Source organism: Centruroides sculpturatus, unplaced genomic scaffold (assembly GCF_000671375.1).
Source record: "Centruroides sculpturatus isolate CEXI.00-Female unplaced genomic scaffold, Cexi_2.0 scaffold12, whole genome shotgun sequence".
NCBI classification, from domain to species: Eukaryota; Metazoa; Arthropoda; class Arachnida; order Scorpiones; family Buthidae; genus Centruroides; species Centruroides sculpturatus.
The window spans coordinates 1,246,763-1,390,941 of NW_019384438.1; the positions used below are offsets into that span (position 1 = coordinate 1,246,763).

The 144,179-nt window shown below is 31.3% G+C and overlaps 2 protein-coding genes across 2 annotated transcripts; one reads left to right on the top strand and one right to left on the bottom strand.

The window, feature by feature from the left end:
- Positions 1 to 4,055: 4,055 nt before the first annotated feature.
- Positions 4,056 to 7,433, top strand: LOC111620037 (protein ALP1-like). Its single transcript, XM_023361882.1, has 3 exons — positions 4,056 to 5,536; positions 5,612 to 5,737; positions 6,116 to 7,433. The coding sequence occupies exons 1-3, from the start codon at positions 5,331 to 5,333 to the stop codon at positions 7,068 to 7,070; spliced, it is 1,287 nt and encodes a 428-aa protein (XP_023217650.1). The 5' UTR covers positions 4,056 to 5,330; the 3' UTR covers positions 7,071 to 7,433.
- Positions 7,434 to 24,981: 17,548 nt separating this feature from the next.
- Positions 24,982 to 58,676, bottom strand: LOC111620038 (GTP-binding protein REM 1-like). The gene is made up of 4 exons (XM_023361883.1): positions 57,759 to 58,676; positions 29,058 to 29,146; positions 28,488 to 28,680; positions 24,982 to 26,842 (listed from the first exon to the last, which is right to left on the bottom strand). The coding sequence occupies exons 1-4, from the start codon at positions 58,597 to 58,599 to the stop codon at positions 26,562 to 26,564; spliced, it is 1,404 nt and encodes a 467-aa protein (XP_023217651.1). The 5' UTR covers positions 58,600 to 58,676; the 3' UTR covers positions 24,982 to 26,561.
- Between the last annotated feature and the right edge of the window lie 85,503 nt (positions 58,677 to 144,179).

The window sequence follows — 144,179 nt, forward strand, 5'->3', positions numbered from 1 at the left end:
CCATTCTTGCGTAATAATCCTAAAATTGTTTTCTGGACCCTCTTCAATATTTGCGACTAATAAATTCTTATGTGTTTTCATAGCATCCGCGTTCTTAAATTCCCTATAATAAAATTTCTTATAATCTGAAATATTTCGGAGAATGCATTCTGAAAAGAAAAAAACGTCGATTTAATATTTACATTTATTTATATTTAATTAAAAATAAATTTCGCATTTATTCAAAATTATTGAAATGTAAATGTTTCGATCACCATTTAATACGCTACAATTCATTTTCAGTTAAAATAGAACATAATAAAACACAAAATAATTGAAAAATCTGTGTTGTATTTGAACCTGATATTTCGAATCTGAAAATTCAAATATTCGTTTATTTTGGATTTTATGTTTTTGGTTTATCCGAAAGGCAAAAATGATTGAAATGTTTCGTAAATTAATTGTTAAAGTGTATACTAGATGTACCACTATTTATTTCCCTTCTTCATTATTTACACTTCATACTCATTAAAACTAACTCGCTCCTCCTCTTCCCTTGGGGGGTTATTTTAGTACAAGTTTATCTATAATCTATGATATTTCCATATAAGCCTAAATAATTATATTTTAGCTCATTTGAGACACAGTACGGTAAGGAGCGGGATTCGGCCTGCGGGCCTTACTTTGATGATCCCTGATCTAAACCCTTCACTTTTTTGCCCATCAGATAAAAAAATTTTTCATTGTAAAACATGAATGCGTAAACACAAACTCTACTATTTCTATCTGAACAAATTATTGTTAAAGCACAAAACACAATTACTAAACAAATTGACTCTGGGTTGTACAAAATCTTATAGAAAGTTCAATAAATTGTAAATTTTATTAAACAAACAATTAAGAAATTGTACAACGTTAATTTCAATTATGAATATAATATAAAGTGAGCCACAAAATTTTTTTACCATTAACTTCTTGTTGCTTTTCGCCTCCAAAATTGTCTCTTTGTTCGTCTGTTTAAATAAATGTTAATATATTAATATCATTGCCTTAGATTTCCAGACAATTCTATACACAAAACATATATATAATGAAAGAAATACCTTCTGATTTTTCTTTGTTCCTTCGACAAAAGTCATCGGCGTTAAAACAATATTCCAACAAATCAGATTTCTACATAAACAACAAACAAAACAAAATTTAAATAGAAAAATAAGGCATTGTTCTTAATGCAGTATCAATTTGTAATTTTTATAAATTATTTTAAGTAATTAATTGCTAATTATTTCAGATCATAGATTTTTTATTCAGCTCTTACTTTGACATTCCACTTTCCCTTCATTACTATTGTATCGTTATTTTCTTCAGATGAGTCTTCTGTCAGAGGACAATCTCCTTCGCATTCTTTTTCGGTTACGGACGAAAATTTCCCTTTTCTTCACTCGGTGAGAAGCAGTGTTCGGATCCTTGTTGGCATTGCCATCTGTTGTTTTCTCAGACTTCATATTGCAGTCAGATTGTTTATAATACATACTTATAAACAGTTGTGCGAAGAAGAGCAAGAATAACAGCAGTATCAGAAAGTAAATTATTCTTATTTGAATTTTATATGCGTTTTCTTTAATATTCTTCATAATGCTATTGTTATTAAATATAAAAATTTAATTATTAAATAACTTTCTGCAAAATTGAAATATTATGAGCTTTATAATAGAAAAAAAATGTATATAATTGAAATATATTGGTGCGTCATTGTTTGAGTTTTCAAATTTAATTTATTTCAGCAGGATTTTTGATGTTTGAAGTGATTTTCCTCTTATAAATATCGGAAAGTCAATTAATCTATTCTCTTACACTAAACCATACATGTCGAGCCCCGGCCCTCACTACCTGGTCATCCTTTTGTGAGTATGTTCGAACCCATAATGGGCTTAGTAAAAATGGCCCTCTTAATGCCCACGAAAAAAGGAAAAAGTTAAAAATAAACCCTAAACGATATTATTTTAGATATACTTAGAACAGCAAGTACACGTAACTTAAAGTAAGAAGAAAGGAAGAAAATGCTCTAGTAACAATTTAAAAGACGAATGCAATAAATAAAATACATGGATCTGGTATAATAAAATGGAAATTGCCTGAATAAGCAATGGTTATATTGTGTTCAATTAAACTGTTTTCCGTATTATTAACAGCTGTCGTTACTTAACATAGATGTATGATTTAATTATTGCATTCAATTATAAACGAAACAATGACACACTATTGCAACTTTGAGATTGTCTTCTTTGATCAAAAAAAGCATTTTAATGTTTAATGTTATTATATTGTTAGAATTCGACGAATAACACGAAATATAACGGATATAAACGAACACACCAAAAATAAAGCGATTAAACAACACAAAACGTACGAACGTAACCTGCAAGGGAGGGACGAATTACACGTAGCCTATACACTTATCGTGCATTTTTCACTGCGTGCGCCGATCGAAGTTTTTTAGAGAGGTTTGCGTGTAAGGGGAGGGTGTCGACGCTATTAACTTTAAATGGCTAAAAGTCGAGAGGGTGGGGAGATAAAGAGTGTCGTGTTATATCTCGAGAACGGTCAGGCATTAATTACGATTTCACCCGTTATTAATATTCAAAATTTTTTTATAAAACCCACTTTTACCCTGAAAGTTAAGTTATTTTGCCATTTTATGATTAAAAATATGGAAGTTCATTTTAATCAAATATCGTAACAATTGGCGCCAGCAAATCTCGCCGGGAAAATTAAGCCAATAGTTGTTCGACTTTTAATAATGATTTTATAAAGTTACAATAAAATAAATGATAAATTTAAAATACATCTCGAGATGTTCACACGAAAACATTATTTGAATGAACGTTATTATATAAATTATTTCACTAATTAAAGTAAATATTAGTAATTTATCAGATTATTAAAGAAATGATCACGAAAACACTGGAGTTTCCTTGTTTGTTAAAACGATGCGAACAACTCCAAATTTGCTTTAATTGCCAAATTTGCTGTATTGCTTTAAAATTTACTTCTGCTTTAATTTCTGTACATTAAAATTAGAAATATTAAACACAGGCGCAAATTTTACTTATAAAATTTAATCTAGAACTAAATTTAAATTTAGAATTGTAATTTTTTTATGACAAGAAAGTTGCACGAACTCGGAAAATAGTCTTTTTTTTTATAAAATTCGAGTAAATTCCTCTTTAAAAAAACAAATATTACTTACCGAGTGATTTCTAGTTTGGTCTTCGACACTTTAACTTCGATATTTAATTGACTTAAACATGAATTTCCGTTCGTTTAATATTTTTGATAAAGACTTCCTGTGACGTGATTTATTTAATTACAGCTTGCTGATACTCTAAATTAGCTGATAATAGTTATTAAAATAATGTTTAAAATATCAGAAAGAGATTTATTTAATTTATTAAATTTAAAAACAACAAACATTAATATTAAAATTTGTAGTATTTTCGTTGGAATATTTATTCAAATTATTATAAAATTAATAAGTAAAATATAAAACGAAAATCTATTTTGTAGTTTATAATATAGAGGAGACTGTTCATTATGTTTAAAACCATGTTTTAGTAAAAAGAATTTATTCAGTAAATTAACTATAAATCAACAATGTCAATTTTGTGCGTATAATTCTTTCTAATTTTTGTATAAATTTGATAATTAATTACGGAAACAAGTTTTATCACGAATAGAAGTCGTTAATGATTATCCGGATAGAAACGTATTTATAGTTAATTACTTTATCCGGCCTCAGTCGAGGATGTCGATAAAGTGAAAGAAAAAAACAATAATTCTTACAAGAAATTTATTAATAATTAAATATTATAAATTATTCTGACAAATTGTTATATTTACTTAATATATAAAATGACACGAATAAATCGTAAAATACATTTATCTGCTTTAAAGAAATAGCATTTACTCGGTTCCATCTGATTGGTTAGCTGATAATTGGTTAACTGATAACAAAGCGGAGCTTTGTTATCAGTTATAACAGTATAACAAAGCGGAGCTTTGTTATCAGTTAACCAATTAGATGGAATGGACTGCGCTAGCGAGAGTCCATTCTATCCGTTGTATGAAAGAGACCCAACGTGTTCAGTTGAATTAGTTACCAGACTTGCGACAATCTTTTACCACGTAGAAGCAACTTTACCCCAGAATTACGACAGCGAATGATCAACACTCATCACGCCGCAGAAACAAGGCAAGAAAGACACCGATAACAGAACAAACTGCCAAATTATCGGGTAGGAGACGGAGTTTTTGTAAGAGAAGTAGTCGTCTCGCAGAGAATAAAACTAAAATTAGCACTTCGATAGTCAGGAATGTATCGTATAACAGAAGTACCAAGTCTCGTTAATTATCAAATATAAAGTCTTAACATAAAAAAGAAGTTACGCGTTCAAGTAGACCGAATAAAACCCGCAATCGCTAAAAATGAGTTTGAACTTGGCAACGAAATAACGGTAGACCAAAAAGATGTATTACGGGGAGACAATAGACCCTTGGGACAAATTTATCTTCACTTCTATAACCACTCCTCAATTGGAAGAACAACCAGAACAGGAAAACAATGTGGAAAGTGATATGGAAATAGAAACTGATAGCTGGAATAAAACCTGTCTATGGCGGACAACTTGTTGTGACGGACAACAACCTGGATTGGCGGACACTAACCTTTTTTTAAATGGGGTCTTCACCTGATAATTCTTTGCAGGAGAAAGGGACTCGCGATTTGACAATTTTGCAAGGCCTCAAGAATTTGAAGCCTCGTACTTAGAGGGTCAACTTTACTATATTTGCTAAATTTAATCCTCCCCGTTTTTTCGCTGAGATTACTAAAACTAAGACAGGTTAGATAAAATGATTTTTATGATAGACTCTTCTCTTCTTAATTGATTTGTCTCATGCAATTTATTGTGTAAACTTCTACACTGCTCACCTGAGATTCGTCACAAAAATAAACGCCAATTTCCTATTGCTTTTTTCCTGATTGCTGGTTGTAAGGACCGAACCCAACGGAGTCAGCGCCTTACAAATTATATCTGCACTTTTCAAGTCGTGTACATTTTGAAGATCGGCTGTGTAACAAGGTTGTCGATTGTTTCTTTACTAATGTAAGTTTGCCGACGTTGAGGGGGAAAAAGTCTATCTCACGTCAGAATGAGCCGAAAGGAGGATGCACACGCGGCGCGGCAAGGAAAAGCGGTGTCGCAAACGCGTCTTCGCCGCGCGGCAGCACGACCACACAAGCGGCAAACGCAAATCTCTCTACATTTCGGCGCAAGCGCAAAATATTCAAGATGGCGGGTGATTCTAATTCTGCTGCTCTTCTTATGTTTACAAATTTCGTTTTGTATACTTCACTTTATGTCTCTAGAAGACGTCGACAAAGAAGATTTGACCGGAGATTTTGGATCAGAGAGATTTTCTTAGATCGAGAGAGAACTGGTGTACAAAATGCACTTATTCCTCGTCTAAGATCTTTCGACAAAGAATATTACTTCGAGTAAGATTAGTTTGTTTTTACTTTTGACTTAAATTATATATGATTGCTTGTGTTAAATTTATTATTTTGTTATAGTTTCCTCAGGATGTCTCCCGAAAAGTTTGACGAACTATTAAATAAACTTGGACCGAAGATAACTAGGCAAAATACCAGATGGAGAGACGCAATACCTGCGAGTGATAGACTTGCTGTAACATTGAGGTAAATGTAGCAAACAAAATGGCAGTTAATGTCGAATATAAAAATATTTACTTACAATAAGTCAAGTTAGTAAATTAATATTATCTTTGTGGTGTTAGTTGAGACACTATAAAATTTATATATAACAAACATAAATTCTAATTGCAATAATATATATATATATATATATACACACAGTAGGCTATATATAAGTTTTGATTTCAAACATCTTTGAAATAAAAGAAACATTTTCTATATTTTTTATTTATACTTGACTAATATAAAAATGCATTTTGCATATTTGTGTTTATTGTAATTGCTTATTTTTATCTATCATTTTTATATACTGTTTGTTTACATGATAGAGTACTTAATATTTTAAAACTTATTTTATTACAGATATTTGGCATCAGGAGAAACGTTTCGAAGCCTTTCCTATTCCTTTAGAATGGGAAGATCAACTGTGGGAAAAATTGTAAAAGAAACTTGCACGGGTATTTGGGAAGAATTATCTAAAGATTTTGTACATTTTCCCACAACTCCAGAAGAATGGATAAATATTGCTTCTGGTTTTGAACAGAAATGGCAATTTCCCCATTGCTTAGGTGCAATTGACGGGAAACATGTTATTATAGAATGCCCGTTTAACACAGGAAGCTTAAACTTTAATTATAAAAATAGCTTTAGTAAAGTTTTATTAGCAGCCTGTGATGCACACTATCGGTTTATCTTTGTGGACATCGGAAGCTATGGTAGTGAGAGTGATGGGGGAATTTTTTCTAGGTCAAGATTTGGCCAAGGTTTATGCCAAAATGAATTTCACTTACCAGAGCCTATGAGATTGTCAAATGGTGTTGAACTTCCTTACTTTTTTGTGGGTGATGAAGCCTTTCCATTAACAACATACCTTATGAGGCCTTACCCACGAAAAAATAAAAATTTAATGTGGAAACAGAAAATTTTTAATTACCGTCTTTCTAGAGCCAGACGAGTGATTGAAAATTCGTTTGGAATTTTAAGTAGTAGATGGAGAATTTATAGGCGACCAATTAAATTAAGTGAGGAGAACATTGACAATGTTATAAAAGCGACAGTATGCTTGCATAATTATTTGCTGACAGGACCAACCAGAAATGAATATTGTCCTGTTGGATTAACCGATGCAGAAGATTGGCAAGGTAGAGTTGTATCAGGCCAATGGAGAAGTGAAAATGAAGGAAGTAATGGGCTTGGTAAGATCAATAGACTTGGTGCAAACCATTACTCTCAAAAGTCAAATGACATTAGAAAATATTTAACAGAATATTTTGTAAATGATGGAGCACTGCCCTGGCAGAATACTGTCATAAATTAAATTTTCTGTTATAAAAAGTATATTCATTTTAAATAAAATTTTTAATGATATTTGCAAAAGTGAGTTGTTTTTGAATATTGTAGATTTTGATTTTCATATAAGATATTTGCTATATAGAAATTTTAAGATTATATATCTAAATAATTTTGCATTTTATAACTGCAAATAGGATGTTATCTGTAATAATTATATATAGATTCCATTAACTACTTTATAAATAAAATTTGACCGATCGTTACAACCAATCAAAAATGATATGATATGATATCATAGACTGTATACAAGCTTTATATATTTTATCAACTGTCATTCTATTGAAAAACATACAACAACAAAGTGAACTTAGAAAACATACTTTTTATTTAAACAATTTTAATACTAATATAATACAATATAAAATTAAAGTTTCATTTCTTCTTCAAAAACAAGATTTTCAATTTTGTTCATTATCGAAAGCATTTTTTTCCTATCAAATTTTCTTAATCTCACACCAATATTGTTGATGAAATAAAATACTTCATCGTGGTTACTTTCATTCTCTTCAATATATTTTTTTATGCCACTAGAAGTTTCTTTTATGATCTCTGCAAGATCATCATCATCATCATTTCTTTTTCTTTTCCTAAATTATGAAATAAAAACGAACATTTTCGAGAATATCTCAAATATTAAAAAAATTAAAAAATTACAATTATGGAACTATATGTGTATAACCTTTGAGAGGACTGAAGTGGACTATGTACAAATGGTAGTGGCAATACATTTGTACTTGTGCTTGGTCCTGTTAATTCAGGCATGCTAAAAATATTAAATATATGTAATTTATTAATAATATATTTAAGGACATAGTGAAATAACACTTTGATTAGGTTTGTAATCTTTACAACTTATATATAATATAAAAATACCTATTCTTTGTGAGAAATTCTGGTAATTGATTGATTGATTCGTCTTCCAAATCAGAATTCTAAAATAAAAATTAGAAAAATTACATACACATGAATTAAAATTCAATCAGATATTAGTAACCTGAAAATTGTATTAAGTGAGACGTTTAGCATACATTTTTTATTTTTTTAGCTACAATTACATGTAAACATTTGATCACCGCAGCTTATTCAATATCATTATGATGTGTACAATTTATAAAGAATCATATGCATTGTCTTTAAGTTGTTGGAATTGTCTTTGTACTATTGACAAACAAAAAGAACTTCTACATCATTTTATCAGCAACTTAACCTCAAGCTAGAAATCTCAGTATTTCTTATAATTTAGCTTTTATGTGGACAAAAGACACTAAAGTTAAAAAATATATATATTCATAATACATTACCATTAATTCACATTCTGATTGAGGCATGATTTCTGGTATATTCGTGCACGTGCTACAAGATGAACAATATTTAGTTTTAATGAAAACAAAATATATTAAAATGGTGTTAACTTGTTAATACTTTCTTACTTTATGTCTTCATTTCTCAATCCGCCTCTTAGCATATTATCTAATAAGTCGAAATACTTCCAATTTGTTTTGTAAATTTCTGAAGTAGCTGCACCACTTCNGCTGGCCACATGGATTTTTCCGGGTTTTCTTCACCTAAATAGGGTCCAGCTTCCCAGTCTTTCCGGAATGCATCTCCCCGGCAGGTCGCTCACGTGTCGCGTTGCGTAACCAAATAAACTAAACTAATTCTAACGAGCGATTATTTATTGTAACATCATCACAATGCCGGACTTCTATTCCTCACAATGTTTTCAATTGTTTAGTGGTGGTTTGCCCCTGTACATCATACTTTTCCTGTTAGCAATAGAGTGGTGCCGGTCATCTATTAACTCTGTTCGGGAGAATTTTGAATCCAAGTAACGTGACATCTATTCCAAACCTGAAGTTCCTATATATCGTAGTTAATCTGGGCCTCCTGCCCCTAAGCTTTCTACATCTGGTTTCGACTTTCATCTACCTAACTTTTTTTTTTAATCGAGATTAAGGAAGAACAGTCATATAGAGGGATAACAGTCGAAATTTATATGTCTAGAATTTTTTCAAATTGCAGTTCAATAATTTTTCTATAAACACGATATTTACGAGAAAATACTTCTCACATAGTTTATACAATCTGTTGCAAAAATATAAACACTTTATTGTAACATAAAATACTTAATTAATACCCAGCTAGATGCTTTTTAACCCAAGAAAAAACACCTTATCTCACCGAGAATTATGTAGTAATTGTAACGAACGTTTTCAACCTGTTCTATAGGCCATCTTCAGGTATTTAATAATCACGGAATATTGATAACTTTTTTTGTATAGAACAGTTAAAAACACATTTAAAATACAAAATTCTTTGGAATTACTGTAATTTATTCTTTGGATTCAAATAGCTCAATATTCCAAAGAATTGTATATATATATATATATATATACATATTTACATATACATATACAATTTAAAATAAGAAAATAATAAAATAGAAAAAAAGTTAGTTAAAGGTTGAAAACGTTCGTTACGGTTAATAAATAAATTTCAGTGAGATAAGGTGATTTTGCGTTATATAACATAGAAGCAATTATTCTCACAGTTTTACAAGATTTTTTTTATTTAAACAAGTCATACGAAGTCTTTCGAACATTAAGGTTAGCAACTTCGATCACAAGCGGATCCATCATAACCCGTCTAACACGGATCACTTTTCAAATACTAATAGTAGACCAGTATTAATTAGCAGTAAGTTCAACGACTACTTTCGCCCGAATTACTTCGACCCCTTTCGCAACTGTCCTTTCTTGCTATCGGACAAGCGGTATAGTGGCATTGGAATTACAAAATCCAAAATACGAGGTTACTGGGCTGCACAAAATGTTTTAAGTGGTTTTCGAGGTGCCCAGTTTAAATATTTTGTCCGTTTTTCGCGAAATTTGATTCGTTGTCAGATGACCGTTTGATATTCGGCTGTGAATGGAACAGTTTCTTAGAGGTAACGTTAGAAAAAATTTAAGATACCACATTTTCAATTGGTGTCTACTTGATCAATGAAATTGTGCCATTTCGTATCGTTCGAGTATCGTGGTAAACGTGACTATGGTGAACTAAAAAACCAACCTCTTTATATGGTTTTTGTTTTAATATTTATTATATTATATAAGGGTTTATCGCACCGAGTGATCAGTCTAATATATTTTTAAAATAATTTATTCCTGTACTACACAATTTAAAAAATTTTTAAAATGCGTGACATTAGGCTCCTGTGTTTAAAACCCTTACGTAAGATAACATTGGTAGTTATATAAATCAAATATTGTAATATAATATAATAGAAGGGTTAGAAGTACAAAAGAATCTAATAATCTTAATGTTTGTTGTTATTTTTTATCCGAGCAACGCCTGGCTTATCTGCTAGTTACTTATATACTGTATCCCTAAACCTTTTCATTGTAATAATATTCTACGTATGTCAAATAAAGTATAATTGTATTAAATATATTTAAAAAGAAATTAAAAGCTTATTGTTAATAAGCAAAATTATTTTGTCAATTTTATGCTAAACTTTACACACTGAGGAGTGTAGGGTCCGACTCCACATTATCCGATAATGCAACCGAAACGAAAAACCGAAACCGAAAATGATCTCAAGTTCTCCCCCCCGCTTTCAGTTCGAAAATGCGATACCAAAGTCAAAGCTACCAAAATATCTTCCATTTTGGAAAAATCATCTTCGAATAGTTCTGTCATAATTTTCAAATTATAAAAAATATCCAAAGAAAAAAATCGAAGAACAAAAGATTATAATATTTCTGAAAAATGTTATTTTAGAAATTTTCAAAAAATTTATCACATTTACAGGTAAGGTTGTACTGTACTTTCCACATTTAATAAGGATCTATAAAATGTCTTCTACGGTGTAATGTTTAAGCAGGATGGAAATCCGATCGCTGGTTATTTAATCATTTCCTCCACAACAAAACACAGTTTATAGGAATTAATGTTTAAGACTAAAAGCTGCGATCGCAAGATTTAATTTTTAATGCCAAATTTAATAAAATTTTGAAAAACAATATTAAAATTTTGCTGGGAGAACAACGACAATGTTTGGCTTTAGATCATCGGATTTCGAGGGAGAAACAAATCTATAGCGCTCAGAAGATCTCGAAATTTTTGCACTCCGTCGGAGATTTCGGTCGGGACCACTTCCGACCGAAAAACTTCTTTGGTTTCTTCATCCTGAAGAGAGTTAACATCCGAAAATTTATCGACCAGTTTGTTCAAGGAGGTTTCAAGATGCTTTGCCCGGTTTCTGACGTTATCGTACGACTCCGGGTTTTGATTATCCGGGTTGGTCGTTCGCAGTAATTCGATCACTAGCGATCCCACTTCCTCGATCACTCGAAAGACATCGTCCGAACACTGTCGCAGCATCTCCAATTCTCTGTCCACACCACAGAGAGGCGTTTCTCCCCCTCTATCACTTTTTTGCCAATTGTCGCTGAGCCAGTTAGGATCCAATTTTTTCTCCTTTGATTTCTCTTCTTCTCCCGACATTTTTCTTATTCGAGGAATTGCTAAACAGATTTATAACAAAACGACAATAACAATCACCTTCCAATCGCGACAATGTATACGATTGTTTCCGTTCCAATTTCATTGTTGTGTTCGTAATTTATGTATTTCGTATTTAAAATCGTAGATTGTAATTTGGATATCCGTGTTTAAAAACGTTAGGAGTGTGAAAATATAACCAATTTTTCTTCAAAATGGCATCATCTGTTTTATTCGTATCTTCTCTTCATTCCCGCTCGCCCCACGCTTACAAAGTCCAAATTACTGCTATTTTTAACAATTTTACTTACTCTATCGATTTTTAAAAAAGTACTTTGACAAAAATTTCAACAATCGATCCGAATTTATAAGCGAAAATATTAATGACGATCCTTTGTAGAATGCTTTATCACGTTTATCGGTCATCGTTTATTGCGGCTTCGTTTCATAAATTATCAAAATATTTTCATAAATCTTCGTAACGCTAGTTTTAGAAAATAGAAAAATAATAGAACGAGCAAGAATTCGTGTCTACGCAAACATTGTTCGTCGATAACATCGAAAATATGGCGAATGTCCGCTTATTATAATTCTTAAGAAGCGTCGTGAATTTTTATTTATGATTTACGTAGAAACACAAAATATTGGCAATGCCGTAACTCTTATTTCATTTCAATGGTAATCTAACAATTTAATTTTCATTATTATAACTTGTAAAACAATACATACATACAATAATCTTCCATACCATTTGCACTTTGCTCTTCCTGTTTAGTGTTCTTTCCGTTTTCTATCCCATCGCGATGTCTTTCCCGTTACGTTTCCGGTTATATGATCAAAATACAAAACGGTATATTGAAAACAGAAAACTGATAGTTTAACTGTGGAAGAATTTTATCGGTCCACCGAGAATCGGTATAGTTTTGCAGCAATTCGCTGTACAACATATCGAAAACAAGCACGGAGGGATATTTTTTAATCGTTTTTCCCCTCGACGGCTACTGTTATAAATTTTGCGTATCGTTCAGTTTAAACTGAGATAGCGACAATTCCGGAAAATGTATAACATAATAAATCCATTAAATTTAAAATCGTTGGCGCAAAAATACCTCGTGTAAATACCGAACGTGTTTCGATATTGCATTATTAGCGGAAAAACATGGTGTTCTTGTTTATGGCAGTTTATAATAGGAAATTAAATAAGTGGACGAATGACAGGAAAAATTCCTTCCATCTTTGTTGCAGCTACAAACTAAAATTAATTAAAGATTAGGGATGTACGAAAAACAAAAGTGATAGGAAAATCGAATCTAAGACGATGGACAAATCGGTAGAAGACTCGGACAAGTAAATTATGTCGGCAGCTTATGAAAATTTGAAATTTTATCTTAAATTAAATTAATTAATTGTAACGGAATTTCCCAAGAGACGTATCGAAAATTTTCTCTAACCTCGTCATCTTACGAAATAGAAATTCATCCGGATTCAGCTTGGATGTCTGCATTTGGATAATCTTACATCGGATCTTCTCTTCTAATATCTGATTTTAAATATTTATATTTTTCGCGTATAATTCAATTCAGTTTTAAAAAATAAAAAATAAAACGAGTAAACTATTTTGAATAATTGGTTTGCCAATTATTCAAAATAGTACGAGCTTATATAAAATTAAAATTTATTCATTCCGAATACACATTCGACTATAAGATATAAAAATTTGTAAAAATAATCGGAAAGTTCGACTATAAGACATCAGAAAATACAGAATTTTTTAAAAATTTATTATTACAAAATACACTTCAAAATATAAAAGTTTTATTTAAAATATCTATTATAAATATTGTAATATTAAATTTTAATAATTTTTCACGTTTCATACTCAAAAGCATTACATTTTTACAGTCGAATTTGATTCGATTAAATTATAATTTTGCAAAATAAAGCGAATTTTATCGCAGTTTGTTTGAAATAATACGCGCTTCTTTATATCATTAAAGATGTCTGAAAAGACTCCAAATTGAAATTTAAGAGATAACACCTAAATAGGGACCAGTTAACCATAAAAGACCTACCGGGGTCACTCCTCCTTGGCAGATGGCCCGTAACCATTAAAACCGAAATTAAACCCTACTCGAGTTATTCCTCGATCTTTAATCGCCAATATTTAATAGCATAGATGCCCCTTATATACAAGTTATCGTGCCAAATTTTTTCTCGGATTTTTTGACGTTTTCAGGTTCGGTTGTCTTCAAAACGTAGAGATTTAAAAAAAAACTCGCAGGGTCAAATTTGACACGAAGACGAAAGTTCCCGTCTTACGTTATAAGAGCCGGTAAAGAAAAACGATTAACGAGTAAAATATTTCAACCATAATCGAATGGAGGTGTGGTCATGCCAAAAAAGTTTAGGAGAACATCGTTCAGATAATCACGGTTCCATCGATAATGGAAGAAAGAGAAAGTTGCAGGTTGGTAATTTTTATCCTGACGTTACATCTTTTGGCTGATCGTTCTTGTAAATTTTGCATAAACTGGCGAGTAAAATTTTTTTTCTTTTTCGTTATAATTTTTTTTCACGCATTTTATCTTAATTTTATCATTTTTTTATTTTTTAACCCAACTTATTATAAAAAAAACAACAGCAGCAACGAGTTACTTACTTTTCCCAGCAACATTTAAAATTTTGGAGGCGCTATCTGTTATCAAATTTAAAAACTTCTGTTTTTAAATTTGTTTATTTAAAAACTTTTTATACTTATAACTATTATAAAATGGCAAAAAGATTAATTTTCAGGGTAGGGATGGTTTTGTAAAAAATTGTTTAAATGCTAATAACCAGTAAAATCGTCATTAAATCCGACCCTTTTGGAGATACACATGATCCTCATTATCTCGCACCCCTCGACCTTTAATCATCAAAATTTAATAGCATCGATCTTCCTAATAAACAAACATCCCTGCAAAATTTCAGAAATTTTCGACAAAAGACACAGGAGTTATTAAGCTTCAAACAGCGTGAACAAATTCGTACCACACACACACTAACATCCATACAGTACATACAAAAATTAGCCCGACATTGTTTGTATTTCTCGACGTTTCAAAGTGTCCTAAGTCCAAAAAATATAAAAGTATGGAGGGTCATATTTTGCCGGATCGCCATACTTTGCCTTTGTATAACAGTCGGGAATATAATAACGTTTCATTCCGTTTGAAAATAAATTGAAATACAGCATATCAATTACTAAAAACAGATAATTTTAAATTTAATTCGAATGAATTAGTTATTTTAAATTTTAATGATGTAGGAATAAGGAAATATTATGAATATTTCGATGTTTTTTAGGAAATTTCTTTTACTAAAGTAAACTAAAACAAAAAACATAAATATGGATTAGAAGATAATACCATATTATCATTTCACAATAGAGTTAAATATAATAAATATAAGACGTCCGAAAATGTTTAGAATAAATAATAATTAAGTTTAATAAATAAATTACTGGACAAGTAGAAAAAAAATATCCAAAGTAAACTGAGGTAAGTTTCTCAATATAACACTAGTCAAAGTATTGTGTGTGTGACGAAATTCCAAACGAAACTCGATACAAATATTAATAGAGTTTTTAATAAAAAGAAAATTAAACGAAAATCCGTGTTAAGTGAGAACTTTAAAATGTTTTCGTCGTTTGCGTAATAAAATAATAGACATGTGGGTTTAAGAGCGTAAAAGCCAAGTGTAATACGAAACGACTGTTTATTTCCGATAAATTAATGAATTCTCGATGTTTCCGCTTCTCGACGATCGGTAAACACTACGTAATCATATTTAACTGGAAATTTAAAATATTTACCTCTGATAATTTACCATTTACAACTATACATTTATATAATAACTGTAAACATTCAGTTTGTAAGTGTATAATATTACTTAATTGTAATTAGATGTTATCCAATTATAAAGTTTTCTTCCGGCTGTTAAATTAATTACTCGAATGCCAGCTTAGATAATTTTCTATCATTTTATCGATACGTATTAAAAGAGCTGTTGGATTGTATTTTGGGTCTGGACCAAGGCGTACAGTATGTATATAACATTGTTCCAAAATGCTCTTCCCAACCGAAGAAGTTATTAGAAATAGGGAAAATGCTTATACGCCGTATCCGATATTGACAATTTCAAACGTCTCGAATTAATTTTCGGGGTGGAGAAATGGCATAGAAGATAGAGGATAGCCATCGATAATGATGACAAATACATTATTCGAATATCTTATTTACATTGTTTTACTGCAACATCTGGAATAATGATTTCTAAATTGAATTCTTTTCTTTGATAAGTTTAAGGCATTGCTGGTAAATTCTAATATCTGTATAAGTTAAAGAAGATAGTAAGGATTTAAATGATGTTGCAATAAATCAAGGACACGTCTGTTGTTGTCGAGTATAACGTACCGAAGGAGTTTCGTACAAAGTCATTGAAACTTATTTCTTGTTAAAGGAGAAAATAAACATAAACTGCGGTAGCTTCGTCTAGACAGATTTTCTTCAGTCTGAAGGGTTACTGGCTTTGTTTGGCTTACATTAAATGTGATACGATCTACACTTGGATAGTTTAGAGCAAACGAGATATAATCTCAGTTCGTTGGCAAATTTTGCCAGAAGAATAAAGAAAAGATAATTAATTGAAATAAAATTCGTCTGGTGCTGTTTACCATGAATTTTTCGTGTCTTCGTTTTCCGTGTTAATTCGTATATATCGAAGAATATACACACAAAATCCAATATCGTGACGATTTGCTTACTAAAATGATTCTTAAAAACCGAATTTTTATTAAATAATGACAATTTTGTTTTCTTTTAAACCAATAAAAATAGTATCTTCATTATTATGTTTTATTTAATAATGTGAATTTATAAAATTTAGACGTCTCCAATTTTGATTTTGCGTTAATTTTCTATAAAAGTCATCAGTTAATTTATATAATTTCCGAATTTAATACAGTGGGTGATCGGTTAACGAACAGATCGCATAACGAACAAATCGGATAACGAACACTTTCGCGAAAGATTTTTATGTTCGGACAACGAACACATGATCGGGTAACGTACTGTACACCCCACAGAACAAACACAAGAAGAAGCGACGTAAATTAATGAATACCGATTGGTCTTCCCTTGTCTTCGGGCAACAATTCGAAACTTTTTGGAGGTTGGANCAGTAACGAAATTAATTACAAAAATTAATTTTTTGACATTCTGAAAATATTTATTTTGGAATTAAATTTTATGCTGCGACTAAACTAAATTCTTATTAAAATATTATCTATTATCATAAATATGCAAAGAAAAATATCACACGCGAGTTAGTTTGGTTGCATTAATCAACGTCGTGTGACTAAAAAACATTTAAAGGTTTTGTCTAAGAGTAACCTTGTAATCTGAGGTCAAAGTTCGAAACGTTTAAAAACTACTTACTGTTCTTGATCGATGCGAAAGAAAACATTTTATAATAATTAATAAGCACTATTTTTACGTAAAATTTCCCAAGAATAAGGTTTATTACAAATCGTAATCTTTATTTCATTAAAAGACTTATGAAATTCATTCAAATTTTCGGGATGACCCAACGGAAGTAACGTCGATTCTGCAAAATTGGACCAGTGCTAAACCTAATTTTTGTGTCAGATCTATCTTCGAGTTCTAATACTCTAAAAGATGGCGTCGTCACCCACGTCACTACTTCTAGATAACTACAACACTAGAATACTAACAATGGTAATTATAGTTCTTCCAGTGATTTAATATTTGAAATTAAAAAAAGTTTATTAAATATATAATTTGTTTGATTAATTTACACGATTTCACGAAAGCGCTACTCTGTTTATTTTATAATACGCGGTTTATTATTAGCCGAAAATATTAAGAGCTGTTGTTATATAATTATTACTCACCGTCGTTAATTTTATTTATAAAAATGTCGAGAGTTTGCTTCAAATATTCTCCTACGGAGAAATAAATTGGGATTAATTTGACCCGACCGACTTATTGAATTAAAAAAGAGAGCGATGAAAATTAGATTTGCAATTCTAATCATAAAATTAAAATCTCAAATGATGTCAATGAAATCTCCGCAAACAAATACTGTACTTCTTATAAATTCTAAATTTTTAATTTTTAATACAAAAGCCTGTTAATTATTTATTTAAAAAAGACTTTTTATTAATAGAAACAATAGATAATTTTAAAGAAGATAAATAAATAAAACACGAAATGTTTCGTGTTGACCGACAAAAATGATCTAAGTTTACGTTTCTCTACTTGTCGTTATTGTTTCCAATTGAAACAGGGTGTATACCTCGATTCAATTATAAATTTAATGTCGAATACCGATTCTAGAAACATTTAGATTCGTTTTAAATTCTAAAATGTTTACTCGTACCGTACGTGAAAATGGAAGTAAATTAATTGGATATTCTCTCGATATCTCTTAATATATTTCGCTGGCATCTGCGTTAAATTCGTCGGAAATAAAAGACTTTCCATTTTATGTTCTTAATTTATAACTTTTGACTATTCTGAAACAAGATTTTGGAAAATTGAAAAATAAAAATGGAAATGAAACTTCAACGACGTTTACGAGACGTACTGGATCAACTTCGCTTTAAATGGTTTCTTAGGTTACTGACTTTGTTATTTATGAATTTAAATTGTGTTGTGTACGATTATTAGAGAATGCTATTTTAGTGTGAGAAATTTCATAAAAATGAATAGAAAAATTTAGTGTATTTATAACTAAAAATCTGATATTTCTTGTAGAATGTTACAATTTCCTTCTAGAAAAATAGATTATGTTATGTGCAAGACCCGAAAACTTTTCGCCATTTTATCACTAGAATAAAGTCGAAGTTCAAAATAAATAAATAAAAATATTTTGCTTGTTTTTTGTAATTAAACATTGGTTTCTGTCTCAAATAAATACTTCTCGCAAAAGAAAAAAAAAAATTGGTCGAACGACTTCTAAATAGTAAATCTGTTTCGGATATTGCTTCTTTTATCCTTCCGAGCATCAATGGCAGCTGTATCCACGTCAGAATTACTCCGAATGGCATCAAACGGTAGAGAATGAGCTTACGGCATTCCGAGATGCAGGTCAGAGCTCATCCTAACCTCTATTTATAGCTATTCAGTTACCGTTATGTTTACGTGTGACATACATTGATTGGACCGGCGATATCCGGAGCAGTAGGAAGCCAAGATGGTCGACTTGAACGGATGCCAGTTTTCTTCCTCCACCCAACAGTCGATAAGAGACATTTGCTAGTCCTACTCCATTTTCATGCCGGCATCCAGATTAATTTTTTGCATTTTCTTATTGATATTTTGATCATTCTTATTTTATTCTGATATTTTCTTAGAAGCTCCTTCGTCGGGTGTTTCTTCCGATGGAAATAACCTCGAGAAAATATTTGTGCAAACGATTTTCGACGTTTCTATCGCATTTATCTGTCTGTCACGCTGCACGGGATAAAGTAATGAGTATCGGTATATGGGTCAAGTGGGGTGAAAGATTCCCGGGCGGAGAATTTAGCGCGCGGATCGATCGAAACCTTTCCGGATTTGGAACGTTGCAATTTTTGTCCTAATTCGTCGTCCACGTTTGCAAAAATGCCAACGACCCACAATCCTTCTCGGGTGAACCAGACTTTTGCCCGCTGTCTACGTTTAAATGCATTATTCCTGGATTTCTTAGCCGATGCAAAATTTGTTTCCTTCTACTTCCGGTATCACTTCCGTGTTAGCTCTTAACACAATACTCGACAAGTAATTAAATCGACTTTTAAACACCCACGTACCTCGTTTCTCCGATGCACCCAGCCGCAGGGAGGAGGTCAATGTTCTTCGCTCTCTTTCGCTTCGTCTGTTTCGTCTTCTCTCTTGTTTACCCGGTAATTACGTTTCCAAAGGAATTTAAAAGTTACAAATCACGCGTTGCAATTTGTGTCATACGCGCTTTTCTCCCTAAGCAGCAACGTTATTAGTCAAAGCACCGGTTCGATATTCGTGTCATCAACAAACACCTCTTAACACGCACTCGATATTAACGAATATCTAAAAATTTCTTTTCTTTAAAGATATATTTTCTCGGAATCCTTACTCTCGGTTTAACTTGATTATTGCATTATACAGTAAAGCTTCGATTAAATAATATGGAAAATCTTTCTTGAAATATTAAAAATCGATTTTATAGAAAGAATAATGTACGTTATTCGACTGTTACTCCAGAGTAAATGACTCTCTCAGTCGAGTCGTTGACTTTCGCCACGTAAAATATTCATAGATTATTCCTGCCGAGCATTTCCGTTACGGTGTAATGTTACAGAATTAATCAACTTTGCTTCCAAATGGATTTTTGATCCACATTCCTACACCATAAACAATTTTTAAAATATAAGTTTTATTTATGGCGATTTTTTTCTTTACCCAAACCGTTTGTTTACGACGAATACTCGTCAATTATTGACTTAAATAATTCATCGTGAATATTAATATATATATATATTAAAATTTTCGTACATTAATATGCATATTAGAATTTAACATCTAGCTTTAAAACAAATTTAATATGCGGAGTTTTAAAATTAAAGTTCGTCCCACCATCTCTACGGCAACGACTAAACATTGTACAGTACCTTCGCAATATCTGGTAAACAGGTTAAAGAGGTTATTCGAACGTGTTGTTAGAGAAGAATTTCAATCAGAAATTGTATCACCGGGAAATTAGTTGAACTATATTTAATCAAGGTAAACAATAAGAAAGAAAGAAGTGTTTGATACTCTTGTCTGTTAGCAATCTCGAGAGAACGATGTTTCTTCCCCCAACGTAGAACACGTGCCGAATAATTCTTTAACACGTTCGACACTTTTTTGTAATTTTATACACTTGTTTTACGGTGTCGTTTGTCCTCGTTAAACATCGGTGTCACTAATAGAATTTTCCACCGAATTTTTTCCTTAAAGTGGTACGACATTCCGCGGTTAATAAATTACTAAATTTCAGTTGCACGCCTTGTAGTCTTCTGTAGAGGACGGACTATGCGGATTTTAATTACAGACATCTTCACTTGACAGAACGAGTTAAATTGTGTTACCTACATTAAAAAATAAAACAAAGAAATTATAAATTTTATAAACATTCTTCTGGAATTTTTAATCTTAAATATTTTGTTAGCTAATGAAAAAGATTTTGAACGTAATCAGAAAATATGCGTATGCACCGTAAATCGAACTTTCATTTTTATTTGTTTTTGTGCCTTTCTTCTAATTGTTAATATCAAATTTTAATAAATTTCTTAAAATAACAAGTAAAACGCGAATATTATTTCGATTTGTATCTTTATTAATGCGGATAGAAGAAAAACCTGTAATTGCGGAAATTAATATATCAATAAAACAGTACAAAACGTTGCAATTCAAATTCCAGTGGATCTTGAATCAAAGGGCATTCCAAATTATCCTTTTCTAACTTTCTTTTCTATTATTTATTTATTTTTTTAAAAATCTAAAAAAATAAAGTAACGTTATTCTGAAGGAAAATTAAAATAATTCTTTCTTTCACGAAATATATTATCGATTTCATGGCGGATTGGCATTTGAGACCATCTGCTTTGCAACCGAATTCCCATTTTGCTCCTATTACAAACGAAAGCGGCGGGGGAAACAATTTCTGACGACTCCCACTGTTTCCAATTCCCAATATGTCCTTTTGCCATCATTCCCATTTTCTGTTTCGTGGAGGAAACATCTTCCCACGTTCTTTCCATTACCTGTCTATCTATTGGTAATTGCATTGGTTATATTGATGTCCACTCTGTTCTCTGGATTCTTATCGAAGTAAAAAACACTATTTTCGTATCAAATTATTAACGATTTCGTATGCAAATCGTTTAAACTTGTCGTGAATATCAAACTATTCGCGCAATGCAGTATTTTAGTTCCTATGTACAGGCTTATATATAACGTCATCCTTTTTGTCGAGTCTTCATTGATTAGAAATATCAAATAAGTTGTACCGAAAATATTAACAAATGAATATAGAAATACTATTTCGATTCTGTACGAATTTTAAAAAAAATATAGAAACTTTGACAGAGGAATGCATTTTAAATACGCACTGTAAACTGACTTAAAACAAGGAACGTCACACGAAAAGTCTAATGTCATTTGATGCATTGTTGAAAAGTCATCCTTCAAATATTATAAAATTTGAATGGGTTACAAACAGAAACTTCTCGATCTAATTTAATCTTAAGTTATTTATGTAAAACAATGCGATGTGGGCCATCTTCGGACTTAATTATCAAGAAATTTATGTAAAGGTAACTTTTATTAGATTAACTTCTCGCGTACTTCTATTAGGAATCTGAATTTTAATCAATTTTTATATTACTAGATACAAAATTAAATGTTCATTAACAAATTTATTTTGTGATTAAATTGAACATTGAAGTTTTCTATGCAGTATCGAGTCATACTTACTATATATTTTATAAACACGGTATTGTATCATTATCTCTGCGTGTATATTCCTTAAGTATCATGGTGCGGGTGTGCGAAAGTGATTTGTATCAGGCGGGAGAACGTCACACCGGAAGTAGATCTTTTATGAGAAACAAAACAGCGAATTTGCTCGTTGAGTATTTAGGAACAATAGCGTTAACAATATAATAATGCTACGTGTCCTTCATAAAATATCTCTCGTTTGTAAATCAGAAAATAAGCAAAATTATAATTTTTCTTTCTTTTATTTAAGAAACGATTCTTTGATTCTTTCTTTTGTGGTAAACTTTGAGAGATGCGAAATAATGGATGAACGAAAAATGTAGCTAAAGTAATTTTTAGTTCAACGACAAGAGAAATCGGACGGAAATAAAAATATTTTAAACGAAACAAAATTAGAATCAGATATTGGATATTCATCAGTTGCAGTAAGAAAATGTAGAAGAAATTCGTAAGCATTTCGAAGAGAAAAACAAAAATGCGATATTCAGGAATCGAAATATTCGTTTACGGAGAACGAAAAAATTCACAATTTTATGCGTTTTATATTACAAACGAGAAAGGAGAAACGACGTTAAAACTCTTCGCTTCTTTTCATCGTGTTTATTAACTGAATCTAGACGCTGTCGGACAGATTCCTCTCTGGAAGAAAAATCGATGATATCTCTGCAAATCCGTCGATATCGGTGTTCTATTTACATAAAAATTCTTAATAAGTTGCAAAATTCGGCACGAATTCCTCTAAGAAAAAAACGGAGACGAGTGTTTGGCAATTTTATCGGGATGTGAGATTAAAGTCCTTTGTTCCGTTTAGTGATTCGAATAGATTTCCAGCGATACTGGAGTAATAAAAGTAGACGTCCCTCTCGAGAGCTTTAAATTGAGAGCTTTAACTAATTGAGAATTAAAGGAGCGCTAAAACACCGCTTTTAGTTAACTGTTCTACAGTTTATGTTTGCCAAACCGAGTCGACCAGCTTAATTATAATTACATCCGACAGGAGATAATGGATCCCATATTCGATATTTAACTGGAGATTCGATTCTGCACTAGTTACGTCGCAAGAGAATGTTGAATTTTCTGCATTCGAATCTTGTGATAAATGCTTTGACGATTTACTATTGGGTGAAGAGAAAAAAAGTGGATCTATGTCCCAATTTCCAGCTTTAATATCAAGATTTGTTACCAAGAGATTTCATCAAATATTAATGTAATCTTTTGTACTCACGCCCAATAAATTAATTTACGTAATTTACCCTAAAAATACCGAAATTTTTTATTTTAATTTCTGCCTAAATACAGAACCGACCTGGTGTCTGGAAAATAATCGAGTTAGAAGAATATATTTTAACTGTAATCAATTTTCTTGCAGGTATTCTTTCTAGTTAAGTAGATTTGATTCTTATTTGACTAATGATTAAAATGAGATTATCTTCGTAAACAATCGCTCGACTTTCTCGACTTTAATGAAATTCCGAAGCGGCGATACTTTTCTAGACAGATAATTAGCCCGGATCTGGTCGACGAAATCTTCGCCTTTCGACTTCCTAATGTTATTTAGCATTTTAAAGTTTCTGCCCGGTAGTAACATATTTTTAATAAATGAGAAACAAATTTTGTTTCGAACAGTTTCTAAGTAAATTTGAAAGTAAATGCGTGCACACGTTGGTGTCATGCTCTTGCCTGGTCAAAGTTTCCAGCGTTATGTAAATTACGGAGCAACGTGGATCTTATGGCGTGCGTGAACGTCTGCTTGTAAACTTAGCTTATTTATTATCCTCTACGAATTACGAAGAATCCATTCCATACTTTTGAATAAATCTTAATTATTAAAGAATGAAATTCTTAAAAAAGTTTTAAGTAAACATTATCTTGTCGAAAAATTTAATTTTTCGGTGCCTCCATTAGGAAGCAATGGAGTTAATTGTTTTATTTTCGTGTATTCACGTTTTAATATCTTTCTAATATAAATGTTTTCTTCGCTAGATAGTGGCAGGTGTACTACGTTAAAGACTCGAACACGTTTCGAACAGTAGGCTAATCCGATCAACTTAGCATATAAGAAAGACTCGAGCTGCAAAAGAAATTAACGAAAATAAGTCACGTCGATAGGAAATCATAATAAAAAGCTGAAACGTTTCTTAAATAAACATTTTTCTACCATAATATTTGCAAAAACGCTGAGAAACGTCGTTAGTTGGACGAAGGACGGGAAGGAAAGCGTCTATGCAGAAATATAAGAATTTGCAGACTGGTAGAGAATAGCAGTGTTAAAAATTGGAACAGAGAAAAGAAGATTGTTTAGAAAATAATAAAATATCTCACATTTTCAGCGAAGAGAGATTTAATTTTTTATTTAACTCGACTTTTTCTCGGATTGGGCGAGTGGTTGACCCATTTATTTGCCCGATAAAGTAGTTTTATCGACGCCCCGATAGAAAGATATCGACATTTATTATTTGAATTCAGAGAATTTTCATTCCAGCATTTAGATAAATGATAAAAGTTTAGAAAATTATTGGTAATTAAGAAATACTGAAGTCTTCAAAAATTAATTTTAGTGTTTATTTTAAAAGTAATTTTATAATTTGATTTCGAACATGACACGAATTTGTTATTAGTACTTAAAGCATTTTTATCCATTAATTCTTCAGAGATTTTCATCTGCTTATCATTTAAGTAGATTTTCCACCGATTTAAAATCGCCATCGGGATATTATTAAATACTTAATTAACGTTCCAATTTCTGGCCGAAGACGTCCTAAAATTACAAAAAAAGAATACTTTATGTGGCCAAAGTAACTCGATGCGGAGGCAGAATTAACGAGAAGTAAAAAATATTCTATAAAAAAACATGGTTTATTATCATAATATTTTTGATAAACATAATACAACATACGATCGATATAACGAGGAAAAATTCGAAAAAAATGACTTTTTCTTTTTAGCGGTACGAGTACAACATTCAATAGTCATTTTAATTAATATTTAACGTAATCTCTGGCCGTCCCCCCTACGGAAAAACGTGTAGCATACTAAACCGATTAACATACGGACGTTCCCGTACAAATGAACAAAAAACAAAGTAGAAGAAGAAAAAAGACACGTGACGATCGAGTATCGTAATATAATACAATGCGCTATGTACAAATGGGACATTAGCAACTTCCTTCGTGGTCGATGCGACGTCAGAGAGGAGTCCTGGGCGGTTGCTAGGCAACGGTCGTTGAACCGACCATCCTTCTGTTGCTTCTGAAAGAGGAAGATCGTTCGAAAAAGAAGAGAGAGAGGAAAAAAGAGGGAAAAATGAACGCAAATGATAAATTTTTAGTTAATAAAAAAAGAATTAATAACGTCGGAGGATGCATATATTACAAATCTATAAATGTGTAAATATGTCGTTGTTACACTTCCGCTTTTTGTCTTTCGTCGGATTGGGTGAAGTGTTATTTTAACGCACGCGGTTTCTATTTATAGAAACCGAAGTGCGGGTGTTCCGGTTGCTGCGCCTCGCGACCGGGGATATTTCTAATTAGTTAAAAGTACAGAAATAAAAAACGGTTGCATTTGTACTCGCGGCATTAATAATTAAAGAAGATAAAGTAAGGTAAATGGAACCGGACCCAATCGGATTAGTGTTTTATCTAATGGAGACACGCGATTAAGTCGCTACTTCCGTCCACTTAATCTCTACCAAACAGAAATTGGGTAAACGATTGTTAGGAGAAGCGATCGTGTTTCTATTCAAAACTGCGCTAAACATTTACAAATTTTCTATATTCTTTGTTTTCCTAAAGCCGAAATATCTAAAGTGCGGGTCGCAGTGCTATATCAAAGTTATAAATTTTTTTCCAAATGTTACAAAATTGTTTTTTTCTTTTTCATTTTTCGTAAAAATTCTCTCTAACATACGTCTAGGCGATAATTGTTTTCGTTGTTTCCTTCCTTATTATTTTGTTTTAGTTATGAAAATTTAACTAAAAATGTCTAGAAACTGTAACAAAGTCTATCTTCCTCTCTTCTCTTTCCCGGTTTACGAAAATTGAATGTTTTTTCTATTCAAATTTCTTCTAAAATTTGGTCTTTCGAATTGTTTTCTACTCTAAATGTAATGTCGATCAAAGTGTTTAGGTAACGCGTCGTCGACGTCGATCGATGCGCGTAGACTGCATGGAAACTCGTCACGCGTCACGCTGTTGCACGTTGCCACAACAACGAAGAGATGGTTTTCCACGGTAAAGTCGTAGTAATAATTATATATTTATATAAAGGAGTAGAGTAATATTTATGTATTTTCGACTTCGCTATTTTGTTTTGCCGAAATGCAAAAGGCACACCACAGATATAAGTTTGGTAACTCTGGCGTCGGTTCCCAGTTGCCGCGAGGATTTCTACAAAACGTGGAGGTTGTCGCAAGATTTTGACCTGGTGCAGGCCTTTTTTAAGATTCTCTTGATGATTCCTTTAGCTTTGCATCCCGCGAATCCCGTGCATCGACCCCTGGCCTTTCCCGCGCTGACCGATTCTCTCTTCTTCTTCATCTTCTCTATGTGTTCCGTTTTCAATCGAATTTGACTCAAAATTCCCGCCAGTAATTCGTCCACGTGATGATTGATGCCCGATGACGTCTCAATAAATTTGGTCCCCGCCGACGTCGCCAGAGCTCTTCCGTCTGCAAAAAAAAATGGAAAAAAAGGAAAATCAAATTATTTTCGATATTTTCATTTAAGATAATAAATAAAAACTATTTTATAAAAATTTATTAAATTAAGTTTAACCGGGACAAAATATTTGGAGCGTGACAAATGTAACTCGATTTTATTCTGTTTACATTTTATGGGGTTCTTTTTTTGTTTTTCTTCAACAAATATATGTTGCATTTATAACTGTTTTAGTGTTTTCGATTAACTTTGATTAGAGACAACACTCCAAAACAGTTTCAAACATCCTTTCCTCGTGCACAACAAACATTACTTTCTTCGAATATTCGCCTTACTTTAAAGTACGATTACAATAACGTATTGTAAGACCTAAGTCTACGTTATATTACAAATACAGTAAAACCTGTACAAAACGGAAAAAGTATTCCAGTTTACGCAGGTTTACTGTATCTACTTTATATAGGAAGATGGAAATAGAAACGCATATTAGAACAGCCTTACACAAAATGGCAAAATATTGGAACATGTTTTATAAATATGGGCGTCGAAACAAAAGTTTAATTGAAAATTATAAATATTTCGATTTGTTATCGCTTGAAAACACATTTGGTGGATACGAGTATGACGTGAAAGATTTTTATACGTTAAGCCCCTTAATACATGAACGAATTCGAATTAAGATTCTTTCGGTAAACACGTTACAACTGTTTTTATAGACATTTTTGAAGGTTCTTCCAAATGAAAATTGGATGCGAAGTGCACTGTGGATGTTCTGTGTCAACCATTTTGAATTTCACGAAGAGATTCTCCTTATTATTAACTATTCAATCGTCCTGTCATTGTTAATCATTGTACTTTTTCTTAGTAATCCGGCAACAATGGTAGAAATCCGGAATTCGTTCCAAAAGTGCGTGTGGAATAAAATTTTTTATGAAGAAAAATTTGTTTAAAGTTACCGCAATATCTAAAATCATCAACTATTTACTTTTATTAAAACGTTTGATATTTTCCCAATAAAAATATCGTAATCAATTAATTTAAAAAATTTCCAAAGAAATCTTTATACCGAACATCTCCCCTGTTAAAATTAAAATTTCGTTTTAAAATTTTCCGGTTTATTTCTATAAAAGTTTGGATTATTGGAAGATATCGGGTGAATAACACTAGCAATGTTATTTACCTAAGAAAGATTTAAATATTCTTCCTTAGGCGAATAAGATTCGAAGCCTTTCTATTCAAAATTCTTCGCAAGAAGCAGATTTCTAAAGATGAGATGTTTTGAAATTCCACTTTTTAATTTATAAATTTGAATTTTTAAAATATGTAGATTTTATGTTATTTTATTTATTTATTGTATTTTCCGCAGGAATAAAATAAACTACAATAATTTAGAATTAGTTTCCTTGCGTATAAAATTTAGAAGATTGTTTATCTGAAAATGGGAAAATTTTCGTTTTTATTTAAAGATTCACATTTGACATTTGGAAAATTTTTGCCCGTCTTTATTATTTAAGTATTGAAAATTTATTCGGATTGCTTTTAATATTTTTCGACTTTTCAATTATTCCTCTAGTCGTTTTTCATATTTTTCCTCGTCTCCTCCAAAAGCCGAGGATTAGAGGAGTGAACAAATATTTATTTTCTCATCCTACTCACCGTCGGTAGAAATAACTCTCAACCTGACCAGATCGGTTTTGTTTCCCACCAGGATGACCGCTTTGTTGTCCACATTGTCCCACTTTTCCAGTAATCCCAGGATTTCCTTCGATTTTTGGAAACTTCTCTTGCTGACCACCGAATATATTAACACGTAAGCATCTGGATTATACATTTCTACGAAGTTTTGAGGCTGAGGAGAAAGAAAAGGCATCGTTCAATGTTTGCATATAAAACATTTCATTAAAATTCTCTTATTTATATTATAAAACCACACATTTAGTAAGTTAATGCGACGTTTTATCTTATTCAATTAAGCGATAAGAATGATTCTTTGTCGAAATTTATAAAAAACAGCAAACAATTATTTAAAAACTATTCGATTAAATTACACTTTAAGAAAGTATTGGGCTTTAAACATAGATATGAATAAAATATGTTATAAATATTGAGAAAAAGAATTATAAATAAGAAATAAATAAAACTATAAAAACCTTATTTTCAGAGTATGCCATTCAAAAACAGCATTTTATTCTTTGATTAAATTAAATATTTATTCTATTCACTCACCGGTTCTCCTATAACCGAATGTTCTATAAAGGCTAATTCTGATTCTTCCCCGTTTAAAACGACAGTTATCGACTTCTCGTTTTCTTCGTCTGTAATGATAAAAATTTGATATTAATCGTCAACAATTGATAAAATATCATTTAAATTCTTTAAAAAATCGTTTCATTATTAATTAATTTATAGGCCTATACGAATAAAATACAAATCGTAACTGCTGAGAACAGAGAAGAAGAACTGAAAGTTAACATTTGAATAGCCTATTTATCAGAAAAAAAACTGGTAACTGAAATCTAAAATTCGGAAAGTATTTAAGTAAATTCTAGTTTTATAAAAAAGGAAAAACAAAAAGATCAACGGCAACGGGATTATATTGGCATTCTGATGCAACATTTATAGTCACAAAGTTCGTTATATTTCTGTTTAATATTTAAATACAACTGGAAAATGTAAAGAATATAAAACGAGGAAAATAGAATTTGTTAAATGTACTTTGTTTAGAAATTTTAAGTAAATATAAGGGAAAAAATTAGGGAGTTATGTTAATACATTCACAAAAGCTTGGCTGTTGTTTAGAGGGTGTATTAACATAACTCTTCAATTTTTCCTCTCTTATCTTTCCTTTAAGTACGAAGTAATCTTAGAATCGACTCGTTCTAAAAGCTGTTAAACTCATTTTATCTCTCGAGATTGTTTTTAATAGTAAACGCCTTTCGCGTAAAAATTTTCTTCTTTATTTTAATTTTAAGAAGAATAAAGATAAAGGAAAACGCTTTTTTATACTCGAAAACTTGTCACTGTCATTTATTATTCGAAATTTGGCCGGTAAGTAAAATATATATAAATTTATTTTATTTTTTAACAGCCGATAAGAAATTAGTAAATTATTATTCTTTTAAATATGGATAAAAAACGAAAGAAAAAAAATTTAATGTTTGTTTAGAGCAACAGATATATAAAAGATAATAATTAAATTAATTCTTTGTATAAAGTATTTCTTTTTAACTGGAAAAAGTAAAGATAACACAATGAATCTTCAAGATTTATAAATTAATAATCATACAAATTCCAGGAATAAAACATTATTTAAAGGGATACATCTAATGTATTTTATAGCTATAAATATACCACGGGGTTATTATCCGTCAAATCTAAACGAAACGAAAAAATTGAATTAAGTTTTAAAAATAATATAAAATATAGAATGGAAACGACTCAATTTAATTTTATAAAATAGTTCCAACATTAATTCTTCTTTAAATCAAGCTCGAACAATTGTCGTAACACTCGATGCCGCTTATACAAGCTAATTTGCATAACGCATGGTCAAAAACTTGGCGGCTATTGCGAACTCTCTTTATAATCTCTGATCTTTATTTTTGTTGATTTATTCCATTTTAATCACGTTCTTTATTGTTCGTTTTAATAGGCCGACACGAACTTCAAGGCTTTTTTAAAAATAGTTTTAATACTTCTAAGCGAAATTATTGTTCGATAAAACAAAGCAGGAGAAAAAAAAAAACAAAATAGAATTTACCGTAATTAAATATTTACAATTGTTTTAGAAGGTTGTCCCACGCTTAGTTCAAATATAGTAAATATAAATGCAGAAGTTAATTGTAAGTAAGCCGCTATGTATTATGAATTTGTGAAACGTCGACTTTCTGGACTTTTATAATTAATCTTGTTTGTTTGAGTTATTCAAGTTATTCCATTAATGGATACGTGAGGTAGATGCCATTGCCAGATAATGCTTAAGCACTTAAAGCTTGTTATTAATTTATATCTGCAACCGGTGTGTTTTCTCCGCTCGACTCTTCCACCTTTTCTATTTATTTTTTGTTTGTTTCTACCACAATCCACGCCTAAAAGATTAAACGTTTAATTAATTAATTGTTTATATGTCATTAAAAATTTCTAACTCCAAACGTTGACTGATACATCGTTTGATCGAGCGATAAATCTGTTTATCCAAAGGGTAGAAAGACTTTTCTCGAAGTGAAGTTTCGTGTTTATTGAGTTAAGTCATAAAGAATAAAGAAAAGTAGTAAAAAAATTACTTGTTATAAATTTATATATTTTTTGCACTATCAAAACAGAAGATATCACGGTAAGTTAACAATAAAAATGTGATTTAATTGTTAACAAGTTTAATTTAAAAATTAATACACAATTGTGATTATAACTACTTTAATTGCGTAAAAATAATTTAGAACATTTCAATTATTTAGGAAATATTTGGCATATTTGTGATGAATAAACACTTTCATCAAATACACTTACTCTACTTTAAATTTTCCAGCAAATTTTAGTTTTATTCTGTCAGAAACGTTTGGTTTCGTGGCGTTACAACACCGGAGAGTAAGGAACAGAAGTACGACAGAAGCATTTATCTCGATACACACACAAAAATTGTAATTTTATTTAATGCCGTTTAATTTTTAATTTTTCCCCCTGCTTTTGTGAAGCATTGAGATAAATTCTCTTCGAGGAAGAAGACCGCTTTTGTTATAAATTGTTGCAAACCGGCACAAAAAAACGGCGTATCTCCATGTAATGTTTGTATATGCCATAGCGTTAAACAAAGGAAACGGAGAAAAAATAAAGACGGGGCCTCGAGTGTTACGAAATATTTGCGAAGTTTCGACAATATTAAAACGTAAAAACTTACGCTAACAATTTAAAAATTCCGAATAAAATTAAAACGACATTTTATATTTTTCTAATTTTTTTCGTTAGCCGAGATTTAAATAACATCTCCGAGTTTTAAGTGCGAAACAAATGTCTATCCAAGACGTTAAAGAGGAAGAGGCTGGTGTTTTGGTTTCGCCTTTACCCGTTCGCCCCCATTGATTATAGAGAAGGGATGGTTACGAGCATTCTCCTCCCTCTTTAACACAGGGCTAGTGGAGAAATCGTTTCAATCCAATCGTCGATTGAAAACGCATCCGACAAGAAAAACACGGGTCCAAGGAAATAGATGCCGAGTCAATATTACTATTACGTTAAGGATCGGATAAATATGTTATTTTGCCAAGTCATTGGCATCCCGAAAGAATAAAAAACGATAGAAACAAGTTTAAAAACGTCGAAAATTAAATCTAAATTACCGTAATAAAGCGTTTATTTGGCTCTCCTTTATATCTTTACAATCTGTTCACTTCTCTTCTTCCTCGTCCATCACTAATTTTTTTTTTTTTTTAATTGCTCGTTTACTAGTAAATCAAAATTCCAATTTGTTCGAATCGCACCGAGCCACCACATCGATCGACAGAGCCTACTGTTGATAACCCAATTAAGATGGATCGGCATATAAACATTCAAAAGGAAAAGTTATAAAGAAAAAAATTAATCATTTTGTATAATTTTTCAAATATTTTATCGTCTTTCATCTTCGTTCTTATGATCATATCGAGAAATGTTGCAGAAAACTGCCGCAATCTGTTTTTCTTTCACGTAGATTAAATTCTGTCACGACCATGCGGGAAAAGAATTTTACTTCTCTTTATCGACGATTGTTTGTTAGTAATTAAACACAGTCCCAACTTATTCCAGGTCAAATCAAATCTTCGAATATTTAAGCTGAATAAAATTACATCGAAAACTTGACAGTGTTTTTAATTCAAAAATGGAGATTATTAAATTTAATAGTTTGGCCGGGCTAATAAAAAACGCCAATGTTAAACAAATTCCTATAAAAGTAAATATTATATTCCTATAACGGCAACGTCAAAAATAAACAATACTAAAATAAATCTCGCATGAAAGAAGTGCCAAATAAAATATATACTATAAGGAACTAACTGACAGCTGCTCCGTTCTTATCTCTATTTATTTATACCGGATCGTAATTGATTCAAGGTATGAGTTAGTTTGCGACTGGCAACAACGAAATAAGAATGGTCTTTCTGATTAGTTATTTTTAATACTGTTATAACAGTTCTAACCTAGTATACAATATAATTTAAAATAAGACATTTTGTATCCGTTACAGGTTAGTCGAATTCGTCGTTACGTCATTTAACTCACCGAAGTACAGTACTTAAACGTCCTGTCTACGTATATGTATCACACTTTACACGCTATTTATATAGACTATTTACAGGCTAATGGAAAACGATTGGAAGACTGAATGTCTTCTAATCCACAGAGTAGAATACACGAAGACCAAGTTTTCGGATTTGATCGGAAATCGCAACGTCTAATTTTGCTTTAAAAATTTAAATTTAATGATTTTATTGTAAACTTCAAAAACTTAGTTTTAGCAAAATACTAAAAGTCTGTGATGTTATGACGATTCCATTTACAGTACTTGTGACGTACTCCGATCGAAGCGCCGCGAACCTAGTTCATATACGAGTCAATTCTACTGGCCGAAAGCTAACACGTGATCTTTATAGATCACGTGTTGGCTTTCGACCGCTACAAGTATTGTTACCGCTGCAAGTGTAGGAAGTTTGATCTCTGTGTATTATACCTTGTGTTCTAACCATTAGACGTTATTATCTCATTCTGCGGTCGTTTTGATCTCGGCTTCAAACTGTTCTACTTTATCCTAAAGAAATTATTTCAGATTTATATTCTCTACTTTTCTACTTTTCTACCAATCGCGCATCGTTAACATTATGCAGCGCAAAATATACCTTCGATTGGTGAAAAACGAACTTACTGGATGCGAACTCGGTCCAAATAAGAGAAACGTGAAGAAACAACAGTCATTAGCAGTTTAAAATGGTGCGAATCAATATTCTTGGCGTGAAACGATTTTGCGTTACGCAATAGCAAATTAGTGACGACGTCGGTAATACATTTATAAACCTAATTTTCGAATACAGGAGCACGATAAACCGATAGGCACTGGTAAAACCGTAGTTGGTTCGTAATCGTTTCTTCATAATGACACGAAAATAAATATTTTTCAGTCCTTTAAATCACGTTTTTGGTTAAAATCCCGAATTTAGTCGATCGTAGTTTATTAATTACTTAACTAAAATTCAAATTAGCATTCATCAAAGTGTCTTGGAGTAATCCGGAAACGCATTAACTTCTAATTTAGACATTCGCAAATATTGATAATGGCTGACATATTTTTGGGCGTGTCGGGTCTACGATTTTTGCGACGTAGAAAAGAATGTTAGCTATTAATTAATAACTTTGTCTTCGTACTTTACACATTTTCTCCCATCTTTCTTATTCCACGTGTTACTTACATACATTAATTTCAATTCTGAATGTTTATACAGAGCAATTTGTAAGAAGCTGGGATAAAAGAATATTTTGAATATGGAAAATATTCTACATTTTTCTGAACGAATAGAAAAGTCAAAGATGAAGAAAAATTGCCATAACATTTCCAGAGAAAAAAGTTTTACATTCAAGTTATCTTTAGCATCGATTTATTCCACTCGAGATAAGGATTGATGTTACTTTAAAATAATAAACAAACTCCGCCAGCAAATTTAGATTGCTCTTTAACATCTATTTTAAGCGAATGTCGAGAGACTATTTTCAAAAGGCTCTTCAAATAATACCAAAAATTGCTTTTAAATGAATAATATTCATTGTTTAAGAAATAGCAATTTTCCTATTTACAAATCCTTGAAGACACCTCTCGCCACTTGTTATCGATGTTTCACCATTTACTTTTGATATAAAAGAAAAAATACGTCGAAAAGTTTTATTAAATTTTTCATTTTCTGATTAGTCCTTACGGCATTTTAAGATTAAAATATAATGTTTCTGTAAATGGAATCTGATCCCATTCGTTTAAAGACATTTTTTTTTATTTCTTCGATTAATTTGTATGCGGGCAATGGAAATAACATCTTTTATGCTTATATGCGCTGTCGTCATTCTTCTATTCTACTTAAAGGATGGATATGATAGATTACCAAGTAAATTGCAAATTTCACACCGTGAAGGATAAAGAAATTATAAACTTACATCTTCAGAATTGCAGTTCGATCAATTTTTCAAATATATTAAAAATTTGCGGAAATTTCTTTGAAACGGAACAAACAATTTAGAAAATTTCTCAATGTGGAGGATAACTTCATTATTTTTGTTGTTGTTGCAATTTTGTTGCGACCACGACTTTAGAGAGAAGTGTTATAAGACGTGATAAACTAGAAAGAACTCTACCAGAGTTTTATTTGGCAAATTGCATAATTAGGTAACAGAATACGCATTTTCTGCACGGAAAAGACGAGCAGAAAATAAAATGAGCAAGAAAGTGTCAGAAAATAACTAATTGTGACGCATTCTTGCAAATATTTTCTGTGTCGTAGTGTAAGGTATGATTCTAATAGGCTCGAGTGCTTTTGTCATAGAATCGACAAAATAAATAGAACCTTTTGCTAAACACGTACTGTAAGTTAACAATAACCTTTCGTGCAAGCGCGTATGAAATGCTATTATACAACAATATAAATGTTAACAGTTATGAAGGGAAATTTATAAACACGGAAACAAGAAAGTACATAATTGATGGAACTAAATTGATATTTTAATTCAAATATAAAAGAGAGAACAATAACAAATTTTTCGCTCTTGCCAAATAATAATAATATTAATATATACAGTGTTCTTACGTAATGCACCGTGATTAAATTTTGTATTTGGTTATGTTTGTCGGGTTTCGAAGTGGAGAACGGTGAGGGTGGAGCTACCCCCTAAAACTTCATTAAATGCATGGTCATCTGGCTTAGATATGTCCCGAAAGTTTGAATAGACCCAGAAAAACATTCGTTGGTGCGGAGCAAATCCGTATTACTTTTTGTAGGTTTCTATTCCAACTGTTAACGACTCAAAAGTGTGGGAAAATAAATTACGATGGCTTTAAAAATAGCTTGTAAATTAGCAAAACGACAATTTTCATAAACAATTACTTCGAGATATTTTCAATTCAATTTACAACGAAAATTGTTATTATACGAGGTTTAAGCCAAGCCTTGACTACGTTCTCTCGTTTGTTTACGTTATTCGAATATCTTTAATAAATAATTTTACATAACGACAAGCAAACCGAGCGAATTTTCTATTCTACGAAATAAATTAAATACAATTGAATTATTTTAAATACATCAGAATTACTCGATTCGATTTCGAGAAACGACAATTCCGTAAACATTCCTGTTCGAATTTATCTCACCGAGGCTTTAAATAAATTTACAATCGACGTTATGTTTCGTTTATATTCGAATTCCCTATTTTTAGTTTTAAGAAGTCGAACGTTTGTCGAGCTTTCAGTTACATTGACTAGCGACGTTTCTAGATTATTTTTGCTGTTGCCAATGGCCAAAACGATCCGGTAAACCCCCCTCGGCGTGAAATATGGCCACCTTTTACATTGTCTTTTGGAAGAGAAACTAATTGCGGCTTCGTTACGTGTCACTTTGTTAAAGTGACACGTAACGAAGTAAATGAATCGAATAGGTTTAGAGGTCTTTAGAACTTTGGATAAACTCCAATTTCTATCGAATTCTTACTTCTTGATATTAATTTAGTAACAAATTCTTGTATCTAGAGAGAGAAAATTCCTCAAATATTAAAAGAGAGAAACATTTTCCCACTTTTATTAGAGAATTTTTTTATGGGAAAGAGTAACCCTGTTATTTTTGTGGCAATGTTTCTCTTTACTAGAAAACTGGTAACCCACATTTTTCTTCGAAATTGATATCCCGAAACTAATTAAAGTAAGAAAAATACTCGATAAATTCTAGAAGGAATAATCTAGTCTGGAATTCGCATCCTTCTCACTAACAAGTAAGAAAAAAATTTGTCGTATCTTGCCGTTTTTCGTGTACAATGGTAAAGAAATGGGTAAAATTGATGCTAAACAAAATGAAGATTATGTCGAATTATATTGTTTATCTATAATTTTATATAAGAAATATATATATAGATAATAAAAAATCAATATCACCTCCTCCGATCTATTTTATTCGATACGTACACGCGAATATTCGAATTATTTTAGTGTATAAAAAACGTCGCCTTCTATAGAATCAACAATGCGAGTTAGGTATCGAAAGCCTTCATCTTTTTCACAAAATATTTAACTTTTACGGTGCATCCCGATCGTCGACAGAACCTTCTATAGGCTTCATTAGTCCGAATCTAAACACTACGACCAACTGGTGTCTGCGTACAAATATTTCTGCGCGTATGTGTACAGTACAGTACGTGTCTCGCTTAGAAATCAACAAATAGAATTACAATAATAGGAATTTGATCTCTCATATTTGCAGCGAACGTATGGAAATCATTTACGTGATGTTTACCGTCATATTTATGACACGATTAAGAACGAGTCTGTTATTTAATATTACAAATTATTTATTTTTAAATTCTCCTTTATCTTTACTCTTAATAAACGTCTAAATAATACAGTTAAAGTAAGGAAATAAACTCGAAAATGTTTAAATCGTAACGCGTTTAAAAGCATCCTCTTCCGGAAAAAGTAATTATCAACAAATTCTCAAGTGGATAAAACATTATTGTGTATAATATATTATCTAGGGTAACCTAAAGAAGGTAACCGGACACGACAGATCTTTTTTTTACATATATGAGCGTGTAAGAATTGAAGTTGATTTAGAAAAGGAAAACGTACATCGAAGTTCTCCTTCTTTCTCTAGTAATTACAAGTGGGTTTCTTATTGCATGTTGCCATATTCAAGTTGGACGTACTGCATTTAGGTGTGGTGCTATTTATGAAAATTTTACCTGAGAAAACGTTAGTCCCTTTTATTTATATTTCAATTTCTCGTTTACTCTCATTTTTCTATGCAAAAAAGAGAAAGAACCAGCATCTTTCGAATCAGTATTGAACGCATCGACCTAAGTCGTTGCGTCCTGCTTTTATCTACTTCCAATCTTTTCTTATTTTTTGTTGCTGGATTTCTTTGTAAATAATATAATCAGAATAATTTTACCAAACGAAACGATAATTTTAAGTGATTAAGGAAAGATACTACACATAATTGGCTTAATTAAGGATAGAAAAAGTAAAAAATCCGGCAACAAGTTGCTTAACTTTCCCGGCAACATTTAAAACTGTGTGTATGGCGCCATCCGTTATGATACTTTATTTAAAAATACTTTTATAATTTTAATTGTCATAAAATGGCAACAGCTTAATTTTAAGATTAAGGACGAGTTTTATAAAAAATTGTAAATGGTAATAACAAATAAAATCGTCATTAAGTCTGACCGTACCGGAGATACACACGATCCCCATTATCTCCCCACTCCTCGACCTTTAATCACCAAAATTTAATAGCATCGATCACCGAATTTGTTTATTCGGTGATCGATGCTATTAAATTTTGTGATTAAATTTTTAAATATTAAACCTCCGTGCAAAATTTCAGAAATTTTCGACAAAAAGTACAGGAGTTATTAAGCTTCAAACTGGGCTAACAGAATCGTATCCCACACAAATACTAACATTCATACATACAGAATAAACCCCTTGAATTTTTTCGCATTTCTCGGCATTTCAAGGTGCCCAGAGCCCCAAAAAGTAAAAATCTTGAGGGGATCATTTTTTGACCCATCGCCATAATTTCTCTCTTTATATATCAATATAACAGAGTCCGGAAAGTAATAAAATTAATAAAAGTTTGAACATAAATTTTTTAATTAAATTTATTTAATGTAAAAATTGTATTTTTTTTCCTTGAAAATATGGAATATTTTCTTATTGTCGGACGTTAAAAATCGTTTAACGTCACGATTCGGATGATGGAACGTCGTGTGCTACAGTGCGATTCTTTTCCGTATGAATCATATCCGGCTGTAGACTTTTAGCGTGGAAAATACAAAATATCTACCAGATAAATTCCTAAAGCTCGCACATTTTTCAGAAGAAAGAGACTTTCTACCAGACGTTTTGCCTTATCAAGTCTCCTACATTCGATCATATAAAATCACTAAATAATTTACCAAGTAACTTAGTAGGTACAACAAATATTTATTATTTTAAATCGTCAGCCTGTGGGTCAGACTATTAATTAACTCTGCATTGGTCCTACGGGAGCTGTCGTAGATAGAGATCTGAGCCTCTTGGATAGAATATTTTACTTTATAAGACGGTAACGGCGCAATTAAAATTTGATGGTTATCACTCCAGTTCCCTCAATTGGCGGATCTTTACAGACAGAGTGGTGATCACCCGTCGAGAAACACTCGGCCGTTTCCATAAAATTTTCTTCGAAGATCAATTAAGCCGTCAGATAAACGTGTTTTCGAAATAGAAGCCAACTTCAAATACGAAATGTTCGATTTTTAATTAGTAGCGCGTAATTACGCGTTTAAGATACGAATGCTAAATAAAAAAATTAATAAACAACATTACAAGGAAACCCTTTTCGTTATCGGTTCGTTTCTAGATTAATGTTGCCATATCTGACTTTCGAAATTTTCTATAATACGCTTATTGTACAAATCCAATTTCGAGATACGTAAACGTCACACTAAATAATATTCGAGTTACGACACAAAACGAAACGATATACGTCATTTTAGAGACTATAGAGTTTCGTGTGACGACTGTCACCCGCTGATCTTATACTTGAAAGCTTCTGGTGTCGGAAGTACACCAATATATATAACTAAGCGTAAGTAACGAAAGCGACGAATTCTCATAATGTATGGATACTAATATGAAAGCAATATACTGAAACTGGAAAGCTGAACACAACAGAGTTTTGGAGGACTACCTTGTCATACCTTGTTTACGACCGCTTCTATTTGATCTATATGACTATAAATGAGTTATATCGTTTTAAATAAAATTCTTTCCTATCAAGCTACGCATACAAGAATCGAATCAGAATAATGCTATGGCTCTAGCATTCTTATCGAAATAATCTTCGCGAGTGTGAGAATTTGTTAAATCTGTTGATAATATAGACAGGGTTTGTTAGTTAGCCTACTAAAGAAATTCTTCCAGTCGTAAAATTATTATCTCCAAGAACACTTTTTGGACGAAGTTCTGAGATGATTGTTCGTTTTCCCTCCTCTTTAAATCGATTGTTTTCTTCATACAATTAAGGTAAGTATCTGTCATCCTCTGTAGTTGTCTTCTTTACCCATTAATTATTTGTAGCATGGCATTAACCTAACGAAAGTTCTTAAAACTTTACAGTTATAACGACTCGTACTAAACTATCTTCATCTCCGTTTGGATTCGATCAGCTACCTATCTTGTAACGGTCCATCGTCCTAATTCATCTTTAAACACTGCCTTAAAGATATAAATATATGTGTTTTCGTCTCGCTCGATCCTCTATCTAAACACTAATAAGAGCATTTCCAAACAGAATTTCCTTATGTAGCAATAGATTTACATATCGGGAATTGCTCTATTATACTTTGTGACATAAAATTACTTTTTCGCGAATGGATTTATTTTTCATTTTTACAACGTACGCTGCATTTGAAAGTATTCGAAAATTCACTTTGATTCCCAGTTTATGAAGACCATTAAACATTATATTTAAGTAGGTTATTTACGTCACAAGATGTGTAGATTTGCATAATCTTAAGAACACGAAAAGAGTTTTTCGGATGTCAAAGCAGGAGTAAAATGATCTAAATTCGAAATTTGAATAAAAGTTGTTTGAGCTACGAGTAGTCTACATTAAATTTTGCCAAAGGATTTTAATACTCTTATAATTTTCCATCGCATCTTCGATCATTTACTTCCGATATTGTAAGATTCTTATTTCCATCGAACGATAGAGGATAACAGTCGAAAGAAATAAACAATTTGTATCAAATCTTTCGAAAAGTTTTCTTCAAGTACAGTCGATAGTGTTATTTGGCATTAGAGAAATACGTGGTAATCGGAAAAATAACAATTTTGCACACAAAACAAATGTTTAAACCAGTCTTTAAAAATATCAATTTAAGAATTATTACACTAATCGGTTTGCCTAAAATAAAAGTTTTACATTGTCTAAAGACTCACGCTCGAATTAGTATAAAAACTTGAAAAAATATAAGAATTAATCAAAGTGAAATGATTTACACAAGAGAGAGGTAGAAGCGAGAACCTATAGTAATTCGACATGGAATTTGTACGCGAAAAATCTCGATATGTCAATACTCATAAAGGAAAATGAAAAATTTCGATGCAAAAATGACTCGAAAATAATCTGAATAAATAATAGAAAGTTGGGAAACGTGGAAATAAAAGACAATCTGTTTCTAAACTTTTCAGCTATTCTTCCCCACGAAAGAAACTGAAAACTGACATTTTGACTTTGTAATCTTCATTCTACCTCCTTCTTCGGTCGAATGCAGTAAACTGTAGTTAACCATTCACTAGACGTTCTTCTTTGTACAACCCGGAAGAAGCACCGGAAGTATTTCTTCTTCCGAACGAAATTAAACTAGAAATCTTTTTCTATTTAATGTTTTTTTGTGAAGATTTTCCTGGAACTCGACTTTATTTACTTCTTTTGTTTCTTTAGCGATTAGAGAAATTTACGTGACAAGGAACATGGGAAGCCGGAAATTTGATAAGCCGGAAGAAAGCAATAAACGTCTAATAAATCGATAAAGTGAATTAGTACTCTTCTGGCGATATACAGGTATTAACGAAAGATTTCAAATAATAATAAAAGTACTTATATTTCACGTATTATTATGCCTCTATCGATGGAAGAAAATTATCGTATGATGTAAGACCATTGTAGTTTCACATACCTCTATTGTTTATACGGGGTAGAAGTTAGTTAATTGAAACTAGACGTTTGTCGATTAGTCGTTAAAAGTCAGCCACACGTTTTATACTAGCTTTAAGTAGACATTTCGTGGGAGCGAGTTCGGGTTCGATACACGAAATTAACAATGAAAACTTTTGTATCCGCGATGTAAACAACGTAGAAACTTCTATCGATAAGTAACGGCCGACGTGCGATGGTTTATGAAATTAGCACCGCAAATTGGGTGATTTTTCCAAAATAGCCGGACATAAAACATCTTTTAAGAACTTTTTTTAAAATTTAAAAATTTTAAGTTAGGAAAAATATGGATCTTCAGAATATACATTACCAATAATATTAAGACGGGTTCGGGGAAATTCGTATCATTAGGTGAAAAACCACGTTGCAGAGTAATATACCACGCGCCGTTGCAGTCTTATTTCAATGTTTATTGCTTACGCTTGTTTATTTTATTATTACACAGCTCAACAGCTTTGAAAAATTTTGATTACGGATTCTAAAGGCATATTAAAGATTGCTTAGGTATCGATTTTACAATCTGTGAATTATAAATACTGTATATAAAATGAATAGTTCATTGATAAATTTGAATATTCCTTATTTGAATTTTAACCCCAATTTTAAAAAAAAAAATTGGTATTTTAAATTTTTACTGCAAATAACAGGCACGTTCTTCTGTAATTTAATAAATAAATCTCGGCAATTTACTTATGATTTCGGATAATACAAATTTTTTTTTTCAGTTGTAACCCTGAATTGTTTCCGATTCTTAAAGAAACATGAAAAAATTTAACCTTTATTCTCAGACTCTCGATTTATTTTGCGAGAATATATGATAAAAACCAACTTTACTCGAGTGTGAAAAATATTTGGATAAGAAAATTTATGGAATTTGTTCCGACTTTCAAAAAAAAAAAAAAAGTTAAAAAAAAAAATTGTGCGGAAATCATAATGAACATTTTTCTACAAAATACAGCCAGGCTAAGTGATTTTATTAAATTCGAAATTAGGCAAGACCTTGACGAGGCCAAACCCAACACTACTCGAAGTCGATCCGAGAAGTTTGATGAATGTAGTGAAAAAACTAAATACAGAAAAAAAAGAAAGTGGAAAAGTTATTACAATCGCAGAGCACGCCAGAAAACGCATCTGCAGCTGGCGTTAATCAGCACGCTTCTGGTAAAAGATTTGCTGCAACTTTAGTGAAAAGAGGCAACAGAACTAATTGTTGCACGCATTGTAAAAATGAAAAAAAGCCTTTAAATCGTGTCCGAGTTTATAAAAGTCAAACTTAACTACTTCCAACAATTTGTCCGAAGTAATCGACTTAAAGTTGCCAAAATGCCAAAGTATATCCTCGACACAATTAAATGGGGATAAAGGTATTAATTAATATTTACCCGTCTTACGAATCTGTTAAGAAGGCTAAATTAGAAAGTGTTACAGTAACAGAAACCTATAGAGAGATATATTCTGATTCTACGAGTAATTTACTTATGACTTCTAACACTTCACTTCAAATTTACAGACATCAGAACAGAAAATTATACGTTGTAATTCGGCACAGTTTCGAATGACACGAAGAATATACTGTCACCTTATTAATTTTCAATTTAAAAAAGAAATAAAAGAGAATACAATAAAGAAGAGTTTGATCACATTCAGAAGAAAATTGAATCACTCCACCCTACGACCGTGATAATTGGAAATGTTGAATTTAAAATTAAACACGTTCTTTTCTTTACCATGGTAGACTCGGTAAACTTTACTAGTGGTAAGTTTGCAACGCGCTAACACTCTTCATCGCAAAAATACTACATCTCTCCAAAGAATACAAACTAATTGGCTTCAGTAAATGAAAGAGAATGTGATGAAACACGTGGCCTATGTACTTTTTTCGCAAATATTTCATTTCTCGAATGCTTATTACACGTGATAAATAAACTTAACACTAAACCTAGAACTAGAGAAGCTCGTGAAGGTAACGAAAAGAAGGTTCAGAACAGGAATTATTTTTCGACAAATTAGGAAAGAAACGGCTTTATTAGTGACTCAATTAAATTTATCTGCTATTTCGTGAATGACGGAAATATCTCGTGGAATTTTTAACGACTTAAATTAAAAGATATAACAGACATTGAAATTATTAAAAGTTTTTTTTGATATTTCAGGTTCTATATCAATTTAGAAAAAATAAAGTACACGGCTCAATGTGCGCTAAGGTCTACGAATAGTTTTCTATTCCGGTTACTATTCACAAAATCCTCATTAACGGAATGAGTATACTGTAGTTAAAAATTTTATTCCTTGTATTAACCAAGTGGCAAGAGTAAGACAAGAATCAAGAAAGGACTATAAATTTTATCTGGAACGCGGTGAAAGGAAAATGTCTAAAGCGAAAACAAATAAAGATTTCTTCCTTTGCTCCCCATTTCTTCTGATCCTTCTATTTTGGGGTGTCGAAGTATACGGTAGAGGAAGACATCTTCGTTTTCATCCGCAAATTCCGACGACTCGTGTTAGATGGCTGTTTCTCAACGGCCGGATAACAAATGTAATTCTCGACAATACTGTATTACTCTTCCAGATGCTAAAGGGGATCGTCAGACAGAAACAAAGTTTAGTAGGTTAGATATTTTTGGAGGAAATGCGATTAGAACGACCGGCGGGTAAAACTATTTCTTCGTCTGTAATCCTTCCTCAATCGCTCTATTACGACAAGTAAAGCAATTAAATTAAAGATTTTTATTTGTCTTTACATTCCTAAATACCTCTTTCGTTTGTGAGAAATTACATTCGTCGGCCAACGGAGTAGGCGAAGAGGGAAACTTTCCTACATATGAACTTCTGTTTATCATCGCTAGAGGGCGCCACTGGCAACGACACTAAATATTTTAGACTGAGAAATTACAGAATAATTTCTAACGTTTTCGAGTTAAAATTAAAGCCGAAGTAGGTTTAACGAACCCAGAAAAATGCCCGAAGTACAAATCGATTTTAGCTATTAATCGTTCGACTTTAAAATTAGAGAATTCGGAGTAAAATCTGAAAATTTCGGGTAAATAAACGGGACTTTTCCTCCTATTCCGTACTAATTACCCGTCGTTTCGTTCCGCCGACGTAACGTCTATCAATCGACCGATTCGACCTGCCATTGGCGTACCGGTTGGTGGCCAATCGACGACTTCCAGCCAGTTTTCGTGACAGGTGAACGGTAACGCGATCGGCGGTGACGCTACCGGGAACGGGGGGGAACATCCCCCTTTCTATTTTCGAACGCCGCCGTAATTTGGGAATTATTAAAATCGTCGCTCGTACTACGCGACTAAATTTAGAAAGCGTGACGTGTCTTTTTTTCTACCCGCCCGTTTTTCTTTCGTTATTTTTACCATGCCGGATTTCTGCACGGTGGCGGTTGCCCCGGAAACCTGCGATAAATAGAAATCCGGTCGAATCTACACCTCGACCTTCTCCTTCCGACCCGCGCTTATCGCCAGTGGCCGAGAAAGGGGACTTCGACCCCGTTCCCTCGCCACAACGTTGGTTTATCGACTCCGGTGTCTATCGGAAAGTAAAATGATCGATAACCCCGTTTCCACACCCGTCCACGATAAGGCAAACGGAGAAAATGACAAATGTCTCGCCACTAAATAATTACTTATATAATTATGACTTTACCTCGATATTACGTTCGAAACTCGATGACGCTGTACGGAAGATTTTGACAAAATAATGTAAATAAATAGACGAAAAAGGGGCGATTTATAAAATTAAAAAAGCTACTCTAAAATATTTTCTGGTAACCAGCAGGGGAGACGATATTTGGCTCCACACGTGTTCTGTCGAACTTTATCTATTTTTGTGAATACACGCCATCCCCGAGACGCGTATTATTGTTTTTTAATTGTAAAATGTACACCGTGGCATATATTTAGAACAAGTTTTTGGTTCCAATAATATTCTTTCCGAGGATCCGACTCGTTCGACTTACAACCTTTCTCTAATAACTCGAAACTCGAAACGGAAATTCATTTGTGCAGTATAATAATTAAGGAAAAAGAGAATTTTTCTCTCTTCTTTTTCCGCAACAGTTATACTATTTGACAAACGAATATTTTCTCTCCTCGTAATTAAACAAAACGCAGAAAATTATCGTTTCTAAAAGAAATTCCAATCTGAGTTTTTATCACCGAAAAGTTTGTGTACGAACGTTTCTAAAACAATAATTGAAAAAAATATTTACTTCGTTAATTGCTTTATCGTTCAATTAAATATTATCGATTTTTACCAAAAAGAAACAATTAAACTGCGAATAATCTTCGACGATTAAAAAATAATAAAAAATTAATTAGAATTAAGTGTGGATACGAAAATGATCGTGACTAGGCCGTAATTAATACACTCGAAATATACGAGATACAGAAGAAGATTGTTGGAGTTTGCTGTAATGGAAATGAAAAATAGAAAGCTCTTATCCATTAAAACTTTCGATGTAATTTTCACTTACCTTAAAAGCTTATTTCTTTTTATTGAATATATATATAAAGTGTGCTTGTGTTTTGCTAGGTTTACTCCCGCAAAAGTCTTCCACTTTGTTTCGCGACGGTATGTTATAAGTTAACTATTGTATTCCGTATTAAAAAAGAAGTCCTAGAAGAATATCTCGGAGCGATTTTTAAACTTTTAAATGAAAAATTCCCCTTACTTCTGGTCTAGATTATAAACTTGGTACCGATATTAACAATTCGCGTGTACCTTAACTTTAATTCTCTCTCCGGCTGTTGACAACCCTTTACAAAAATTGAGAATGCGAATAGAATATTAAAACGATTTTCCTTCTTTACGGACATATTTTGCTTCTATTTTTCACGTACAACTCTGGCATTTACCAATTTTTTCTGTCTATCGATATACATGCGTTTAGCCTGTATTTCCAAAACATGCAGAATCGTATAAAAGTCTTCTTATAAAGCACTTTTTAATGAATTTTATTAAGCATTAATTCATAAATATTTGTTGATAAATAATAATTTTTAAAAAATTAATGTAAATATAAACAAATATACAAAAGGTCGACTCCTAATAACGCTATCTCGTAACAATGTTTTAGTGAATCGCACGAAATTCTCCATTTTACACCCGAAAATGTTATGAAAAAAAAGCCGAAAATTGATGCACTGTACGAAAGAGGAATTCGAATTCTCCCCTAACCGGCACGTAACACGATTACAAAATGTTTCTACAGGTTGACACCACGTAATTCATATAGCATTACAGGAGAATTACAATTATGATATAAATAACGCAATGTGTAAGTGGAGCGCGGTGCTTTAATGAGCAAATTGTAATCTCTCCGACCAGTCGATAGACTTAACGAAGCGTAAAGGAGTTTCTATGTAATATTTTGGTCGTCCCGTAAGAAACAAAAAAGATTAATGAGAATCATAAATAGACGAAGCGAATCTTCCACTAGGATTAGCCAATGGAAAACAAATATCTGTCGATATAATTGCACCAGACGTTGATATCGGCGAATTCCCTTAAATTACTGTATATATATTTTGAAATGACATCTTATAAATGTTTTTATGTGCGTTTCCAATCGAAAATACGATCGAGTGTAACGTTAAAAGGAAAGAAAACTGTCGATATTGAATCAAAATGGCACGCAGTCTCTGACAATTGTCGGTTACTTCGCTATTCTCACTCACCACAAAACGAATATTTCTCTTTATAGTTCCTTCCTATTCAAAGACAATTTTCCTAATAAAATGTGGGAAAAGTCTACAGATTTGTTAAAGATTCTTTCCACTTCTAAATAAGATAAAAGTACAGCTGCTATACTAACGAGGAAATCAATTGAAAAATACTGTTCTTATTTGTAAAAGTAAGCTATTTAATAATATTTGAATCCAGTGGATTACGATCGATTTAAAATATATTATTTTGCAATTTTGTTTTGGCTTCGGAAATCATTTATAACCGTGAAATATTTAAGAAATATCCAACATAAGCGAATCTCGCGGACGAATTCGAAAATAAAAGCGTTAATATGGCCAAATGGAAAAATTCCCGTTACAAATAATACAATTTCCTGAAAAATTAATAAAGTTTTTCGACGTCCGAAAATAAGATTGTCGTTAAAAATTTAATTTTAAATACACATCAATCGATTTTTCAGCGGTTAATACATCGATCTCTGTCGAGAATTTCGAATCGATGAAGAACATTTTTCTGATAAAAATCGATGAGTATCACGCATTAAACCAGTACAAGTGAAAATTGCAAATCTTTTGCATCATTAACTACTCGGTTCGTTTCGTAAAATCTGCGTAAAGTCTGGAAATCTGAAGACAATTTTCTTCCCATTCGAGATATGATTTTTGAATCCTGCTCATCGTGCGTTATCACATAGTTCCGAGAATTTTTTGTGACGAAATCCAATAAAGATGATTAAATTCCGAACAAATTTCTGCTCAAATTATTTACCCCAGTCATTTTAGGTATAAGTTACTCTAATTGAAGTTTTTTTCTTTTTTTACAGAAGCTGTTACTAACTATCACGTGTGATCATTTTCCTCTAGAAACGAATGCCACACCCGCCTTTCTTGTCATTGATTCATATTTTACTACATTCATTTGTTTATAGAGTGAAGTGTAACTTTCCTTTCCTTACTGTTCGATAACGATAATTGATCCGATAGGTGTGTCTAGACAAATGATAAGTTAAAATAAATTACGTAGAATCTAATTTTTATTCAAAATATTTCGAGAATATTAAATATAGAAAATTGTATTTTAATTAAACATTATAACTAAATGATTTTCGAGAAAGTTTTCGTAATCACGTGATTTATTACATGACTGTTCTAACAGGGAGATAGAAACTACTTTTTCCGATATTCGAGTTTATTCAAACGTTTCAAAAATAATTTATGTGACTTCAAGAGAGAGAGAGAGAGAGAGAGAGAAAAAAAAAGAAATATTTCTTTAACTTTCTCTATATAAATATTTACGAAAGTTGCATATTTTCAGACGTTTGTGAGGAAGGAATGTGATTTATAATCTCAGCGGTTCTTTTAGTAACCGACGTCATTTTTCTTCGTTCCTTTGTGACGCGACATTTTCGGCTCGTGACTTTTGCTTGGGAAGGTTCTAGTTGAGGTTTATTCGTGACCTCTTCCCTGTTTCACATCTTGATTGTGAGTTTATCGCTGCGAAGTAATTCCATTTACCAGCATCACCTGACAGATATAAATTATAAAGGGGTTCTACAATTTTCAAAAGGGCATAAAATATTTAAGACATATTCTTGCTTTTAGAAGATAGAATTTTATTTAAAATATATGTGCTGTTTCCTCGCCACAAAACAGAATACAGAATGGGCCAATTTTTTAACTGCTCTCTAAATTAACACGAAATAAAGACGTCTTCCGAGCTGTAAAGATTTTCTTACAGTAATCTACTCCGAGATCGTGAACAGTTTATTATTATAGATATTCGTAAAGAAAAAAATGTGCAAAAATAAAGAAGAAATTAATTTTAACCTATCCTATCGACGTTCCTAAATATCCAAGAAATCCAAAACTGATGAAAGATGTGTTTTCGTTAAAAGTTGCGAACTCGTGTTCTCTATGCGAAAGTTAATTAAGAAAAACTTAGTTGAAAAGCTTTTTTTATCACCGTTAATTCTATCAAATAAGATAAAATTAAACTTTTCCTTCCTTTCGTCTAATGAAGGAAACAGTTATAAAAAATGTACAAATTTAAAATACCGCCTTGGGTTTTTTTTACAGAGCGAGAATACTTTTTTAAATACTTGGAAATTAATTAATTATTTATTATTTTGTTTCTTTTCTTAATCAAATTTCGAAAATTTTCCATTCCACTAAAGATTTTCGATGAGAAAAATCAAAAATTTGTTAGATTTGCATCCTTACTAAACAATAAATTCGAGAAAATAAGATACTGGAATTATTTTCTGGAGAGGAAATATACGATGCAACTTTCACCTTTAAATCCTACAAATCCATTAGGAGGAATCCGACTCTCGGATAAGCATTCAGAGGTTATTTTTCCTCCCCCACTCACCTCACCTTAAATCCTTCGATGGAAATTTAACACCTGGCTAAGCTCCGTTCTGTCGCAAATGGGAAAGACGAGTACATCTCGTTCGACAACCTGCCACTTCTCTGTCTCTCTTCTCGCCCCTTTGATTTCTCCGTACATCCTCGAAATCCGGATGATTCCGGATTCGATATTCTTCTAGATGAGCAGAGTTTAAGTTGTTTAGAGTAAGGATCTTTTTATTATAATTAAGATTACAGAAGGTATAGCGATTACACGTAAGAAAATAGAAATGATAACATTACTCTTTATTTTATATTTGACTTTTGTTAATTAATTTGGCATAGTCCGAACGAAAAAAAAAAATAAATTTAATTAACGATACGGAAATAATTCGTTTAAAATGCTATCTCGGGTTAAAGTTCAAACTGATAAACAAGAAAATATCTTTTTCTTTGTTCATATCCAAGTGAGTTCCTACGTAAACATTCGCATTTTAACATTCTCTTAAAATAAAGAATTAAATATAACTCTCTTTAATTGACTTCGTCGAATCATAATTGTGCTATAATTTAATAATTTCGATTAAATTAAGGAAATTTTATTATCGTAGTCACATATTTTCGTATTTAAACAAGGGATTAAAAAATTTCCTTTAAAGTAGTATCAGTTGCTTTATATATACAAGTATAACGAGAATGAAAATTGCAAATATAATAATTTTTAATTTAAGAATTTCAGAGGAATTAGTGTCAATGATTGTAATAATTTGTAAATATTTGGTATCCGCAGCCTTTAATATAATTACGACGGTTTAAATAAATTATTTTAAGCATTTATTTAAAGTTTTTCCACATTTTGTTCATCAGATCATAAAAATTATCAAAGCTTTTATGTGAAATAATAAATATCAGCTCCATTTTGATATAAGATTTAAAAGAAAACAATTTTGGTACTTCGAGATAATTTATTTTAGTACATTAAATGCAAGAAACTTTAAACTAAAATTCGGCAAAGTTTTAAAATTTAAATTTTACTTAATTACTTTTAAGATTGTTTTTCGTTTAAAAGTTTCGAACGAAAGAAAAGGAATTTTGTTTTTTAGGGTAAGTTGTCCATTACCAAGCGATCAATCAATTAAAAATCAGTATCGATTTGGTAGAGAATGATCAATCAATCAATTTATTAAAGATAAAGTAAATACGCTACTTTGCATATCGATCAATACCGAGACGATATGGAAGAAACTGTTGTGTTCGATCCATATTTAATAACTAAAATAAATGATAAAAGTACTGTACTTTGATAAAACAAAAATTACATGTTTTGCATTTAATGGGCATTAAATAACAGAAAATTCGCGCATGTTTTGTCTTCTCCGCGTATCTTTTGCAATAAGTGCAATTAGAAAAGCGAACTGTTTGTAAAATTTCGAACCGAGACGAAAGAGAAATTTATCTTTTTTGCGGATCAAAAGTTGAGAGTTTTCTGTGAAGTGTAGCGAAACGGTAGGAAAAACCTTCCAACTTAATCGTTATTTAAATTAGTTAAACAAACAGCGATAAGAGTTTTCTATATTCAATACTTTTAATTAAAATACTCTCCTATGAAAAGTGGCTTTTTTTCTTCTCATATATACATGAAAATTCGTTATATCCTTTCATATATTCTTTTCAAAATCGTATCGAGAGTCAAATTCTCTTAATACTCAAAATATATTTGCGATAACATAAATATATTTCGTCACATTCGCTTCCTTTTATAATTATAAGTGCGTATTCGACCGTCGGATTCATTACCCCTGCAAGTCGTCCTCTCCTCATAACTGCCGAGCAGAAGGAAAAGTGTTATTGGCAGGCGTCGCTTCCTTCCTGGTACCAATAGTGACAGGAACAAGAGAAAATTCTTTTCTTCGAACTAAACTGTCGGTCGATGGAAACGCTAATGACCTAGTGTTGGATTGGAGGCGATTCTATTCTGTACTAAATACGTCACACTGCCAACGTTACAGTTGAGTTAGTAAAAAAAAAAAGAAAATCTTTTAGAAACAGAGTGGCTCCTTCCCTTCGTTAGTTTCTTATTCTTTTAGGCAGACACTTAGAGAAAACAATCGAAAAAAGCGATTTTAAAGAATTTTTAAGTGAGTCTTTTCTATTATTTCAAAGTACAGAAAAATAATGAAAAATGTATTGATTTAAATCGAACATAATTTTTAAAAAACTATGTAAATCAATTTATTCTCTGAAATTTTACTAAATGATTTACCTTTTCTATTTTTGTTTCTTTAATAAAACTAGTATTATTTTATTATCTATCAACAGAGATTAACAACATTTCTATGCTATAATGTTGTATTTATCTCGGGCGTGGATATTTCTTAATGAAAGGAGAATTAGATCAATACTTAAAAGAACAGTAATTAAACATTTAACAAAATAATTTTATTTTATTTATTATTAAGAGTTTAGTATATAGCGTTAGTTTTAAGTGTTTACCGGGAGAAAGAAGTTAAAAAATCAGTTCAACCAATATCGATTAAATTTATATATAGATTTTTATTTAATTCAAAAGTATTTTGGAAACGAACTGTAGTAGGATGAAACGAAAAACCTATAAATATTATGGACAAACGTAGCCGTGAACAGTTCACGATTTAGCAAGACACGTCATTGACTGATGTCGAGAGAGAATCTTTTTATCCTTAGGGGGGTTCGTTTAATAGAGACGAAAGTTCCGCACGACGGGACACATCACGTTCCCAAGCGAAAGATTCTCACCCACGAATCACATTTGTTCGATTTACTCTCGTTTGTATTGTTTTGTCGTTACCGCATGACGTAACAAAATTGCAATTTATCGATTCACCTTATTATACAATATATCGACCGACTGAAGTGTCGAAATAACGAGATGACGATTCAAAATTTTTATTATTTTTCCCCCACTTATCTTATGCTCTTATCTGTTTTTTCCCCAAGTATAAAGTTTCGACTGGATAAAAAATAGGACAAAAATAAAGACAAACAGCTTTTAAAAAAAGAAAGGAAATTAAAAAATCTCACGCAAGTGTTCCATTATTGAATGATGAATTATATATTTCAGCGTGGGGAAAAGGACTAACAATAAAATACAATTTTTAATAATTCAATTGACGATTATTTTCCTATTGTTCTTTTAATTAAGAGACTGATCTTGGTTTATTATTAATATAACATCTAAAACTAGTCTAAAAATGCAATTGCTTATTATTTTTCCATTGAATAAGTTATTTCAAAAAGCATAATGGTCTTAGTTATAGCGAAGAAACCGAATAAAGATGCGACATGAACACGAAGAATGATAAGAGTCGAAGTAAAATGATACAAATAATTATTAAGACGAAATTTTCGAGATAATTAAAATGACCTTTTCTTTTTACAATTCGACTGGAAGCATTCTGAACGAAATTAATGCTAATTATATTTAATGACGTTAAGATACATCTAGCTTTCATTAAGTTAGGAAAGAAAGGAAAATTATTAGATTTCGAGTGTTAATTTTCTCTGTAGGATATCCAACAATTCGTCGAAATTAAATGTTCTCTTTTTTATATTTACAAGATTTGAACTAATTCGAGTAATTAAATACAAGTTGAACTTTGCGAATGGAGAGTCTCATTGGAAGAGTCGGAAATTTGAAGCAGTTTTTCAAATATAAATGTAAATAATCGAACGCAGAAAAACTTTTAGTGTGTTTGCTATATTTAATAATGATGTAGGAGCGTATCCACCACAAGTGGATCAGTCATCTTCATTGTTTTTTTCTGATATTTGCATAAACTAAACTTCAAAATCTAGATACCAAAAATATAGTTTTGTTTATACACTCTTGAAATTTATATATATTTTCATTCGCGTGAAAACACGCTTTATTTTATGTAACCCATTTTTTAAAATTTACTTTTATGTAAATAAAATACGGAGAAGAAGTCTACTGTGTGTGAAGTGCCCACGTTCTGGCACAAACTAGGCTAAGTGCAATAAAGATATCGAGAAAACGTTCGGTCACTTTTGCAAATCTAGATTTATAACGGTACTTTTGAAGGATGATAAAAATATTCAACACATTCGTGATCTACTTTCATATTTTCTTTGCTACAGCAGAATAGTTTAGTAGTTTAAAAAAAGAATACAGTATTTGTTTTGTCGGAATATTATAGAAATATCTTAAATTAAAAATGAAAGCATTAGGCGAAATTATTTCATCTATTTGTATTTTTAACTCACAAACTTATTAATTCAGTTGCATAAATTCCCGTCGTGGTCTTCCGAGTTCTTTAAGTATAAATGCATTGTAAGGCACCAGCAAGACCAAAAAATTCAATTTTAATGCAGACTCGAATCGACAAAGTTTATATTTGGCATCCATCTAGAAATGCAAACAATTTATCAAATTTTCTCTCGCTCATCCCCAGATGAGCGTTAAAATTCGACTATATCTCGCGGACGGGTTATAACTTCATCTCATGATTTATTGTCCATTTTGATACTCTATCGTCCGGTCTATCCTGCAAGACATAAAATAATAAAGAAGCTGGAAATTTTACGGAAAAATATTGGCTGAAAATATAAAAATTTCAAGGCAAACGATTGTCGTTTCTGATTTTCGATTATTTACAGCGGCAATTTCGAGAAAACTAAATTTATTTACGTTTTTTTCTTCGGATTCCGGTCGTTCGTATAAATTACTTTTCAATCTTTTTTCTTAAAGCTGTTGCTCATAGTGTACGTTACGTTCTTTATATATCACGCTTTATTGCTTTAAATGACTTCGTTGTTTACATTAATGTCATAAAAACCATGAGAAAAATTGTAATAGATCTTCTTTAAAGACCCTTTGGGACACAAATCTTGGTCAAAACAAAGCGGCCGTAAGGGTTTGGAGTCGAAGATCCACAAGTTTAGTGTCAACGAACCTTATCTCGTCCGATAGAAATTTTTCATCCTTTCGAGATTTCCGGATTCCTGCGAGAATCGAAAATGGAAAACTTCTTCACCGTGTCGGCATTTATATGGAGAGATCGCTCTTCTCCCGTCCGCTAACGAGAATACGACGTCTGGCAATACTTCGAACGTGTATTAGCGTTGACAGAAAGACGAATGTCGCCCACTCGTTCGACGTAATTCGAAACGAAAACGGAACTTTGTCACATTTGTAGATCAGAAGCGGAACGAGTCGTCGCTTCAGCCAAAATTCTGACACTTTCGATAAATCAACGGAGTAAAGGTAGCGCCGCTTGGCACCACTTTTGTTTGTTTCCAGTCGCTAAGTAGGCGAGGACGCTCCTTATTCACCCATTGACCCATTGACCCGCTGTCTCCTTTGGCAGAAATCTCTCCCTAAAAAATGTACAAAGTATTCGACCGCATTATCTCCGTCTTCCAAAATTGGTCGCCATACTTCTAAGCCGCGCGAGGTCACTCGGACACTCACCTTAGAGAAAAAAGGGCGGTGGCCGGACTCGGCACTCGGTATCCATTACTACAAAGAGATTCCACACCCCCTCCAGATAATTACGAACGGTGGTAACGAACGGGGGCGACGACGACCTACTTTATACAGTTTTAAAGAGTTGACATTAACCAACTTCGAGTAAACCGCGAGACTCGATGTACCGTGATGTAATGGCTCCGTCGTCTCCACCCAAGAGTTAGGAGATCAAAGAGAAACCATTCAGTCTTCGAGAGCATTTTTTTAAAAAAAATTGACACGTGTCTCCCATTTTATAGTATATTATAGACCGGTATAGAAGTTTTAAATTTCTCCAATCGTTAATACTGTTAATTTTCTCGGGCAAACACGGCAATAATACTATATTCGATTACCGATCAACGGAATTACGTGTCGTCATATTTTAATACGTTAACCTGGATTTAATTCTGTAATTTCCATTCACACCCCTATTGTAAATCGACTTTATCCAAATTAATCTGTACGTGTCAGATGGGAATGATGTATTACGAGTAGTAAGGTTTATCAAAATATTATATCCAATGAGCGGTAGGGCAGTATAAGGGGTGGACGAAGCCACTTCTTAGCATCGATTCGCAAGTGTGGTACCATGCAAATCTTCTGTTACGGAGAAATCGTCGCTGCCCTACTTTGTTTCCTAAGGAAGGACACGGCGCCATTTTTACGTTCTTTTTTTGGCTTAGAGCCGCTCGATGTACTCTAAATACATTATTTCCACCGGGTTGTCTTTCGAATTCCGATCGGATCGATGAATTTCGGACTAAAATTGGTGACGTATTTCCGGCGGACGAGGCAAAGTCGATTACTTCCGGGTCGAGTAATACAACTATTTATATTTACTCCCGGGAATTAACTATTTTTACGCTTCCTATCGAGTTTATTTATAGGGTGTTCGGGGAGAAATTGCCTTTGTTGGCGGTCGGTCTTCCATCTCTAAAAATTACCTCTGTCGTTTAATCGTTACCAAAAGTTTATTTACTCGCAGACGAATCATTAGACGACGATTTTTATCTCGGGTGACTAACCCAAGGTTAAAGCCAGAATGATGAGAGAAGCTGTACAAGTTAGACAAATAATATAACGTGTTATAAGAAAGAAAATAATTAAATTAAGATTCTACAGTGGAAACAACGAAAATGGAGATTAATTGTTAAAATTGTAGGAAAAATTTTCTAAATTACAATAATAAAAATGTATCGATGAAAACAAAAGGGGAGATAAAACACGCGTTTTAATTGGTCGACGATACTTTTCGCCGGGAGATCTTTATTTCGTCACTCGTCTGGCGCCTCCGTCACGTTCTTCGTTCCATCATAATTAATAAAGGGTTTATTTTTAAAAGCACAATTAACGATTATGATTTATCCTCTTGTAAAATCTGTTTAGATAAGGCAATTTATTTTTAGAAAGTGCAAACTTTCTCCTATCCCCCCTCTCTCTTTTTCTCCGTTTTCTTAGAAATGAGTCATCCGGCCGTAAATTTAAACAGAGCCAGTGACGTATTAGGAAATCCCGAATCACCTCGACCGGCGACGAAATTAGTCGTTGGCGCGTTAACTAGAGACGCGTTACGCCACGTCAGACGGGTTTAACCCAGTCGAAACCTAACATGGACGTCGCGGGTTGTTAAACCGGAGGTTTACAGACCGCGCCGGAGTAAAAAGTGACGATGCGCAGAATCGCTGCCAACCGGCTTTACCAAGAACTCGACTCTACGCGTCATCCGTCCGTCCGTCCGTTCGGTGAATCTCCAGCCGTAAACTCCGCTCTGACGCACAACTCTTCGACGCGTAACGAAAAAGCCAGACTGTCGATTTAGTTCGATTTAAAAAATCAGTTACGCACGAAATTCGTGAACCGAACGTTACGCTGCGTAAGGCGTAAGCAGAGATGCGCCATTGGCGACGTAAACTACGCGTGGCGAGAAGGTTAAGAAAAGGGACGATGCTAACAAACTAAGCCGGATTTTCGTTTCTACAAATACTCTAGTAAAAAACAATTGCCAAAGATCGATCCGTCGACCCATAATTACGGAATTAGAGTCCGATAGTATCGGCGCGGTACGAAGGAGAAGGTAATAATCGATACTGGAAGCGTCTCTGTTCTACTTTCACCGTCGTTCGATAAATTCGGAACCGTAGTTGCTCCGATTCTAGAATGCGACTTTCTCGCACGGCCACCCCAACCCTTTTACAAACGCATTAAAGTACCGAGTTAGTGCCTAAGATTTGGAATTAATCACATTCCGACGCGTTTGTTAGAAGGTGGGAATGGACGTACGGAAGAACCGATGCCACCCATTTGGCGGGAGAGAGGGCGCGAAGAATCGAACGTGCCTCTCGCCCGAGGCTCGAGAAAAGACGAGAGCGCCGAGAGGAAGAAGACTTACCTAGAGAACTGTCGTAGGCGCAGATGTACTCGGAAGTGGTGAACTGCTCTACCAGGGAAGACTTTCCCACGTCGGGGCCCCCCACCACCAGAACTCGGTACTTGACGGGTTCGGGGGCCGAAGCCTGAGCGCACTCCTCTGCCGGTTCTTCGGCGGGTACGATCTCTGGCCGAGCCCCCACGGCAGGGTCCTTTCTGGGGAGGGGCTCGGAGGTGACCACCGCCGGGCACTGCTGAGATCTGGAAGCACCGTTGCTGCCGTTGGAGGCCAAGCTGTGGTTGGAACGCGACTTGGAGCGAAAGGAATCGCCCCGGTTGACGACACCTTTGGACGTGACGCAGAAGTTTCGCAGACGCAGGATCTCGGACTCGTCCCCCGGAAGCGGAAGCGAATGATTGGAGGCTATTCTCTCGGCCCCCCCGCCTTCTCCGGGCATGATCAGGTCGTTGGGTATACTGGCGATTCTCTGCCTGAAGCGGTGAGTGGGGTCGAGCGACTGGGGCCTCTTGGCCGTCCTCATGGACTGCGACCGACCCACGTTGCCTCCGCAGTAACCGTGACTGGCTCCCAGTCTTCCGTTGCTGGCGTTTCTTCGCATCCTACCGTGACTGGGGGTCCTCTGCAGGCCCGAGGCGTGCACGGCCACTTCTTCGCACGAGGCCAGGGGGTCGGGGGCATCCACGGTCAACAGGATGCCCGGCGTGGAGTTGACGCTGCTCCGGGGCGACAGAGCTTCCCGATACCCCGGGCTCCGGGGAAAGATGGGCGCCTGGCTCCCGGTGGGTTGTTTCCTGATGGGTGGGTTCCTAACAGCCGCGTCCGACGCGCCGTCCAAAGTCATCTCGGTCCTCTTCGGATGCTGACGTCTGGATGCTGACTCGCCGAATGCGGAGCTTCTGTCGCTCTCTCGATTCGTCTCCTTCCCTATATTTCCTGGCAACCTTCCCGCTCACGTGACCGCTCCGAGCCTGCGCCGCGCCTCCCCGCCCGGCGCAATCTCGGAACGACCGTTGCCAACGCCGCGCCGCTCCGACCGAATTTCGCTCCATCGATTTTTAAGGAGACGCGTGGCCACGCCCCCGATGTCTCCCCCGCGCGCGTCGCCATCGAAACTACGCGCCGAAACCGGAATCGAAGGGAATATCGATCGCCTTCTCTTTTAATTCTTTGAGCGGAACGACTCCGGGAATATAGGAAAGCTGCTGGGTGGCGCAGGCGACTTCTTCCACGTAATACTCCGTTTAGCCACTTGCAATCTTCTCTAATCTCGAACAGGTGTTTATCTTTGAAACTTCGTATTTCTCCTTGCTCTTACATTCGAAATTCGCTCTTCGTTCTTAAGAAAGTAATCATTTTCCAAAGAGGGAAATGTAACTACGGTTACATTTCTCAACGTACTTATTTACAAACATTTCCACCGTTAGTTCTATACGCGTAACGCGCAAACACACGTAGAGCAAAAGAATACGTAAGTAAATATCGCATAATAAATTAGGTTGTGTTCTTATACACTTCGATTACGAGAAAGGAAGTTACGTCACATTCCAGTGTCGACTGCTGCAATACTTCGCCTATTCATCCCTTTAATTATAATGCATTACAATTGTTTTTATTTTTATTTTTTATTTTTCGGATTGTCGACAACAGAGAACAAAAAGGACGACGTCGTAACATTTCGAAAGTAACCTTCTCTTAGCTCATGTGTTAAGAACCCGTTACGGAGTTGATTAATTTCTATTTTTCATTTACGGCCCATAACTGAAAGATGAAGATTTTCTTAAACTGGGATACGTCGTCGCTTCGTCTCGAGATTAAGAATTGTTCGAGCGGAAGTTATCGTTAGGAAAAGTCTTCTTTTAAGAAAGACCAGACACATTGAAAAGAATGCGGCCGCAGATAGCGGGTCAACAATCTTCTACTCCAAAAAGTAAAGCGGAGAACAATGTTAAATCGCAGTTTTCTCCAAACAATATCTATCCAATAAAGATAAATCGCATAATTTATCTTCAGATAACGTCGACTTTAAAATATTTTTTATTATAGAAAGTTTTTAGGCCATTTTCCAGACGATAACTCATCCCGGTAATTAAATTTCGCTAGAAGATTAAGACCTTAATCATAAAGTGGTGGAAAGTAAATCGTAGTTGAAATTCTCTCTTCCCTCGTACTGTCGACTCGATGTTCAATTTTAATTAATAATCCCATTAACAGTATTTTAAAAGCTCATGCTTTATTTAAAAAACTGCAGAAAAAATCACGGATAATAACGATGGAAACGTATAAGACACGTGCTCTTCCACGTTTATTATTATCGAACTCCAAATAGATTTATTGATAAAACGTGTTACGTTTCCATTCTTTAACTGCCATAACGATAAAAAAAAAATGAAATAACATTTAAACCTGCAAAATAAAAATCAAAATTTAAATAAATAAACGTTATTATAACAAAAATTAAATGCAATAAATGATTTTTATACTATAGTAACGTTACGCGTAACTTATAAGTCATATATTAAATATCTGTTTTTTATTTATAATGAAAAAGTTAATTAAAATGATCTTCTGATAAGAAATTTTCATATCATTTTCTAGGAAAGCGGGAAGAATAATAATTATTTTATTATTTTAGTATCTAATAATATTATTATTATAGATATTATTAAACGAAAGACATAACTTTCGATGTTTACTTTAATGAAAATTAAGATACTCGTCTTTTACTGGTAAATTATATAAAGTTATGGTAAAGAATAACGACGAGAATATTCTTCACTATCTCGTTTTACGCTTTTCTAATCCCTTTGTCAAAGATTCTTTCCGTTAGAATTTAGAAATTGTCTTTAATTTCGATTTATTGCCTTAAATTTTGTCGGTTTATATTACCATTCACCCAGTATGAATATTAATGTACAGCATATAAATTTAATAGTATTTGCTGTTGCCTGGATATTAATAATGTCGAATAGTAACCGAATGTGAAATTATAAACGTTTTCTACATTTAAATATAAGGTGTGTATGTAGTAAACAAATGGCAAAACTAAACAAGAGGTAGGTAGCATTACCAGTCTATAGCTTAAAGTCTCATATTTTTTAAGGTAACGTTTATGTGGTGGAGGGGAAGGACTGTTAGAAAATTAATTCTACGTATCCAAATTGCTTAATTTGCGTATAAATTAACGATCTTTCGTAAGTTATTAATACTCGCGACTATATTTGTGCTATTCGAAAAGCATTTGAAAGTAATCTCGACGGTTGTAAACAAAAGTAATGCGGTTAGATCGATTTTTAAATAATCAAAGAGTCGTTCTGTGCTGACGAATCGACGCAACGTTTATTTACTTTATATCTAAAAATACGAAGGTAAAACCTACTCCGTCCTCCCTACCGAGATTCGAGACGTCAATAACCGAAACGGTACAAGCAAGGAAGTACAGATTGTATCGTGTCTCTCAGGATTTCTTCCCCTGCCAATCTCCGGATATATCGTTGATCCTCCTTTCTATATTCCCAAAATATTCCTTTGAATATCGAATGGAAATCCGTTAATATCAGAATATCGCATTACCAACGATTCCACTTTCGAGGATCCTTCTTTCATATACATTAACTCCATGAATAATTTAGTTTAAAGATAATGAATTCAATCTTTCGTAATGAAATAATAGAAATTTCAGAATGAGTATAACAAAAGTAATTTCTCATACTTGTAAAATCTCAGAAGAGGAGAATTTAAAATCAACAATCAGCAATTATTTATTGTAACATAGTCATAAAAGCCAGGTTGCAATTGTTCTCCACCTGAAATTAGTATTGTCTTGCCCCAGTATATCATACCTTTCCCGTTAGCAATAGAACCGTGCCGATCATCTATCTAGTCTCGGCTTTCATCTATCTAACTCTGTTCTCGAGATTAAGGAAGGACAGACAGCCAGACAGGCGGACAGACGACAGTAGGAATTTATAGGTATACAATTTTTTTTTGTTTTAAATTGCAGCCCAATAAGAAAAACACGAGAGAGTAATGGATCCTTCAGAAGTATAGTTTTAATTATAAGTTTACAGTAAAAAAAAAAGCTTAAGAAATTGGAGAAAGTAGGTAATTTCTACTATTGATTAGTTTTTTGTTTCGCACAAGTAATTTAATATTTTGTTTATCATCAGAAATCTCCGAATTTATTGTTAAATATATTGTGTGGTATGGACTTTTCGCTAACGTTAATCCTATTACGTAGAGGCAGTCGGAGTTTTTAACCACACGCACGGATAACCGCACTTATCGAATTAGCGATACACACAGAGGGGTGAAAGTATTCATTCGAGAGACTTTAGAACCGAAATTCGATAAGAAATACTAAGATCTTAAAAAGAATTTTATGTACTTCTATCGTAATACTCCTTCCTCCAAATATTACACTCCGATTTTCAAGATGTTTTACTTCCCGTAGTCGGGTGAAAGATGCGAAATTATGCTTAAAATGATTTTTTTTATGGCGCAATATCGAGAATTCTTTAGGCATTAAGAACGTTGTAACGAAACCAGATTAAACAGTCGCATCTGTAAGTAGTAATTAAGAAATTATAAACACGTTAAATGGATCATATTTTTATTCCAAGAAAAAACCCGAACTCTTATTTATTTAGGGCATTCGATATGCTAGAATTTCACTCCCAATATTTAATATTTTCAATAAAATTGAAAGTCCAAGAATCGGTTCGAATAAGAAATTTCTCTGTTTAGGTCTTGGATTTTCTTCGAATGGAAAATTCAGTTTATGTATTAGAATTTGTTATTCTCACTAATACTTTGGGGGTTTATATTCTTAATTTTGAAAAATAATTGAAGTTTTTCATCTAGAATCAAAACGAATTAATTAAGATTGCCGAAGACGAAGAAAATAGGAATTCTCAAGAGATTACAATTACGATTATCTTTTTTGTATAATAATTATATTAATTAACTCGTCTGTTTCACGGGCTTAGAATTAAGACTATAAAATAATTAGATCCGATAATCCATCTCGAATGTTTACGTAGACGTAATGTTAATGTAAAATATACTAAAATATTAAGGAAATTATTATAAATTGTTGCTTTTATGTATATAAATGATACACGAATCATTACTTAATATTTGATTTTGTGCATATTTGTGGAATGTGTAAAACTACAGACATATTTAGAACATCTTTGATGTCAATGAATAGTTTCTACTTACTTTTTGTCTTCATTACATCGTATTTTGAGCAGAGATGTTCACGGAATCGTCGTATACGCTATCAATACTTTCGAGTTCAAAAAAGTTCTTATATTATGCTCTAAATTATTCTAAACAATGGCAGATAAAGTGCAGAGACACTAATATAAAAAAATCATTATTAAAATAATTAAAAATGTATATTTAATTGTAAATTTCCGGCAGGGAGCAGTCATTATTGTCTCTCCTCTAACGTTATTTAAAAGGAAGTAGACGTGAATGTCGTCTTCGCTAATGACTTAAAGTGAGTTGTCGGTTTATTTCTTTAATTGCAAAGCGTTTCAAAAAACAAGAATAAATAATATATGAGATGTGTTAAGCGTAAAAGATACGAAGACAGTAGGAGGTTTCATCATTTAACTTGAACATAAACGAGTCATGTTTCATACTGGATACGTTTATAAATTGTTATTTCCATTTTATTTGCGCCATTTATTTACGGTTTACAAAAAACTGACCCTTATTTTAGTCACAAATCATTCTTCATTCGGATAAAATAACTTAGGAATATTGCAACGAGCAAAGATTTTCTGCTTGGATTATGTCTCTCTCACTTTTCTTAGAAAATCGCCACAAAATGCAAAGTAACGTCATTTTGTCGTCGTGCTTGCAAATTTTAAGATAAATTTTTCAAAATTATTTTTTTAAAAAGCCTCTTAAATCGGATGCGAAATGCAATAAATTCATTTTGATTTTTCTTCCATTTCACTGTTGATTTTGGGTCTGTTCTTTTGCTTGGGATAGTGTACAGTACTGTACATTTTGACGTCATCTTTTCAGATTTATAATAAGAAATTGTAAAGAATTACGTCAAATTTACCTTAAAATCTGCACCGTCTTCACCAATCGGACTCTAGCCCGTGTGAAAATTTCAAAACCGGCTCACCTCTTCGAAAATAAGATAAAATAATAATCTAAAATTAAGATATTTTTAATCGAATTAGAATTAAATTCCTGTAGACAAGAAATTTATTTGTTTACAGTGAAGTAATACAGTAAATTGTATAAAAATTATGTATTTTTTACATTAAAAGGAAAGCTTTCATTTCTACAAAAATTACGTTTATAATATTTTAATGAAAATTATTAGAACAACTTTAAATTTGAAAATCTTCCAATTCACTCGTCATATCAATAATTCGGTTGTGTCTATAATTCTGCCACGCTTCGCATTTGAATTTGAATAAAAAAACACAAATTTTATTATTTTATTTATAAGTCTAAAGAAAGTATGAGAATAATATAAACTGTGATCTATTAAAGTTAAATATAATTGAAATGTAAATTCGATAACGTAGAAAATTCTCTACAAAAGTGGAAATGGAAATTGCCATAGTTAATATGACTTGTGTATATCCGATATCTGATAAAGAAAGTCTACATTTGTAATTAGTTTAGCATCTCTTGTAATAAATTCCATACATTAGAGTAGTTTGTAGAATTCTCAAAAATGATTATTGGTCTTAGACGTAGATGTTTCTACTTCATCGTTAGCAACAGTTTATTTACAAGTTTTGTAAGTAGAGAAATAATATATCGTTGGATGTACTATACAAAGACTAGGAGAAATAACTGGTGTCTTGTGTCAGCTGACAGATTTCTCGAGAAGTTAAGACGATCTCTCGTTAAAAGGTTGTCGATGCTAGAACTGTCTTTGTTGTCGGTCTCTTCTTTAATCACAAAGCCCTAAATCTGTGAAGAAAAAAGGAGCATCTTAAGAAACGAATAAGACGAATTGCTGTTTTTATATGGTTTCAATTAGTGGTTTTTTCATTGGTTTCTATTTACTTATGAGCTAATAGTTTGCCATCCTTTTAATATTCAACAAAGCGAATTGTTGAATGGTTACGAAATTCTTTACGAAAAAAAATCGCCTTTCTAAAGATCCGATTTTTAAAATGGTACTTAAAATTTGTGGAAACAAAATAGAATTCGGAGATCGTACGCTTTATTAAAAAGTTTTAAATGTCCTTAGAATTAGTAACTAAACTTAGTCATATATTTAATATAGATAAAAGTAATTTAGTTATATTTAGCACTCTAATAAAGCTTATTAACAACTTTAAATGTTTCAGGATGTTGGAATGCTGCGAAAACAAATGACAGGTTAAAGGTATGCAATTTTACATAACGCTATTCGGTCCCTGGATAAAAATTACGTCAAATGTCGATGTTAACAAACGAGATTAAAATATCAATCTTCTAAACGATTTAAGGCTCGTTAAATGTCTGGAAATAAATGAGAATTTTCAGACATTTAACGTTTTACTAATATTTCCTCGCACTTCTAAGTGAAAATGTCCGTTGGGAAGAAAATCTTTTTTAAAAAAGGTGACATTATTATTGAACGCTGTGGATGTAGAAATTTCCCAATTTTATTATGCGACCTTTCAGGAAATCTTTAACGATTTGTAATTCATAAATTATTAAAGAATTCATTAATTTGATTCGTAATATTTAATGTTGCAAGATAGGGTGTTTCGCTTATATTATATAGCATACTCAAAATACAACGAATGTGGCTTAACAATTGAATATTTTACAAGAGTACACGTAAGGCACATAAAGCATCAACAAGAAAAATGAAATATCTACGCCGGTATATACCGTGTACAGTACATACATTCATTTGAATGTTTTATTGCTAAAATATTTTTTTTTTGTGCGTAGGATGACTTCTTTAAAAAAGAATAAGAACAAAATATGCTTATTAATTTTAAAGTAGAAAAATAAAAAGTTCTAATTGGTTACGTCCTACGCATTAAACCAGCTACTTTCGTTGTTTTTGGTTATCGAAATCAAAATTCGATTATTTTTTAGGTATTGAATTCATTCCCATTAAATCGTATTAATTAAATTAATTGAAAAAAATATCTTCTCTAATAATATATTTTAAATGTATAGATTTTAAAATGATATATACTCTACGTGTATACAAAAATTGAAGTAGTGTTACAGCAAAAGTACTTATATTAATAAAATATAAAATGGATGAAAATTACGGATAATTTTTATCTTTAATCGTTAACAACTAAAATAAGTTTCGAATCATCAATGACGATTAATTTAATACCAAATATTTAATTAAATTTTATACATTTTACATTACCATTTACTTTACGAGTTGTGTTTCTGTTATAAACAATACTCGAAAAATCCGGTGTTTGGTCTAGACTTTTGAAAACAAAGTAATATTGTCGTTTCGATCTTTTTTCTTTATTGTTTTGTATAATTGGTTACGTCTTCCTCGTAGACAAAGAAATTCTCTAAATCTCTAAACGTCAACTTTATTTTGATCCTAACTAAAGCGATCGGACACGTGTTGCTTCTAATCGATTAGGTAAAAACGAATGAAGACCGACGTGACTATTGTATTGCCGGATAGGAGAAATAATGCCAATAAATGCATTCTTTGTTATAAGGTTGGAGCTCCTAATACGTGTTTATCATAAATTCCTCGCTTCTGTCCGACATTCCTAAGAGACTAACCATTCATTATCGAACAATGGAGATATTAAACAAAATAAAGATCATTTCATACTTCGTAAATAAAGATTAGACGTTATTAATGCGCCGATTGTTATACAATTAAAATAGTATAATTGTGGCCGATGTCACTTCCGCGAAAGCGTTTCCGGAATTAAAAATAAGTCATATCCGTTTATCGTAACGAATAACGGCGATATCTGGACAGAATGATTAGAATTTTGATTTATAAATATATCTGTTCGTAAATATACAAGTGTGTATAGGCTTTATGTGTGTGTTTGTGACTGCGTAGCTTATATATAATTAAATTAATAACTCCCTCTTATGAATTATTTATTATTTAGACGTGTTTAATAGCTTATCACGTAATTGCCTGCGATAGTTTTTTTTATTAGAAGCAAAACATTAGCTATTCATTAATTCGAAAACATAAAATTTCGTTTTATTAAAGTTTTATTTAGTTTATAATTAATGATTTTAAGTGATTTTAATTGCCAGTTCCGATCGATTTAAGGAGGAAACGAGTGGAATAAAATGATAAATACGGATGATATTTTGAAGTGATTTTAACTACGGTGGGAATAGCTTGTCTGCAAACGATGCACCCGAGTGTAATTTCAAACGCGTACGAAATGTCATTCGTCGCTATTAGAAACTGCCAAAGTTATCAACAAATTCGGAGGAGGAAAATTTGAAAGCGTAAGTCTCCTACGCGTAACCACCGCGATAGGAAAAGGGACAATTCGAACCGGAAATTAATCAAAGTTAATTGCTTAAATCATTTTATTGCCATTAAATTGTACTAAATTTCTCGAATTTAAAATGTACAGTACAAGCGCAACATCTTTTATTTCCAATTAATAACAAGCCTTTAATCCTTCTTTTTAAGATATTTAATACAAATATACTTTATTTCACATGCGTATAATATTATTACAATGAAAGGGTTAATAGTTTCATGCGTGTGATAAAAACTTCATTATAATAATATTCTACATACTATACAGTACTTGTAATAAAATATATTTGTATTAAGCCTAAATATCTTTTATATAGTTTTAATTTGACACTAATAAGACAACCATATTGCTCTAAATGGATTGAAGTCAAGTGTTTTATGATTAGAGTCTTCATTTATTATTAAATGATACCAAGTTTTGCATTCTTTAAATTGAAGGCTTTCATATTTTACCCACGACGAAAATTTATACGAAAATATAATTTCCTTTAATACAGTAGGAGTAAGTAACGTCATACCGTAACGTAAAAATAATATCGGTACCACAAATCGTTACGTTTATAAATTTTTGCGTAATCGTTCTTAAGCATCTACGCCGATTTACGTCATTCGCGTAGTAATTTTTAGAAAAAAGTACGCGCATTAACTAATTAACGGGAGAAGTATTTTAATTAGAGATGCTTATCTTACGTATGCTATAATTAGCATTACGGTATTCGTAAAAGATGGAGATGCGATAACGAACGAAGACTGGGCGAGAATTTAATTTAACGTTTCAATGATTTTCGAACGTAGGCTATCGGATAGTGTTTTAACACGCAAAATTCAATCGTCGTGTTAACCTAATAATGCCACCGAGAGAAATTATGTATATGATATTTAAATTTCCCATTTCTTTATCTGAACAGTAGGAAATTCGAGTGTTTTGTTTCCCGGCCAACTGCATCCTTTACATTCCGTGGATAAAAATACAGCAGGTAACAGGTGAAATCTTTACACGGGCCGATGCATTGAAGATTACTACTGGTAGACGAGCGAAGTGACGAGAAACGACAACATTACAGCGGCAAAAAACGATTTTGGAAAGGAAACCGGTAAACAAGGATGGCGTTTCTTAACCTCCGGATATTTAAAAATATTCCGGGAAGGAACAATTAAGAGAAGGTGGAGTTACGTTAGACTTAACATTAGCCGGAGTGACGAGTGTGAAATTCGTCTGAGGTCGTTTGCCCGTCATTAAAGAAAAATGCGGATGGGGCGCGTGGCACCACGTGTTTTTAGGAGGGTGTGGGCGCACTCTTTCCAAACTGCGAGATTAAAATACGTCGTTAAACTTAACTAATGGAATAAGATAAGAAGGATTAACTTAAGTAGTGCTTCGTCTGTAATATAAGCCATTTCCAGTCGCTAAATTCTAAAATTTTCGGGGAAGGACGTAAAGTAATTTTGAGAGTTATCGCCGTCGTTTTCTACTGAGAAATTCGAAATTTGAAAATAAGCAAGCCGTTAAAAATACTTGGGTAGTAAAATGTGATATTTGTTTTTAAAAAAAGAAAGTAATTAAAAGAAGAAAATTTAGAAGTCGAAAGAAAAAGTCTGGTCGAAAGGAAATTTAAGTCTTGCATAAAATTGCTTACTCCGATTTAACGACTTAATCTTTTGCTATTTCGATGCTTCTCGGTATTGGGGCATCGACGGTACTTCGAGCGTTTCAAAGTCTTCTTTTATTATAAATAGTAAGCGATGCGAACTCGGTCGAAGTCTTTGTAGATAGACTGCTTTGTACCCGATTTAGAATCGGTGTAGGTTTCTACATTCTGCATCCGACCAAGGTTAATCTGCCAACCACGTCTTGCCAACTAAAGTTTATTCATCTTTTGCCGCACGTTTGTTTGTAAACTTCTCTACTTAATGCTTTTTCCACTTCCAAACGAGGATTCCGCCAACGTTTAGAAATGTATTTCGTTAGTTTTGAAAAATTCTTTGCCTAATTTTAATAAGGAAAACGTAGACTGGAGTATAATAACTGGTGGAAAGAATTCTAAGAGCGCCACTTCTAAAGTATTTCTAACAAATTCGTCTTACGTTGGCGTTACTCTTTACGTCGTTTCGTTCTTAATTAATTGCAAAATTGCATTAGAATGTCGTTACAAGGCTTAAACTTTCTCGTAACATTTTATTAAGTTCAAAAAGTGGATATATAGAAAGCTTATATAATTAAATACTCCATGGCTTCTCCACTCGTTTATTGATTAATATTTGATTCTATATATAAACTGCGACACTTTTTCCAATTTTTCGATAGCTAATGGATGTAATACAAACGTCGCTATTTTGTAAAAGACGAAAGAAAAAACATGTTTTCCACGTGGAGACGAAACCCGGTTAATCGATTTTACTACCGCAAATTGTTCTCGAGATGTAGAGCGTGACAGACAAACAATATTTCCGAAACGATATTTGTATTGTATTTTATAAAATTACGATCAAAATTATGAGTCGATAATGTGAAAAACTTCTGCAAAGATAAACATCTAAGTGCTACTTTTGAATTATTGAGTAACGAACAAAAAGCTATTTTTCTGTTTATTAAAGAATGGGATTTTCGTATAAGGAAATTTATTCAATAGAATTGGAACTTTTTTTTTGTTCTCCAGAGAATCCCTTATCTGTTTCGGTGGAAAATCAATATAAAGTCGGATAAGAGGTTGATAAATGCACTTCCAATAACCACGGACGTCCTATTTACTTTCGCAGCGTATATAGAAAGTTACTGGACGTAATAATCCGTATACGACATGTATATGTTGTATAGTTACATGCACGGACGACATCGTGCACCGAGATTCGATACATGACGGCATTATAGTTTGCGAAATATTACCCTCTGATATAAGAGCGGCTATAGAACTATTAAGAAGAGAAAAGAGGACGAGAGGACGTGACGACAGAAGAAAGTGATGGAAGAAGAGGCAGAGATAAGAACAAAATGGCATTTTTGTTACCCGTTACTTTAGTGTAACTAAAACAAAGTTTGGGCTGTCTCGAGTGGGCATCTGTTCTAGTTTGGTGCGAAAATTTCTCTCGACCAGAAATTCCTCCGGGAATAACTAACAGTTCAATAAACAAGCCGGGAAACGAAAAGAGAAAAATCCAATTTCCGACGAAGAATAAATATTATTTGTCGCCTTTTAAAACGTAAAATTCGAATAGTCGTAGGAACTAAAAGATAAAAATAGTTTTCTGTTTATAATTACGCAAGCGGGAAGCAAAAAATTACTTAAGAACTTCCGGGAGTGCTCCCCATTTAAACGAAACACTCAGGCACCAGTAGCTTTATCCGTAAGCTCGGAATTATTCTACTTTAATCGCTGTTTCTCGCGTTAACTCTCAATTAATTACGTTTAATCGTCGTTACGTAAATCTCACATATTTCAAAATTACTTGAAATATTCTTCGTCGTCATCAATTTAGTAGCTTACCGGAGCCCGTTACAAAAACTTCGAATGCATAAATCAAAAGTTACTCAGTCGACTTTCTAAGTTTATGCGGCGAATAGAAGCTATACGCAAACCGACGGAACTTATGTACGCGTTAAAAGATGGGCTAAAATTGGACCTAAGGGAAAAGGTAATCGATTGGTGGTCCACGTGACGAGTACGGCTTAATTTGGAATGATGGCCAACACGGTTAGTTCTAACAAAGCGAATGATAAACGAGTCACAGAAGACCGCGCAGACACTCTACTACTTATAACCGTCAATCCGTTCTAAGCGAAACTGCATCCAAGGACGAAAGCAACGTCATAGAAGTTGCATCTCTTGTCTTAACTTCTTATCGTCATCTGGCAATTGCAAACGTTTAGATTGTAACTTTCTTCCTCCAATGTTACTTCTTCTCTTACGTCGATTTTCGTCTTTACTCGATTCAATGTTTTCTCGTTCGAATCTCCCTTCTTGTATCTTTGCCAGTTTTTATTATTAATTTCTTTGGAAACTCGAAGTTATTTTTATCCATTCGCCGAGATAATTCGATTCTTAAGTGATAAAAAACACTTTCCGACATCTTAGCGAGTCGTGTATATTTCTGTTTATATTTTACTTTATTTTAAAAATTTTTCACTGGGTTTGCTTACTAGAAAATTCAATTTAGTGAACATTTTTTGTATTGCGGCTCCCGTTTAGTCGTTGCCTCCGTTTAGTGAAAAATTAATGAAACGGATGACGTTTCCAGAGTGAAGCTGTCTTTTTTACAGCGGAAAATGTGAAAAACCGTTTAATAATTGAAAGGAAGGAGCTAGTTACCGTCTTGAGGTGGAAAATTGCCAAAAGCGGACCTTTGGATGGCTCGCACCTTGCCAAAATACGTTTTGAAATCGACCCAAAAGATTAATGGGTATCAACCGAGTTGCATCTAACACGCAAAGAAATCTTGAAAGTGGTAAACTCGAAACTTTTCACCGGTTTCACTTATAATGATTTGCACGCTTTTCACTCTCGCATTTTGAAAATAATTAAAGAATTCTTTACATTGTAGGATTTATTCAATATATTTAATAAACGTAAAACTGAAGAAATTTCCAGTTAGATAACTTATTACTCGACTATTTTTGTTTGCTCCCGTGAGAAGAACGTTCTTATTGTTTTCGTTGTTAAAATATTTATTCGCGCTTAGAATCTAACATTTTATGGATTAAAATTTTCGTAATGGTCAATGAAAAACTTCAAGATACTTGATTAATATTTGAAGGAAAAAATAATAATTCAACTCGCCCGCTTTCTACGCGCTATAATCACTTTTTAATTGTGAGAAATGGTGCATTTCTAGGATCACAAAACAATATTTATCGGACATTTATTGCTTTTTTGTTAGTTTCGGTTCGGTTGTCACGTGGTTAACGAGTTTTTCAGCACGTGACTCGTACGTAAAATTTGCGTTAACCTTTTCACACTTTACGCTATTTTTACCTGTGTTTTCTTTTGTATTTATTTTAAACGTTGAAACTTTAATGTTGCACTTTTTAGTCTGACCTGCCTACTCGATTTTAGTTACGTCACTACTTTAGTCTGGAAAAGTAAATTAGGAAATTGGGTTTAGTAGATACAGTACAGTACAGTACATACATCGACTAACGCGTGGCCGCGCGTAGTAGTAATATAAGTTCAGACGTGACACAAACCGAACTCTACTAAAAGTTTGGTCGGAGATGGAAGTATGGCAATCTGGAATTGTTATCGCGTTACTTTCCTCTTCCCATTTCTCGTATTAAAGGGGTTGGTCTCGAGAAGTCCAATATATTTTGTGAAGATTTCCTAAGGGACGAAATCCAAACCGCATTAATCGATCGTCATCCACTTTGATAAGTGGAAGAATAATGTCGAGGGAATGCCTCTCGACCGCAACAATGAATTTCAATTTATGGACAGAAATGACGTAATTCACGCTAATTAATATTAAATATCGAAATAAAAATAGCTTTCGTTTGACGATTCGTGAATATTTTATCGAGCTTTTAAGGTAATTTTAGCTTATTATTTTTGGCATAATTTTGATTTTCGTCACGTGATTGTATGCCAGGTCTCGTGTCACTTTGCGAGTTAGCATTATAAATTTGCTTAAAGTTTTCTATTTTTAAGTCACTCGTCTCTCTGTTTATGCAAGAGTAATTATCGCACGATATTTAAATGAAGTCATTTTAAACACGTAAATAAATAAGATTTCGACGTTACGTAAGTCACTTCAGCAAAAGTTATTCTTTAAATTGCACTTTGTTTTCTTTATTTTATTACTCCTATTCCATTTTCGAGTTTACAAAGCGAAATTAATCTTTTTTTCTTTTTTTCCTCTCTCTTTAATCTTAATGCCATCGTCAATTTTATTGTTGAGACGAAGAATTTAGTAAGATCTTCCTACGTAAACGAATAAATTGTATGTAAAATTATTAATAGAAAAACTAATTTTTAGCCATTTCTGAAGTACAAAGTTGTAAAGAAGCGAAGGAAAATTTAAGACGATTTTCTCACTAATGCATCGTGTTATATCCTTTAAAATTTTATTTAAACTTTACAATTTACGTCTTCAAATGTTGGAATTTATATTTAAATTTCTATATCTTGTTCATTTATAGTCGATCTAAATCATATTTTCAAAAGCTAGACTCGTGGGGGGGTCGAAAATATCCTCTGCTGCGTTCACGTGACTGACGAGCTAGGCAACGTTTGAGAGAAACAAAATTGTAGTTTATAGAGAGAATACGCAGTTAACGAATCATTTTTCTTAAAAATTAACTTATATTTTTTTATTCTGTGCCCGTTACATAATGGAGAATATTCTGTTTAAATATCAATTTCCTTCATTTGGTAGCATGGGAGTTCCGTGTCCACCGTAGACGTTAATATGTAGGATAGAAGGTTAGATCTTTTTGTTACGGATCTTTGGTAAATATTATAAGAGCATGGTATTTGATGGCTTTTGATATTTACACGAGTAAATCCCTTGGGGAATACCGCCCATCGACGAATAAATACAGTTGGCACGAATAGAAAGAAAAGAAAATCTTCCATTTTCTTGTATCGAGCGCGACATTTCTCTTGTTCCTGATAGAATAAAACCGATTTTTACTGTTACCGTAACAATCCCTTTCGATTGAAAATTGATTCTTCCTCGTTATTTGAATCTCGTGTTTGATCTCGATATTGAGTTTCCTTTCGAATTTTGTTTCTTTGTCGGCCTCCTCTACGTTTCTACTGTTTTTACCACGTATAATCTTTGAGCACAATGGAAGTTCTAATGAAATTATATCTAAATATCTTTACTTCTGTCTGCACATCAGAGATATTTTAACATTTTGGTTACACGTATGTAACTTTATTTCTTCTGTAAAGACCCTATCATCGATTTTCTGGATTCCAGATTCAAAATAGGAATAGATTTTACATTACGAAAACCATAAAACGGATTAATTTTAAAATATTTTGTTAAATGCGAGAATTTCACGTGGGCATAATATAAAATTCCTGGATATTTCTTATCTGTTATAAAAAAAGTAAAAATGTATTTTGTGTGTTCCTGGTTACGGTGTGACGAAAATACATAATAAAGTATGAAGCGAAAAAAGAAAGACGAGAAACTCGCCGGGAACTGTTGGAAAACATTCAAATGATAAGGTAGAAATGTCTGATGCTATCTTCTATTCCCAACTATGCTTATGCTATTTGATAACGGATTCTTTAAGTCACGCTATCCTTAAATATAACAAAGCTTGCTATCGTTAGAGATAAAGACATCCTAAGATACAGGCACATATTTTAATTAATAGAACTGTAAAATGAATGAAAACTCGAAATCGAAGAACAAATATTTTTATAAAATGACGCGTTCGTACTGTTCTCTATATTTTATTTCATTGTACGAATGCCTTCTGTCATTTCTATTTTCAATTTTTAAACTGTCCAACAAATCTTTTCGAAAGCTCGGATTTTATTTCGAGTTCAATTCATTCAAAAGGCATCGAGATTCGAGTGTGGAGGAAGAACTTCTCTAGTAGTGGGTGATATAAACAACTAAAATAGAATTCTTGCTCTCAACGAACGACAATTCTTGAAATCCGTAGTAACAACATTTATGAAATCTTCTTATTTTTTCATTTGTTACGTATTGTATTACGCAAATCTTTTATTTTCTGCACTTCATTTACAGCTTCTAATCAGAATGATGTAATGATTTATATAAAATATAAATCTTTATTTTCTCAGACAATGGCAGGAATTCTACTTTATCAAAAATCTCTCGCACAAATTTTCTATTAAATGTCGAGCTTGATACATTAAAATTTCTTCAAGATTTAACTGCGGGAACAAGTGATGGGATCCACGAGTGGGTAAAACCATCGAACGCTGGTCGTGGGTTGGCGCCTGGCAAACAACACTTGGATAGGGATCAATTTCCCATAGAAAGTCCTCCCGGAAAGAATCCACCTCGGCGGATGGCACACATGTGCGTTGCCGTAAACAAAACAATAAACGAATGGTAGACGATTCATTAAAGAGTATCCTTAAAAGTGGGCTAACAGGTGGGTGTTGCTGCTAATGCTCAACACCCACCTGTGATCGTGGCGAAACTCTTTTTTCCGAATTCAATCTAAGGGTAAATACCCTCAGATTGAATTTGGATAATGAAATTGCCATTTTTATGATTATCATTCCTAACTCTAACATATTTTTATCTCGACGTTTCTTATTCTCTACTTTTTATTTATAGATAGCAAATACTTCTACTGAGTAAAAACCTTTATAAAATAATAATAAAAATTGAAGAAGAAATTACTCAAACAACGGAACTAAGAGGATTGATTTATGCAATGGAATGCTTTCAAAAGCAGAATTAAATCGGGGAAGATAAAAAGAAATAACAACAGAACTGAGGCGAGTGAAAGCAATTTTTATAATAGAATTTGGCGAAGAAAGAATTTTCTCGTTAGGATAAAATATTTTAATGAACGAATGGAATAATATTTGCAGATATCAATATATACCGGCAGAAAATAGGCTTATATAAGGCATTGAAAAAGTTCCATTTTATCATAATATAGAAGTGGATCGATTACAAATGGAAAGCAACGGAAAGATCCCGAAAATAAAATTTTTCATTCTCACATCGTATCTTCGGATATATAAAAAATCTTAATTATACATTAGTAAAAATTAATGGAATATATATCTATTACCCGCTTTAAACCAGCTTTCCAAAAATAAATTTTAATTAAAAGAATCGAAAGAAAGAATTTCGTTGATTTTAATCCTTAATTAATGTCATTTCTTGTTTCGAACTTATGGTTTTAGATGTATTTTATCAACAGAAAGTGGAATTTAAGCAAATTCTCTTATTTAGAATATTAAATAAATAAATAAAAATATCCTATTTGGTACTTTTTTTGTATTGATGTTTATTGAAAATCGAATGTGAGGTCTGTTATCTTGATAAAATTTTCGTGACATTCTCTCTGTTCACGATGCATTAAAATAAAGCGAGAAAATATTTAAACTCTTTAACGCTGGTAACTCGATAATAGAAAAGTTTAAAAAGAGAAAAATTGTCACACGTTCCTAAATAAATTCCTGGAACACCTCAAATTTGTTACTTCGAAACGATTTCTTTCCACGCTCGTGGCTAAGAAATGCCTTTGGTAAAAGGGTGTAGCAAATTAAACGACTCTGCCTTGTTAGTATCCGAGTAATTAAGATTCTTGCGTGGACCCACTACTTACAGATGCTCTTGAATCAAATATCTCTTAACAATAGTTAATTTCCGACTATTTAACGAGTATGTCATGTCTTGGCAACTATATTTACTACATTCTTACACTGGATACTACGTTTTTGTTTACTGGAGATAGTTGGAAATCGATAAAGATAAGAATACAAGCTTCATATTTACAAGAGAATTTCCAATTGGAAAAAACGGTATATCGAATAAAATGCGGAATAATGCGGAACAATTTTGAAATGAAATTCATGGATTCGTTGTTGCGAATTTACTGTCTTTATCTTTAGGAGTAAATTACTATGAGTTGAGACACTCGGGAAAGATCCAAAACAAAAGTAAAAATCCGTAAATAAAATTATTATAATTCTCTAATCGATGTTTTCCTTTCTCAAATTTTCATAGAATCACTCGGGATCGCGAGTTACTAGTTGGGTGATTCGGAATGCATGTACTGTACTGTACTATACAGATGTTTAAACAAAGTGTATGGATGTTTTCGTCTTCGTACGAAATATTTTTAAACGATAAAAACAAAATGGAAAATGTTTAGTTTTAAAAAGGAGCGTGTGTAAAGAATTCGGTACATTTAGTGTTTTAAAAAAGTCTTTAAATGAAAGAAATATAAAAACTATATAAAAGTTCAGTTTCGATCTTTATAAATAGACATTAAATTAATTTTTCCCCCAAGAAAGATTGCATTTGGTAAATATCCTGGATGAATGTTTTTTTTTTTTTTCGAATGGAAATTGTTTTATTTCGAAACAGATTTGGACTATCGAAAAATATAAATGTTTGATATAAAATATATTTTTATTTCTAGAAATTCGGTTTTAAACGGATTTACACTAAAAAAAAAGTCTATATTTAGTCTAAATATATTTTAAGCTGGATATTTTGGTCCTTAAAGAATAAATTTTTCTTTCAAAAATATGGAATTATTTCCAATATCTTAAAGAAAAAATTTATTTCCTCCTTAAACATAAACCTCACTCTTGCTAAAGGTCTATAGAAAATGAAATTTTTTCTGTACGAAACGAAAGTTCTTTTCCACCCTTTGGGTCTCGTACAAATTTTCAACATCCTCATCAATTCGTTTCCTCGTTTTCCGTCTCTAAAATCCATCTTTCTAAATTGAAAAAAAAGGTCAAAGGTCACCTTTGGCAAATTTCAAACGGGAGAGAAAAAACATTTTTTTAAAGATACGCTGAAAGTTAAGATTAAATTTTTTTTAATGGAAAATTGAAGACACTTGGATTCAATAAAAGAATATGTATATGGATCCTTTTTCCAGTTCAAATCTTATTTGGAAATAAATTAAATTGCAAATACCGTTTCTAAGTTATAAACCATTTCGCTTTTATGAATTTCTTTCCAATGTTCAAAGTATAGCTTTTCATATTTATAAAATGTGAAAATTTTAGATTTCGAAATGAAATTTTATTTTCTGATTTATAAAGAAATTTTACATGACTATAATAAAGACTATATGATATATTTATGTAATGTATTCTTGTTTCGATTCCTATAGAGACCATAATAATCTAGTTAAGGTTTTGTTTTATGTCGTACATAACTACAAATTTAAAATTATAATACAGTATCTTTATATTATCGAATTATTAGTCGAGTTCGGGTGAGGTTCTTGGTGAATACCGTAACCTGGAGTGGTGCTAGAAGAGGAGTAAATGTTTTTCTTCAAACAAAATTCTTATTTTTTTGTGGTTAACGAATATATTTACAATTATTTCATTATATTTTATTCATATAATATCGAAATAATTGTACTCGTACCCAGTTCGGCAGTATTCGAAGTAATGACGATGTGTACTGTACATATTAAAATAGTGAGTAATTTTCAAATTTTAAAGATTTAAACAGTTAATTCTTAATTAACTTACAGACGAATCCATGTGTCGAACTTAAAGCGAAATTTTCGAAATTTTCCCTGTTTGTTAACACAATGAATTGTCTGTAAATGTATCAAAATTACTAACAATTACACCTGAAAATTGTTAAAACTATTAAATTTTACGAATGAAATCGATGCAGAAATAAGTTTAGAAAAGAGGAGTGAAATAATCTTTGCGCGAAATTGAAGTTTTCAACATCAGTTTCTAAAATTCTATTATTGTATTCCACCTCAGTACGATATTTTGTTACAGACAAGGACAAATAGATGCGAGGTGATCGAACTATAAGCAGAAATGTCGCAGATGAGAATGGTTAGTGGAAAATTTAAGAATAACGCATTTATATGATTTCTTTTCTATGACACAGCTGGTCTTACGTATAGAAACGTCAGAATGAAAGCTCCGATTCATTCATTCCACACGTTACTATTTACTTTTGAAAAAACTTGCTATATTGTACGAAATTCTGGTAAAATTTGTTTCTAACTATTGTCGACATCATGTAAAGTTTGGTAATAACATTGTTCTGATTACGCGAAAAATGCATTTGTTCTACAGTCGTCGAGAGATCGATACTCCATTTTACTTTCTTTGAAGTTTTATATTTACACATTCATTTTTTAAATGTTCTCGGAATTATTGGAAAAAATGAAGTAAATAATTAAGAACTTTCACATTTAGACTGAAATTTTTCTTGAAAATGAAACTTAATAAAATGTAATTCTTATAATAAATACTGATTAATAATTGTACTTTATAGTTACTAATGAAGAAAGTCGAATTTACTTATTAAAAATCATCGTATATAATTTTTAAACGAATAAACAGTCGCAACAAAAATATATATAAAACACTGAAAATGTAATAGAAAGCAATAGATTATGGAATATTGAAAATCGAATTCGCTGCCGAATTTTACAATATTTTTGAATATCTAATTTAAGGTACTCGAAAAATCTATTGAAACACAACATCAATATAACCCACTCGCGTGAAATTCCTTACACAATGTCAAATATAATAACGAATGATAAAGCGCTTTACATAACGTCATTGGAGAGTGCATTTTGCAAATGTTTCCACTTCACTCGGTATTTTTTGAGAATGCCTAATTCAATTGTTGTAGAAGATAGAAAATTGATGAGTGAGAAGAGAAGATAGCGCGTTACAAAGGATACTCCCAGATTCAAAAGATTAAAATCGTTTCTTCCAACTCGCACCTGCATGTATTCGTGGAAGAACAAATCTATCGGAAAGTCTCTTCGCCATTTAGTCGACATTAATTCATTAATGGTATAACAAATAATTCACGAGCTAATAATAGCTTACTATAAGTTCGGTTCATAAATTTTTCACTCTATAATTGTAGATTTATCTATAGATACAATGGCGTGATCCAGATCTTTAACTCGCAAAGTCAATAAAATTCTTCTCTGACACAAATCCATTAGCCATCTTACCATGTAAGAGTTTTATTAAGCTAGAAATTATTTATAAATAAAATAATTTGCGTTTAAAATACTCAAATATTGTTAAGGTTCATTTATTTTTTCGTTTGTTTGTACTAGGATGAAAGTTTACGTTGCGCAAATGTGTGAAGTTTCATCTCAAGACCTACAACTCATACTTGTTTTCATTCTCGTAAATCTGGAATGACTTCGTAATCATAATATTTGGAAAATAAAACATTTGTTTTGAACGGTCCTAAAATAATGTAAGAAATTTTCGATATTTTCATGATATAATCGTTAAAATCCTAACATTATCCTACGACTCGTTTCCTTGGTTGCAAAGATTGCTCCTAGCTTGCATGGATATTCCAAAAATAATAATATTAAAAAAAGGAAAAATTTCCAAAAATAAAAATTGTAATTTATGGCTCTAAAAATATGTGTCTTGGAAGAAAAATTTCGTATGTTTCTACGAATACATATGTTTTTAGAAACCGTAAATTTCACTTATTTACATCTGTCTTATTTGGGGATTATCGAGTGACTGATTCGACGTTTGTAATCCACATTTCGTTGATTTTAGAACCAAACTTGTCATTTTTAATAGTTATTTACGACTTTTTTCGTTTTTATCGATATTTTCCTTATTCGAATTTTATTATTAATATTATTATTACAAATAAAATCTTTTAGAAATGTCAAGCAGAAAGGCATAGAAAATCTTAAAGATTCTATGACTTATTATACTCGTGTTATGTATAATCGATCAACGTCCGAATTTGTACTGTACTTGACATAAGGTTTATAAGGATGAAGACAAATTCAAGTTTGAATCAGTTTGATTCGGAATGTCTGGATTATGGGAAAAAACTGTAAAGATTATTCTCAGACAAAAATGATGTAGAAAATTTTCGAGCCTCATTTATGAGAGAGAGAGAGAGAAAAAAAAAATTTCCATTGTCAGCCGCTTCAGTTATAATTCGGTTGCTCATTTTCGGAATGCTATACATACTTCTCGGTTGCTGGTTTCAATGGTAAATTTTTCTTAGAACTATTATAACACGTGACATTTTTCTGTAGGTATGTTCCTCGTATGCAATATAGCCAATATAATATTACAGAGCCTCATTTCTATTTTCCATATTTGCATCTTTCTATTCGTTGCTTTTGAATCGATTGGTGATTTATTTGCTGTAGTTTATACTTGTTACATGTTATTTATATCTCGAACCTATGGTATAATATGGAACATATAAATTTCATATATAAATGGCATCCAGTCCGTTCCATACAGGAGAAAGTATGGCGAATATATCAATGTAAGTTTATGCATAATGCGGAGAACTTTGTTGGCAAGGTTTATAATACATTTCACTTAGATTTAAGAAAACGACGGAAACAAAAAATATAAATTTCTGATCGCAGATGTTGGCAGAGATAAATGAACTCTATTTACCTACCGTTGTACAAAGGGCAGCAAAAGAGTAGGCTTATTATTTGTTACCACGGAAATCAAGGAAGTCATTTCGGTAACGTCTTGTTTTCGTTATAAACAAATACTGGTAAAATAACGGAGGTAATTTACAGTTGTTTTTTTTCCTCTGGCTTCAAAGGACATTATCGACTACAGTAATTTAATAAATTACATATTATTAACGTAAGATGAATTCAAATACTGTGTACGAAAGAAAATGAAACGTGTATGACTTAAATGTACACGTAATTTTTACGTTAACACCGGATCCGAAATTTAACCAGAAGAGTTAATTTTGTCTTTAATACTTATAATTATCTTTTACGAATAAAATTTCAAATCCTATCCACATAACGAAAAAGAAAAGATAAATGGACTCGGCGTTGTTGAGTTTGATTCCACGTACGAAAATGAAATCTGAGGGAATCCAATTGCATTATATCAAAGAAAATTCAATTTAATCATTCTCGAAATAATTTAACCAGTAAAATATTTTTCGACATCGGTAGTAAAGCTTAAAATGAAGTATTTGATAGGTAACATCTAATTAATATCGTATCCGATCTTCTCCAAATTTGGAAGTCGTTTAATTCCATTAATAACTTAATCTTTAAATTAATTAGAAAATTTATTTGTTAGAATTAATAAAAAAAAATATAATTTAAATTCGAGAAATAGAATACAGTAATAAAGCTATTTGTATTCACGAAAGAAGAGTCGATAATTCTTCCCCGTAAATTGAAAAGTTAGAATGGTTCTGGTGCGGAATGAATCTGGAAAACTTTCAGTAAATTAAACATATTTCATTTCTAATTATTGGCTTCGTGATTCACATTAATTACTCCAAATAAACTTTCAATTAGAATTCTTTACGTTTATCGAATAACGTTTTTGAAGCTAATCTCTTCGTCTTCCATTGAACTCAACTTTACAAATTCCCACAGAAACTGTTTTTCTTGTCATTATATTAATTTCACTAAAATTTCGTTCAGAGTACACATTTTTTTTTTTTTTTTTTTTTAGAAAATTATTGTGTAAAATTACGAAATTTATTTGAATATAACATATCGATGCTGGCAATTTTTATTCCACGAATTAATTTTATAGAAAATATTATTTACTTTATAAATGCATTTTCCTTCTGTCGTTACAAGTAATTTCTGCTTTATCTACCCGTATAGTTTTATAATAGAGGAAATTCGTTTTAAAGTGGCCAAACAACGGATCAAGACAAAGAATTCTTTAAATTCTCTTTCAAACTCTAAAGATCTTCCCAACTAAAATATAATCTTGTTTACTCGTGTCGCTCCTTACTTGTGAGCTACAAACAATTCATTCGCTTTCGTAACCAATTTCTCGTTGGCTAAATCCCGTAATTTCCAAACGAAATCCAAAATCTACCAATATATTTATTGCCAAAGACATTCTATTAACGGTTAAGTAGAGCATATTTGCTTCCTGCTCTCTCTCTCTCTCTCTCTCTACGTCTTCCAGATTGGCTTTCAAACATGTTCGTGACTGGAAATGGAAACGATTTTAATTCCAAATCTTCCATTTTACGTGAAATATTCTGTCGCCTGGTCGAGACGACAATTTTACAATAAAATTCCGAATTTACCTTCACGCTCGTCTTCTTCGGTGTAAACATTCTTAGGAAATTAAATAGAATTAATCAAATATGCCTTTAAGAGTCGCGAACGAGACGAATAAATTGGATAATAATTATGATTATTTTTAATTAAATTCGTTTTTCATTTTCTCATCGATATTCTAATTTCTTCGATGCTAGTTAAATAGAGATAAATCATTATTTTTTCCTCCCTTTCTCGATATATAATACACACACACACACATATATATATACACGCTTCGCTGTTACTTTCGTGACGTTGCTATGGCAGCAGAAAGTAATTTACTTTAGAAATATTGCATTCGTTATTCTCCTAAATAACTTTTTTCGAGTATTAAATTTGAATATACTCGCCACAATTCTAATTGAAAGTAGTAAATTATTTTTCTCCGATTAATGGGATTTTATTCCAGATTATTTATTGCCGTTTCTTTGCCATTTTAAAGAGGAAAAAATGTATTATTTTTTAATAAATCGTTCGTTGTCGGAGTTTTGCTTTGGCGCATTTAAACTTTGCAAATATCGTTTAAAGTAATTGATTGCATCTCCGCATTCATTTTTCTTTAACTTTGCGTGGGATAAGAATATTCCGGCGTAAGCAGTTAGCTTTTGTGTTTATTAAACGTATTAAAAAAAACAATAGTGACATCTGCAGATTATAATATTTGATTTACCAAATATGTCAATAAAAAAATTTGCGATAAATATGCTGGAAAACGGCGTTTTTCTCTATAAATTCTTGTTTGTAATCTTTGACTGATAACTGATGAAGGATGACACTAAAGGATCTGTTTACGTAAAGTTACTTCATGAGCACGTGAAGAAAATCGATACTCCAAAAAAGAAAATATTTAAATTTAAAATTTATAAATTGAATTCTTTAAATTTCGACTACAATTTTAAAGCCAGAAACAAAAGAATTAATTTTAAAACAGTCATAATTAAAAGACAAACACCAAATCACTAATATCTCCGAGTAATTTTCTCCCCTGTTTTATTCTTTATGTACAGTACCTTTTACTTTTTAAACCGGATTTCAGAAGAATATTATTACATATTTAGATGGAGAAGGGCCCAGGAAAGAAGGTCTACTTCGCTGTTTGATCTCGTCTTCTTGTGTTCAGAGAATGATGAATTGCCAAGACTTCAAAATTTGGCCTCCGTTTACTACTTATGAATAGTCTTTTGATAAATTCAATCCTGATTTTATTACTCTTACAACAGAAATTATGATTAATCCATTGAATTTGCATTTCGAAAACATAATTAAAAATTTATTACGTCATTTAAAATAACAATATTTCATGTTAGATCGTTAATAAAGCTCGAAAGAAATGAAAAACCATCCGCAATTGTACAGTATAAATGGATTTAAACGGAGAATAATAACAAATAAGTTTTAAATTATATATTAATTAATAAAAAAAATAATTACAAGAATTTTAAAGTAAATCTTTATTAAAATCCTATTTCCGATCCCTGATTACTTTCAATGTAGGTAGAATATAATTAGAAGAATTCGAGAGGTAAACAATATTTTTGTTATTTTCTAAAAATAATATAAAACCTTTTATTCGAAAACAATGGACTTTAGGTAAAAACGAAAATAAGAGTTAATAGAAATTTCAAGGAAAGTAATTTGCGTTTATTTTGTTACGTTCTTAATATAAAACGGGAGAAATTTAATTTCTGTTTAATGTAATTTGTTTGAAAATGATGTAGACCGTCCACCGTCTTTCTCAATACAAAAGTAAAAGAGTATTGTCTGTTTTTGATAGGGTCTGCATTCAAGTTTCAGTTTAATCAAGAATAAAAACTGTTCGAGAGTTCTTATCATTCCAAGATATTTTTCAAACTTCCAAATTGGATCGGATTGATGGTTAAGGCAACTCAACACGTGGCAAATTTTCAAAGGGGAGGTGCTTCCCGGCAGGAATTTATAAGAAATCCACCCGTACTTAGGTGTTAGACACTTGAAAAAAACCCGGAAAACTCCACGTTGGTCACCGCCGGCTATCAATGTTCGGTGGTTTTATTCATTCGATCACTGGGGCGAAATTGATTCGGTAAAAATCACATCTTTATTTTCAATATTCTCTAACTAAATCCGGCATTCCTTCAGTACGAATGTAAGCTACAAACCACAATAGTATTAGAAGTTTTATTATCAACGGGAATCACAGATACTTTCATACATCTTTAATAATATTCTGAAAACAGATCCGTGGCAAAGAATAGGCTAAGAATTGGCGTTGTAGAATTACCATCCGAAACACGAAGATGATATTATCGACACTACTTATCTTCTCATCCACTACTGCAATTTTTTTTAATAGGAAAAATTTACTACTTAAATGATACTTAATTAATTTTATGTAAATTAGCACGTTTGGATGATTTTTTCTAAGTGTGACTTGAACGAAAAGTAAGTTTCTATTGGTTGGACGAATTTCAAATCTTTCAAAGTTAGAATTTGATAGAGAATGGATTAAACTTTACGGGATGAAACAGATAATTATGAAAAATCGATGGCAATTTTCGTGGCATCGTTCATCACTGGTTTATTTTTCAGAAATTCTTGGTTATGACCAGATATTGCCAATCACGCGGTTAGAGGATGGCTTGAAATCGATATCTCTCGCATCCTTTCGTTTGTCTCGATCCATTATGAACACGGAATGAAATTAATCAATGTTTGACAATCGAGGGTGTCTAATCAATTACGTGGAGGCAAATAATCAAATATAACTTGTAATTGCTTGGTGACTATGGGAACGTCGACTGCGGAGAATTTAAATATGAATTTAATTTCTATCGAGTGGAAATTCCCGAAGAAAATTGATGAAACGAATATCGAGAGTAATCGGTTGCCATTTAAATTCGGTATTAAATTGTCACGTAAAGCGTTGGTGACATTCTAATTCGTTTAACACGTTTATTGAATTAAAATAATCAAAGATGGCTTTCACGTGTAATTGCGTAAGGTCGAAAACACGAGAACTTTCCGGAAGCTTACCGCGCGGGGATCGATATCGATTACGTCACATCGATTACGACTGACAAACACTTTCGTCGTACGTCGTAAACGGTAATCGATTACCGGAAACATAATTCCACTTCCTTCTCAAACACGTGTTCAATCGGGTTTGTTGACTTTGGTAGTAATTCTTTAAGATAACTTATCTCGTACGTCAAATACTGACATCCCCAACTTTCTAAAATTGCACAGTTCAATCTTGTATTAGGAATTATGAAATTTAATAAAAGTACTGTAGACCAATACTTGTCATTTTTGTTTAGAATTAGTTTTATGTTCTTATTTTTGTTTGGAAAACTATTGGAACAAGCGAGACCGCTGAGAGCCTTTCATATATTTCTTTAAGCCTATAAGAAAGGCTTTCTATGGTCTACGAGAGATACGAGCATCATCCAGAAGAATATGTAAAATTAGATAAATTGGATTGTTATAAACGTTTCTTAAGAATAAATACGCCAAAGAATTTAAGAGATTTCTATTGTTATCTCAGTGAATAGTTTTCAAGAAACGAAATATAAATTAATAAACAATGCTCCAATTACTGCGACCGGATAGAATATAAAGGTCATCAGTGATATATATTAGAAAAATAAAAGAAATTAAATTTATCAGACCAATGGCATTTTCTGTCTGAGAAATCACCACTAAAAATGAGATTTTCAGCTAAAATTTCCTTTATCTCGCCAGTCTTTCATTTTTAATAGAATGGCAAAAAGAAACAAAAATTAAGAAAAAATTGAGAATTTCTACTGAAAAGAAATCGGGTTGAAGATGAAAATAGAAGAAGAGAATGAATCGAAAAATATGTTGAACCTACAAGAGTCGTAGAGAAATAAGAAATCAAATATACGAAAGTATGGAAAAAGAATGGCAGAGTATAAAGATTAAAAATAGAATAAGAATAAAAGAATAATCGAAATCTCGGGTTTAGATTTAACTATTAGAAACTCTAAAGCGCATTTAGAAATCTCTAATCATCGACGAAATTTTAACTTTAATCATTACTACAGCAATAATTTAACAATAGGCTTATAATAATAACAATTTACATTGCAGATTTGCCAGACAAAATTTCGACATTAACAATTAATAAATATATAAGGAACATTTCAGTATTATAACGGTGAGTAATTTATTCCATCAAAATTGTAATTAATGTAATACACAATAACAGTATGCAACATACATAATAAAATTCAATTATAAACTAGACCTATCTTAAAAACACGGAATTAATTTTCGGTAGTTTACTTGTTATTATTTATCGAATTGAAAATAAGAGACGTAAATACTGGAAAAATAATGAAAACCGAACAGTGAACTGATGGCAATTCTTAACTATCATTATAGGAGTACGTAGAATGACTTAACGATAATAAATCATTTCTCGGAAGTTTGTAAAGAATTTAACGAAGGCTTATTAAGTTTAGTATCACGTTTCTACAATCAATTATGTTTCTAGTATATTACTCTTCATCAGCAGCTTGGATGCAATATATCACGATCGACATAATCAGTTTCGTGATCTGCAGTGATATCTTGGAGGATTCTGAAAGTCACTTTAATGATACGCTTTTGTCACCGTTTAATTCCAATTTATTTCATTAACTTCGTATCGGAATTAACGAGGTACAGTATAAGAATTCTATTGAAAACAGTAAAACATGATATTATAAATGAAAGTTGTGACTCTTAAAATGGAAGCATAAATGAAAATTGATTTATTTAGAAGTCTGATTTTGGTGTAATTAATATACGAAAAATTACGAAAAAATAAATATTAATGGCACGATTTTATATATATATTTTTATTTTATTGTAAAAGCTTGAAATTATCTCCAGGCATCACATTATATCATAGTTAATGCACAGATTTAACAATTGTAGTTTTTATAATTTCATATTTTATTTTGGAATTTGCAATTGAATTTTACAAAATCTTATATTACACTTTAAGTTTTTCGAATTTAAAACATTTTTTGATAAATTTATAAACAAAAGTTTTTATATTGAATTTCTACAGAGAGATACAACTTTGACAGTTTCAAATTCCTCGGATATCTTCTATATAGAGAGATCGATAAATATAATTTTTTTAAATTTGAGAATTTTGAAAAGAAACTCGACGTCGTGCCAAAATTATAAACGTGAATAATCTTTGGCAAATTTTACTAAAGACGACAATACCAATATTAGGGAAAAGTCGCAATTGTTAGATCAAAGCGATTGCCGAAAGGTATGGAGGACAGTAAATGGAAAGCCGAAGATATGGAAAATCCCAGAAAGGAACAGAACTAAATGCCTGATCTCGCAAGAAAGAGCTTGAAAATTCTCAAAAAAGTATTGTACATCTCCAAAGCAAAGAACACGAAATATAAAAGAATGAAAAAGCCTTTACAGTCAACAGAATCTTGGTACCGCTTTCTGTGCGGAAATATACAAGACGAATAACACAAAATCGTGTGTTATCGGGCGTTAACAAGCAGGAAAATTGTTTTAAGTTTCATCTTATAAATGTCATTTGGAATTAGTGTAATGTTTCGAAGGAATGCAATTTAAAATGTTTTCTAATCACTGCCCTTGATATCTAATAATTCACTGAGATATGAAGAATTGTGCGAAGAAAATTGTTAATATTGTTTCTTATAAATGCGTTAGTTTTCAATTTACGTGGGAAAAGTTTAGCGGGTTCATTTTTTAAATTTTTTATTTATTTTTTATTTATTTTATCCTCTGAATTTTCACCTCGTGCAGCAGACCACAGCATTGGACTTACAGAAATAAAGTCGTAGTTTTAGGTGTTAGAAGAAAAAATAATTAATTAAATTATACAAACAAGTAGAATATCCATAAATTACGACTTTTCCTAATGAACGAGCAATTATTTATTGTGGCATAATCACAATGCCGGGCTTCAATTTTTAACCATATTTTTAATTTATTTAATTTCAATTATAAGCTTTCCATCTCAAATTAGTAGTGACTTGCCCTGTACTACATCACACTTTTCCTTTAACAATAGAAAACAACAACAGTCGTGCCGGTCATCTATCTAACACCTTTCGGGAGAAAATGTTTGAATTGAAATAACGTGACTTCCGGTGCAAACTGTAAGTTCTTATGATGAAATCGAGATCGGATATGAAAAGATTACGGACTCCTATTAGGTGTACACGAACTTCCGGTCTGGACGAAGGCACGTGATTTTTTAAATTAAAAGATGATTAAAGATTGCAGCCCGGCATTGCGACGATATCACAATAATATACATTCGATTTTTTATATTTGATTTAACGTGGAAAAGAAAGTGTACATAAAAAAAACGAAGAACTTTCCACTCGCTTGCGTTTTATTTATCCATTTTAATAAGCAAACACATTGTCCATACGTCTGTATTTGTACGCATCGAGCGAAAGGAATATGACAGAAGTCGTATTTTAAAGTCTATCAAGAACTTTAAAATATCCTAAGAAATAAAATTTTGCCTTTCTTTCTTTACGGTGCAATAATCCCGACTATAGAAACGGACGGTGCCATAAAATGTCCAAAATACTACTCACTAGCACACTAAAACTGAACATGCGATAATTCATGTTATAGTCGAGTCTATCTGGACTATTTCTGTCTTCGCCCGCGAATATATCCAAGTTACGACATGTTATTCTGTAGTATACAAGTCAAGAATGTGTATTATATACAAGTTACTAAAATTACAAGCCCTTTTTATAAAGTTATAAACACTTATATGTTGAATTTTACACTTGCAATTACATTAGTTGTAATACGTGTGTGAGAAAACGGCCGATAATGCGTGGATGTTCGATTATATTATTCTTGATAAGAAACGGGCTTACTGATCATTCACCCGCGAAAATATCAGAACGAATAGAATTCCCCACGTTATTTTATAGCGAAAAATGAAGAAGTAAAATGTCACATACCGACTTATAAAAGTATGAATATGAATATTTACCTTGAACTCAAATATTTATAATAATAATTTAAAATCGACGTGATGAACTTTTAAACAGTTGCGAAAGACAAATATTAAAATAGTGTATACACATATAACCGGTATGTATATCTTCTTAACTCGGTTGTGAATGGCAGATATTTTTCTATAAATAGATGAAAACGTAAGATGGTTTTTGACGTCACGATCGAACATGAATGGACGTTGCCCGTTCTTCGAAACGCGACACAATATAAAGCATTATGGAGTTACCACCACACTGCTTTCTCTGTAATGCGTTTGAATATAGTGATGTAAATATAGACGTGACGTTCTGGGTATTGCAAAATGGGATTAACATCCATTTCGACATCATTTCAACTATTGAAAAACTGTTTTTATATATTTTGAAGTGTAACCCGCAAAATATTATAAATTAGATGAAAGGGGAGATGATTCGGAATAAAATTGATCAAGACTTCAATGCTACACTACAATTTGTATAGAAAATGTAATAGAAGAGGAGGGTCGAGGAAACAGGAATGGGAAAAATATAATAGATTACTTATTTACTTGTGATCTGCGGAAACAATAAAAACGTATGTAAATTCTTGTTGAATTTAATAGAAAACCTTGTATAAATTTTGGATTAAAAAATTATATAAATTACCATGTTATATACATATCTTTACAGTTTATATTTACGACACTGCGATAGAGTTATGTCCTAATTTTTGTTTTCATTTGTTAGATCCTGTTATAAATAGTTAATTCGGACATACAAATCCGTGTGACACATTTCAAAGTTTTGTGTTGCTCATAATATTTCAGACAATGAACTTATAAACAGGTTCATCCTGGAATAGTACGGATAGATCGACGGACGCATAAACGTTATTATAGGCGTATGAGAATGAAATTTTATGTTATAATAAGCTTTATCGTAAAGTAACGATGCCATTAAAAATAAACAATTTGAATAATTAAAATTTAGAAGCGAAATAATTATTAATTTAAATTATTCTTTGCAGATAATTTCCGACTATTTACAATATAATTTTAGAAAGATGCTAGTCCTATTGTTGTTGATCTGTTCTTATCAATGCGCGCTTCTTCTCTCAGTCGAAAGTTATTAAGCTTTTAATAGGTTTCTATAGAATAGGTTTCTTCTTCTTTTTGATGTCGAAGCGATAAGTTTTTTTCTCATTCTCACTAGACATACACAGCATGTCCCAGAGCGTTATTTCTTCTTTCAATCGAATGGAACTCGAGGAAGTTCCATTATAAATGGCAGTTGATAATCCCGAGTTAAATCGAAACTAGAGTCAATAAGTCTTAAACATTCGTTGGCTTTAATACCGTCTTTATGCTACTCTACACAAAAGAACTAGATATTGCCCATCCTAATCTGCCAGGCTACTTATTTACGTTTCGGATACACTGTGCTAAAAGGGCACTTCTTCGAAAATCTATATATCTGGATTTTCTTATACATACGAGCGTGGAACCGTCCTCTTTTGTCACGCGAATTGTTTTTCCAGAGTGTGACTTACAGTAAAAAAAAATAACGATTTTATTAACATCGCAGAGAAAAACGAAAAAATTACATATTAAGAGAAACTTCCAATCGGTTTTTTCGTTATTGTGACGTATTGAAAACCTTGTCGTATGGTGATTTTCAACGTAATTTGGTGAAAATTTACATAAAAAAATAATTAAAATTTTATCATAAAATACTTCTTTTTAATTAAAAAGATCGACATAATTATTAAAATTTAATATATCAGAAATTAAATTATTTGTTTGATATAATTTTTATAATTTTTTAGAAAATAAAATTCATTGAAAGGTAAGAAATGAATTGCGTTTCTTTTTTGTTTTGTTTAAAATTTCAAGCAGAAGAAATGGAAATAAAATTTGATTTATTTTTGTCATTTTTAATATTTTTCTTTTTACTTATTTATATATTTCGAAAGACATTTTCAACTGCGAAAGTCTAAATTTATTGGATTTCATTTACACGAGATGCGAAATACGATCCAGGGCGAAAAAATGTACATAGAAGTTTGCCCGGATCGAATGCTAAAATAGTGATTTAAGGTCGAAAGTTGCCGATGGATCCTAATAAATGTACGCCTGATTTACAGGATTTCTTAAAAATTCGAGTGAGAAACCTCTTACATAAGTACATTTATTAATGTTAATTAGTGAATTTGTTTAGATTTAAACACGAATATACACAAAAATGTATAGATTTTGCATGGTTCTATTCTACAATTTAGAAAATTCCATGTGTAAATTATCACGGAAACAGTAAAAATCTTGAAAATCTGCGATTTAAAAAATTTTTCAATCCATAAAATGTGACAACACTAAAATAAACGTAACGGAACCAAACAAAAAATACCATTTTACTGAAATATTTATGTTTAGAACAGCTAATTAAATCAGAAATTTATTTAATCATTTGGCAAAATTTTCATACCAAATTTTAAATATTACATTGTGTTATATGTGACAAAGTTAACGGGAATATTGTACAGTTACGAAATATCGCAATGTAGATAATATAGTAAATAGTGATGATGAAATTCCATAAAAGAAAAGATTTTTCTCTATCAGTTTGACCGTTTGTTTATTTGTTCAGAGATTTTCAAAGACGAAGTGGATGGAAGTTCGTTACATTGAAATTCCACTGTTTTCAATGCAAACTTTTGAAAACAGGAAATATTTTCTGTACTTTTGAACAATTTTGAAGAAATTTGGATCGAATATTTATTTTTCAAACTCGTTTCTATAGATTGAAATAAAATTAAAAAGATATAAAAACTTTAAGAGTAGAATCCTCCAAAACTTTCATAAAAGAGTCATTCTCTGATGTCTTATGAATTAATATGAATTATTTTCGACTAGGTTAGATTGTTAAAGAATTTAGAAGAAATTCTTTTTAATTTTTTCGAAATGTCAAAAAATTTCAGTTTATTTTAATATTTAAGCAGTTTGCGGAAATGTTTTTTTAGTTATTAAAACATAAAACATAAAATTTGATTTCAAAAATAGAAATTTTGCCACTGAAATATCTTTGAAATCATTCACCATAACAGGATTTACTTTCTTTATATTGGCATAACTTTTAAAATATCTTTAACTCTTTCTAATAACTAAAAAAATTCTCTTACACAAATAACTCGCTCTCAACTTCCACACTTGAAAGCTTCAAAGTAGAAACTCTCAATGCATTTTACCAGCGACCGTGTTGATTTAATTGATTAAATTACAGAAATACGTATTCGTTTCGAATATTTTTTTGTAATTTTTCTTTGAAGTTACTTCGCATAATTGTTAATTTTTATCTCGATATATATCATTAATCCTTCACATTCGTTATATTCTCAACACGCGGTCTTAATCATTTTAAATTTGTTTTGTTTTTTTTTAATTCGATTAGAAAAATAATTATAATTAAACAAAGTTTTAATTATTTTACTATAGTTTCATTTTTTAATGGATTTGATAGCTCTTAACAGGTTTTACGACTCTGTTTTGCCTCGTCTTACACACTTTTACTACTTCAAAACTTGAATGTAAAACTGTCAAATATTTCTTTATTACTACACATAATAAATGATAGTAATTTAGTTTTATTTGAATAAAAACAACCCTTTATAAACTAATATTTTATAATTTTATTACGAACATTTATTTAAATTATTCTAATAAATTTCAAAATTTTGCCAAAACATCCGAGAGATATAGAAGGAATGGGTAAAAAAACATAGAAGAGTTTTCTCGAAAAGCGTTACTGTCTCTAGAATATTCATGAATTTTTAAGAAAGTTTGAAAGATTCTAGGAATTTTGTTTATGTTTTATGGAAAATTCTCAGCATTTCGAATAAAATTAATTTAAAATTGTATTTTCTCCACTCTTTTAGTATCGTTAATAAGTATTTTATTATTTTCTACAGCATCGTGTTCTGATATGTTTATACCTCTGTTAGGGAAGTGTGACTTTACGCATCTTATCCATTGTGTTTTGTATTGTATTACAAAAGGAAGACGACAGAAACACCTGTTACGTATCGTCTTCAAACTTATGTCAAAATTTAGCGTATAATATTTTCCTTTTATCAATTCAAATTCAATTGTTATACGACTGACTCCGTATCTCCGTTCTCTACATCTACATTGATCTATTGATAATTATATTATATGTATTATGTGTATTACAATACACCTAATTTTCAAAAATTTTCACGTCACATCATAAATTTTATAAATGTATTCATGAAATTATATTCGAATAATTATGTAGAGTATTTATGAATAAATTATATCATTTTGTTAATAAAATGCCCATTTTTTAAAACCTAATCCCCTTTAAAATAATTGTTTTAAAAATGTTATCAACTTCTACAATATCCACTTAAATCACCCAATCTGAAAAGGAAGACGGTAAGAATGCACGCGATGATAATTATACCCAATTAAATTTTTTGTATTATTCGCGCTTTAAGACGTAGATAATTATCCTCCTACGAGTTGTTAACCTTATATTTAATACAGGTTCCACTCGATAATTTAAGCAAACGGTTAGCAACACTTAGCACCTAAGAGTACCAAAAAGATTCTTTCTGCTAACATTACGTTACAAGTTAATCGTTCGCCTAATGGAATATTTCTACAATTTTCCTCACTTTCATTCTACATTTTCTTTAAGTTTATAACCAAAATGGATTAAAAAATGTCACGAAAATTATTTATCGTCGCTTTAATTAGCAATTTCTATGCGAATTTTAGGTCATTGACTCAGTAAATGATGCGAAACGATTATTGTTAGTCAAATTATACTAAGTCTTGTCACATAAACAGAATTAAGAATAGAAATACGTGTTTTATATCTGTCTAAATTTCTTACAGTTAGTCAGTCCAAATATATAAAAACATTTTTATTGTATTTACTTGCTATTTTCGTTTCAAACACTTCAAAACACTAATTAACGTCAACGTTCCATAAGCAATTCCGTCGACAAAGATATCTTTTAAAATTACAAAATTTACAACTATTTTAGTAAGTTGATCCCATAAAATGTTAATTTAGAATAATTATGAATCTAATTAACTTTGATATAAATGAAATCGATATAAGCTATAAATTATAGTGGAATCAAATAATAATTCTCGTTCGCTTAATGTTTTACAAGACACAAATTTATTCGAGTAATTCTTTTTTAGAGATTTTGAGAGATTTATTTTCGTTTCTTCTGTAAAGAATTAATATTAATTCAGAAAAGAATTATGTTTTTTTTCTTTTATAGATATGAGAAAACTACGAGAATGCTAATTCTTCTAATAATTCATCACTTTATAATAGGGATGCAACTCGTATATCGATGTAACTTACCTCTCGGGTGTATAGCTAAATTATGAATATATCCTATCCGAATAATTATCCTTAAAAAAGTAATATTTAGACAGTTTTATTACAAGATTACGATTCAGGCTTTGTTCAGAAATTATTGTTAATTCGTAATATTTAATTAATTTCCAATTAAGTAGAAAAATCGAAAATTTCCATCCAGTATACATTTTTCGTATTAGACGTTTTGTAGAGATTTTATTTACTTGAAATTTAACCAACAAGAAATTTACTGTGTTAATAAATGCCTGAAAGAAAAAAATTACTTCTTTATTTAAATTAAGACATTTAATACGATGCGCAAGGATTAATAACTACATGATGGAGATTAAAGGAATAAAGCGCAGGAAAATGTATATAGTTAATTTTCTTGCCATTATATCTCGGATAAGAATTTCATTTAAATACGCTTAATGACCGCGATGATACTAATTAAACCGTTTATCTTGTAAATAAATAACTTTTAAGATTGTTAAAGTTAGAATAAATCGAGAATTTTAAACCGATTCCGTGACAGACAATAAAAATATTTTTCGTGTTTTTTAGCGACTTTATTTTACTACCATCACCGGAATCAAAACTTTCATAACCCAAGAAAATACTATTATCTTGGGTTATAAAAATACGTAAGCATTTAATAAAATATTCCTGTGCCTCTGAGATGAAAATTCCGGTATCAATTCACATATTTTGGTGTTTGGTGAGGATTCATATTTTATCCTTCTCGACACTCCGAATTCCATTCGAATGTAAAAACTTTTAGATTTAAAACTGCTCTATAACCAGCGAAGACGACTCGAATATTAAATAATATCACTTTCAGAAATTCAGGAATTTTTGAGAATTTATCATTTGTGACTCCTCACAGAGGTAAAGATACGTATTATTTTTTAAACGCTTCAAATTTCGATTCGTTGGAAAAAATTCGTAATTTTACACATTTTACAATCGGAATGACGTGTTTAGATATTGCAAATTCTAATCCCAATTCGATTCATTACTTACGCATTCGGTATTTTTAAATCGCTGGATTTTAACAGATAAAAAAATTTAATGTTTACGGCAGCAACACTCTGTTACAATATACAAATCAATGAAAATTTCTGACGGACATAAGCAATTTTTCATAAATAATTTAATTGAATTATAAATAGATAATTTCAGAATTTAGAAAACACACACTAAGATTAGAGTATTGAATATGCGGCTATTAAGTTAAATATTCCATATTCAAAACGGTAAATTAAGTGATTAGAACCTTTTTGTTAATTTTAGTATTGTGTATTCTCCATGAAATAACATAAATATCGTATTATTCGTCTCGACGTATCGAAAAGCCACTGGCCGCAATAAATCTAAATTAAGATAGCCAAGTTTGAAATGTTTATGTCGCCTTCGATTATTTACTAGATTCTTAAGTGCGAGCAATAATCTAGAATCTAGATTTATTCCAATTTCCGTAAGAACCTCTGACTTTTTCAGCCGCCCGGTGTTATTCCAACTCGGATAAGGTCGAAGACACACGAGAAAAGACTTTCATTTTCATTTAACTTTACCTCAATTAGTTACCATCGCCTTCTTATTACGCAAAAAATAATTACTTTCGTAGTCGCCGACGTGTCGGAATCACACGAACTTCGTCATAAAAGTATAAAAAATTGCGTATTATACGATACGAAACGTGTTTATAATTTATTTACTTTTATGTTGAAATCGGAAAATTATTGAAGTGTAATCTTAAATTACTTTTGTATAAATTAGAAAAAATAGGAGCCGGTGTCAAAAATTATTTCCGCAAAAACTGTTTATAATTTATGCGCCGGTTTTAATATTTCGGAAAGTAATTGTAGTAATATTTTATAATTTTAATAAAGAAAAGTAATTTGGCCGCTTCTTACTCGTTTGTTTTCCATAGATTTTTCGCTTCGGCCGAATAAAGTCAATAATAAACCATCTGCTAACTCTCGATTATTAATTCTCTCGAAGCTTTTGGCGAATTTTGCCATCCTTTAAGAATTAGTATATTGATAAGGATCAATATTATGTTTAAAGCCTTTATTAATTGCCTTACATTTATTTGTTCAATACTCAAAGTTAATTTTCTTTTATGAATTTATTACGTTGGACAATACACAAAGAGTAAATATTTGATAATATATTAATTACGCTCGATTTTCATTTCATTTATTTGATCGACTAATCTTATGACGAAAGTATTGCGTCAAGAAGACAAAACTGCACTGGTGTTTATAATATGCCGTTATATCAACACCAATCCCTCTTCTATAGAAAATAATACATTTAACCCTCGACGAATACTCACTTTACGTCGGTCGTAACAGGAACTACGTATCGTGTGACGTGTAAAATTTATTCGCCTGATGAATTTTTGTAATTAATACGACTTTTAGTTCGTTATTCCCGTTTTATTTTAAATTTGGTCACCATAGAATCGAATTTTCTATCTGCCAATAAGTTTTAATTAACTGTTAGGACGTAATATAATTACAAAATAAATCGGTGACGAATTGATTATCGTTAATATTACAGAAAGTGATAAATTTTATCCAAATAAATCTTATCGATAATAATTAATTAACCTTCTACTTGTCAGATTGTAGCTTAGACCGAATTATTATGCGTATAATCGAGCGTATTTGAGAAAGTGCGTATTTGTAAGTAATAAAAAAAGATGTTTTTTATTTACTTTCTTATTAATTATAAACAGAAAATATGTAAAATTTATTTATTTTGATTTATTTCGTATTTAAAAAACGTGAATTATTTACAGAGCAAACAATATTTCATATTTCCTCTTGTACACAATGGGATATTTTTATTTTAAGAAGCTGATCTGTACATAATTCAATTACGTTTATCTTTGTCTTGTTCGCTTACAAATTAATGTAAAATTTATCTTTATTATAAAATTACAAAACAGGTCCTTATCAAAAACCTTAAGAAGTAGACAGAATTTATCTTTTGATTTTCAAATGGGGGCAAGATGACGAACATATTAACTCGAAAATATAAAAAAAAAAGTTGTCGTTTCGATTTGCTGGGCTTATTTCTTACATCGTTTATTTATTTCTTTTACGAATAAACATCAAATATTTATATTAAGTATAAAGTATAAGCGAATTATTCCCGGGGATTTCTTGGTATTAAATTAACCTAATGGCAGTTGTAGTAATCTTGTTTGACTCAAACGGAAAAACAAATGAATTGTTGTTGTGGTAAATAGATAATTTATCAAATATATGTGGCAATATTTACAGTTTTTTAAACAGAATTTTTGTGTCGAATTATTCGTGTCGAGAATTATATCTTAGAGAAGGTTATCGGTGTACAGTTACCTTATAAGTTCTAAAAATATTTTAAAATATTTCCGCATAAAATTTCCGCAAATAATTTAATGTATGTAATAATATATTTTATCTGTTATAAGAAGATGACAAATTTCTTCATTCTGTTTTAAAATTAGAATCTCGTTGGCTCACAATTAGACGTTCTTTCTAATTATTTTATATCCTACTCAAATTTAATTTTCCAATATTTAATTTAGACAGTCGATACTTCCATTTGATTTCACTTAAATAATTTTGAATTTAAGTAAGAAAAAGTGCAAACGCTCTTTCGATTCCGTAGTACCGTGTCCTTATATTCGTTTGCTTTGTTTGTTGTAGGAATCACTCGTTCTTCATTCTAAACCAGTGTTTCTCAACCTCTAACGAATCGTCGCCCCCTTCAATAAAACCGTTACGTAGTATCGCCCCTTCACTACAAAATTCACTACAAAATTCACTACAAAATTTCGATGCCGAGGGACAAGGCTAACGCCAAATTCGTACCGCATTGAATAGACTAGTGACTAGTATAATGTTATTTGTTTAATTATTGTACGATATAACGAATAAAATATCTAATTAATCTTAATATAATGTTTTACTATATCGCCCAGAAAATTGTTTTTCGCCCCCAAAATATAAATTGTTACTAATCTCCCCGTCAGCATGGAAAAACGCCCACATGGGGACGATATCGCCCCCGTTGAGAAACACTGTTCTAAACCTTGTCTTTATACATTTGCAGCTCTCCGTTTTCTTTTTATCTCGGCATTAGTCTGGCATCTTCGTTAATTTGTTGCTCTTCTGTTGTATTCTGTTCTTCATTTGATTATTTCGTAACGAGCGGAATGCATAGCAGATAATGTACCTGACAATGAATAGATCCCGAGTTTTCTTCTTTATCGCAAATGAGCTCCATTTATCCAAAGAGAGTAGAGAGTATCCACTCTGAATGAAAACACCATTCTCTTTGTGGACTATACTGGTCAGAGTATCCGATTATTATAGTAAATTTTGAAACTTTATGCTTTATTTAAAGTTCGGTGTAACTCGATAGCATTACGAATTTTTATTTTTAATTTTTCAGTCGACTCACGCCGAATATTTTTAAGAAAAATTCATAATTGCGTCTTTCTCGAGACCCATAAATGTTTAAAAAGCATTTACTGGCGAAAAGCGACACCCACTCTCTTAGTATGAAAGCCTGGAAGAACATACTTTGCTTCCAGATCAGATAAGTGTATTTTGTTGAAGATCTGAATAAAAAAATATTTTTTTTACCAGGTCAAAGCCCTTGTTAAGCGATAAATATACGTTTTGAATAAAGTGTATAATGTATCGCCATTCTATTTTCATGTAGTCGTTTATTATAATTTTTCACTCCGATGTCCAAGTAGTTTCTAAAAATAACGTTGTAAGGCGAAAGGAATTCGACAAAGTAGATTTCATTACGTAAGTTAATTTTATTTTTAAGATGTCTGTTCACGTTATATTAGTGCCGACATCTTGAACAGCACGGAGAATAAAAGGGAAAGTTCAGAAAGTTGGAGGTCCTAGGAGAAATAATACTAAAAAAAAACTGATTTAACAGATCCTCTTCGTCAGTAGTTAACGAAAGTACCGACAAGGAGGATCTGTTAAATCAGTTTGTTTGTATTATTGTTTCTATCTATTATTGTTTTTAACGTAATCAGAAAATGCTAAGGCAATTTACTTTGATAGAAATTCGGCTTCTTTAACCGAAACTTTTAAGAATTTTTTTTAAACAGAACACGCGAACCGAGTGTGACGCGACGATTACGTTAGCGCTTTCTTTGTCTGTTCCTTTTCGAAAATACCTTTTCTTACGTATACAATTTTTAGACTCCTCGCTATCGTTTATTTTATTATCGATTCTCCATCTACGGCAGACAGATCGACACTTCGCTTATCTGTTTTCAACAAGTTAAATCCGATAGGTCGAAGGGCAGATATTTTGGCTTTGCCTGACTTTTTGAAAGTAAAGGAAGCTTTTCCCTACCGATACGCCCGTCTGCGAGGGGGTAACGGTTTGATATCGCGTATAACACGCGGGGGAAGCGAGAAAGAAGAACGTGGCTTCCATCTAATTTTTATTCTCGTTTTACTTCAATTTATTAGAAAAATAACGAGTTCTTTTATTATAAATCTACTTCTTTTTATTCTCGAACGTTCCGTTATCCCGCTATTATTTCTCGATTGCGATAGGAACACGATCGGATGACCCTCGGTTTCCATGGTTACGTCAGTAACAGGTGGTGTCGGAGAAAGACCGAGCCTCTTAATGTACAAAGTCTGATTTTTTTCTGATTTTATCATCGTTTCTCCCCCCCTCCGACAACGAATGCGCTCTTGTAAATTATATTGCCTTCGCGGGTTTTAAGCCTATATTTCTGATCAAATCATACAAATTAATTCGAGGGGAAATAATACATTTTTCTATCTCTTAGTTTCCTTCCGATTTCTGTAGATAAATAAATAAATAAATAAAAATCTTTCAAAAATATTTTTTCCTTTCTAAGAATATCGCTTCGTTTAATTCAATTAGACATCGAATTTCCTTCGAGAAACTTTGAAAGCCGAGTGTTTTCGGTGTATTTCCGAACGTTTTCGTCAAAAGCTTCTACAAAAATGGATCTTTAAGGTAGAAAAAAAGCATTCGGCATCAATTTTTATCAAAAAGAATGTATATTGACAAAACAATTTCTACTTTCCGGAAGAATAAAGACTTTTTATCTCACCTTTAAAATTTTACTTGAGATTTTTATTCAAATCTTATTTCTGTTTACATATAACGCCATGTTTCTTTCTGACTTTTTAATATCTAATGCCACCGACTCGGTTTTAATGTTCCTACAAGTTGGGAAAGCCACGAGTACCTTGTGATTAAGGGATTTTTCCCTGTCAAATTTCTGAAGTAGCTTATTATAGTTTCTCTTGAACAAGATCGTATTTTGGAATTTCACCAGAAAAGATTTTTTTATAGAAGATCGAACTCTTCTGGAACTGAAATGGTAGCTATTCTGGAAATACGATACGTTTCGCTCGTTTATTCTTGGTTCGAATTTGTACTCGATAGTATAGAAATTAGTAAAAGTTGTGATTATTATCGAAGCATCAATAGTTTTGAAGAAAAAATCGAAAGAGTATTGGAAAAATATCATCTATATCTACTGACAAAATCACTTTTTCTAAGCAGCATAAGGAAAACTCCGGAGCTTAGTCGAATAATCTGTTCGAGATATAGAGCTATCGATCTAGGAGTAGGGTCGATTGATATTGTGTGCCAGATATTCTTTTAGTGCTACGTTGCTACGTCCGATATTACCTGTTAAATTATTCCTCATAATCCCACAATAACACTACGCACTTCTTCGTAAATACTCCGCGATATATATGCACACTCGAAAAATTCGAAAAATTAAATCTTTTAAAAATTAACAACTGCAAAAATCTTGTGTAAATCAAGTTAATTTTAGAAACATTTTCGAATAATTTCGTCTTGAAGAAAATCTTACAATTTCGCTTCGTTCCACTTAATTTAGAAAGAGGAACGAAGGGAAGTGTAGGATTTTCCTCAATTAAAATCATTAAAATACCAGCATTTTACAATCGACAACCCAAGGCGCATAAGCCGATTTTAATGGCTTTTAAAATTATAAAATCCTTATTTTTCTTTAATAGTTTCTTGGCATTTTGAATTTAAATTTATTTAAAAGGATGCTTTGTCGATTATTTGCCTAATATTCTAGAAAATAATTCGGTAAATTAAACACGTTAATGTTAATTCGTGTATAAAGTTCTGTTAATTCCACAAGCTGATTACATTAATTTTAATTTTAATTGTTAACAATTTTAATATCTACATTAACGAGAATTTTACTGTTTTTTTATTCCATTTCAAGGAGAAAAAATAAATCGCCATTTTTCTTTCCGAGAAATGTAATTGTCTTCTACATTTGCTTTACTTCGCAATGTTAAAGCATTGTCACATAAAATAACTTTCTGAATAATTGTTTGAATTTTAGAATATAATCTTATTTTCTCAAATTTAATTATTGTAAGGAGAAGGTTACAAAATCTCAAGTTTCTCTTCTACAAAAATCTTACTCGCATTCTGCAATGATTAATTCATTGAAAGAGTTGAAGAAAAATGCTTTTTGAATGATTTAAGTTACGATTTTTTTCCGGATAATTTAATGATTCAATAATCGTCATTCCAAAAAGAAAAATTTACGGGTCACTCGATACGTTTTGCTTCCTATTAAGAATTTAAACTTGGAAATCTTGAAAAAAATGTCATGCGAAAGAAAAATTTATAGATTTATTTGTAGTAAAAAATAAACTCGACTGACTTTTAAAAGTATAAACTCAAGAAAATTCGGCATTTATACGACAAAAAAAAAAGGATAAGAACGACTTAATTTCAGAATGCCCACTAATATTTGTATTATGAATGATTTAAAGGTAGAAAACGAATGAATTACCAAAATATTTTCTTAAAAGAAATGTTTTATTTTTGAAAAATTCTTCAATCATAAATAAATAATTTGACTTTATTTAGTATTTTACATGCTTCGAATGTGCCAAATTTTTTATTTTATTTTTAAAGCGACTTTGAAGTATCTGTTGCGTTTGAAGCGTTGTAAAATTTTAACTCCTTTTTATTGATGTTTTCTTTTTTCCTTTCTCGTTAAAGTCGAAGTTATTTTTACTTTCGTTCGATAAAATCTGTAGTTTGGCAGGTTTACGTAAATGAAAATAGCTGGAATTGTTTCGTTAAGTTTAGAATGATCGTTTGGAATTCCGAATAACTCGAATATTTCATCTTAAACAGTTTAGCTACTCAAATCTTTGACATTTCTCTAGAGAAATTTGAAAAATCTATCATAATTTTCACCTGTTTTTAATAATTACATTGAAAAATATCTTGTTTTTAGTTCGAAAAAATGATAATTCTGGATTTTTTCTTCAATACGGTGTGATACGTCTCCGCAGCAAAAAAACAAGGCCCTGTTCTATATCTATATGTAATATAAGCTAATATAATGTAAAATATATAAATTTTATATATATCTACTTAAATAATAAATACATTTTAATAATTATATCTCTCGAATATTTCTTTATTTTATTAAATAACTGTACTTAGGGTCAATTTGTATGAATCCAGAAATTGGATATTTTGTTTTACTCGTACTCATTCTTCGTGTTATTTCTTAAATAAACTCTAAAGAATAATTATTAACTAGAATTTTTATTCGTCTATAAACTGGTAAGATTAATTTCACAGTTTTTATAAGTTCTAACGAATCCTAATAGGTACTAGTTTGTAGAGTTTACATCTGTGTTAGAATATTTAAATTATAGAACTTGTATGAAAAAGAAGTGCCGAAATGTTATCCGATCATTTCTTTTTCCAGAAAATCCAATTTTCTTTCAGTTTCAGTTTACAAAACTCACTATTTTTCTTCATATTTTACTTCGATAATTTAAGAAAAATAAATAAATTTAAATGAGAAATTTGTTTTCCTTCAATCATTATTTTATTACAAGTAATCTTAGGTTTTTCTTAAATAATTAAAAGTATTTTATATACAAATTTTAAGAACTAGAACAATTATTATAGTTTCTTTTGTAGTCAACTCTCTCTTCTCTACTTTGTATATATCTTAATTAAATATTTAAAACAATAAATAAAAAGTAATTTTTTATTAGAAAAGTAATAAATTGATATAATACTAGCAAAGCGAGAGGAATTATCTAATAAATATTACTCATGAGCTGCAATTTGAATATCTTTACTGATAAATCTTTGGTTGCCGGGTCCTTGCACGATTTCTGCTGTATTTAAAGTTCATTGTCGCGATTATTTTTATAATTATCAAAACTAAGCAAGAGAAATTCCTTCTGCTACCTTCTTTAATGAGCAGTTTTCTTGGCTAAAGATTTAGATTTTATTTTTATCTGCTTTTCTCGTCGTGTTTTAGTTTTTACAACATTTTAAATGTATTTTTATCACTTTTTTCGATTCTCGCTCGAAATTTTGTTTAATGTCCTCTGAAAAACAAATAATTTTATTTCCATTTAATTTAATTTTTAAAAAATAGGCACCAAATTAGGATTGTTGTTATTAAATGTTGGTAGTTAGAGGTCGAGGGATGAGGAAATAAAAGGGGTCGTATGTCATATCTCCAGTGGGGTCAGACTTAATGAAGACTTTAATAAAATTTCGTAACATGCGCCACACAATTTTAAGTCTTGCCAGGAAAGTTACGCAACTAGTTGGTAGATTTTTTCCATTCTCAGTTAACTTCGATTAACTTATTCCTTATTCAAACCTTGTAAGAATGTCAGAGTAACTTATAACTTCAGATGTTGCCGAGATGATTTGACTGTAGATTACGAAAATTGGACTTTTAGACAAAAAATTATCATAGTTTAAGTATAAGTGAGAAAAATTTCTAATAAAAAAATATATTTTACGTCTTTAACATTATCTTTGATTAGTTCATTAACAAACTGGAAAATTATAAGTTTAATTTTAAATTTCATCGAAAGTTCCAAGATTTTTGTTTAAATATTTGTTATGTTTAATGATTTTGTTTGTGATATATTTGGAAATAATTAAGAAACGGGTTCATTAACCTTAGCAGAATGATTTATGGAAACAAATTCTGTACAAAGAGGAAACGTATTTTTTTTTTTCAAAATTATTTTCTACACGAATACAAATGCGATAGGCGAAGAAACCATTTCCTTGCAAGAACAGATAGAATATTTATTAATGCTAAATTACGGGATTTAAATGGCGTTCAAACCACGAAACCTATTAGGTGAGGGCGTGTTTCCTCTATAAATTACTAATTTTTTGTTAATTTATTAGTTTGTACTGTACTGTACAGTACATCTATTATATTTTGCAGACTCCACTTATTACCTCTAAAACATTTTAATTTGATAATATATAAGTTCACTACATCGTTGAAATCAATACAATTTCTAGTGTGACGTGTTGTTTGGTTACCGCATCACCATCTGTTGCATCCGTTTGTTTGTAATTACGAGTGTTATCTTGGAATATATCGACTCCTCACTTCGTAACTTTAATAATATGCATCCGTTTAGAAATTCGTTATTTTAAAATGTGGTATTGACAATTTTTCAGGTTTATTTAATTATATTTTATGTTTTAAGTCTTTATATTCGTGTTAAATAAATTTAAATTGAATTCAGATTAGAGTGAATGATTTTTAGCCGTAATTAAACGAATTGTTTAACGGTAGTTGTTTGTAGTTCTGCAACTTCCACCTACGAAATTAATTAAAATTAAATAAAAATTGCTTTGAAATTGTTTCTTATAATTATCTTTACTCAGACAATTCAAAATAGGTTTTTACTTATTTATTCTGTTGACAGATTTGTTTAATTTAATTGAAATGTTACACAATCGCATTAAAAACAACAAAATTATTCAAGCTAAAGTGAAGGCAAAATGAATTCTTTCCATAAATTTATTTACATTTTTCATTAAAAGAAAAAAGTTATTTTGAATTTACAATAATTATTTTATTTAGAAAAAAATTTTCTTTTGATACATTTTACAACCTCATTTAATTACTGAGTAGAATAAATATTTTAAATTAATTAAATTTATTTTTTTAAATACTGTAAAAACATTTGTATAATTGTTTAATACTTCGTTGAATTCAAATTGTGCAATAAATAATACTTAATCTTTTAAAATACCACATCGTAAGTTAGTGTTTCACTAATTTAAACTCAAGTGTTTCACTATTATAAGATTGATAACACCAAAAGACCGTATACTGTAGTATATAATATACAAGACGACACAAAGTATTAATCCCCAATGGGATGAGAAAAAAACAAGACACTAAAAATATAGATGTAAACAGGGCCAAACACTTTATTAACTATACTTTGAGTGTTCTCGTAGTCTATAAACACTTCTTCTTTCTCAAACTTGTAAGAAAAAAGCTGATTGCTCGTTACATCAGCAATAACATATATCAAGTGTTTTTCTATTTGTTCGTTACACGTAAATTTCAACCAATGAAAGTGACTTTTTTTACTAACTTTAAGCCCATTTTAATTAAACATTGTGAATTTTTAAGCTTAGCGACAAGAAGAGTAATCAGTTTTTAAGCTTCACCACGAAGAAGTAATGAATTTTTTGTTATTTTTTTTTTTAATATTTGATTTTCTCAGAAATAATAAGATAAAACTAAAACAGGTAATTATATTCCGAGAACAAAATTTCTTTCGTTACAATTAGAAATTTAATTTTTGTTTTGCTATTTTTTATTATGCAGGTGATGTATGCTAGTGGCTGTTTCTTATCATCCTTTCACTTTTTTTAGACTGAAAGGGGACGATTCTACTTTAAAATCTCGTTCGATAATTACAGGAAGTGTTCGAATATTCTCAAGATATCAGGAAAACGAAGATAAGTCTGCAAAATTTCATTTTAGAAGTTTTTCATTTAAAATTTTTAGTATTTAATTTACTTTTTAATTCGGAAAAAACGATGAAGTGAATAACCCTACGAAGTAAAATACAATTTTATATACTTTTACAACATATTTCATTTAATTATAATTTATTTTATTGGAAAAATAATCTCAACTGAATAATTTATCAAATGTAGTGAAATTCAAGGCAGTGATTATAATTGAAAAAGAAAAAATTTCGAACATAAATCACAAATTTATTTTTATGATAACGTTTTAGACATTGTAATAAAAGGAATATTTTAAACATTTTTTATTTTATAATCACAAGATCTATCAATTATCCCACGTTATCATATTTAGAATTAATCTTTTCTCGACTTTATTGAAAAATATGAAGTAAAAATTAAACAAAACAGAAATTAAATTATAATACTTTAAGTATAAAATAAATTAAACTTTTACTTAAATATCTCTCTATTGGAATCTATATTTATAACTGAAAAATAAAATTTTACAACACAAATTGTAGTAAATAAAATTTCTGTTCTGCAATAAATTAATAATAATTGCAATATATAATTCGAGTTTTGAATTAATCTAAAATACAAATACAAAGTAAAAGTTTTATTAAAGATCTGTTATTTATTCTGTAATGTATAATTCATCGAAACATGTAACACAAATTTAATGTTTTCAAAATTAAATTACTGGTGTAACGTGTTAGAAATAGTCTTTGAAAAGATGTAAATTTTACAGCATACTTTGAGTAAAATTTAAGAACAAAACATAGAATTATTGGTGTGTATACACGGATTAATCTTGTACTGTACAGTACATCTTCTATAGAATCTCTGTAAAATTGTTCTCATTTGAGTAAGTTTTCATATAAGGAATATTCATTGAGCGAGTAAAGAAATGATCATAATTACGATAAAGTTTTGTTAGTGAGGTGCACCAAAAATTAATGAGGTTTTATTTTCTATATTATGTCTCGCAAAAAATAATAAAAGGAGTTAGTGGACATTGAGAGGATTGTATTAAGAGCATGCGGATACGGAGAGGATTTCATTAAGATATCTTAATTGACCTGCACTTTATCATACTAACAAGAGGATACTCACTAACAAGAGGATACTCCTTTCCAATAAGGGAGAGCTAAGGATTTTTGTTTAGTATGTTGCACCTAAAAAAAGCAAACTATAAATCTGAAGAAGTAAACAAATGCATTTACTACGTGGATGTAAAATAAAGAAAAACCAAAAAAGAAAATATTAATCAATTGAATTACTTGAGTGTAAAAATCACAGAAGAAATGAATTTACGTTTCGGTAATTGTTTTTCATTAGACGAAAGGATTATATAAAGCCACCGAGTCATTCACTCCATAAAAATACTTTTTTCTTTAATGGAAATTCTCGTTTCACTTTATTTGATTTCTTTCACTTCGAACTTCTTTCTATAATGAAATTTTAGTTCCTTTGTGTATTAAAACTTCCATTAACAGACTTTGTAAAATTTTCTTTTTGATCACGCAAATTTTTATAATTTTTTTCTTCCGTACGATTATTGCAGGTGATAAAAATTATCTTCTCGGCTATATCTCGCGGTTGTTTTCAAAAATTTATTATTTACAAATATTACAATAATATTTAAAAGTTAAAATTGTTTCGATGAAGATTTAATTCGTGATTATTTTCGACATTTTTACTTCCGAATAAATTTGTGTAATAATTCAGAAGTGCGGAAAGAATATTCTTAATTGAATTTCGTCGATTCATCTTAAAGAAGAATTAGTTTCGTTGCCGAGTTATCTGTATAAGTACGATATTTCTATATAACTTTCTATAGGCCTACACATATTTGGTGAGAGCGGTAAAACTCGGTACGAGTAAACGTGAAATTAAAGCAAGTTTTTAATTTGTGAATGGATCACTTAAAAATTGAATGCTTTAGTTGTGTGGAAATTTCATTTATAGAATTACAGTTAAACACTTTTTAAATTGACGTACAGAAATGAAAACTGTTTCTTAAAAGAACACTAATTCACTTTCGGAATAATCGCCGAAAATATGGCCGAAAAGTTGTCATCTATCAAGTATTTAGGTGCATATCTTCGGACGGGAAGTACTTTTGGAATTTCATATTTATATCTATCCAGAAACATTCTTAAAATACTCACTTCTACTTTTGTTTCATTAATTAAAATGGGAACGTAATACGACTTTAAATTAAATTATATTTTTAATGTATTCGGCTGTTATCCATAATTTTATTCGCGATGAAGTATTTCATTGTCTATTTTCTGACGTCGTTCCATTCGAAATCTCTAAATTTTGAATAAATCTTTAATAGAAGCGACAAGTTGATGAAGAAACGGGAAAACTCGGATCATTGACATTTATCTGGGAGAAAAGATAACATTTGTTGAGAAACTGAATTTACAATATACGTGTCCTCATTTGAATTACAAAGAACAAAACAAATCTGTTTTCCACTTTAAAATTGCTGATTTCAAAGCTTAACGACATACGAAACCTCTTAAAAGTTATTCAAAGATTCGTAATTATAGACATAATACAACTTTATGTAATGTTTAAATTTATAAGTTTTATAAAATATCATAAGTAAATAAAGAGTTTTTAGAAACGTTAAATTAGACTTTATTTTTCTTTTATTTTTGTTCTCGTAGGTCTAATTACACTGGGGTAACATTAACTTAATGGGCAATAGTTGATTCTTTTTTTACTGGAAATTGCTATCTAAATAAGTCTAGCATTAATGAAATAGCTATTTTTAGTGTAGTTAATCTCAATTACTTATACACAGATCGGTTGCAGTTCCTTATTCTTAAACTATTGTACTATTTAGCTATAAAGTGAATTGCCGTTTAAGTAATAATATTATAATCATACACTTGCGATTAAAATTGTAAATAACTGTACGAAAATCTTGAATGCAATTTACCGAAATACCAACCGAGAGAAGTTTTCTATAAGAGATTTAATGATATGTCTTAATAGATACCGCAAGAACCACGGTCACAGATTTCTGTCACTACTCCGGGATGCGAAGCGATGCGTAAACGTGTAGCAAAATATATTAAATTTAATCTCTTTTGATAAATTACACAAAATTTTAATAATTTTTCTAATTAAGAAACATTTGGATAAATTTATTGCGATATTCTTTGGGAAAAATCCTGAAAACGCGACATTTTAACCATTTTAAGTAAAGACAATCTGCATATTTTTATGTTATAAATTCCAATTTAAATATTTTAAAATTATTTTTATACATTTAATTCCTGTATTATTAAAGCGGAAACTCATTATCAGCTATTTCTTTTTTTTTTACTATTATATTATTTAAAATTTATAGAAAAAATTTATATACTAGCGGTTCTCCTAAATTATTTTCTGCGATGTTATTCATTTCATAAATTAGAATTCATTTCATGATTTGTGGATATTTAAGAATTAGGTTTTATTTTATTTTATTTTTACTAGAGAATTAAAGCGTTTGTAACGAGAGCTTTTTTTTTTTTGCTTATTGAGTACTTTTAATTATTCGTCTATTGTTAAAATTCTCTCATTTAACGAATCTAACTAATGCTAATAAAGACCCGTTCACTCGTATATAGACGAGCAAATTTTACATTTTGATAAAATATTTATTTTCTCATCTTCATCCTCTTTCCACAGGGTAAATGACCCGGTTGATTTTTCCAAGAAAAAACTTCGTATGTCCGTTTTGGCTCGATAAATAGTCGTCGGACAGTCGGTCTCTCTACTCGGACCAGACGTGACGATCGTAACGATCCATCTCACGTGCATATATTCGCGTAACCGACAAAACTTTCATTTTTCTTGTATCTGTATTGAAATCCTCAATTTAAACTGTAAAAAACTCGAGCTATCATCGATTTTATCTAATCGTTTATAGGTTATTATGATGAGTAACGTTACAAAGAAAATCACGAGACTCCAAAAATAAGAAAACATAAAAGAGATGGCGCGAATGATAAACGTATCCGAGATATGTTTCTTTATTCCTCAATCATGCTCATTGCCAGTTTGCAAATTTGTGAATTAAGAGACTTACATGTCTTTGTATTATATATTTATCTGTAAATGTTCTCAAAATACCGGAGGTGTTTTCTAATGTAAAAATATATCGAAGGCGACGAAACTTTCGACTAAAAACAATTTTTTTTCCTGCAAGCTATTAAATGTAACGCATCATAATTAAATATATTATGACATTTTACTAAAAATAATGTTTGTTTATACAGCTTAAATAATCAAGCAATTATAATAATTTAAATAAAGTTTACCGGAAGATATAAAAACAGTAATAATCTGCCAGCAGTTAAAGAAATAAAATATTCATCGTTAATATTCCAGTAACGGTAGAGCAGTGCGATTTTTATAAATATTTAAAGTACTGGCAGAGAATTTCTAGATTTTGGAAAACGTCAAGAAAGATGTTCACATTTTGGAAAATACAAATGAGTCCGAAATTATAGAGTCAGGTCAGAACGTAAAGAAAGATAACAAAACCCAAATAATGGTTGTTGCCATAGAGACATTCTCACAATGAAAAACGATCAACATCGTCCTATCAATAAATAATCCCAGCTATTCACATCGTCCAGAGTTCAAAGCCTTTTATTCTAATGCTAAATCGGTACGTGGAAAATACGCTGGCAAAAATAGAATCTGAGGATTACACACGAACAAGAACAATTGGAAACACACATTTTTAAACTCCCTGTAATTCTTGTGACAATTATGCAAGTACTGTACCTTTTCATCCTTAATTTTAATTTTTAAGTGTCGTAAGTAATTTCAAGAAAGAAATATTATTATAATTAAAACAGCTTTTATCGTTATCCGCATTTCTTGAATTTTTAAAATGCATTCACATAAAAATTCCTCTCATTTTCTCACGTGTGTTTTAGCCCGATTGTAAACACGATTGTACAGCTTAAGTGATTAAGAAAAGAAATTCATCTGTTCACCTCATCGATGTAAAAACATTTAGATGTAGTTTAGGGATTTACGATAATAAATACCGTAACTATATATTTAAATTTGATATTGGTACATTTTCATTAAGATGGCAAAACATAGTTTAAAAGCTTCTATTAAAAGGAAGATAAAAAGTTTTTCCGCAGGGTAAAGTCTCGCATCTCAGAAAAGATTAAGAAATTGTGTTTTCTGCAAGTCATTTTTAAATTACCCACAGAAAAGATAAGAACGCTTAAATCAGTGATTATTAATTTGGATTCGGGCATCTCTGACGATGCAGGCGTGAATCCCGCTTTAAGAATTGCTAATTTAACAGAAGTTTTCTCTCTAGATTGGCGAAGAGACATTTTCTAACATTTCAAATTTTAATCGATATTCATATAAAATTTAAATATTTGACGCCTGACAGGATTTCAAAATCTTCTCCTTTATTTTATTGACAGGAAAACTTAAAATCTCATTTATAAATCCAGAATTTACCATAGTCATCAATTAGCAATATGGATCGATATGACAGAATTTACCAGATTACGCTTTGAATAAAGAGATTACCAATCTTCGACTCATAAACGATGTTTCATAAAAATTGCAAAGCTGTTAAAAAAGTAAAGTTTTAATATTTCTTCGCTTCGCGACACGCCAAATAAAGTTATCTACTAAAACAATTTTCTCGATGGTAGAGTTGTGTAGAATTAAGCTACGAGACAGTTCCATCCGTGACTAAGTAACTTAGTAGACTTGGATAGATAAAGTCATTATCGTCGCTGTCAAAATGCGGAAGCTTCAAATTCCGATCGTTGCTCATAAATTTAAACTTGTTTTGATTGGTAGAAATAACATTTGCTTATTTAAGCGGAAGTGCGAAAGTGGATTATCTTACTTTGCAATTGGATTTGAAGAATTTCGCCAAAAGTCACTTTTCCTTACTTTTAATCTGTTCCAGTCGATTTTGATCACTTTGTTACTTTAATTAAAAGCCTAAATGCAATCGTCTCACCATTTTCATACATAGAACTACACAATTCAAATGTAAATATTTCTGATTCTAATCATTAATGGGGAATATTTCGAAAGATATAGCAGCATTCTCTAGTGTAGATGATGATAATTAATTTTCCATATTTTTCCTGCTTATTTCTATCAATTATTCTATTTTCTATGTAGCAACCAGATGTTACCGAGTGCCTTTCTAAGGAATAATGCACCGTATACGACGTATAGCTTCAAATTTTCTGCCCCAGTAAACGCGGCAATAAAGGCCTTCCTGTGAACTTTTGACCTCTTTGGGACTTTTCTGAATACTGATATTATCCAATTCCATATTTTATACTTTAATGTGTGATCGTACACTTTGTTTTCCAACCTATTGTCTCTTTATTGACAAAATGGGTTCTTTTGCAGTTGTCTATGCTATCAATAATTTCGCTATTGATTGTATAGTAACTTTCAAAATTTTTTACTTTGTGGTCCTATTTTCTAGGAGGTTAAACAATTTGTTTCATAACTGAATAAAAATCTCTTAATATATTATGTATAAAGAGTAACTATTAATTTTATAATTATTCCTAGAAGTAAATGTTCAAAATAGGGATTATATCGACGAAAATTAATATAAAGTCGATAATAGTGAATGCGTAAGAAGATAGATTATTGTGAGATAGAAGGATTAATGTGATAGAAAGTAACTGAGCATAGGTAAAACATAAACATAAAGAAAGGTATGGAAAAAGGCAAGAGGAAATGGATGTATCAGAAATGAAACTGCTTCGATGAATACTGTGATGAGATTGGATAAGATCAGAAATTAAAGGTAAGAGGAATTGCCACAGTATATAAAGTGTCAAAGATTAGAAGAGAGACTGTAATGGTACAACTATATTATGAGGAGGTATAGCAATTATTTGGGTAGAAGGATGGCGGAAACTGGATTTGAGAGAAGCGGAAAAGACAGATGAAGGAGAAGTCGTAAGGACTGCATACACTTGTACAGGCTGATCTGAAGGAAAAGGGAATTATTAGAGAAAAGACGAACGAAAAAGTAGCGGTGACGATCAAAAAGAAATAGCCATCTCGTGTAGGACACGAGTAAAAGCTAGGACAGTCTTCTTTTACATTTCTTATAAGCATATATTCGACGTTATGTTCGAAAAGTTTAAGTTACTCGAGAAATGAGTTTTATATTTAATCTTAATATTTTAAAACATATTTTATATGTGGTCTCCATTCAGTCAAATATTTGACGGTTACTGTAGGGCAAAAATATCAAACACTTCACATAAACTAACGAATCCCGACAGAATTCTTTGAAGGAAAAAGTATACGTATGAAGTTTAATTTGTTAAACTCAGAAGCAATTTATTTAAGAAATATAGAATATTTTTAAAGAATTTTACAGTGATATATATAATTTATTTAACAAAGCAATGCAAAAGAAACTTTGGCAACTTACATTAAATTGTAACAAAAGAAGTGAGAAACTCATACGTTGTTCAAAATTCAAAGTCCACTGGACCAGAATGATTCTAAACTTGCGAAAACTCCACCATGATTTTAACATCCACTTCCAATTGATACATCTTCCAATGCTTAGTATACAAATTTCAAAAGAGGTAGCTTCGAAATCACTTTCGAATACTCTACTTTGCATAATTGTATTCTTTTAAGAATTGGATTTATTTTGTGAAAACAAACTAAAGAATATCAATGTGTTTCTCCTCTTTTCAAATGATTTTTTCAATGTAGTGAATTGTTGATCAATAACGATACATACACTTTAACAGTTGTGCATATTTCTATACACATTACTGCGTGTTGTATACTTGTTAATAATGTTATTTATTAGTCTATACTACAAAGTTTCGAAACAGTCGGAAGTAAATTAGTAATTTCTCATAAAATAAATAAGTTTTAATACACACGTACTGTACAGTTCGTTTCAATAACATTTACGAATATTTCAAACAAGTGTAATTAAATTAGCTTTTATTTCAGTTTAAAAGTAAACGAAATAATTTGTTTTGTAGGCAATTAATTAAGGATATCGTGTTGATGTAATTAATTGAAAGATTGTCGACAAAGACGTTTTAATAGTCGAGCCACACTAAAAAATTCTCTGTTACATCCATTAGTTAAGTAAAAATAAGTAAAATTCTTGAATTATCGAAAGAATGATTATCGATTCTGGAAACATTTTTCAATAAATTATTATTTTTTAAAGATTGTTATTAAAGTAGTTTATCTTTCTAATATAATATTAAATTCGCGTGTTTCTTTTCGACTCAGATTGATAAACATAGAAAATTTATAGTTTTAATGACACACAAGCTCCAAAAAATTCACGATTAAGAAAAAGATAAAATAAGATTTATATATAAAGTAGAATCTCCCTACAGCAGACTAAAAAATGCCCGTTGTGGGAGGTGTCCGCTATTAGAAAATGACTGCATATCGTGTGCTTATTAGATGAAAGGCGTAAATAAAATAAGCCTTAATTTTTGAATTGCACCCCGACTTTAAAAAAACCGACTTGCAATCTGTGCTGAGAGTTCCAACCAATTGCATCATTTTTCTCTTAAAAAATTACTTTAATTCTTGAATGTGAGCAAATGCTGTACGGAATGAAATTGGTGCAGTTGGTGCGAAATTTACGTTTATGTTGTCATCATTTTCATCTTCATTGCTGTCATTGGTTGTTGGTACAACTGATATAATTTCTTTTGTTGACAGTGACATTTCTTCAGTTAGTTCGATGTCATCCATAGCTACAAAGTAAGCTGCACTAATGTCTGAAGCGATTTCCTGTAATGCTGATTTATTCTCAACTTCCATTTCATTTTCAGACTGCTTTGAATTATAGTTTGTTTTTTTTTTTTTTTTACTGAAAAAGCCACATTTTGCGAAGCAGCTCTTTACTTATTTCTGATCGCTCGAACAGTTCAAATGACTACATCCTGTACTCCAGCTTCATATGTTCTTTTCTGTACAAACTGTCCATGGCTCCTATAAAATGTTGAACCTGACGTTGTCGGAAAACACTTTAAAGTTTCGAATGATTCATTGGTCGAGAGGTTGGCACAAAACAGTTATGTTGGGTGACAAAAAAATCAGTTTATATTTTCAAGTTTAATGTTGTGATGTGTGGATGCATTGTCCAAAAAAGAAAGCATTTTTCGTTTCTGACGATCCATATGACGATCAAATGTCTACAGCCACTGATACATGATCTCTCGTATCATCCATACACGCTGAGTTGTATCATTCAACCTTTAATTTAATTCATTTACTTTGATATTTTTAAAACATCGCAGTATTGCTGCCTTGCCAATGATTAATGGTTTCTCAAATTGTCAATAGTATTTACACAGGAAAAAATAGTCAAACGTTTTTCTGAATATTTTTCGCCTATACACTTTGCATTCTTGAAACACAAAATTTTTGTAGAAAGGGCTTTAAAAAAGTGGTTTCATCACATTTAAAGATGTTCCCCTGATGTCCTTTTATGATGCTGGGTAACCGTTTAAGCTGCTTATCAACAGTTTCCTGAGGCACATTTGCTGATTCTCCACATATACTTTTAAATGTAATGCTGCGTCGTTTATGAAATTTATCAACAAACCTGCCATGAAATTTTCACACGTAAGGTCTTTTGCTAATTCTACTGCTTTTTACCTAAGCAATGCCCCAGACACTGGAACATTGTTAGATCTCGCACGACGATTTCGCAGTTTTTAAGCATTTCTTCTCAGACATTACTAAACACTTGGCAGCTGCTGGCAAAGACGGGGCACAAAAAATAAAACGAATGCAAGTTAGACAAAGACGATGTTTGAACCAATGAAAAAGAAACTAGAAATGCTGTCACGTGTATTGTATACGTAACATCATTTTCACCTTTATCATTGGTTCAACTGTAGTCTGAATCGTTGGTTCAACTTGATAATTTCTCACTGGTTCAATCAATCGGAAATTGTTAAGTTTTTTCATTTTAGCGTAATATTATTTAAATTTTGTTACGAAAGTAACGTTTTAAAGAGGTTTTTGTCGTTAAATCACATTTTCGGATGTCCTCGCTCTTAGTTGGACGTGTCCTCTTTTGGGGGAGAAAAAAATGCATTAGAATTAACAGGCATTTAAAGGGGCATAATCCGTTACGAAGAGGTTCCGTTAATTGGAGGTGTTTGTTACAGAGATTCTACTATATTTATATGCCGATAACGATGAAAATATTTTGTTATTTTTGAAATTAAAGAAGAAAATTGTAAGAAATATTATCTTTATAAGGAAAAACTAAACGACTATCCACACAATTACTATCTTCAGGTATTTCTTTCGAAACGTCAGAATTGAATTTCTGCTTGTTTATTATTATTATTTCCGTCGAAAAACTATTCAATTGTTTTTTCATTTTTATTTTTGAAATGTTTTTAAAAATTCAAACATTCTACAATTTTTATTTATTTTTATTTTTAGTTTCAACTGTTGCTTATGTAACGGGATCCAAAGAAAAATTTTACTCCGTACCAATAGTTTTGATTGTGTGGCTGCCTGTCCGCCATAGAAAATAAGAGAAAACTATTTAGGAGACTCCAAATGGTCCGTACGTGGAATCTAACGGTGTGGTTGAAAGTGGCGCACTTTTGCCACCAGTGACCGAAATTGCAACTCGTGCTTATCAGTGGCGTAGCGTGGGTGTCAGCCGCCCGAAGCGGAGGAAAATTTTGTCCCCCTTATTTAGGTATCTCAATTTAAAAGACCAAAATTCAGTTTCGTCACAGAATAAGTAATGAAAAATTCCGTGCTAGTGTTGCCACCTTATTAAAATCGCTGACCCGGGCGGCAGGTGAGGTTTGTTCGAATAGAAGTTCCTGACGCATGCGTATGTCATTTTGCAATGCGAAGAATAATGTGCTGTGCATGCTGGTTCTAAATCAGTTACATTTAGCGACTAGGGAGACTTGGATAGGATAACGCAAGTGACCTAGCTCTATTGGATATTGGAGGTGTATATATATACGAATAAATCGTACAAGCAAAACAAAAAAAAAATCAACAGGTTGCGCACGATATCCCCGGACGGCGAGTCGATTCCTGGACTATCTGGTTGGATGGTAACATTATTCCGTGGTCATTTCAATCGGTCCGAGTCGTAGGTGGACGAAAATATGAAATAAAATGGTTCAAATTCTTACAAGATATTATTATTATTTATTGTGAAATTTTGCCGCCCCCTAAAAAGTGCCGCCCAGGGCGGGCCGCCCCTGCCGCTCCCACTACGCTACACTACTGGTGCTTATTATGCTTCTAGATGGCTTTAAAAGATACCTAGCAGATACCCGCCGTTTCCTAGGTAAAAATGTTATGTAAAACCACATTAAAAGTATAGTACAGTACCTATTTTTATCTTGGGTAACTGCTAGTGTTATATAAAAGTAATCTTAATTCCTTCACTAAAGCAATATACACAACGAGTTTTATTATTGATTAAAATTCTTATATTTAATTACATTTTTACTTAATTTCCAAACCAGAAACGATATAAGAACGATTCGCATTTCCTCATTAATCTTTAATTTGATCCGCATACATCGAACATATATTAATAAAAATATCTACTGTTTCTATCTTCATCTTCTATTTTTTGCTGTAAATATATTCCACGTAAAAAAAATCGATTTTTGAAAATATTTCGTGGATAAAAGGAATGGAGTTTCTTCTTCTTATTATTTTTTTTCCGAAGAAAGGAGAAAAGAAATTATTACTTTCTGAAGAAAAGATTTCATTATTGAGGTTCGTGTTGAGTTAGAATTTTGGTTAATGAATGAATTATATTATTAATTAAGCAAATTGCCAGCTGTAAAGAAATGTACGTTCAATGGCCGGGTCGCATTTTACGGATGATTTATTGTTTTCGACAATCTCATTTAAATAATAACGGGCTTAACGATGAAAGGCATCAATTTTAAATAAAAGCGAATTTCTTATTATAGTGTTTGCGTGTTTCCAATAAAATTTCGATTCAAAATAATTATTTCGTTAAGATATTGTCAATATTATATTCTTACAAGTATTTATAGCTTAAACCTCGATTTAGCGCTTCTGAAATTGGAGTTAAACCGAAGAAACTCAAACGATGAGGATTGTATTTAGTAACGAGGTGAGTTTCATAGTTTGCGAGTCATGATTTCACGATAACAATTCCGTTTGCGATGCAAAATCGTTCATCTAGCAATTCAAAGATACTGAAAATTTGTGTAGGCCTATATAATATTTATGGGCAAGAGTAGCGCTAACTGGAATAACGTTATATCGAGATTTAAATTATAATTGAATTAATTGGTGACTATTTGAAATTAACAATATAATAATTGAAAAAATATTTTGTAAAAGTAATAAATTTTGACTTTTAATATTGGAATTTTATCAATTTTGAATTTTCTAATATCGTCTTTCCTATTATATTTTATCTCTTTCGAGGCTGCTTAAATTCTCTCGTATGTCGGCGATTTTTATTGTTAGTGGCGGCTATTGTTCAGATATATACTCGAAACCCCTCTTTTCTTTGAGATCAAAATGTATTATCTCAACCTTCTTTATGTAAGGAATCCGGAATCGGATCTAGAACAGATTTTTCGATTTTTCATTTAGAGTTTAGTACTGGACTTTTTCTTGTAATCCAGGCTTCTGTTAATGGCCATCTTCTGAATCAAAATTTCGCAATATCTTTCAAGGACTTGGAAATTGATTTAGCAGGTTTCGATAGAAAAGAAGCGATTGATTTGAAAGACAATACACAAAATTATAAATAATTCGTACTAAATATTAACAGAAATTTAAACTAGTTTCATTAGAAAAGTCAGGAAATGAGTAACAATCTTGGTTAACAGAATTACGAGCCATATTTTATTATTATTGCGTCTATACTGAAATGCAAAGAATAACGTCTTCGATCCAAATGACATAATATTTATTCTGTACTTTTTCTTTATTATTGCATCGTTTTTCTTCCCTGTTGTTGTCTACGTATAGCAAGTTGTACATTTTCTGTTGTTAAATTTTTATCTTAGTCGATACAAAGAAGACACGGAGGAGCATCACCCATCATACTAGATAATTCATTGCGCCGTCGATTATATTATTATTTTAATTTTTTATTTATTCTTCGATTCTTTTCCTGCTATTTTCTTAATTTTCTTTTCAAATGTTTCTTATGCACACATTTTTTTTCAATCGAACTTTCTTTAATCTTGCTCCTCGTTGTTCATTTCAAACTTTTTTGATTGATTCTTGTCTTTCGAATTTTTCATCTTTACCTTTCATTTTTACCATTTCCAACTATTTTATTTTACAATTTTTCTCTCAACTCTATAAATTCTGTTTCTCTTTCGTTGACTTCATTTCTATACCATAGTATTTTAGTGGCATTATCAGAAGTACAGTGCGCAAGTACAGTATAATAGTTAATTATCTGTATACCTTCATCAGAATTCTAAGTATTTCGAATGAACTACAAGTTTTTAATTATTCCTTTAACCATGATTTGAAGAATTTATTTAGATTTCAATACGCGTGTTATATATAGACAAGATCGATAGGCAAGTCGATGAGCGGGTTTCAAATTCGTCTAACAACCTCTCCCTATAGTTTGATGTAGATTATAACCCATAGTTAATGTATCTAAGCAATCTCAATAATGATGAGGAAAGGATAATGGAAGGTTACGTTTATTAGATATATGATCACGAGATAGAAATGTAACGAATAATTGATATTTCTATTATTGTTACATGTCTACGGTAACTTCATGTAGACGTTTCGAAATTCGATTGTAATTATTTTTCTTATATCTTATCTAAACAGAACGTTTAAAAACGAATACATTTGATACACATTTTATTTTATTTCTGCTGAAGTTATTCGCTTATATAATAATCATTTTTTTTATTAATGTATAGTAAAATAATTCAGGAAACTTCTTAATTTTTTTTAAAAATATTTCTCCGTAAAAGTTCTTGGAGTATTTTTAAAAATCAAATGTTTAATTGTGCAATTTTTCTATATTATGGGGGTCGGGGCCATCAAAAATTAGATTACTCAAGCTTAGGGTAGGGTCCTGCCACCAGGTGTGTTTCGTCGACACCTCCGATTTAGACAGGAAAAAAAGAAAACAAATAGTTAAGGCACGAGGGTAAGAGTCACTCCGAAGTCCATGAGCTTCTCAGGAGGATGAATGCAGAGTCAAGTACAAATAACGAGAATTTATTATCAGAAACAAAGTCATTATCGAAAAACAGGGTTCTGAACAAAATTATAAAATCTGATTTAGTAAATTGGCCTATTTCTATCTATAAAACGAGGGGTATCCGAACTGTGCGACTCACAACATACCAAGAAAAGAGTATTTTTTTCTTTCTTCACTTTCTCTCCTTGTTCTCTTCTTTCTTTCCGTCTTCTTTCTAAGTCCTTTCGCTCATGTCCAGTCAACCCCTGTCCGACCAGTCAGTCAGTCCGCTCCGTAATCCACTGGGAATATGACACTGAAAACCTCCTATGTCTTCCTTTCAGGTCACCTGATGACAGGGTGTGACCCCTTTGTATACGTTTTTAGCGTGGGAGAATCATGTAATGTACGATTTACTAGTTCGTAGTTCGAGCTGTGTCCAGGTTCGGCTGATACGGGATATCGCTAAATGGACGGTTTGGTAGGATTTCCCTCGGTGTTACCACTCTCCTTACCTCGTAATTTTATTTAATTGACAGTTTCTCATCATTAATACTTGACTGTTTTGATATAAGTCCAAACATCGTAACAGTCGTTGGTATTCGATCGCCGTTCTCTAGCGGTCAGCATGGAGACTGGGTAGTGGGAAGAAAGTTTTTTTTTCTTCGAACGTTGTGAGATTTATAATATTTAATTGATAAATTTTTTAATCCTAATTTGTTTCTCTAAATTATTTTAAATCGATATTACTGAAAATTCAGAAAATGGGGTCCTTAAAATCAAAAATATAGGCGAAATTCCTTTACAACGTTGTGGTTGACAGATAAACAATCTCGGTGTCACGTTTACATACGCATCTTCGAGCTGTGGGTCCAAAGGGCGTCCTGTCTAATAGCTAACAGTTGTTCTTTACACAACCAGACAGAACAAAAAAAAAATATAAAATACATGTAGAGTTTAAAATAAAATAAAATTTCTAACTGACTAATGAAATTACATTACTAGCAATGATAAAAATGAAGTGATTAAAATTAAAGTTATACAGAAAATGTAAATAATAATTCACGAATGTATATATATATATACAGTCGACCCCCCCTATAACACGGTAGATACGTTCCGTTCTTTATGAATCAATTTTGTACGAGTCCTTGCCAATCACAGCCCGGCACGTATGNCATATATATATATATATATATATATATATTTGTGAATTGTTATTTTACTTCATGTTACTGATGTTACGGATGTTACTTCATGGATACTTCATGGATATATATATAGAGAGAGAGAGAGGAGAGAGAGAGAGAGAGAGAGAGAGAGATAGATAGATAGATAGATACAATAACAACAATTTTTTGAGGGGAAGTGGTGGGCCTCACAATACGTTTAATTTGTAAATGAATGGTTAGATTTCTTCAGAAATGGAGGGTTATCCTTCTTCTCTTTCCTTCGGATTGATAACTCAGCATTACAGTTTTATAATTTATTATGAAATCGTCTAACTGTACATAGTTAAATTCTTCAAGTATTCACTTTATAATGTAAATACTTCCTATTTTTGATTGGTATTAATAAATTTAATATGTTCTCTCGACAACTGTACTCTATAAACTTTTCTTTAATATAAATTAGCAGTAATGTCGAATTTTAGCGATTTTCGTCTTACGAACTTCTATCATTTGATAAGTTCAGATGAAGTTTCATAAAAGAAGAAGTAAATTCTGAATGTTTGTGATGCGTAATATAATAAATGCTGTATTTATTTTTTGCGATACTTTTACTTCTTATTTTCTTATTTTTTCAGTTTGTATTGTGTTTCCGTACCATGAACATTCTGACTTTTATTCTTACGAATACACAAATGAATAGTTGTCAAAATCAATATCTGGTCTTTGAGATAAACCTTCAGCTATATGTTTTGCTTGATATTTTATCTTCCTATTTGTCTCTAGTGTTTCTTGGATTACATTCGTTTTGATTTTAAGACTCTATCCAGCTTGCTCTTCTCTCATGGATATAAAACTCATATAGAAAGTTCCATTAGTAATTGATTTTCTTTTTTCCTTTCTATTAAATTCTGTAAGGATGTGGAAGTCTCCTATTGCCAAATTTTTTATTTTACATCATAATGTTCGGGTAATATTTATCATTCTATTACTCGATAACTGCAATATTTCACTTATTATTGTTTCTAGATACTTTTATTGTTGTAACCTTTGTTTCTGACTCGAGCCGTTCGATTTTTTCCTGGAACTTGAATTAATCTAGGAAATCCTTCAATTACCTTTATTTTTCTTTCGTATCTTCTAAAAAAAAGTCTATTAAAAAATTACATTTGAGTCAACACGTGATAAAAAAGGGCTCGATTTAATTAGAAAAAAAACTAGAAAATCCTTGCTGTAAATACCGTAGGCAAGAAGTGTAATTTTGGTACATCTCGATGTTACTTCATGGATATTTTTTAATAAAATAAACATTTTAAAAAATCCTTTATTGATTTTTATAATATTAATGAAGTTAATAAATGTAAATAGATTTCCTCTTCTGTAGTAAACGAGGAGAAAATTTTATTAAGAAATCCTCCCGAACTTAATTTTAATTTATGAAGCGTCATTGGCGAAAGGAGGGTTCTTGGGAGAAAATATTTTGATAAAAACAAGAGAAAAGAGGCGGGAAATTACTTTATTTAAGTTTGAAGAAGAAAAGAAAGGGACGTACTCGATCGTCCCATTTTAATGAAACTTCATTAATGAAGTAGAAAACTCTTTACTGAGATTGACGCCTACATTATGCATTTACTTTATAATTTAATATTTTCTAATTGTTTTGAAGTTATTAAATAAATTGAAACTTCGGACATAAATTAATTACATTTTCCGTTAGTAAATTGGAAATAAGAGATGAAGGTGCGTTTCTTCTTTGTGTTTGCTACAGGTAATAAAGAAAATAATTTTTCCTTCGAACATAAAAAGATCCTTTTTAAATTGGTGCTGTATGATACTTAATACAACTTTTATTCGTAATTAATGACTAATAATTCTTTAATTCATCTTCTTTCGCGGGGAGATTTTAAATTACTGATGTTTAAAAAATATGCATGTAATTTGCAACAGTTCTTAATGAATATTTCTTCAAAATCTATTAGTTTCTTTTACTACATCTCTGAAATCCACTATTAATTTTATATCTATTTTGGTTCTACAACAGTGCAGTTTTGCGGGTCCTTTCTTAATTACTTGTATTTAGCCTAAGTCAGGCTAAATATACCCGAGGAAATGGAACGACCATACCCCTTTAAATAAAAACACTCGAATTTTTTATGGGGTAACAAAAGTATTTTAAAAATTAAAGACTAGCAGAAAAGGTTTAAGAAACACTGCTCTAGAACATCCCAGTTACGTTTCTGAGTTTATATTTTCTAATAAGCACTTTTATGAAATAATTTTGGTGCAATTTACTATACCGACATTGCCAAATTAGATTGCATCTTACACAAACAATAGACCCAACAATGAGATTTACAAGAAATTCCTTTAACAAATTTAACTTCCTTTTGAATGAAAACTTATTGTTATTTTTCTATTCTTGTTTCCGTTTCTAATCGAGTTCATATTGTTAATTATCATTATTAATGTTGCAGACTTTTTAATATATTCTACGAGTGATAAAACAAGTAACTAAACAATTAATTTTTTGTTTTATTTCTGTATTAACAATGCTTCATTACTGTTATTACGTTTTATATAACTATCTCACGATTAGTGTCTAACTACTTTATTTAAATAATATAAATTTTTACTCAAGAGCTTTATTGAAAACAAAGTATTTAATTTAATAAAACATTTTTCGTATTTCTTCACAATTATTTTTTCTATGTTATTTATATTTTTAAATGACAAGAAGCGATATATTTTTTCCCTCCACGTCTAAATCCTAAAAATCGCTGAGTATAGACAGGAGTAAAGCGGGACCATTTAGCCTTTTTTTAAAAAACAAATTAAATAAGTAGAATATTTCTTTAATAATAAAAAGAGGTCTTAAGGATTTTATTTTCTGTCAGTGAAAATAACATTAATTTTATACGGGTTGGAATCACTAAAAACCACTAAATTTTCTCCCGGCTTGGGGAAAAATTTCTAGTTCCTCCTCTCGACGGCCTTGAACACATGCGTTAAACAGAAGAAACATGCATTTAAAGCTATGAATATTGTCTATCGAGATTTTAAAAATATTACAAATAAATTCCTAGTCTATTATTTTACAAGGAAAATTATTTTGTATTCAAATAACAAAATAAAAGGCAAGAAAAAGAATCAATCGTATAAAATATACATAATTAAAGTGTATTGTTTATATAACTTAATACTGTTGATGAAATTCATTCTTTTCTATTGTTATCTTGCAGTAGTTATACTGAAAATTATGAATTTGATTTACTTACGATTTTCTGTATGAAATCTCAGACAGAAAATGAAATAAATTGCAATTTATAAACAGGTAATAATCAAACAGTTTTCATTTTAGATAACTGTTAACCAGACTCGAGAACGAACCGAAAGAAATACCACTATTCAAGAACTACCACCTCTCACTATATACAAATAGAATTGCCCCTGTGTAAGCTGATATACTCCTAAGTAAAATCTGCTGATATCATTCTTCCACTCCAGAATCGATAAATTTTGAAAAAAATTACAAAATTTCGAATAATTTACTCATTTAGTTCTGTGAATAATTTAATATGTCAACAGAATCGATATAAAATCTCTGTGTCTTTGTTAAAGTGTCTTCATAAATTCGTCATACTCGAAAATAATGCAGTTTTTTTTATTTTTTACTTTATTTCCTTTGAATAACGTCGCGAATGCAGCCATTTATAAAGCAGTTCTCTAAAGAAAACGAATGAAATAAATCATGTATCAACTCTATCGCAAACTCATTTTTAAAAAGGAGAAACCATACAATAAGCATTCTCCTCTCCTTTTAATTTTAAAAACTGCGTATTTAATAAATTTAGTTAATACATTTTATGTTATTTTGTTTTTTCTTTTTTAGAATCGATGAATATTTAAAGTATTTTTCAACGGTTCGATACAGTTAGAGGGGGGAGATGAAGCATAAATCATAACGGAATTGTACTGTACATGACTTTTTTCTTTACAATTGGATGCTGAAAATAAAATCATTGCTGTGACGTCATTTGTAACCGTATTCCATCCAAACTCCCCTTATTTTTCCTTTCTTTCAACTGGAAATTTCCTGTCGGAAGTGAGGAGGAATGGCGGAGGTTAATAAACAATTGCTGCACGTGTTGAACGGGGGGTTATTGTCCGGGTTTACAGTTTCGAACACGTAGTAATCCGAAGAGATTGCGTTAGAGAAAAAAACACACAGATTGAATGTTGCTCCGGAACGTCATCTTATCGGTTTAAGCCGCTTCTCATTAATTAAATTCTAAAATTGAAACAAATATTTCCGTTTAATTATTTAAACAATGGAATAATGTTTAGCTAATTTAAGCCAAATTTAATTATTTACTTTTTACTAAGTACTTAAATATCAGATGTAGATTTTACTTTGTATCTTTTAAAATACAGTATATGTTGACTTTTCGATTTTTACACTTGTTGCGCTTCGCTTCGTTACGTCGCGGCGCTCGCGTTATAATCCACCGTTCTGTTGAAATAAAGTAACACAGCGTAACACTTTTTTCTAAATGTATAGGCTTAATACAGGCATTGAACATAACGTACCGTAAAGTCTTTTTTCACTGTAAAAGTTATAAAACTGCTCCTTATATCCACGTGCTATGGGCATTTAAAAGTAGCGACGTCATAAGCAACAGGTTAATTTATTTGCCTGTTGATTGGTAACATGTTATAACTCATTTCTTTTAAAAAACGAAGGTTTATCTGTTATTAAATGTACCGTAATGTAAGAATTTACTGTAATTTTAGTTAAAATTTTTATTAAAGTCATTAATAAGAGGAGCCATCTTTCAAAATAACGTGACTCTTATCGCTCGAAATGAAAATTTGTGACAGGAAAAGCGCAACAAATAAGGAAAAAAGGTGTTATCAAACTCCCGCTAATCGAAGCTATTAATAATATTATTAAGAAAATATAAAATTTTTGAGATTTTTGCCCTACAATTTAATCTACTTAACGAGAATAAGCCCTTATTATAAAAAGATAATTAAATTTTCTATCGTTTAATCCTCTCCCCGGCGAGACATTATTTATTCTTTAACACTAGCAATTATTAATCAGTTTTGTAGCATTTGCTCGAGGGTTAGAACACGTCTCGATTGCCTTCTACGTTTAATTATTTACATATACCAGGATGATGCGCTTCTCTACGACAAGCAATCTTCAATTATTGTAATTTTCAACAATTTTCTCAATTTTTGTGATGTTAAAAGTACGTCGAAGTCGAAATTTTGTACAAAATAATCAGCTCAACTTCCTAGAGTGATAGTTGTAAAATCACTACAAAATAATTTCTACGTAACTCTAGTACGTCACGATTTTCCAATTAAGGTTTATTGCCATTTATAACAATAAAAAAAAAGCGCATTTTTAAAGTACGTAAGTAAAAGACTCACGTAGATTTTTAGATTTTTATATAAACGATCGCATTAAAAATTTAATTTGATGAAATTTAAAGAAACTTTAGAAATTGCGTAACTTTCTGGAAGAAAAAAATGCTGTAAAAATATACATTTTCTTGGCAGTTTGAGTAAAAAGGTTATCGACCTCGACAAAATAACTATTAATGTCTTTTCGAATATTTTTCACGTGTATTTTACATAATTTTTATTCTTTTCTTATTCAGAGGAGGGTGAAACTAATGACGCAATTTCCAGACAAGTTTCTCCCGATCGTCAATTCGCAATTAGTTGTTTGTAACGCTTCGTTAAGGCATATTGTTTTCTTTTATGATATCTCTTATCTCTATATTTGAACTTCTGACGTGTCTCGTCCTTCCTTAGATAATTTGCTTTCGAAGAATTCCTACTCCCGAAAGAACCGATTGATAATTTGGTATTTTTGTATCACCGAATTTCCCAATAGACAGGTCGAGAATTTCTATTGTTGTTGTTACAGTAGAGAGGAAGGCGATAACCTTTAACCGCTCTCCAGGTGAGTAGTATACTCACAGATATACGAAACTAATGTCAACACCCTAGAATCTAGATTTCACTCTCGACATTTTTTTATTGCTTATCCTAAAACCGGTAACATTGTTCTGGTTATGAAATAGGCAATAAAAAATGTCGAGAACTCCAAGAGATAGGGAGAAAATATTAAAAAAATTCTGTAATTTTTTGGGAGCGCTGAATCTTTTGTTCATATTTTTTTTCATTAGTTCGAATGTTTTCCTTTCATCTAGAATTATTTATTGTTGTTTCTAACATTTACTCGTTCCACGAAAGAGAGATTACTTCTACGAAACAGAAAGGAAGTCGTTTGGAAAAAAATCGTGAAAAATGAAGCAAATTTACCGTTTAGAAACGATAAATTAATGAATGTAGACGTAAAAAGTAAAAGTTTACCGTGTTAATACTATGTTATAATTTCTGTTTCGCTACGCGACACGCTTCGCGTCGCGCTCTGCGCGTTATACACGACACTGTTATAATTCGAGCATTTGAGTTAAAACAATTGAATTAGGTTCGATCTAAATTTATTATGTATAGAAAGGCGCCGACTTGTTTACTTTTTTTCGCTGTTTTTCCCTATACCGTTAAAAATTTCGGAAGGTAGAGATTTTTGCCTGTCCTTTGTAAATCTCTGAAGGTAGTAAACGAAAAGGGGGTGTCTAACGACTCATTTGTTTGTCTATAATGGAGGAGCGGCATTTCCATCTTCTCTAATTATAAAATTTCATTTCTGACGAGACGAATAATTAACTCGATTAATTAACGGTCGTCTTCGAATAAAATATATTAAATATCTAATTTGCATAGACGTCTCTTTACTTTCACCCCTTTTTTTTCCTACTTTCCTCTCAGGCTAATTAAAATTTAATATTATTTAAGAATAATTGAGTTATAAACTTTTATAGAATATGTATTGTTATAATCGTATCGATACTGATGCTGTCAACTTTTAACTTGATAAATAAAATTGACTGTGAATAATTAAAAAACAAAATTAATTCTCCCGACACGGGAGATAAAGCTACTAAATTGAAGTAAAAACCTCTCATTTAGTAGCTAATCCTCTGTTGATTTTCGACAAACCGCAGAGAGATGCGATAATTGAAGTATGTTAAGTGCTATACTGTACATATAAGTGGAAAATAACAGAGAAAATTCTCTAGAGACAATGTGTGTAATGTATGAATCTGTCGAAGACGTCCTCCTTCTAACATTAGTTTCGAAGATTTATTGTCATTTTAAAGTCTCTAGATTTTTTTCCGCGCATTCCAAACAATAATTAATAATTTTAGAATAAGAGGAAGGAGGATGTTGGAAGCGTAAATTTAATATAGAAAGGTATGAGGGATGTTTGAATGAAGCGCGCAATACCTGTTCCTATTGGAATTTACACAATGAAGTAAGAAATCAATCAAGCGCAAAGGATATTTGAACAAGAAACTAAGTTATATTGCCTCATATTTCGTGTATTTGATGTGGAATGAAATTTATTCCTCGTTTCTTTCGATCGATTCTGCGGTCTTCGGATTGAACGTCACCCACATGTAGACATTCAACTCCATATTTTCCTTTTATTTACTTAATTTTATTTTCTTTCTTCGGATTTACGTTCATAAATAAGTGAAACCGAATTCGGAAAATTTGTAATACTTTTATTTGCTTTACGATTTTGCCACACAAACGTCGAACAATGGCTTCTTTTTTTGGTGTGTCGCATCACACGAAGAGTGAAAGAAAGAATATTTTCATTTCGTTTCATCCACTCTATGAATTGTTTAAAGCTTCTGTCGATGGACAAAAACTCGAATTCTTTTGTTAAATTTGTTACGGGAATGCTTTATTAACCACCACTGGCGATAGAAAACACGAATCGTGTATCCTGCCATCTGTCGTTGTAACAAACTACTAATTTTTAAAATATTTCTCTTGTTGCGGGGTTCAAGCGAAAAAAGTTGTCTTTAAACGTCACAATTATTAATTTTTAAATTGTTAAATAAAGTTAGAAAGAAGTCGGTCGATAGAAGAGAAAAGGGGTTAATGCAGTCTGTTGGAAGAACGTAAGATGGTAGGGAAAGTGGCACGCCCTAACTCAGGGGAGATCACCTAAATAACCCGGTAATATATTCCGGTAAATTGTTACGAATATTTTTCTATTTTAATATTAAACAGGCGAGACATATCGACTATGGAGATTAACAGTTTTCATACTTTGCTATTTTCTAACGTTGTTCCAGTGTGCATTCATTCACCTTTTGCTTGGAAAAACCGCATTATTTCATATCGTCGTACGTAAACACCGTGATATTTTAGACGAAAACAGCAGGATATAATTATTATATATATAAATATAGATCAGAACCTTATGAACTTCACACCCAGATATCGATCTTTTTCTAACAAATAAGGTCATTTGCCCTATCCCCCAATTGTGAATCTCTATGAAGAGATGAAACTAAAAAATACCATATGTGTTTTTTTTCTCACATTTAATTTTAACGCTTCCAACCGAAGAATATTCATCTTTAGTTTTTTAAGCCAGAGACTCGTGTCAAAAACCTTTATTTATCTCCTTAAATTTCGTATGTACGGGACTTATTATTATTATTTTTTTTAAAGAAAACAAAAATTAAGCAATTTTTTTCAAAGAGAAAACTCTTCCTTGGCTATTTTTCTGCCTGTCAAAATGGGTGACAGGGTTTTGCTATTGAGGAAAAGTGACGGGTGTCAACCGGAGATGTTTTTTGTTCCTCCCCTTCAAATAAGATATTTTCTCCGTATCTTAGAAGGGCAAAAACAACAAAATAAGAAAACACTCGTCCATTTTGTAGCTTCTCTATTTTATCCTACGCAAAATAGATGCGTAATTTATCATCATTAAAGTATAGAAATTTTATTTATTATATAAGCCGTGTTATATAATAATTCTTGCTTTATAATTTAATGAGTTTGCTTATCTTATTGTATTTTTATTTAACAATAAATTAAAAAATATCATAAAAATATTTTAAATAATTAATTTGTTCATTTTTCTTGTTTCTTTAAGAATATTATCATTTAAAATTTAATTATGTTTTGTGCTTGTTAATTATTTTTTTGCTTCGAAACAGTTTTTATTTACTTGTTAACGTTTTTTTTAATTAATTAAAGCACTATTAATTAATTAAGCAAACCTCGCTATAACGCTACTCCCTTAAAGTGTCAATAAATACCTATGAATATATCTTCCTATTAAATACTAAATTATTGTGAATTACGGTTATTCGTTGCAAACGACGTGACTTTCAAACTCAAAAGTTGCTTGTAGACTTCATTATTTATAATTCTTATTGTACGAAGTTCTTCAGTTTAGTGTCAAACTCGATTTAATGTCAGTTTGATGCGAACAAACGGTGACGTTGAATCGGAGATTAACTTTACCATATTTATTGTAAAATTATCTGTTCAGTATAAATTTCTGAAACAATAATAGGCCTAAATAATTCGTGTTATCTAAATATTTGAAGACAAAAACAAAAATTATTTGAGTTTAATTGCCAGTTTTAGAGATAATTCATACTTTTAATTTTGTATGCACTTTCCTGATTGCAGAAAATTATGCTTTAAGATCAATAAAGTTAATATTAACAATTAAATTTCGGCTTTTATTGTCATTAGAAGAAAATATTTATGCAAATTTTGCAAAGCACCGTAGAAAAATGAGTCGTTATCTATGTAAAATTGCCATTTATTGTTTCATTTACCGTCTTTAATTATATATTTTTACAGTATTAGACTATATACATCTTTACGTAAGTCGATATTTTTTTTCTTTATTAAATCTCGAGTTCAGCAATTTCTTTCATGAAAAAACTTTGAAGATTGTTAAGTAATTGCTCAATTATTATTTTTCTTAATTTCCATTAGGATCGTTCACTTTATAAAATAGGTTATTCACTTTACTTAATCTTACAAAGTAAACAAATTAAGCTTCGATTGTCCAGAAAACAAACCTCTTCATAAGGAATACTTAATATAACTTACTAGTTACATAATCTAATTGCATCGGTAATTCTCGGTGAATATTCTTTAATTTTATATAACTGTTCCGCCATCTTTCTGATGATACAATTTTCTTAATAGAAGTGTTTAATTAACTCAAATTTGTTGTCATTTCTTCGTTTATCCAGTGATAAAATGTTACAAGTAAGTTTTCTTTCAAAAACGAAGGGAATACTGAAGAAAGGATTGTGTCTTTCTTCTCTACAGTTAAATTATGAGACAAACTTCTTACTTTTTCAACTTTTACAGTTCCATTTAATTGTTTTTCCAGTCTAATCGATGTTTGATACTCCCAGTATTAATGTTATTACTAACATTATTAGAGCAGAAGGATAATTATAGAGATATCTCAGTACTGGATGAACCAAAAATGTTCAAACTTGGCAGGGTTATTTCTATATATGTGTCACGGATGCTATTAAATTTTGGTAGGTTAAGATCAAAGAGGTGAGGAGATAGAGAAGGTGACGTGTTATATTTGGAGTGGGGGTCAGACTTGAAAGTTTTACTCGATATTGATATAAACCATTTCTTTTGTAAACCATTCTTTATATTTAAGAATTTTAATTAAAATAACAAATTCTACATACAACTGTAGACTATATTAAGATCCTTATTTTAGGGAGTTTAATGTAATCTATAAGAGGATTAACATCAAACGACGTAGAGATGACAGTTTGACATTAAAGTTGCAATCCCCCGCCCGGCCTCTTATATAAACTTTCGAAGCATTAACGAGACGGAACATTAATTTGATGAAATATACCTGTAAATGTAATCTTCAGAATGACCATTTTTTCCCCGTTATTTATTGAATAATTTTCTGGCTTATTTCCTCGAAACTAGTCCAACATGTTACTGAATCCATTTTAAATTTGTATTCCATTAAATTCTCTATCATAATTTTAGTAACCTTTAGCTTATTGTAATGATTGATTCCTCAGTAGAAATTCGTTTTTTATATCGTAAAAATTTACCCATCTAATTATAAATTGTTTGATCAATCGTTATGATGTAATACGAGAATTTCATGTCCAGCTTTTTGATCCTTCCATCACTTTAAACTTCAAAGAAGTAATTGCTAGTATCCTAATTAACAAGTAAACTTGAAAACTAATTCTGTTTTGTTTAAAGTATCATTGATTGCGTTAATGACACTCTACGTGGCATTCGGTCGTTTGTTATTGACACCACATAACAAACGATTTAACATCTTCATAACGCCTCCTACATTGTCTAAAAATGTTTTCGGAAAATGTTAGGTAAGGTTTAATATTTATAACTTTTAATCTCGTTTAAATTAGAATTCTTGCACGTTGTTCTGTAGTGAAGCAAAGATTTCTTAATTTCTAATAGATCAAACAAATGGATCCAACATTACGTTTAATCTTTGTCAAGGCGTATATTGTACGCACTTTTTCGCACCGAATTCAAGACTTTTATACATCCTATCACAGAATTTTTAACACTTTAAATATAATTTCAACATATAAACGTTTTAAATTTAATGTTTGAAAAAATTTGCATTCGTTTTCGGGTTTAATTAGGTTCGCGGTCTCTTATGAAGTCGAGTGTAAATTTCTGGTGCAACAATTAAGAACGAAATTATCAATAAAAAATTAATGCCAGTTCAAATGGCATGAATTTCTTATTCAAAATATAGAAAATTGTCGATCTATTGTGTTTAGTAATGAGTTCTGCGAAGAAATTTTTTATTTGCTCGTTGAATTCGTATGAAAAATTCTTCGATTTTATAAAAAGGAAGTGTTTATATTTACTAAATAAAGAAGGAACCTTGTCAATCACACAGTCATATTTATATTGAAAATAAATAAATTCTTGTTTTCAATAAAATAGAATTCAATATTTTCCATTCAAAATATATTTACCTTTTATTTTATCATAAACTAGAATGATTAATGTGGACACTGAAGGTCGTTCTATGTTCATTTATTTAAACAAAGATATTATTTAAAGACAAAAGTGGCATTTATTCAAAAATAGTTAAAGATACTTTATTAACTTTACAAACACTGTATTGCTAAAATGTAATGAAATCAAATGACTTTCATTAAATTTCTAACCAGATAAATTTTATAAATATACATATTCGGAGCGGTCCAAAAGTCGGTTATCTGAGGTACATTTTAAGATTACAATATAAATATATCTTGGTTTAGTGACTTTTGAGCCACTCTATACATTATTTTTAAAAGATTAGTCGAAGCAAAAAGAAGAAAATAATTACGTATGTAATTAGAATATTATCTAGTCTAATATTTTTCTTACTAATTTCTGAAACCCGAGGAAATTTCAAGAAAGCAATTTTAATTTTATAGTTGCTGTTGCGAGAGTGATAATTAGTCTTTATTTTCTCCCAATGTTTAACATTTAGTCACAATTTCTTTCTTTCTCGATGATGTTACGAGCCACGAAGATTCTTAGTCGCCCTGGCAATCGATCCTCATCCAGTCCTCTTCTAACGTAAACCATTTCCTCCAATTACTGTACTTCCATTGTGCTCCTTCGAGTGTCCTTACTCTTTCTGTTTGCCGTAATGGCAGTATTCCGTTTGATATTCCTCTTAATATATGATTTATCGTCGGTTTTCCTCTGCTCTCGCTCCATAATCAACTCACCTTAATTTTCGCAAGATTTAATTGTCTATATGGTGTCTTCTTGGTCTCTAAAGTTTTGATTATGTAGTTTTCTCAATTGACCAGATTTCTTATCTTTCCCTGCTCTATATATTTAGTCACAATATATTAAAACCTTTTCAAAATTAATAATTTGTGGATAAATTTCAATATGTACACACAAACTTATCATCTTTGTCGTACAGGTATGAGTGTTGTTTATGCAACTACTCAGGTGGAATTTCGCTACGCTTCTGTGGGAAATTTCTTATATTCTTCTGTCAACAACAATGAAAGGACATGAAATGATACGAAATAGAAAAATGAGTCGTTGTCTCTGTTCTACCATTTTCAAAATAAATTTCTGTAAAATATATATTTTACAAAAGTCAATATTTATATAAATGCATTTATCAATACAAATATACAGCTTTAGATCTTTATAAATATTGAATTTCCAAACCAATATTTGAGAATATATTACAAAACAAATTTTAAAAATAAATAATAAATTTTTAAAAGTTTTATCTTAAGAAAACTATAATTTCTAAAATTTCGATTTATTTTCATAGTAAATAATATTCCCCCTTTTCAAAGGTATAACCTTACGAAAAATTGACTTAAAAAAATTACTTTTGAAAATAAAAATAAAAATCTCAAACACTTGAGAAGGATTTAAGAATTTAAGATTTTAATTAATCACGTTCGTTTTTTAAAAGTCACAAGTACAGTACTTAACGTAGAAAATCGTTTCCAAGTTTTTTCGTTCATGTACTGTACATTTCCTTTGTATTCGGGTTTCCTTTTCGACAGGATTTACTGTACTCAGTGGCGTAGCGTGGGTGTCAGCCGCCCCCTTATTTAGGTATCTCAATTTAAAAGACTAAAATTCAGTTTCGTCACAGAATAAGTAATGAAAAATTCCGTGCTAGTGTTGCCACTTTTTTAAAATCGCTGACCCGGACGGCAGGTGAGGTTTGTTCGAACAGAAGTTCCTGACGCATGCGTATGTCATTTTGCAATGCGAAGAATAATGTGCAGTGCATGTCGGTTCTAAATCAGTTACAGTTAGCGACTAGGGAGACTTGGATAGGAGTAACGCAAGTGACCTAGATCTATTGGATATAGAAGGTGTATATATATACGAATAAATCGTACATGCAAAATAAAAAAAAAGGTCGACAGGTTGCGCACGATATCCCCGGACGGCGAGTCGATTCCCGGACTGTCCGGATGGTATTCCGTCCTCATTTCAATCGGTCCGAATCGTAGGTGCACGAAAATATGAAATAAAATGGTGCAAATTCTTACAAGATATTATTATTATTTATTGTGAAATTTTGCCGCCCCCTAAAAAGTGCCGCCCAGGGCGGGCCGCCCCTGCCGCCCCCACTACGCTACGCTACTGACTGTACTAACGTAGGAAAATTCTATTGGCTCTTACTCACTATCCGCGACGATTTACACGATAAAATCAATTGTGCTTGAAAGCCCTCCTCACATTCTACCTCAAGATATGCTAATTGCCGTCAGAGATTTACCACATAAATTGGAATCGCCATTTATAGTAGCTTCGAATACCTTATAGAACGTAAATACGAAAATCTTTTACGTTGTGGTAACTTTTGTATGAAATAAAACACATTAAAAGCAACTTTATTTTTATTTTAAAAAATGATTAAGGTTGTATTAAAATATGAAAAAATAAATACAAGTTCACGATAATTTGAATTACATTCCGTTGCAGCATTTGCCGAAAAGAAAATCTACGTTTCAAAAACAAGATGTTTACAATTATTCTCAAAAAGTTTTTGCGAATCGATACACAAATTTCGCGATTGACTGTTAACAGTTCACGAATTCGTCAACGACGCGCAATTACGAAATAAAACTTTTCGCGATTTAATCAAAACCTTTCGCGAAACACGCGACATTTCACAAATTAAAGAAAACTTTTTAATAAAATGATACAAAGTATTATTGCCGTTTCAATGTTGTTATTTCTAATTTTAATTCGACTGTTTACTTTTTGTTTCATATTTTTTTCTTATTTTGCGTAATTTTCGTGCGTTATCGTGCCACACTTGATACTACAAATAAAAAAGGAACGATCGCATGATCTATTATAGGCTGGAAAGTACTATTGTTTACGTTACAGACGAAAAGTAATCATTTTTAATAAAGTTAAAATTATTCTCCTGATGTGTAAACCCGCAACGACAGAGTAACTTCTAACTCCCGTTGATCTATAATCGACAATACGAACAGAAAAGTTGATTTGCACAGGTTTTACGTGCGCCCGAGGGAAACGTTACAAAAAGTATTTAATGGCTTTTCTTTATTGAAACTTGTTACCGTTGAGGTTATTCATTTACATCAGTTCTGTGAAATAATTTGCAGCGTATTTGCTATATTGGACTGTATATACAACATTGCATATTACGATATATTACTTTATTAAGAATTCGTGTTGTATGTTTTTGTACCGTACAGCGTAGTATTGATATTAAAACAGGAGTAACAAAAATTCTAAGACTGTTTATTTACACAACGATTGAAAGGAACGGAGCTCTTATTTTCATTTTCGTTTCTTTCTGCTTTGTTAGCTTTTTTCATGCCCATCGTATAAAAAATGTTCTTAAACGTTTCTATTTTAAATTATTTTAGTGTAGTGAGTTTGTTTTGGTGTATTTAATTAGTCAGATTGTCATAATTGAAAAGCATACAATTTGTTTCTCCCCAATAGACGCTATGATCAATTCCATCCTTACTTTGGGGTGAAATGAATCGTTTGACAATATATTTTAAAATGTCAATATCGCCACAAACGTATCACTAATAGTGATACGTTTTTACACTGCAGTTTCATTTCCCCCCACTTACTATATCATTTTAATATCTTTTCAAGGATATTTTCAACCTCTAGATAAGTTCTTTATGAATATTTTACATTAATAATTTAATGCCCTCAGCATCGAACTATTGATGAGACGAGACATAAAAGAAAATCTATGACATAACTATGATATGTTTTACCAAATAGTAGAGCGATAGAGTGACCCCTTAACCCACCTCGTCAATCTTAAACGTGCTATCTGACACTATAGTTCACTCAGGGATGAGTCAGCCTGAACTGGAAGAGTCTATGTCGGATAAAAAGAGATAGAAGGAGACATGGAATTGACACATGAATCACAGTAATAAAATTTGGAATAAAAAGTAAAACAATAAAATAATTTATGACAAAGATAGTATAAAACATTTTAAAATGTTTTAAAAAACAAAACAACTGAAAGAGATCCATGTGTCAACTCCCACATGTCTCCTTCCATTCTTTTCGTTTGGCGTAGACCCTTCTAGCTCAAGATGACTGGTGTCTACTCTTTCGTTACACAGACTATAGTAAGCGTTGAAACATTGTAGGATGAACGAGCTTCACTGCAGGTATTCAAAATGACCTCCGTTGACGTCAACTTATAAGACAACGCGACGAATCATGTGAATCGTGTGATTCTTCGCATTGTTTTTTGCGTTGCAGATGGACGGCTTTCAAGTAATAGAACAACGCTAGAAAGATTATACCATGAAAATAATTGAAATAAATATTGAATATTGTTTCCGGACTCCTATTTATGCGGCTTCGAAAGTGTAGAATGAAAAAAACCAGGAATTTGGAATTACCGTGTATAAATCATGTGCTCACAACCCTGTACGCAAGTTAAAGACCTGTAATAACCTAATTACGTTTGCAATATGAAGGCTTTCTCTTTGAAACATTAAGTTATGGGATATGTTAATCGTCTTTAATTGAGTGTAGCAAGGATTATAATGATTTAAATGACGATATAAAAACTTTAAAATATTTTATACGAGGACATATTTTTAACACTCGCATTCGCACGACAAAGTTCAAGAACCCAACGAGAAAGAGGAAAACGAATTACGTCTCGCACGAATGCTCTTTTAGAAATGAAATTTAATCACTTTTATTGTAACTTTGTTTTACAAAATACGGAGAGAATAACATAATGTAAACCGTAACTCATAAAATAAATAATCGTAACCTTATTCCAATTAAAAACTAAAAAAAAACTTCTTATATAGCCTAGGGAAAGTACCGTAACGTAGGTAGACAACACCTTGCCACTAACATATAGCATACATTTATTAATAACGAGTACTTTCAATCTAATGTAGACCATTTTCAGGTTTTCTACCATTAGAATAGAATACAATGTCTGTTAAATTTATAAAAATCAAAGGGGAAGCCACTGGATACTATCAAAATAGTGAGTATTGAAATCGGGTGAGGCTTCTCTGTACGGCCTGGAGCTTTTAGAACCACGCAGAGATAGAATACGAGATAAAATTTTTCCTCATGCAAAGGAGAGTGGGGCGCAAGACATTCAAACTAACAAATAATTCATTACCGAATATTCCATTGCCATTGCATTTAATTATTACATAGCAGAAATGGAATACATTCAGGTGCTGTATACTATATACCGTAATTGTCTCTGAAACATCGTAACAAAAACGGTGCAAATATTACGCCGTTTCGCGCTTTACATTAAAAACCTCAAATATAGCGTAGAGAGCTGTTTCAATCCCAAAATATTTAATATACATCCTTTTATAACAACAAATTTATGTTATTATATTAAAAACGAATAAAATATTATTATAAATCCGCATAAACATGTCTTTTCTACGTCTTTATTATGTTATTATTAAAGTCAATAATTATAATTGCAAATTCCTTTTTTCTAAGCAAATCATATTTCATAAAAACAATTATTTATTTTTATAGTTTATCATTACATTTTTAAAGAGATTAATAATTATCTTAGAGAATAAAAAACTTATTTCATCCAAACTCGTCTTCAACTTGTTTAAAGGTCGTTATCAACTCCATAATCAAATCATTGATAAAGTTGGCCACACACACTTATTCTTTCTAAGATATAAATCTATAAGAACAATGTAACCGCTTCAGGATAAACTTATTTTGTAGATAGGATTGATCGGATCTCTCAGGTATCTCATCCTTTTTTATTTCTGCTTTCTACAATTATATTCCTTTTAGATGTCGGGTGTTGACTTCCCTTATAATTATATAGAATATGATACGATTATAGACCCTGTCTCGTACTGTTTGTTACAAATTCCGTTCTATTTATTAGGCCTATGTACTGTACTTTTAAAAAAAACCTTTATTTTTTACGAATACTTCGAGGGCCTCAATAAGGCAAATGACATTTATTTTCCTTGACACTGGAAGGTTCTACATGTTCGGATATTACTAAATTTCTTTTTAGCTCCGGGTTGGGACGGCAAATACAGAAACAAAAATAAGAAAACGCAAAATGTTTTGTTACTTCTAATTGTTGGCTACGTATCAAATCCAAAACGTAAACAAAAGCACGCGTTATTCTAAACAAGGAATTTGTTAATCGAAAGCACGTGGTCGAGATTTGTCCCTAAGCACAAACTGAAAATTAAATGATTAATGAATCAGTAATAAATGATATCGTTAACACATTTAGCAAACCTGCTAATACAGTATTATAACTTTATATATATATTATATACCTTAAGATGAATATAATTCTTTTATTACCTAATAAATACAGTAGACCCCCTATAACGCGGTAGATACGTTCCACTTTATAAGAATTTCGCGTTGCAGGAATCCTTAAATACACGAGCCAATCACAGCCCGGCATATGTGCAGTTTACGGACTACGGCTGTTTGAAAGGTTTTCTTCCATAAAATTAATCGATTCTAGACTAATTTCACTCAACACAAAACACCATTTCCAAAACACGTATAATTTTTGGGAATAATCCGTATAAACTATGCTATAAACAAAAAATTGTAGGATTACTTACCGAGTGTGCACCGTTCGACGACGCCATTGCTTAAGCTTGTTTTCGTCGCGGAGCAGCGCACCAAACGGCGGCCGCGATTTCTGATAAGTTATTTTTCTGCGAAAAATTCGTTGAACTTTGGAGACATCATTAACAGAAATAATTTTTATGGCCGTTGAATAAGAAATGTTTTTTTTACAAGAAATGTATAAAATTACAGCGCTGTATTAGACTTACGGTACCTAATTTACATACTGTACAGACGATAGTAAACTCAACTTACCCGTCTAAACTCTCTGTAGCGTGTAAGTAGTTCGGCTGCTCGTCTACTATTGGTCAAGATTCGACCAATCCTGTCGCGACAAGAGTCGGCGATGACATTTTACCGAGTTTTACGCGTCCCTTTTAGCGTCGTTATACGAATACTGTCGCAATTTTTTCGCCGTGTTATAGGAATCTGCGTTATAGGAACCCGCGTTATAGGGGTCTACTGTATATAACATGTTTAAAAATTATAAATTATTTTTAAGCACTCTCTGGAAATACTTTTGTTCAGTATGTTTTTTTTATCCCTGTAGCTATAAAATTATGATATTCGTATAATTTAATATACTAATAATATACAGTAAACAAGTATATGAATTTATGTATTACACAAATAACTTTATTAGTATAAGAGAAATGTTAACAAATTGCAAAGATTATGAAATTGGGTCAGCATTATAAATTACTTTGTCTTATCTTAATGAAAGAAAATGACTGTTGCTTAACATTTTTTTTTTGTTCTAGAATTACTGAACTCTAAGATTTATTTTTATTCTGTTTTGGTATCATTTTATGATAGATTAAACGTGATTTATTTCATTTGTTCAGTTTTTGCTGTATTATTATTACAGTCTTATTGCTTTTCCTATTCTGGCATTCTNCTGCGTTATAGGAACCCGCGTTATAGGGGTCTACTGTATATAACATGTTTAAAAATTATAAATTATTTTTAAGCACTCTCTGGAAATACTTTTGTTCAGTATGTTTTTTTTATCCCTGTAGCTATAAAATTATGATATTCGTATAATTTAATATACTAATAATATACAGTAAACAAGTATATGAATTTATGTATTACACAAATAACTTTATTAGTATAAGAGAAATGTTAACAAATTGCAAAGATTATGAAATTGGGTCAGCATTATAAATTACTTTGTCTTATCTTAATGAAAGAAAATGACTGTTGCTTAACATTTTTTTTTTTGTTCTAGAATTACTGAACTCTAAGATTTATTTTTATTCTGTTTTGGTATCATTTTATGATAGATTAAACGTGATTTATTTCATTTGTTCAGTTTTTGCTGTATTATTATTACAGTCTTATTGCTTTTCCTATTCTGGCATTCTGACGTTTCCTATTATGTGACGTAAAATCAACATAGTTCAAATAATATAACTCTGTTAACTTTGATTAAACTCAATTAATATAGTCTTATAAAATTGATAATGAATAGCATTGAAACCCTTGGTCCAGGTTTGTTAATCCAATTAGTGTCTTTTAGACCTTTTGGGTCTACATGAAGACCAAGATGTCTGGTGTCTTGTGAAACTTCATCTAGACACGAAAGGAATTTTTGAATTTTGCTAAGTCAATTTTAGAAATCTTTGGAGCTAGAACCGTTTTAGGTCTAGATGAGACTTTCAGTGGCTGCAGTCTATTAAATATTAACTCGTTTTATTTAGTAGCATCAAGTAAAATTTGAGTCAGCCTGGTCGAGAAACGGTATAATTTTGTATTTTCTTAATAAATTCTCCATTTTTGTCGTCAAATTTTGCTATGCTATACTTTTTAACTAGTATGAAAAAAATGATTAACTTAAATTTCCTTTACTACATTTATAAATAAATTCAATTTCTTTAATACAAAAAGGATAATATTTTGGTAAAATATTCTTTATATTGATATGTTTGTTCATGAAATATTAAATAAATTTATTCTGTTTTAGTTCGAATTTTGGCAATTGTCCACGCAACCTGTTGGACATTTGAATTAATTTACGAAATATAAGAAAAATAAAGATGGTGATAAGCTTCCTGAAGAATTGAAAAATTTACAAAAAATATCGATCTGACCTTATAAAAATATATAATTTATATTCAACTCACGTAAAACTAGTTTTTTTAATACACTTCTGACAAAGTTGATATTGTTTTTAATTAATATCAACCTCAACTGGCAAGTATCCAGTGCACAAAACATTTTTGAAAGGCCATTACTCTATTTTTTTTCCTGTTACTTATTCTAGCTGTAATTACCATTTTTTTTTGAAAGACTTGTTGCTTCATTCTCTAGCATAAAATTCGAAATTAAGTAATTCAATAATCCAAAGGTCCTGCGCCGCTCACTGATAATTCGTGGACAGAATATTAACGTTAAAACATTTATATTCTATTCACGGAATGGAATTGTTTTTTTATATTTATATTCTATCAAAGTATTAACAACGTCTGGATTAACAGTGTCAAAAAATACAACAGGTCGCTTTTTTGTTTTGATGCTGATGAGATATAAAATTATCAGTTTATCTGAGTTCACAGGTGTGAACTCGACAAACCATTAAATCTTGAGTAATATTGTGAAATTAATCAAGATTTAAATGGTCAAGCTCTATTTGCTGTACAAATAAATGTTTGTATTGTTTTACATTTATGCAGGATAATGTTTATATTTCATTCATAGAAATACGAGACTAGAAATGAAAATATTCCCGTAAGCTTTAATATAGAGAAAAAGAAAAGAGTTGGGAATCTCGCGTGACGACAATAAAGTATACACAATAAACAGACAATGGATCGTAAATCTATTATGTGCAGTATATTTTTTTACCTATTACGAACTTCTAACGAAAGTCACGACCGGATGTCCCGCTGTGACATTACTATTGTTTTCGTGCATCATATTTCAACTTGTAGTAACAGTTATAACTTAAATTCGTATATAAAGTTTAATGA

Bases quoted from the DNA above. Each gene is read 5' to 3' on its own strand.
- LOC111620037 (XM_023361882.1), top strand. From the start codon at position 5,331: ATGGCGGGTGATTCTAATTCTGCTGCTCTTCTTATGTTTACAAATTTC. The intron at 5,537-5,611 runs GTAAGATTAGTT...ATTTTGTTATAG, and splicing joins GACAAAGAATATTACTTCGA to TTTCCTCAGGATGTCTCCCG. The intron at 5,738-6,115 runs GTAAATGTAGCA...ATTTTATTACAG, and splicing joins AGACTTGCTGTAACATTGAG to ATATTTGGCATCAGGAGAAA.
- LOC111620038 (XM_023361883.1), bottom strand. From the start codon at position 58,599: ATGACTTTGGACGGCGCGTCGGACGCGGCTGTTAGGAACCCACCCATC. The intron at 29,147-57,758 runs GTAAGTCTTCTT...TTATCATTACAG, and splicing joins CGCCTACGACAGTTCTCTAG to ACGAAGAAAACGAGAAGTCG. The intron at 28,681-29,057 runs GTGAGTGAATAG...CTTTCTCCTCAG, and splicing joins ATTCGGTTATAGGAGAACCG to CCTCAAAACTTCGTAGAAAT.